Genomic DNA, 144179 nt, shown 5'->3' with positions numbered 1-144179 from the left:
GTTGGCCTCGGTAGGGCGTGAAGGACGGACCGAAACGCCCCCCTTCTCATGAGGTTTTAGTCGCCCCCACAACCCTGGCTCACACCTGCTCTCCACAAGGCACCCATGTGGCCGCCATCTTCTTTCCAGAGAGGAGAGGGCGAATGGGGCAACATCCTTTCCCCTCTGGGCAGACATGATGGCCTGGATTAACGCATAGTTCGTTCACTTTTCTGCTCCAAGCTGCTGGGTTCTGCATTAAGTCCTTGTGCTTCTGGGGCTGTCGCCGTGCTGGAGAGCCGTTCCTGGGGGGCAACTGGTGGCCTCGGTAAGGCATGAAAGATGGACCGGAACGCCCCTCTTCCCATGAGGTTTTAGTCGCCCCCGCACCCCCGGCTCATACCTGTTCTCCACAAGGCTCCCATGCGGCCGCCATCTTTCTTTCCAGAGAAGAGCGGGCGAATGGGGCAACGCCCTTTCCCCTCTGGGCAGACATGATGGCCTGGATTAACGCATAGTCCGTTCACTTTTCTGCTCCAAGCTGCTGGGTTCTGCTTTAAGTCCTTGTGTTTCTGGGGCTGTGGCTGTGCTCCAAACTTAACTCTGGTTTTCAGGGAGAAACGTTGGGTGATTTACTTGCCATTGATCACTTTGTATATACAGAGATGTCGTGCGGCCGTATAAGTGGCCGTGCGGTTTGGAGGAAAAGTCCTAGTTCCCGCATACTTGAGCTATGCTTGTGGAGGCTTCTGGTCACCGGGGTTCCATCTGGGGGAGGCGGGATGCGGCACCTACCCCATCTGGGACTTCCCGGTGATCTCGGCTCTTTTTGGAAGCTGGTGCCTTCTCCGGGAACTGTGGAGCCAGCCCTCCATGTGGCCCTTCTCTGCAGCTGTATGCTGTAAAGATCAGGAAATGCCTAGTTTTAACCAGCAGCAATGGTTTGATTGGGTTTGAAAGCTGTCAAAGTCTGCATGACAGATTTTGTTGTTGTTGCTTTGGGCTTACTCCTGGCCTGCACTCTGGGATCACTCTTGGGAGGCTCAAGGATCCTTATGGGGTTCTGGAGATCGAATCTGGGTCGCTGTGTACAAGGCAAGCTCCCTACCCATTGTACTCTATCTCTGGCCCCAAATTAAGACTGTCCTTACTTTCTTTGCTGGAAGAGGAAGGCCAGTCCCACTGTCCACCCTTGCAGAAAAGAATTTCAGGAGGAGATGAATAGTGAAGTGAAATCATTTTATTTAGAGAATATGAAAGAGAGCAAAAGATAGATACAGGTAGATGCACAGAGTGAGAGATAGTTACAGAGAAATAAAGAAATAGAGAACACACAAGGTTTCTCAAGAGGGGACAGAACCTATACAGAGTTATTTTATAACTATGTTACTCCTTAATCTCAAAATGGAGGTTTTCCCGGCTGGAGCAATTGCACAGCGGGTAGGGCGTTTGCCATGCACTCGGCCGGTCCGGGTTCGAGTCCCAGCGTCCCATATGGTCCCCTGAGCACAGCCAGGGGTAATTCCTGAGCGCAGACCCAGGAGTATCCCCGGTGTATCGCCAGGTGTGACCCAAAAAGAAAAAGGCAAAAAAAAGGTGGTTTTCTATTTAATACCCAATAGTATATATGATACACAAATTAATAAATGTTTCTCTTTCTCTTAATATGTTAATATGCCTTAATCTTTCTGTTAATCTGTCTTTTGCTTCATGGTACCTAGTGGGAAACCTAGAAAAGTAGAAGGAATAGATTTTTTTTTCTTATTTTTCTTATTACTGCTGAGAGTATCCCGCCCACACGGACAGAGCCCAGCAAGCTCCCCGTGGCATATACGATATGCCAAAACCAGTTACTATAAGAGGTCTCATTCCACTGACCTTGAAAAGCCTCCAATAATTGAGAAAGACGAGTAAGGAGAGGCTACAAAAATCTCAGGACTGAGACTAATAGAGACGTTACTGGCTCCCACTAGAGTAAATGGAAGAACAAGGGGATGACAGTGATACAGTGACACAGTGATTTTTCTAATTTATAAATGGCATTTATCATTGCAATTGGATAATGTGCTCAGGGTAAACCTTTTGTATCATTTTCCTTTTCCTTTCTCCTCTTCCTGTTCTAACTTGGAATGTGAAGTATTTTGCTAGGGGAAGTTGACAGCACACCTCTCTGAGGTTGACAGTGCCATAAGAAATTAAAAGCTCATCTGAAAAATAATTAAATAGTGACTATTTTGAGTGGGGATAGAATTTATCTTGTTCTTTCTCAAAAGCCTGAGATAAAGACAGGTTGAACCTACACCCTCAACTACTGTTAGTTGTGCAGATAAAACGGAGAGTGTTTTAGGGAAATAACCCACCAGGGAATGTATTGATTCCCAACAGTCTGCAACCCACTCTCTAAGAGTGCTCCGGTATTCTCTTTCTCTATAAAAGCCTCTTTCTGTGACCATGCAGGGAAGACACTTAGAGAACACGAGTTCGTTACCTTCTAACCTGCCTGCAAGTTTCCTCACCCCAGCACTCTCTGATTAGCCCTTGAGCAACGTGAAACTGGACCTTCACAGTTAAGATGTCACCTTTACTACCTTCACAAATGGAGCAAAAAGGACTGTGTTGCTGTTATAAAGCAGGAAGGGTGGTGGTTTAATGGAACAGCTGCTGCTGACTGCGAGTGGAAAGCCCTGGGAGAGACAAGTGCAGCTGCAAGGGAGCAGCAAGGATATAGGGGACAAACTGGAGCCTGAGCTGAAGTCTGAGCAGCGTCAATGTTGGTTGAGAGCATCTGGGCGCAGCCTCAGTGAATGCCAGAGCTGGGGTGGCTGAGGCTGTGCTGAAGAGCTTCAAATTTTTCCCCTTTCAAGAGAGAGAACAAAAGGGAATGCCCTACCACAGAGGCAGGGTGGGGTGGGGGGATAGGGGGGAGGGGATATTATCCATGATGGTGGAAAATGGGCACTGGTGGAGGGATGGGTATTTGATCATTGTATAACCCAAACCCAAGCACAAAAATTTGTAAATCTACAACTGTACCTCATGGTGTTTCACTAATGAAATTTTTTAAAAAAAGATGCTATAAAACATAAAAATATTTTTTCCCCTTTCTGGATTCACTGAAATTGAAAGTCTTCCAGTTTAGTTTGTCAAGAAGTCTTATTTTTTTATTTTTATTTTTTAATGATAGAGTAACAACAAGTCTCACAATGGAGACTTGTTATGGGCAAGTCGAGCAAATCATTGAACAACAGGAGGACAGTGCTACAGTATAGACAGATTGGCAAATCTGTCACTTCAAAGGTTAAGTTTCATTGCTTTTTGGGTGCCTAATGAGGCCAAATAGTGATGGGTTGAGAAAGAGCTTTATTGCAGGTTGGAAGATGGTGCTTGAGTCCTTTAAGAAACCATCTTGCTTGCATGGTAACAAGAAAGGGTTTTTATACAGAAAGATCAGGGAAAGAAAGGTGAGCTGCAGACCAGAGGACACCAGAATGAACAACTGAAAAACTCTACTGTGTTGTTATCCATCCAGGCACATTCCACATATTTACAAACCAACGAAAGTTGAGGACTTGGCCAATGGCGGATGGAAAACGTGAGAAAGACTATTCTTATCTTTCACCTTCAGTGGAAGAGTGAATTGAAGGCAAAATGTCCTTATCTTTTAAGAAGTGTCATCCTTGTGCCCAGTTCAAAATACACATTCATTTGCATTTTTTTCACTTTTTTTTATTTTGCTGATTTTTTTTAAACTAAATCACAGTGAGGTACACAGCTACAAAGCTGTTTGTGATTGGTTTTCAGTTATTTATCTTCCAATACCTGTCCAATTTACACTTTCTTAAGCACCAAATTTGAGTGACCCAGTTATTTACAATGAATCCAATGTCCTGCTAAAAGTCAGCTTGTAAGAATTTATGCAAAGCTTAAGTTTCCTTCTTGTGGTCCCCATCCCATTTGGCACACTAATCCCAGGTTTGATTCCTCCGCCCCTCTTGGAGAACCCAGCAAGCTACCAAGAGAATCTCACCCGCAAGGCAAAGCCTGGCAAGCTCCCCATGATGTATTCAATATGCCAAACACAGTAACAACAAGTCTCACGATGGAGATGTTACTAGGCCCACTCGAGCAAATCGATGAACAACAGGAGGATAGTGACAGTGACAAATCTCATGACATGGTTCCCCCTTTGCATGATTTCCCCCCCCCCCCCCCCCCCACCATGGCCCCTTGGAATTATCCTGTGGGACACTGGAGGCCATGCGGCACTTGGTCTAGAAATACTGATTCTTTTTTTAATTGAATAACAGTGAGATACACAGTTACAAAGTTGTTCATGATTGGGTTTCAGTCATATAATGTTCCAACACCCGTCCCTTTCTTTCAACACTCAGTTCTTGTCCACAGTTATTAGAAATGCTGATTTATTATACCACTTTATTATGAGTTGTTCTTACAACATATACTTCGTGTGCCATGAAAGTTTTAAGAGAAAAGTACTAATGGGTTAAACTCTATTTTGAGCTACCCAGTTTTAATTTCACAAATTTTTCAATATCTTGGAATGTCATGACAGGCTCCATAAATCTTGAAACCTTGAACCAAAGGCCTCAAAGAATAATGATGTTTTTCATGGGAAGGATGAGGAGATGCTCACACTTTATTCTCTCAGGCAGCGTTTTCTATTCGCCTCCCTTTATCCCCATTTGCTACTCCTAATAACCGTTTCTAAATAACTTTTCTCACTTATGCTCCAAAGACTCAGAGACTATAAAGCCCAGCTCCCGGAAGCGCGCCGCCACGACATCTTATTATGACATCTTATTATCGCATTCCTACTTTGGACAAACTGGCAGGCTACCGAATGTAACCTGCCCACATGGCAGAGTCTGGCAAACTCCCCGTGGCGTACCCAATACGCCAAATACCAGTAACAATGATGGGTCTCATTCTCCTAAAGAGCCTTGAATATAATCTCAGGGCTAGGATGAAGGAGATGTTACTGGGGCCTGCTCGAGATAATCTACGAACAGGAAGGTCGTGATGATGATGCTCCAAAAGCCTTCTGTTGTGCTAGTTCTTCTTTTCATTGTTTTAAATTTTAGTTTGGGTAGCAGGGTTAAAATAGTGTTGAAGTTTCTGGTATTGGTGTACAACATTACTTCCCATGCCTGCCACTATATCTTCATTAACTACCCTCTTCCCATCCTTATATCATTTATCTTTGGTCCTATGTTCCTATACGTGTTGGTTGACAGTTAAGGTTTTATTGCATAGAATTACCTCCCTTTAGCACTTGAGACCCTTTGCTTATGTTTCTGTGTTACTTCCTGGCCACTTAGTTGCTCCTCAAACCCTCACACCCTAAACCTGGGACTCTCGTTTTAGTATCTGAAGTTTATTATTGATTGATATTGTCTATAACCTTTATTTGTTTCTCTATATACCACATATTAGTGAGATGATCATGTTTATTCAGTGCTTATATTTTGATAAGAGTCAAGTCTTCTTGATTCATAGATCCCCTAATAAGTTTGCAATGTCTGTTTCTATCCTTTATTATTTTCCATAGCTTGAATGCTATTTGATCTGATACAAGTATGGCTGTCCCTGTTTTTTTTTGTTTGTTTGTTTAGGCACTAATAGGCTGTATGATTATTTTTTTAAGCTTCCATGCTGTGCCTGTGTTGATTGCGCAAGGTCAAGTGTGTCTCATAAGCAACAGAAGGTTGGGTTTTGTTTACTTATCCATCCATCCACACCATGTCTTCTTACAGGAGGGTTGTGCCTATTGATATTTAGAGAAATTATTGATATGAAGAAATCTGTTGCCATGTATCTATGAGGAATTTTATTCTTCTGCCACTTGATATTTGCTTTTTAAATGTCATTCAGTCTCCCGACTAGATCTGGTTTAGGTTCCACAAATGTCCTTAGTTTCTGTTTATCTGAGTATGTTTTTTATCCCTCCTTCAACTACAAACGATAATCTTGCAGGCTAGAGATTCTTTTCATTCAATACTCCCTATATTATTCCATTTTCTGTTTTGCTTCTAGAGTTTTATTAGAGGGGACTGCTATGAATTATAACTTTTCCCCTTTGTTTATAAGGTTTTGCTTCTCTGACTGCTTTAAGGAGTTTATCTCTACCTTTGGTTCTTGCAGTTTTGATCAAAATTCTGATGTGTTTGGAGATTTTCCTGCATTTGTGTCACCCTTTATTGACATGGTGGAGATCCTTTTTTTTTTGCTATTCTTGATGTTCCATTTTCTGAGGTGTGGCTCAGGGTACTAGCCATTAACTACTTCCACGCTTCTTTCACCAGTGGGTATGTTTTGACTCTCTTCCTCAGGGTTCCTGGTGTGGTTGGAAGTCTTCAGTGTAGGTCAGGGCTCCATGTGCAGCTCTGTAGTGGGGGGTGCGATGGGGAATGGGTTGGGCCTGGGATGCCCAAACTCCAATAATTGGTGTTGGGGTGTTGGGGGTGGTGCTCCATAGTGGGCTTGGGACATGCTGGGTACAGTTCTGGGACAGCTACTGCTTCAGTTCTGGGTGGGAATCTAACATGAGATTCTTTGGAGCAGGGAGTACTTACCACGCTTTAGACAAAGGTCTTTTTCCTACTCAGTTGTTCCTGTGTTCTTTTATTTTATTTTATTTTTGCTTTTTGGGTCACACCCAGGAATGCACAGGAGTTACTCCTGGTTCATGCACTCAGGACTTACCCCTGGCAGTGCTCAGTGAACCATATGGGATGCTGGGAATCGAACCTTGGTCAGCCTTATGCATGGCAAATGCCCTACCTGCTGTGCTATCGCTCCAGCCCCTCCTGTGTTCTTTTAGGCAGCAGGTTAGACCCCAGTACTGCAAAACTAAAATTAAAAAATAAAGTAAACAATTGACATTTCTGACCAAGATTACCAAACAATGACCATTGGGAGATGTTTAATGAACTTGCAAGTTTTGCCAGCACTGAGGTGTGACAGGCCTGTGCTTATTGTCCAGTGTTCCTTCCTGCTTTCCACTCAGGTCCAACACCAACTGCCTGCAGTGACAGCATTCATTAAAGCTCCCTTCACTGACTGTTTCTCTTCTATGCTCACTGACCCCATTTCCCTAGCAGTGATTCCTATAATTACCTCTCAAATAAACTACTTGCCTTTAAAACTTCAGCATAGGGTTTATTTCAGATGACTATTTCTGGACCCATGCTAACACTGACCTGGAGAGGACAATTTACTAAGAAACAGGCTCAAGTGAGTCAACTCTATCTTTTCAATATGTTCATCTCAAAAGTAAGACCAGATCTAATCAATTTAGATCGAAAACTCAGTCACGTAAGTCATGTATACCTTGGACATTCAAATGTATTTTTTAACTGAAGAGGTAGAAATTATGGACCCATCTCAAGTTTTCTCTCTCTCCAGAAAGAAAGTAGAATAAAATTAAAATGAATCTCTCTTAGTTTCAATAACCATACATGTGCATAAACATCTATGTCAAAAATAGCTAACCTGATGAAAGATGTGCTGCTATTTTAAAGATCTGGATTTGCCTCCGGCAGCTTTTAATGACTAGTGTTTTAGGCCTCATTGGTTTTAGGTTAGAAAATTTAAGTCACTGCCTTCTTTGCAAAATTTTGTACAAGAGTTTTCAAGGAGGGAGATAAGTTTGGGGGTGAAAAAGTAAGGAGGCAAGAATAAAGGATATTCTCTAGAAACTGATCCACTGTTCTTTCTTTCTTTCTTTCTTTCTTTCTTTCTTTCTTTCTTTCTTTCTTTCTTTCTTTCTTTCTTTACTTCTTAATAGAATCACTGTGAGATAGACCCTTATAAAGCTGGTCATGATTAGAACAATAATCCATCGCCCATCCCTCCACCATGTACATTTCCCAGCACTAGTGTCCCCAGGTTCCCTTCCATCACCCCTTCCCCCCTTCCCCTACATGCCTCTATGGTAGGTGCTTTTCTTTTCCCTTCCTCTCTTGCCCTTGCTCTCTCTCTCTCTCTCTCTCTCTCTCTCTCTCTCTCTCTCTCTCTTCTCTCTCTCTCTTCTTTACAGCCTTCTAGGCAAATGCATGCTGTGAACTTCACACCAGACATTAGTTACAGTGTGTGTGCATGTATGTGTGTGTGTATGCGTGTATGTGTGTGTGCGTGTGTATTATTGTGTCTTTGAGGAAGAGAAGGGAGCTGTAAGGAGAAATCTATTGGGATTATACTGTGAAGGAAGAAAATGGCTTCATTTAAAAAAAAAAAAAGATGCAAACATGTACTTTGCCCTGCCAGCAACTTCTCCCATGATTTGCAGCATGAAATAGCCATAACACTAAAGCCTCAGTCAGCTGCAAAAACAGTGGGTAATCTGATATTTATTTTTGCTGAAATGGAATTGTAGTCCTGCCATTACAGATTACACAGCTTTGCAAATATCCCAGAGAGCCTCCACTGACCTTGGAGGAGTACAGAAGGCTAATGAAACATCCTCAGTTTTATTTATTTATTTATTTATTTATTTATTTTGCTTTTTGGGTCACACCCGGCGATGCTCAGGGGTTACTCCTGGCTTTGCACTCAGGAATTACTCCTGGCAGTGCTCAGGGGACCATATGGGATGCTAGAAATCGAACCTGGGTCAGCCGTGTAAAAGACAAATGCCCTACCTGCTGTGCTATCACTCCAGCCCCAGAAACATCCTCAGTTTTGAAATTTGATTCTTCTTCAAGAACCCAAGTCAGAGCTAGACAAGTTTCCTGCTAGCTTTTGGAAGAAAAAATTGAAAATGAATTAATGTTGCTTATCAACTTTTCTTTAAAAAAGAAAATATTAGTCTTTTAAAATGATGTAATATCAACCAATATTTGCTTCACTTTCCCGGGAGGAACTGAATTTGAGCTGTGAATCATGCAAGCAATGTTTTATTGTCTTCAACGTTAAATGCAAAAGATTTAAATCTAGACTTTAAAGAAAACTGACATAGAAATTGTATTCAGGTTTAATCTATGAAAACATTACCTAAGCACCGCTCTATTTGATTATACCCACTATTTCTCTCCTTTCTAGAAGCATCACATTTTATAGAAGAAAAATTATTGCTCTCCCAGTTTCCTTAGCTCAAAGATCTATAGTCATGGGATGCTTGAGTGGTGTTATTCCTTCGAAGGGCACTAAAGATTTGACCTCCAATCCAATTTTAGTCCGCTTGGACTGTATCACTGGACACTGCCTAACAATCCTTCCGTACCTTCTGAGAATTTGTGGATTTCTGGGGTTGATGTGGTATTTGGTTTTTCTTTGCTTTTCTTTTTGTCTTTTGTTGATAGTATGCTGTCAGATTCTTCCCTACTTATGTATGCTCCTGGTTCACTTTATGGTCATTCTCCAAGTTTCTTTTTTCCAATCCCCCAGGATTTGTGTTATTTCTCTCAGGAAGTACCCAATCATATATTTCCAACCACTGCCTCCCTGATGGCTGGAAATTCAGCAATCTTGAGCGATGAAGTATACTTGAGGATGGAGTTCTTCAGACAAGGGTGCTAAAGTAAGACATTTGAAGGAACTTAGCTCCTTGTTGCTTTTGTTGGTGCTCTGATGTTCAATATAAAACAACTATTCTTTCTTGCCCTTTGGATAACATTGGTTTGTCCTTTCTGCCTTGCCACAGGGAGCTAAGGTTTACTGGGTTACTCCCATCACAGTGCTCTCATTCCTCTGTATTTATTTGTAATGTCTTTCTTTGTGCTCAGTTGACTTGTAAACATTGTTTTTCTCTTCTCCTTAAGTCTTTGCATAGTTAATTCAGAGCAATATCCTTTTTGTATAGACACCGTAAGATAGTTAATGCTATGCTTTTGTATCTTGGGAGTTAATTGACTCTAGATATTATTACCTCTGGGGCATCTGTTCTCTTGACCTAAGTCTCAGTTGGCCTTATTTCCTAGGACCCTAAAAGCAGAGTCCCAAGGGACTGGATGGACCCAGGGTAAGCAGTGAGCTACCCTGGCATAGAAATGGACCTGACCAAAGTGCCATAATACTTAACTATAAGTTAAGAGCATGGTCATGGACAAATTCTGTCATGATCCAAAAAGTAACAACTAGATGGACCCTGTTTCGGATAGAAATGATTAATCTGCTCTGAGCACTGTAGTCTGAGTCTGTGGTGAGATGTCCCCAGGAGAGCCACCCTACAAGCTCAATGTATCTTACTGTGTCCATATAAAATAACTAATATTAAGAAGTAGAATTAAAATGTTAATTAAGTTATTGGACTAAGGAGAGGAGGAATACCCCTCGGTGGGATTTCCACCCTTGAGCCTGATGGGTGGTCAGGAAAGGCCTTTGATATGTAGATTGTGGCTACCCCCAATGCAGGGAGTTGAGAGAGGCTAGAGAGACCAGGGCAGCAAGATGAATACTAGCAATGGGGACAGAGGGAGAAGAATGTAGGGGAAGAATGCAGGAGTAGGCGAGACGAGAGAGGCGGCTGCAAGAGGGAACATGGAGAGATGAGTGTGAGAGACAGGAGGAGACGGGAATGAGGGGCAGTGTGAGACTGGAATGGGGCACTTAGTGAGACTGAAACAGGTGCGTGGGGAGAATGGAATAAACGGCAACTGATCATCCACCAGCTGACCCTCATTTCCTCCTTCATCCGCCCATGGTATGGGTCACCCTGGGCTGGGGGAAGTGGTCCAAGTCCACTGAACCTGGGCAGTGAGAGGGAGAGCTGCTGGGGCTTCCCTAGCCACCCAGGATATTACATACTTGCCCACTTTCTAATTTTTTCTAATGCTAGTATAAATCCTCTATGTTTCAATCATTGTAATTTTGGTTTTGTGCTATAAACAATAGAATCTAATTTAAATAATAAAAATGGATATGATAATACCCTGCTCATAAAGCCACTTGTAAGGTTTACCTGATATATATGTACATATACATATATATACACATATATATAATGTAAGTTGTTCTAGGCATAATTTATGTGTTCAAAATATTGAAGAGTGTTACTATAAACTCCACAACTGCATTCCCAATTCACAAGGCATCATACCACACAACTTTAGCTGTCTTTGTCTTCCTCATCAACCACTGCTCTCAGTTTACTTATTCTTTGGTTTATGATTTGACTAATCTTGACTCAATACCTTTGAATCTCTTCATTTCATTCTCATATTGAATCAATTGTTAAGTTTATAGATCTAGTCCTTCACTGTTTTTTCCAGTTAATTTCCTTGCCAACTTTCTAGCTGAAACTTTGATTACCTACCCAAATTGCTGTGAATGTTGTTTCCCTTTCTTGTTTATTTTCCTGCTTCTTGTTTTTCTTCCTGAAAGAAACCCTAAAATGAATCCTCCAAAGCATTGCTTTAATCTTGTAACTCCTCTGATAAATGAAAAACAAAGAAAATTTCTTATTTCCCCCGAGTTAGACAACACACTTCTCAGACTGGCTTTTGATACTTAATTCTGTATTCTTTTTGTTTGCTTTTTTTGTTTTGTTTTGTTTTGGGACTATACTGGACAGTGCTCAGGGATTACTCCTGGTATGCTCAGGGGACCATATGGGATGCTGGGGATTGAATCCACATCAGTCTTGTGCAAGACAAGTGCTGCATTATTTCTTGGGTCTCTCAGCCTATAATCTTGTTCTCCTTTCTGACTACTTCAATGCTGACTGTCTTTGTACCCTGCTGGTGGATACCAAGCAGTGGGATTGCTGGATCATATAAAATCTTTATCCTTCGTGTTTTGGAGATCTCCATATTATTTTCCATAGTGACTAAGCCCTATGGAACATAACCACCAGCAGTGTATGAGAGTTTCATTTTCACTACGTTTCTATCAAGACTGGTTGTTTTATTTTTTTTTTGTATTTTTATTTATTTTGTATTATTTATTTATTTTTGATGTATGCCATTCTCCCTTGTGTGAGGTGATAGTTCATTGTCGTCTTAATTTGGATTGCCCTGATAACAAGTGTCAAAGAACATTTCTTTTGATGGCTACTGACCACCTGTCTGTCTTTTTCAGAGAAGCATCTGTTCATTTCTTCTCCCCATTTTATGAGGTTATTAGATTTATTGATTTATGAGTACTTTGCATATCTTAGATATTAACCCTTTATCGGAAGTAAAATATCAGAACTGTGTGCAAATATCTTCTGTCATGCTGTAGAGTGTCTTTTAAGTTTAGCCCCTATTTCTTTTGCCATGAAGAAGCTTTTTAAGTTTACATAGTCCCTTTTGTTTCTTTTTGTTTCTATTGTCTTTGGCAGTTGAACCCTATCATTGAAAATACCTTTGAGGTCTAAATCCTGGAGTGTTATGCCTATATTTTCCTCAGTGGATTTTATGGATCTGGACTAATCTTGAAGTCTTTGATCTACATTGAATTTTGTGTAAGGTGCAAGAAAAGTATCCAGGAGAAGCTATACTTTAATAGCGTACCAATCACACACCAAGAACTGCTTTCCAATCATTTGAATCCCGTTTTCCCTCTGCAGAGTAAACTTCACAAGATCAGACAACACGGTTTATATTAATCCTTATGTTCCTTGAGGTTATCAGTAAATGGTAGAATAAAAATGAACAGAAGAAGAGGTAAGATTTATATTTTCAAAATAGGCAGCTATCCTTTGGAGTTAGGTGCAATGATTGGTTTCCATGAACCAGAAAAAATACACCCAAGTGGTTTTACTGAGGACATAGCCAGATTCTTGCTGGTCTTTGGTTTGTTCTTACTCTGGAAAAGTAAGCTCATAGCATGTGCTTGGAGAAATGGTAGGTATTAAAGCCTATGATATGACATGAATTCAGGGAAAGCAGTAGTTTAAGGGCTCCCCCAGAGGAATAGAATGACAGAAGTTCAACATTTGAGGAATTAATATGAAGGTTGCCATGGTAAGTTAACAACAGATTTCGTATCTATAATTGTACCTGGAGAGAAGTAAGTTGGATTCCCCTCCAAATACTTTCATTCCTTTTTTTGCTTTTAATGCTTCAGAAACAAGTCACTCTGAATTCAAGTTGTGCTATAATTACCCTTATTAGTATTCTCAGAATGTTCTTTAGAACCAATGTGAGTTTTTGGATAGAAAATTAATTGTAGCTTTTCTGGGTTTGGAAATGAGGGCAACTGAGTATTCTAGCAAATTTATATCCTGTTATCCTCCTTTGTGTAGATAACACGTGACTGATAGCCTCTTGGTCCTCTAGTTTTCAATTTGTGTGTGTGTGTGTGTTTGTGTGTATGTGTGTGGGGGGGGTGAGAGCAACTTTTGCATATGAAAGGTGTTTTTGAAATGATGAAGAAACAAAGGACAAATTAGTGAACACACACACACACACGCTAAAACTCAAGTGATTTCTCAAAAACTTTGTTCTAAGTTTTTATTATTTCATGTCACACTTTTTTTTGAAATAAATTCTACAGAAATAATAAAGACTATTTGGAGAGACTGCTACAATAAAGTCAACAATATCAGATATAGGTATTTTTTATTTTAAGCAGTAATTCAATTATACCCAGATGGAACATTAAAAAAAAATCACATATTTGCATCATTATTTTTTAGCAGTGTCACAGATGGTACCTGTTTATCTGCACCATGTGCTAATCTAGTCAGTATCTTCAGTTGTCTGACCCACCTCCACCATGATTCTAAGTTTGCATGTAAGAAGACATGTTGGTTGACTTAACTCAGAGATGCTTTGGAAACTACTCTGCCTGGGGCCCTGACTTGACTATTTTATAATATTTCCTTCTTCAAGAAAGCAGATGAGATTGTCAGACCGTGACTTTCTATCTGCTTTTCTTGAGGAAGGCGCCCCAAGGCTTCCTGCATCTTCCCAGGGTCAGGCAGAGATCCATGCTGACTGCGAAGAAGAGTGCAACATCTGTTAACCTTCTGTTCAAGTTCTTCTTTGTTTAAACATCCCATTTTCTTGTTATTGATGTTTCTAGAAATTAAGACAAGGCTTACCCCTTCTTGTCCCAATAAGGGTAAAAATTAAAAATCAATGTCATCAAGAGTCTACAATTTATTACCTGGGCTGACAAATTAATCTTCAAAACTGGAAAATCCTGAAATACCACTATCACTACCACTGCCATCTCTACCTTGTGATTATTAAATTGATTTTCCTGGGGATAATAACAAAAATTCTGTTTTCTCTCAAGAAATTATTATGGTCCCCTGAGGGCAATGTACCAACTGGGGTGCCCAGGAGGATCCCACTTGGGGAAGACACCAGGTTATTTGGAAATAGGAAGTACTTATAAATTGCAATAGAAAGAAGAAAAAGGGATAATGAAATAATTTATCATTCTATCTTACATTGTCCTGAAATTTCTGGTACATTGTGATAAAGCTAAACTGTCCGGACAGTAGAGAATGTCCTGTTTTTGGTTTCTTGATGGTCATTTTCCTGCCTATTTATTTGCTTGTTGAGTATCTTCCTAATTAGAATAAATTTCCTCTTAGACAAGATTTGAATTTTCTTATTTTCACTGTTGTTTCTAGTAGGCCATCATAGCCTATGCTCTGTTTACACGTGAGGTTAAAACTTGAGGACTCATTAATATGGTATGCATGTAATAGCTAGTTATTTATGTTAATGAGTCTTTTAATGTCACACACATTTATATAGTTTATGTTGAGTACACATATGTGCTGTGTATGTGGATGAGTAGAAAGTACACATATAGAGAGTTTTATTTTAACTTGACAAATAATCTACTCTTCAGCTCTTCAGATTCTTGCATTATATAGACAAATTGCACATCTTTTCTATCAGCAGATATAAATCCACCTCTTCCTTAAGGTTATATACTATTCCTTTGAATGCATATAGTATATTTTATTTAGCTAGACTCAGCTAGCACTCAGATTATTTTTATTTAAATAATGATGAAGCAGAAGTTGAGAGAGGTAAACAGTTTGCATGAGCCCAGTGATAGAGTGACCCTGGATGTGGGCACGGATGGAGACTAATACTTGCCAGATAGGAGTTCAATTTTCTGCTGCTACACTTTGTCCTTTCTGTTGACGATCTTCTCTCTAGTTCATCTGTCTCCGAGCTAGTTGCATGAGATGACATATGTCTGTGATTTTCAAATATTAGTGCCCATAGAAAATCACTCAGATGACTGGGTCCCACTCCAGAAATTCTCATGCAGCAGATTTGGGCTGCAGGCTAAGATTATGCATTTCTAACAATATCTCAGATAATGCTAAGGTTCCCAGTGCATGGAGGAATGTGCAAAGTGTTCTGTAAACTCGAAAGCCCTCCCACACGCAGGAGAATGGGAGTCTTTTAACTTCCTCCTAAATGTGAGCTATGGTGGCAGGCACTGTGGGCAATAGCACAACGTTGGTGGTGTAAGAATATGGTTGGTGAAAATAAAACATGCATCACAAGAATGAGGTAAGTGCTAAAGGAATAGTATTTAATTAGAAACCAGTTCTGGACTTGGAAGGGAACCTGTAGGTAGACCATCAGATTTTTGACATCTACTTGTTGAATATCAATTGGTTGATGCAGAATTAGCATCTTCTAGCATGCATGAGTACTTGGATTGGTTTGGACCTCTGCTTGCTGACCTTTTCTTTACTAAGACCTAATTAAGAGCTAACTCATCTTACATCAGGTCTCTAGATCAAAGTCCAAATAAAGACTCTTAGATGGATGATGTACAGGAAGCACAATCTTGAAAGCCCTATAGACCACTAAATCACAAACTACATTTATGCATGTCTTTTGGCTATGCCAGGGATGGAACCCAGTATCTCAGTTATGCAAGGCAAATGCCCTCCCTCTGAGCTATAGTCTCATGCCCTTAAATGAAGACTCTTGTGATTTTCACTAGAGGGAATGCTCAGGAGGAAACTGGCAGAAACAGGAGTGGGCAGGACAGGAGTAGAACAAAGGTATGCTTTCAATTGTAGTTTTCCTTGACTCCTCATAGAGCCCTGGAGCATGAAGTTCATCCTAAGTGATCGCACCCCCCAAGTCAGAGACTGGCCTTTAGCACCCCAATATGAAGCAGCTATTGACAGTGTGTCATCCGGGCTATGATATCTGCCAAAACCACAGCTTCCTGGTTGAGGCAACTCCCAACAGAACTGGTTCTTTCCTTAGGGTCCTGCGTGTTGAAGAATCCCTCCACTGTGATTCTCTTTTATCTTCTTCAGAGCTTAAATTATACCTAGCAGTGCTCAGGGAATCACATGTGGTGCTGGCAATTCCACCAGGGCTAGCTGCATGCAAAGTAGGTGCCTTAACTCCTGTACTGTCTCTTTGGCCCCCATTGTAATTTTCTGGACTCCCAACTTTCCTCCATTTCCACTACAACTCCCACCATCATCATAAAAACCGACTTTCCTTGTCCTATTTAGCAAGCATACATTGCTTACATAGACTAAGCCTTAGGTATTTGTGAGATCCCTCACAAGACATTTCAGAGAAAATTCATTTATCTGTTTTAAGTCCTTTTGAAGACTAACTGCTATAGCCTCATGCCCTTAAATGAAGACTCTTGTGATAGCACAGGGTGATGAATCTGCCCTGACATAGGGAGAACCCTGACCTCCAACCCCACCTCTAAGGTACCACTCCTATAACTTACCAGCTTACAATCTTTGGGTTTTTTTTTCCTTTTTGGGTCATACCTGGCAATGCACAGGGGTTACTCCCGGCTCTGCACTCAGGAGTTACTCCTGGCAGTGCTCAAGGGACCATATGGGATGCTGGGAATCGAACCAGGGTTGGCCACGTGCAAGGCAAACGCCCTACCCGCTGTGCTACCTCTCCAGCTCCAATTTTGGGATTTTTTTTTTTGGACCATACCCAGCTGTGTTCAGGAATATTCCTGGATCTCCGCTCAGAGATCACTTTTGGCATGATCAGAAGATCTAATGGGGGTGCTGGGGATTGAACCCAGGTTAGGCATGTGCAAAGCTAGTGCCTTACCCATTGTATTATTGCTCTGGCCTCTTAGTTTGCTATTTATTTATTTTGATTTTGGGGACCACACCAAAGAGTGCTCAAGGCTTACTCCTGGCTCTGAACTCAGGGATAACTCCTGGTGTGGTTGGTGGGGACCATATATAGTGCTGGGGCTTGAACACCAGTAGTCCGCATGCAAGGCAAGTGCCCTTGCTGCTGTACTGTCACTCAGGCCCATTAGCTTACAATTTAATAACCCATCTTTAGTCAGCCCACCTCCCACCCTATTTTACTATACTGTAGACTGGGAACCTCCAGGAAAGAAAACTCTGCCTGTTTCACTATCCTATGAAATCTTTTTGGGAGGGTTGGGGTGGGTGGTGATGGTAGAGCATTCAAAGGTTCCTGGTGGCTGCTTCCGGCTCAGCACTCACGTGATGCCAGGAATTAAACCCAGGCCCCTACAGCTTGGAAGTTCTCTTCACACCCCTCCTATAACCTCTTTAAAGGTGTCCTATCACTCTCTTTATGACTCTTTATGCTCTCATTTCTGACCATTTTATATCAAACTCCTCCTTGGGCTTAAGGAATTCTGCCATGTTCTGTCCTATTTCTTCATCTTCAGGTCTCAGGTTATTGTATGCTAAATAATGGTCACACAAAGAAGTTAGCTTCTAGTCCCTAGAAACTCCTATCTTACTTTTCTCTTGTTTTTACTTTGTGGGCCATATGTGGCAGTGCCCAGGGGTTATTCCTGGCTCTGCACTCAGAAACTACTCCTGGCAAGGCTGGAGGGACTCAGACCTCAGCCCAGCAAGTGCCTTAAAGCTGCTGTGCTCCTCACAGTGCCCCTCACTCCAGCCTCTTATCTGACTTGTTAAGGAAAAGGGCCTAGCCATGGTGATTGCTAGGGATCTTGAAGTGGAACAATTATCCAGGGGTTTAAAGGTTAACCCAATATCTTTCTGAGACAAAGGAATAAGTTCATTTGACGCAAAAGAAGAATGAAAATAGATTTTAAAAAATTGTGGTGATTTTTGGCTACTGGCTAATCAACATCAGTAGTCAACTAAAACCCAAAAGGGCAAGAACAGATTCTCCCTTAGAGCCTTTGTAGGGATAATGACAGCCATTTGATTTTAGACTTTTAACCTCCTGCAGGGTAAGAGAACTAAATTCTGTTTTAAGTCACCCTGCTGTGATAATTTGGTAATGCAACAGCCATGGGAAACTAATAGAGTGGTGATATTATGTCTTCCTGGTTTGCCTGCGCTCCTGGTTTTTCCTATAATACTTCATCAGATGGTTCCTCCTGTGTAGCAACCCACATATCACCTTCTTAGGCAGCCTCCTGAATCTTTCCTCCTACCACCCCCGCGTTCACAGTTATATGATTTTTTTTTTTCCAAACTGGGCCATCCTTGGCAGTGCAGGGTGGAACAGGGGGCATGTAATTGCGCTGAGGACTAAACTCAGGACATCAAGTATGCTAGGCATGTGCTGACCATTTGAGTCATATCCCAAGTTCCTCGTCCTTTAACAAATTTATCGATTTTTTTTTGTTTTTTGTTTTTTGTTTTTTGTTTTTTGGTTCACACTGGGCGATGCACAGGGGTTACTCCTGGCTCTGCACTCAGGAATTACTCCTGGTGGTGCTCAGGGGACCATATGGGATGCTGGGAATCGAACCTGGGTTGGCCACGTGCAAGGCAACTGCCCTACCCGCTGTGCTATTGCTCCAGCCCCTTAGCGATTATTTTGATCTTATTTGATTTCTATTGGCCACATGCTGAGGTGCTCAGGGTTTACTCCAGGCTTTAACTAAGGATCACTTTGGCTAGGGCTCTGGGAACCCTATGAAGTACTATATGCTTCATGAGAGTGGAACCAGGATGAACCGTGTGCAGGGCAACTGACTTGCCCCATATACTCTGCCTGGCCTCAGCCCCTCAGTCCAGTCTGAGACCCTTTCTGCCTCTGTAGTTATTTAAGCACTTCTCTACCATTATTATAGTTGCCCATTTTTTGGTATGGTCATTTCCATGTCAGTCTTCCTTTGAAAATTCAACCCCTCCCACCTCTGATCCCAAAGGGTTTTAGTTATCTCTCCCTTCCTTTCTCCATCTCCTTCCCTTTCCTGTTCCCCTTCTCTTGCCCCTTCTCCTTCCCCTGTATTTGCTTACTTTGGGACATTTGTCACCAGTTATAAAGAGAACCATGCTTGGTGGCTGAAAGGGAGACTCGGGAGCCCACCAGCCTCCTATCACTGGCCACAAATCTCTCTACCTGGATGATTGACAGCTCCTCTGTCCAGTCATGTGCAGGCTTTCCCCTCTGAACCTGCGCATCCAGCGCTCCAGCTTCGCCTGCGAAGGGCTAAGCTTCCTGAGACTTCTGCCCTAAGGGGCTTCCTTTGGCTTTGAATCCACTGAGCTGTGTTTATTTTCTCGTTGGATCTTTTTATATCTTTCCCCTGCCTCCCAAACAGCAGTGACTCACAACTTCAAATGCTGCTCCTTTTTTCCCCATTATTTTTAGGAGGCACATGACTTCCCACGGGCTGAAGCAGGAGTTGGCCTGCAGTCTTTTATTTCTCAGGAGCAAGCTGGGAGTGCAAAGCAAGTGACACCTCACTGATCTGGAGGTGGGGGTATGTGTGTGGGGGTCACATTCATGTTTTAGTAATTTTGTTGCTCAGAGGAGGTGGGGGTTAATTATACAATCTGAAAATTAGATTTCAGTCAAAGAGATGATGTAAGTCATTAAGTTCTACAAATTTATTCTGCGATTCAGACTTCCTGGACATCTGCAATCAATTCTAACAGCTCCTCCTAAAGCCTAATAATTTTCTGTTAACGTCCAAGGAAGGAAGTTAATTATTTTGTCTTTTGTCTTTTTTTCATTAAAAAAAAACAAGCAAACGAACACTGGGTAGAAAGAATCCAAGGCAGGGGATGGCGGGGTGTTTTTATTTTTTTCCTTTATGCTGTTTAGAAGACATTATAATTATAAATTATAATTATGGCTCTAGAATTTGGGGGAGGGTTTGATAATTTATTCACATAGTGGTTGAATTAGTTACCTATACTAGCAAAACAAACTATCTTAAAATTTGCAGCTGAAAACTGAAACATCTATTAATTTTACATGTTTCTAAGGATCAGGATACAGAAGCAGCAGTCTATCTGTCATTACGTTGCAGTCAAATTGTTGATTGGGGCAGCTGCAGTCTTCAGCTTACAGGAGGGTTGGAGATTTTGCTTCTGGTAAAGTTCATCTATATGCCTATAGTCTAGAGGCCACAAGCAAAGCTATCTATTCAGTTGTTTGAGTGTCCTAAAAACCTGGCAGAGAGCTTCTCCTAGAGGAAGTGATCCAGAGAAAGAAAGGAAGAGACCAGAAGGCTTTGGATAACCTAGTGTAAAATGTACCCACTTTCACTTCAGTCTGATTCTATATTTTAGAGACAAGTCACAAGGTTCCCTCATAGGGGGAAGAGATTATACTTCACCTTTTAAAGGAAATGTTCAAGAATTGGGCACAAAAATCAGTGCTACCCTATGATTAAAAATATCACCTAGTATTTGAATGTTTTTGGAGAGGTTTTAATGAACATGGAAGTCTTACATCTTGATCATGGGAATAGGGAAAACACAGTAATGGTGAAGAAATAACATATATGAAGATAGGTGACATGCTTTACCACTCTCAAGTATGAATAGGGAGGACTTGGAAAAAGTAGGGGACACCATTGCTTTTAGAATTTTCTATTTAGTGTATACAATATTTTCCCAATTTAAAAAATTTCAATAGCATTTCCCCCCCCCAATTATTATTTTTCACACTTGGGGGTTTATTTCTTCCCATTAAAGTGAAACCATTAAAGTTAAATTAGGAGACTATTAAGAGCTTGGAGAGAAGCCATGGAGTAGCTGAATCTGGTAGACCCTGTCTCTGGGCCCAAATCACCGGAGCTTTCTCAGGATAGGCAGGCTGAGAATCTGCCCTTGGAGGGCCTGCTGCTTCACTGTCACTTAAACAGTCCAGCACCAGGACCCATCTCAGAGAGAAGCCACAGCAGAACTGAACCTGGTAGGATTGAGATACCATGGTGCTGTATTATTCTACTGACAGCTGCTGGAGCATGTAACCTCAGATGTTGCTCAAGTTCCTACAGACAGTCCAGGAACACAGAAAATTAGATGGAAAAGTTGTATAGAAATCCACTAAACTTCATGAGCGGGGTAAAAACACAGCACGGAAGGCTCATCTAGGACCTAACAGCTCAGCAAATCCTCAGGTATTGACTTTAGTCACACAATTATGAGACATATGTTGTAAAAAGTAGTATAAAGGAAATTATTTTGGGACTGCTGATGGGCAACCTGGGTGAGGGATGTGGGTAACATGAAACATTGGTGGAAGGATGGTCACATTGGTGGTAGGATTGGTGTTGGAGTATTAAAAATCTGAAATGACTTTATTATGAATAATTGTAAATCATCATGTTTAAATAAAGTTTCAAATAGGAAAAATAGAAGACTATTAAGAATTAGTCATGTTGTTGACTATTAAGAATAGCCATGTTGTTAACTGGAAAATTTTCTGTAAATTTCTGATCAATGAACAAGCATTAATGTTTACTTCATGCATACATTAACTTCAGTTTTAGAAGCCATTTAAATGGAAAACATTGATTATTTTGTTAGACAAGTATATGTCATACATTTACATGCAATCACACCCTAGAAAAATGATCTAGACAGACAAGGTTCCACAGCAGTTACTGTCACTGTCACTGCCCTCCTGTTGTTCATCATTTGCTCGAGAGGGCCCAGTAACATTGTGAGACTTGTTACAGTGTTTGGCATTTCGAATGCGCCATGGGTAGCTTGCCAGGATTTGTCGTGCAGTCGAGATTCTCTCGGTAGCTGGCTGGACTCTCTGAGAGGGGCTGAGGAATCAAACTTGAACTTGGGTCAATTGCCGTTTGCAAGGCAAATGCCCTACCTGCTGTGCTATCACTTCAGCCCAGCAGTTACTATAAAACAATGAAACAACCTGAACACAACAATTAATTAAAAGCCTCACTATGCTCTGTGATTAATAGTTCAAGAACAAACACCATGATGAATGAGACAAATCCCTGCCTTTAAGATTAGAGACAGAGGAGCAAACATTCTAGATAAGCTGTCCCATATGGCCTGGGTTGTGTCTCTAGGGAGTCCTCTCCATGTAATATAAGCTTCATTTTCTCTTGTCTCTTTGGGACCAAGACCAGAAAGGACATCCAAACTGAGGTAAAATTCAGGAGACTAGAACATGGCATGAGTGAGTCCAGCAGGAACCAACTGAACTACTGCGCTTAAGTCTGCTAAACCTTAAAATACAGTCACATATGAAAATTTACTGTTATACACCACTGGACCCATGAGACTATTTGTTATATAGTAATAGTAATTAATACAAGTTTGCTGTATGATGCAAAAGATATACATAAAAGGCAAGATTTACAAAGCAACATGACATGTGTCAGAGTGGATAGGAGTTCTGAGAAATACTAACCTACCTCCTGGTGTTAGGGAAGTTGAGAACTTCAGTTGATAACCTGAATGAATTCCTAAAGGAGTAACAGTTGTGGAAATATCTTAATTATTGGCAATCGCTGAACCACAATTATAAGTCACAGTTTTCTGTTTCTTTTATCTTAAAGTTAGTCCTTTAAAGTTTGAAGAGGCTCTACATGATCACATTGATGGTTTGATAAGCTCATCTTTGGAGTGGTATAACACCAGATTGGCTCTGGGGTGGTGAGTTTGGAGTTTGTGCTTTTCCAGATATGCCCGTTGGAGGAAAAAGGGGAAGAGGAAAGATGCATTAGGACATAGTGCAGAAAAGTTTTGGAAATTGCTTTGGTGAGGGGGTGGTACCTGGTACTTGCCCTGTTTCTCAAGGCAGAGAAGTTTGGAAGGGATGATGGTAAGCACTTTATTGTACGTTATCTGAGTTCTGTGGGTGACTGTGTGTGAGCTAGTAGTTGTTTAACAGGTTGGTCAAAAAGTGGTTTTGGGGACTGGAGTGATAGCATAGCAGGTAGGGCATTTGTCTTGTAATGCAAACACAGCTGACCTGGGTTCGATTCCCAGCATCCCATGAGCACCACCAGGAGTAATTCCTGAGTGCAGAGCCAGGAGTAACCCCTGTGTATCACCAGGTGTGACCCAAAAAGCAAAAAAAAAAAAAAAGTGGTTTGAGGCTCAGAAGAGAAACCTGAGTTAGTTACCAGCTGGCATCACCCTTCCTTGATAGTTTATCACTCAAGCCAGGGAGTCCTCACCATGTAATACAAGCAATGCTTTTCAGATTTCTTCTTGTTTCTTTGGGTCCCAGAATGGAAAGGACACCCAAGCTTTTCCAGGAAATTTAACCTCTTAGTTTTCCCAATTTTTCCCAACCCTTTATAAATAATAATAATTATTATTATTACTTTTTCTGCATCACTGTCACTGTTCTCCCATTGCTCATCGATTTGCTCGAGCGGGCCCAGTAACGTCTCCATTGTGACAATTGTTACTGTGCTTGGCATATTGAACACATCACGGGTAGCTTGCCAGGCTTTGCCGTGTGGGCGAGATACTCTCGGTAGCTTGCCGGGCTCTCCGAGAGGGGCGGAGGAATCGAACTCGGGTCGGCCATGTTGGCCACTTGCAAGGCAAACACCCTACCCGCTGTGCTATAGCCCCAGCCCACTTTTTCTGCATATCTTTGGAATTCATTGATACAGAAAGGCAGTATAATATAGGGTGGAAGGGACAAAGTTTTGATCATTTTGACATTGTCAGGACAAGTACTGAAAATAACTTCTGTAGATAATTGCAGACTGCCAGGAGGCACCATTCACATTGGGCAAGAATTGTGTGAACTATGACAGTTTCGATTTTCCCCTTAAACTATAAAGTCATGAGATCAGAGAGATAATACAGAGTGTAAGGTGCTGTATCAGTTTGGGTGTCCTTTCCATTCTGAGTCCCAAAGAAGAGAGAAGAAACTGGGAAAGCATAGCTTGTGTTACGTGGCGGCGACTCCCTGGCTTGAACAGTTACCTGTCTATGAAAGAAGGGTAAAGCCAGCTGGTGCCCGATTCAGTTTCCTCTTCTGAGCCCCAAACTACTTTTTTGCCAGGCTGTTAAATAAGGCTTGCCTTGCTCATATCTGACCCAACCCCCAACACCACAGACAATTCCCCAGCACCAGCAGGAGTGATTCCTGAGCACTAAGCTAGGAGGAAGCCCTAAACACAGCTGGGTATCACACACACACACACACACACACACACACACACCTACATATATACATAGATATGTATGTACATATATATGTATGCATATGCAATCACACTGACATGGGGAAGGAAAAGGGTACGGCAAAAGATGTTAGTGGTAGTGGTCAGGTCTTACCTGGCAATACTGTACGCTACTCCTCACTAGGAGTGGAAAGGGTTGGGCAAAAGTTGTCTTTGATATTTTATTTGGGAGGCTTTTGGATCACACATGGTGGCACTCAGAGGCTGTTCACTGCCGGTCCTCAGGAACAATCCTTGTGCTTGGGGAACTGCTTGTAAAGCTGTGCTCCAGCCATTTGAGTTGTATTTTCATTTTTAAAAAGACAAAAGCCGCAGTCTAAAATATGGACACTCATTTTCATTGTTGTGCTAAGTACAGTAGTCAGTATAATGTCCAATGACAAATGAATAAAGGAGTTGTGGTACATATACACAATGGAATAATATGAAGCAGTAGGAGAAAGATGAAATCATACAATTTGCTGCAATTTAGACATACAATGTTCCATTACCAATCCCTCTACCAGTGTCAACTTCCCTCTACTGTGTTCCCATGTTCCCTCTCTTACCCCTGACCTCAATACCAGCCTACCCTTTTGACAAGCATGTTTTAAATTTGGTTATTAAAGTTTGATTCTTGTGATTTTAGTGTCATTGACTCTGTAGTTTGGAAATTTAGCTTTAACATTCCTTAACACCACTGCTGTACCTGAATACCTTTGACTCCTGCCACCATTGATGCTCATCTATCTCTTCTCTCCTCCCTCACTCTCTTTCCTTCTCCTCCTTATGTTGAGTCACTATCTATCCTAACTTCTCATTGCCTAACTTTTAACTTTATGAGTTATATTTATCAAATTTCCAACTTTATAGATATGGAATTAAATGATATTTTATGCATATGTTTGACTATGTTGTTTTTCGTGTTGCTTCAGCATATAGTTGTAAGATTCTTGTGCCATATATGTAAATGACCATAACAGCTTTTTCCCTCCTATTTTGCATTGTCATTTGGATGAGTTCCAGCTTGGGGCTATTATGAAAACATCTGCTACAGATCAAAACCACAATGAGATATCACTTCACACCACAGAGACTGGCCCATATCCACAAGAACAAAAGCAACCGGTGCTGGCGCGGATGTGGTGAGAAAGGGACACTCCTTCACTGTTGGTGGGAATGCCGACTGGTTCAGCCCTTTTGGAAAATAGTATGGATGATTCTCAAAAAATTAGAAATTGAGCTCCCATTTGACCCAGCAATACCACTCCTGGGAATATATCCCAGAGAGGCAAGAAAGTATAGCCGAAGTGACATCTGCAATTGTCTGTTTATTGCAGCACTCTTTACAATAGCCAGAATCTGGAAAAAACCTGAGTGCCCGAGAACAGATGACTGGTTAAAGAAACTTTGGTACATTTACACAATGGAGTACTATGTAGCTGTTAGAAAAGACGAAGTCATGAAATTTACATACAAGTGGTACTACATGGAAAGTATCATGTTAAGCGAAATGAGTCAGAAAGAGAGGGATAGACATAGAAAGATTGCATTCATCGGAGGAACATAAAGTAACAAAATAGGAAACTAACACCCAAGAATGGCCGAGATTAGTACCAGGAATCTTACTCCATGACCTGGAGGCCAACCACACATACTAGAGGAAAAGGGAGCTCAGATAAAGAGGAGAACACCAAATAAAGGTGTTGGGAGGATTCTCCCAGGATGAGAGAAGTATGCTGAAAGTAGACTATAGAACAAGCACAATTGCCACTCAATGTCTCTTTTGCAAACCACAACACCCAAAAGGAGAGAGAGAACAGAGGGGAATGCCCTGCCACAGAGACAGGGTGGGATGGGGGGGATGGAGGGTGGGAGGGATACCGGAATCTGTGATGGTGGGAAATGGGCACTGGTGGAGGGATGGGTATTTGATCATTGTATAATTGAAACCCAAGCACAAAAATGTGTAAGTCTGCAACTGTACCTCATGATGTCTCACTATTAAAAAATTTTTAATAAAAAAATCTGCTACAAACAAAAGTAAAGATTTCTGTTTGACAACTATCTAGAAATAGAATGAATAAATAATAATATATGGACATGTTTAAATTTCATTTGATATAGTTGGTTTTCTTGAGTAGGTGAACAAATTTACAAACCTGCCCCCTGCTGGACATGAGTCCCAGTTGAATCCTTTTGCATGGTGCTAGTTCAGATTTTTGCATGATTTTGCTCTGTGTACTGGAGTATTCTAGAAATATGGGGGAGGAGGGCAGATGAAGGTTGACATTGGTTTATTTGGGGGGTTTTCAATTCAGGATGAAGTGGAAGAAAGTGTAAGTTATTGATACAGAAATGGAGGACCGTGCACCAGAGCTCATGATGGCATTGGGAAGTTGGATTTATTGAGATATAATTTAAGACAAAGAGCTTAGAAGTTTTGGTGAGTTTACAGGGTATTTGCCAAGTTATAACACACTGAGAGAATAAATGAAAGATGCATTTTTCTTTGACACTCAACTTAAGTTCTGTGAACCTTGGAGCAATTTCAGATATGCTGAGACAAGATGAAAACAGATGAAAGTTTCTTTGTGGTATTGAAGCTTATAATCAAGGTCACCTTGATAATGACCATGAGAACAAAAAGGGAGAGGGAAACTATGAAATATAACTGAGGTGATTAAAGGAAGATGAAAGTAAAATATCCTGGAAATAGCAATGGGGAGCTGAGTTTTTAACTATTCCTGCCCCGCCAATCTTTCAGGTACTAATTTTTACAGAAATGTGTCTTTGGAGGTGCGTGGGGAGAATGTGCAATACTGGTTGATATTCAGGTAGGGTGTGTGTGTGTGTGGGCAGAGGGAGGGGCATTAGGGATACTCCCTGAAGTGCTGGGTGTTTGAGCCTAGGTGTTCCCACATAATAGCCAACATTCTGTCTCTTGAGCCCCAGCCCCTAAATCCATAAAAGTTCCTTTTCATAGTTTCTTGTTCTTTTTTTAGTTACTTGTATTGTCTCCCCACACTTTGTTTTGGGGTCACACCCAGCAGTTCTCAATGAATACTGCTGGCTCTTCAGACTTCAACCAGCCCCACTAAATGTTGGGTGGTGTCCATTTGAGCCATGTCTCTAGCTTCTGGCTTGAGACTTTTTATAAGAATGTCTTAACACTGATGTACATAACCTGATTGTGTGAAAGAGTCAGAATTGTATGCGGTGACTACTGGGCTAAAGGAGATGGACAGATGTTTTCCCTTTCTTGATCCATGAAGATGGTTCTAATGCACTTTCATAAGGCTTCTTGCTTCCCCTTGGAAATTAAACATCCAGGAGTCTGGAGCATCGGCTAACTCTGTGATTATTCTATTGGCTCTCCTTCCTTCACCATTCTTTTCTTCCAGACCTCATTTCTGATTACTGGAATTACAATTCCAGATAAATAACTTGGGTTAGGTTTTACTTCTGGAGGAGCCAGAAGTAACAGTCAGACATCTGAGTGATAAGTGGAACGTTTTTAAGCTCTTTGAGAATTTCCACTCTTCTTAAAATTCATTACTCTGGAATAAAATTAAGTTGAGAGAGTTGTTAGGGATACCACAAGCAGTTTGTTTGCCTTGAAGGTACATTCATAAAGCTCAGAATGCAGAAATTCAGATGGACCATTTTCGTGGTCAAATCAGCAGGTGTGAAAAATCAAATGCATTTATGATCGCAAGGCATTAAAAATTGAGCCCCTTGGAGAATATATTTGGCCTACTTTGGATTTTTGCCTTCAATAACAAATGTGAATACAGATTTAGGTCTCTAGGGTTTTCTATATAGCCTTTGAAAACTTAAAAACACACACCATTAGCACTTGCCTCATCTTTCCTAAACTGGCGGTTGTCACAGTCCTTTAAAAGAGTAAGGCAGTGCTTCGGAAGAGAGCAGTCACCTCCCACACCCCCACTCCCCCAGACACCCTGGATATATCTTGTGTATACTTAAGCTGTCTCTGACACACATAATTTCTTTTTCATCCCTGAGTAATCAGTCTTTTTTATCCTCTTAGCAAAGAGAACAGTATATTTTTGTAGAGACAAGATTGGGAGGAAAGGAAAATAAAAGAAAGGCTTATCCCTCCAAATTTCAGGGTATATTACCACTAAATTGCAACAAAATAAAAGGTGGCAGGGAAAAAATGAGAGAACTTTCTAGAAAAGGGCATTTGTCAGGTGCTGGTTGAGGCTCCAATTCTATTTTGATCATCTGAAACTTTCTTTCAAGTTCTGTTATTTGGGGCTTACGGATGGTGCTGAAACACTATTGCTTTGAATATGGGGGATTAGTTTCAGGATTAAGGTCAGTCTTATCCATAGGTTATTGCATCCTCTCAGCAGTACCCAATGCCACAATCATTCTGCTCATCATTCTCAAATCCTCCCTTGGGTTGCCGGGGGCTACAAATTTTTTCTGAGTATATTTGGAGGGAAGGGACATTAGCACAAGCCCACTTTAAGTCATAACCGAAGGTTCGTACTTTGTTTCTCTAAAACTCTAAGGCAGAGGAATGGAGGATTCCAAAGGCCTGTTTGAACTGTGATAGATTGCTTACAGGACAGTCATGTTCTGCACTCCTCTCTGAAAACTACCCTTTGCAAAATGACTTTGAAGATTTTGTAAAGTGTATTTTCTTATCTCTTGAATCTGAACTCAGCTTGTCACTTGTTCTAACCAATGTGGCAGTAGTGATGGACCTGGAGGTTATCTGCGCTTTTCCTGTCTCTCTCTTGGACTTTTTTCTCTGATAACATGAAAGTAAAGAATTGTTTTCCTTGTCTTGGCTGGCTTGCTGGAGAATGAAAGGCCATGAAGAAGAAGTGAAGAATCTTAACCAATGGCAAGCCAATTCTTTCATAGGCTGAGCCGCACAACAGGCCTGCATGGACCAGAACTGTCAGCCTGTAGAAGAGCAAAACTAAAAGAGCTAAATAGATACTAAATGTTCTAAGTTCTTATGCCTGGGGGCACATTTTTACTTTAAATTTTTGTTTTGGGGACACAGCCAGAAGTGCTTAGGGCTTGTTTCTGGCTCTGTGCTCAAGGATCACTCCTGGTGAGACTCAGGAAACCTTATGGGGTCCTGGGGATTGAATGCTGGTCAGACACGTGCAAGGCAAGTGCAGTACTTGCTATCCTATTTCTCTAGCCCTGGCTATGCTCCATGTAGCAATCATGGACAATTATGAAGATTCATAGTCAGCATCACATTCCTGAGATCCTTTGACCATTTTCCTCATTATCATTAATGGTATTGGCAATAGTGATCCTACTAAGTAATGATTAATAGAACTGTAGAGTGTACAACTTATTTGGGTCTCACAGTAGCATCTAGAGAATGACTCTTATTTTGAATACAAACAATAAAAAAAAGCAGTATTAATGCTCTTAAGTTATGGGATCCTTTGGACAAAGGTTAACAGAAGTAGACTAAACTTTAACAGAGGAAAAACTTAGCACATCAACTGCTATAATTAAGAATATATAATTACTTGGATAGTTTGTTGGTACCTTATATAAAGATGTGAAACATCTCTGATGTAATAGTTTACTTACATGTGGGATATGCAGTGAATATATCGTATTTGTACACATGCAATGGGTAAAATATCTTATTGAAAGTGGCATGAGAAATCTCATCAACGGCCAAGATCCAGAGACTATAAAATAAAGCTCCCAGAAGAGAGCAGCGCAAAATCTCCTGACCCTGTGCCAGGCTGTCTATACCAGGGCACCTTGGAGGAGGGCAGGTTGAGTTTTCTTCCCCGCCACAAGCAGAACCTCGGCAGCTGAAAACCTCTAGAACCTAACAACCGCCATGTTCAAGGCCACTCTCCACACACTCAGACAAGCCTCACCCATGGAGGAACGGGGAGAGAAGCCCAGGTATGTGGGACCTGTGGCTGAGATCTCCAAGTCTGCTTGATTCGGGACTGGGCCTCCTTCACCAAGCTCCCAAGTTTTCCAGTAGCTTGGCAGCCACACCCATAAACTGACCCTGCCACCATGTAATCTCATCAACGGCCAAGACCTAAAGACTATAAAATAAAGCTCCTGAAATAAAGCTATGCAGTATTTCCTGGAGTGTGTGGCTGTGTTTGCAACTGCACAACCTCTTATACTCTAGCCCACTGATGTACCTAAAATAGCATACATTGGTTTTAACATACTTGCTTGTATTCTATTATATATGGGCTTGAATGAAATAAAACAACCTTCTCTCTTATTGAGGTGGGAAGATGCTCACTGGTGGGGTGTGTGTTTGAGTATTATCTGTAATAAACTATCGTGAACTACTTTATGAAAATAAAATGTATAAAAATCGCAAATAAATAAATAAATAAATAAATAAAAAGGAAAGTGGCATGAGAGGGCCGTTTCTATCCTCATGTTGTTTATGTTTCTTTTCTCTTTAGTTACTGTCTTGGGGGAAGACAGTATAAGCTTTTCTGGGCATTTCGATAAATATTCTCCCAGTTGGTGTACTCAACTGAATAAAATAGGCAAGACAAACCTTCTGGTATTTATTTTGCTTAGACAAACATAGACTAAAGCTCAGGGAAGACTTAATACTCTTCATTAAGTTTCTTTTCACATTGTCTCCATGTTTCAACTTAGTTTATTGCTTAGTAAAAGACAGTACCTTGTTGTTCGTTATAAACTTTCATTCCTCTAACTCTTTTTCGGGGGAAGGTGTGGTGATGCATGATGGCCAGAAACTGGATTTTACAAATGAAGTATAACGGGGTAAGGCAATTGCTGGTATTGTTTTCGTATTACTCACCATTAGAAATATCAGTATTTAATTGATGGAATAATAAAGGGGAGTGCTATTGAAGAAAGATGAACACAAAAAATGCTAGGAAGATGGTGGAAAGCAACACACTTGTCCATAGCAGTGTTTTGTGGGAGACTATCAGAAGTAGACGTGCATGTCATGAACTGATGTCTTTTTCTTTTTTAGGATTTTTTTTTTTTTTACTGAATCACTATGAGATAGAACCTTATAAAGCTGTTTGTGATTAGGTTTCAGTCATACAGTGTTCCAATACCCATCCCTCTTCCAGTGTATGTTTCCCAGCACCAGTGTCCTCATTTTCGCTCCCTAGCCTGCCTCTATAGTAGGCACTTATCTACTTATCCTCTCTCTCTCTCTCTCTCTCTCTCTCTCCCTCTTTCTCTCTCTCTTTCTTTCTTTCTCCCTCCCCTTTGGGCATTGTGGCTTGCAATGGAGATAATGAAAGTTTATACGGTAAAATAGAGAAAGGACCAGTATGACAATAATAGCTGGAAATGATCTTGATGTTGTCTTAGGGCTTCCCCAGAAGCAGATTCTGAACTAAGGATTGGGGACAAGTGGTTCATTTGCAATTTCAGAAACTACAAGTAATGATGTGAGAAAACAAGTGAGCTATGTGAGAAAATAGCCAACAAAGACAGTGATAATTACCCGGAAAATTAAGTGAGAAACTGGAGACAGCAGAACATGCCCCTCAGAGCTATCCCAACTTGGTTTTATTTTTTTGGGCCACACCTGATGATGTTCAGGAATTACTCCTGGAAGTACTTGGGGGACCATATGGGATGCTGGGGATCAAAGCAGGATTGGCCACGTATAAGGTAAATGCACTATCTGCTGTACTCTCTGTTTCTGAAACTAACCCAACTTAGAATCAAGAAAGTGTAACTGCTTACCCATCCCTATTCATTCATGGCTGAAAAGTGCATTCAGAGACATGAAAACTTCAGGACTTTTGGTGTTTCCAGCACCAAAGTTTTAAAAATTGCTAACAGCCCTTTGATGAAGGAGGTAAGTGTTCAGAAGATGTGGTCAAGATCTCATTATTATGGGTTTATGGGAAGGTTTATGCGTCAAAAATTTTTAAGGCAAATCACCCTGCCTCCAAACTTCTCCCGTCTTCCAGCTAGAGAAAGGCTAGAAAGGCTAAGTGTTTGTAATGGTGGGTTGAGAACCCCAGCAGGTAGAACCCTGCTTGGAACTGGTAATCTAGAAGAGTTAGGTACCTGAGTTGCTTTGGCAACCTTGTTTGGAAATAACTGTGGGTTATTTAAAAAAAAAAATAAGGTTAAAGTATTTAAGTATTTACTTTTATTCTTAGTTTCTTTGTTCCTTAAAGCACCCTAAATTCTAAGACACAGATTTGAGTTTCCAAAATCTACTTGGAGAACTTGATTACTAACATATAACTAACCTGATTGAGGTAAATGAATAAATTGATGATTGTTCAAAGAATATGTTGAGCAAAAATTTATACATCTCGGACCATGAAGCAAACACTTTCTGCTCTTGTAAGAAAAATTGACTTCATTTTCATGCCGTACACACATTTCATCCTCTGATCTTCCCACTTTTCTCTTTGGTGGCAGACTTTTGCAATTTTCTTCTGGACAGTGTGAAGAATACTGAAACCAGTGAGGACTAAGTTGCTAAGGAGATACCCCAGTATTACCAATTGAAAGGTTACCAATTGAAAGTATTACCCCAGTATGTCCCCAGGAAGATACCCCAGTATTACCAATTGAAAGAAGTATTTAATATGTTTATATCATCATTCCTGGTCACTCTGGACCTACTAGTTTTGTTACTCTAAACTACGAAAAATTCTCTGCTTAAACTTCTCTCCATCTCTAAAGTCTGCTGCAATCTCCTTATTTCAAATAATTATCTATTGCCTCCTGGGTTTTTCTTCTTTGTTTCCTTCAGAGCTTTGCATTTTCTTTGACATGATCTGATATATGTTGTATTTTACTTGTTTATCGATCCCCTTGAGTGTGATTTCAGAGAACTCAGGGAATTTTCTGTTCCTCTAATGATTCCATCTGATTCCCAACACTTATCATAGGGCTTGACATAGATGCTGACTAAATAGTCCATGAATGAATGACTAAATAATACACAAAGGGTCAGTTCACCAAAACCTCCTTCTAAAAAGTCCAGCTCATTTGTCTTTGCTGCTCTTTGTCAAACCAAATGTTTCCTGGAATTCTCTGGCTGGCTGATTTGAGAAAGGTAAAGGTTGGGCTTTTATCTTCCAGTCCTCTAGTATATGTACTTGGCTTGAGTCATACTTACATCACTTATTGGCTGGGACCTCTTGTTCAAATAAACTATTAATTTCTTCTTCTGAAAAAAAGGCTGAGACTATAATACTAATTATGCAGAGTTTATTTATGGGATGGGGTGGAGTGGCACATCTAATAATGCTCAGGGCTTATTCCAGTAAAGCCGTTCCTGGCAATGCTCAGGAGACATGTGATGCCAGGGATTGAACCCAGGGCTCCTGCATGCAAAGTCTGCACTCTAGTCTTTGAACTATTTTCCTTGTCTAATTTCTGCAGACTTTTTTTTCAGAGGATTAAATGAATCAATAAAATAAGGCACTAAACATAGCACCTAACATGTGCTAGATCAGTGGTTTTCAATTGCCAGTCCACAGACAAATGCTGTAACACATGTATAAAATTTGAAAACCATGTGCTAGAAATCAAAAAGTAAGATTTTTCTTTCCTGTTTTCTTTCTTCCTTCTGTAGCACTGTTCTCCCATTGTTCATCAATTTGCTTGAGTGGGCACCAATAATGTCTCCATTGTGAGACTTCTTGTTACTGTTTTTGACATATCGAATACATCATGGGTAGCTTGCCAGGCTCTGCCGTGTGGGCAGGATACTCTTGGTAGGTTGCCCGGCTCTCCAAGAAGGATGGAGGAATTGAACCCAGGTTGGCCGTGTGCTTGGCAAACACCCTACCTGCTGTGCTATCGCTCTAGCCCTTCTTCCCTCTACAATTATCAATTTACTGACAGACCAGTGACATAAAGATTGGATAAGTTGTTAAGTATAAAGAGGGCAAATACTTAGGGAGGAAGTGAAAAAAGGATAACCAAAACTGGAGACAGAGAAGAAAACAATAAGAAAGGTCTTTGTTGCTTCGGACCAGCCTATCATTTACCGTTGAGTCTTCTGTTAAAAGGTCATTTTTCTAAGTATAATGGAAGTGGAAGATTTAAACTTTCCATTGTTTTGTCTTGCCTCAATCAATCAATATTTTTCTAATGTATTTCCTAAGCTGGCTCCTTACCCAGACCTGATTCACTCCTGGCTAATATGTCCTCCTTTAGCACAAAGAAACTAAATGCACACAACCTGGAGCTGAACAAACTCAATTACTAAAAGAAATATGCTTCAGAATAAATTATGTGACTGTTTTCAAAGCAAAAATATCTGTATCTTCAACGTTGATGTACACACTCTGTTTATCCATGTTCTCTGTCTTTTAACATTATCTTACACAGCTTAATTTAAAGGAATAAGTATCCTGTAATGGTTCTTCCTAATAATAACTTATTGAGTATATGAATATTCCCAGATTCTTTTCTGAGGCTTGAAAAAAAGCTAGCTAACTTCAAATATTTACTGCAAGAGAGAAATTTTCAGGGTTTTTTTTTTTTACTTGCTCAGTTCTCATACCAACATTTCACAGCCACTGCTAGAATAATTGAGCAGCCAACCAAGTCAACTAAGATAAATTTACCTGCATGGCTATTATGGGATAAGAGAAAAAAATGTCATGTAAGGTGATAGAGGTAGGAGGAGGTGATGGGTGAAGGAGGTGAACATTGTAGCAATGGTAGTTGTGGCAGTGATAGAGGTGATAGTGGCAAATTGAAAGATAGCAGTGATAGTGGTGAAGGTTGTAGAGCTACTAATGAAGATGGTGAATAAGTGGAAGAAGCATGGGAAGGCAAGGGTTGCATTAGTTGAAGCTGTGGTGGTACCAGTGTCATTCGTGACTCGGTGAGTAAAGCTAGTGTGGGTCCTGGTAGATGTACTGGTGATGGCTGGTTTAGTGATAGGCCAGTGACCCTAAAAGTGGTGAGGCTAAGACAATTAAAAATGCATTTCAGGGGCTAGAGCGATAGCACAGCAGGTAGGGTATTTGCCTTGCACACGGCTGACCTGGTTCAATTCCCAGCATCCCATATGGTCCCTCGAACACCATGAGGAGTAATTCCTTAGTGCAGAGCCAGGAATAACCCCTGTGCATTGCCGGGTGTGACCCAAAAAGCAAATAATAATAATAATAATAATAATTAAAAAACATATTTCAGCACAAAAATCAGTATGTGAATGTTCACAATAGCACGATAAAAAAAGAGCGAAGGAATGAAAGAATTCAAATGTTCACCAATAGATGAATGGATAAACAAATTATTCTTTCACATAAGGGATATTATTTGGCCATAAAAAGAACTAGAACTCTGCTACATGATACCCCATGGATGCATCTTGAAAGCATTATGCTAAATAAAATAATTTAGTCACAGGGACCACATATCATATAATTACTTTTATACAAATGTAATGGAATAGGCAGTTTTATAGAGAACATAAATTAGTGGTTGCCTGTAGCAAGGGGACGTGGGATGGGAGAGAATACTAATAGGTATGGGGTTTCTTTTGGGGGATGATTAAACTATTCTAAAATTAGATTGTATAATTAAATATACCAAATGAACATACTAAAATCATCATATTACATCATTGAAGTAGGTAAATTGTATAGTATGTCAATAAGGTGGTTAAAGAGAAGTGGTTGTCCTTACGAAGGGCTCAATTTTGGTAGTGGGATGTCCAGGAGAGGAAGGAAGATAAGAGTTGACTGATATATCAGGAATATGGCTTAGCAGTGCAACACTGCTGTGTAAGCTTAGAGTTCTGGATTCTATCCCTGGCAGTGAAAAAGCTTAAAAATAAAAATCATAGTTGATTGATGACACCCGAGTCTATGACTCTGCACAGGAATCAATTAGAAAACCACAGACATTTTCTCACGAATTTTCTCTTTATCTCCATATAGATTAAGATATTCTTCTCTTCGTCTCTATTTCTGCCCACAATTGACACTGAACCTATAAATGGGTATTTCTGAAACAGATTCTAGAAATCAAGTATCAGCTGCCATTGGATTCCTGCAGTAAGGACACGTTTGCTTTTCCCACACAATACCTTCTGCACACAGAACTGGCTCTCTGAGCAGCAGTGTGAGTGAGTTATCAGGCTTTCTCTTTTCCTCTGAGTTCAAATCCGATAGGTTCCATGAAGAAATAGAAGCAGACACTGGGGGTCTATAATTTTTAATAATTTTAAACTAGCTACAAAAAGTCAATCACTTCACAAACAGACAGAGGAGACAGGAGGAATTTAATATTACATGCTATAATCATTTATCTCACAGTTTATCTATATTTCATTCATTTATATTATTTTTTAAAGGTTTCTGTATCAGCTACTAAACATTTCAGCAATTTGGTGTGCATAGCTCTAGATTAAGCAACAGAGAATTGTACTGGTAACAAACCACAAGGAAAATGGTGATTTATAAGAGTCAGCCTTACAAAATTTACATTTCCACACTTTTTCACAGCAGATAGCTTTCCCCAAAACATAGCCTTCAGAAGCAGCAAACAAACCCTATATTACACATCCATTGACATAGTTTCTGCCAAACATGTATTTTGTTGGAAATGATTAAATGGTGAGTGTGTCAAATTCATCTTTTTTTAAAATTCATTTTTTAAAAAAGGATGATTATGATCGATAAGCCTAAATATTGACAGAAAGAAAGTGACACTACTGCAGTTTTGCTGGTAGAACTTAATCTTGACAGTGTCTCAATACTGAGCATGCTTTGTTGTTATTGTTTCATTGTTATTGTATGTGTATGTATTTTCTCATCAGTATGCTACTGTCATGGAAAGATTTTTGTTTAAGTAGGAATCTAAAAATCTATTTAGTTCTCATGCATAAATGCATAAATCACATCACTTTTAGTGCAATGCCTGTTATGTAATTCCACATTGTCTAATCATGAAATCATAAAGACAGATGATAGCCATGAGGAACGAAAGACAGCAAATTTTGGGTTTCAGAGCTTGACACCAAAGAAAGGACCATGGTAGTAGCTCTGTGGAATGTCACAGTTTTACGAGAACAATACTGTGTATTGAAAGAATCAACAGCACATTGAGCATTCCTAAGTTGTTGTCATTCAGCAAACACCACCAAAGAGAGTAAAGGAAAAATGAAGCCCAAGACATCTTGTGTAGGGAGTTAGAGCCACCAAATGACCACTATATACAACCATTGGGAAAAAGAGACTCAGAAAGAAACAACAGACACATAATATTATTGAGAAGCTAATGAATGACACAAGACAACAGTCACAAAGGGGGAAATTGATGTGTGTGTATGTGCAGACCTACTAGGTAATACCATGAGAAAAGCATGAAGGTGCCATCTTGCCAGACAGCAACTGGAAGAGAATACAAGTGGGCACATTTAACCACTCCCCAGCATCTTTGTTGCACGTTGGTTGGCTTCATCAATTCTGGTTTTGTTGGAATCAGCCTAGAAAAGAGAGTAACAAAAAGGAATAGTTTAAATCCATCATTCATCCATCTGGGTCTATTTCAAATGCTTCTTATTGAAAGCACTTGGAACTTTACCAGTCAGAACTGACTGTCCCTTCATTTGTGTTCTGCCTCTTTCATTTTTTCAGGTGTCGATGTCAGACAGTGTTCAGGGTGGATCTTGTAGATTCACACATGCCAGGCATATACTCTCCCCACTGAGTTTGTTCTTGGGTGCAGGACATGCATTATCATTGATTTCTTTTCTTTCTTTTCTTTTTTTTTAAATGAGCAATACTGTTAGAGGATTCAGGCAAACTGTTTAAAGTCATTGTACTAATACATGCGGGAACTAAAGAAGGCAAACAGTCTGATGTCAAAGTCCCAACTGGTGATCAATGTTAATAATTATATTGCTGCTGTGAGATAAAGTAAGTTTACACACATAATGTGTTCAGAATAATGTACTGCAAAACTTATGTGCTCAAAATTTATTACTTCACAATTAATGTATTTGGGTGAAAAATTGGCTTGCTTTTGGTACATTTAATAATATTAAGCTGCATTTATTATAACTCACTTATGGTTTGTGACTGACTTCTCTTTTCCTGTTTTAAGGCCAAACCCAATGGTGCTCAGAGGCTACTCTCTGTACATTGCTTGTGATTCACTCCTGGCAGTACCAGAGATTGGCCTGATATCTCACATGGAAAGCATGAATACTTCTAACCATATTTTATTTTTTAAATTAAATTTAACATTTTAATAAAATTATTTATGATGCTTTGTTACATTCAACATTTCAACACCAATCCCACCACGTTGCACCTTCCCACCACCATTATTCCCAATTTTCTAAACCACCCCTTAAGCCTGCACTTATAGTAGGTCCTGAATAATATATTTTATATTGCTTGCTATATACAAATAATTTGCTGAAAATAAACAGAAAATATTTCCTTAGAAGAAAGCGTGTGAATATTTTTTTTGTTTGTTTATGTGTGAAGATTTTTGCATCTCACTATGGAGCCCTTAATTAACTGGCTTATTTATTTATTTATTTTTTGCTTTTGAGCTCACACCCAGCAATGCACAGGGGTTACTCCTGGCTCATGCACTCAGGAATTACCCCTGGCAGTGCTCAAGGGACCATACGGGATGCTGGGAATCCAACCTGAGTCAGCTGCATGCAAAGCAAATGCCCTACCTGCTGTGTTATTGCTCCAGCCCCCTTAACTATCTTATTTTAATAGATCACATTTACCATGATTTTATGTCTTAGTTTATCTTTCCATTACTTGTATTACTTATATGTGGCATAAACACAAAGCTACTGTCAGGAAAGATTTTTAATTTCCAGAAAACAGACAATTCTCAGCATCACTGAGAAAGATATGGGTAAGCAAGTAATGGCAAAAGAAAAGACCTTATTCAGATTATCTTTTTGCTTGTTGTGACTGGTAAGGTCTGTCTTTCCAACCAGAGCAGAGGAGGAGGAAGCAGAAGCAGTGTCAGAAAACAGAATTGTTTTTCTATTCATCAGTATTTTTTCAATGGCTACTGGTTTTAACTTACTACTGTGTTTAGCACTTTTTCATCTCAACTGAGTTTGGTCTTCTTTATTCAATGTAGTTGTGAATTCCCAGTACACTGGCGATGTCCATAGTCAAACAGAAATTTTCCAAGTTAAAATGGAAGTGTTGCTAGACTATACTATGCTCTGCATTATCTGGCAATTTTACTACCATCTGTTTGACTAGTCAAAGGTTGATGTTAAAAACAAGTAAGATAAAGCACTAATTTTCCTTGATTGATCACTTTTTTTTAGGTGCAATATTAGGATTGTTTTATGGGGCCAGGATAGGGACTTACTTCTGGCCCGGCACTCAGGGATCCCTCCTGGCGGGCTCAGGGGATCACGTGTGGTGCTGGGGATTGAACCAGGTTAGCAGTGTGCAAGGCAAGTGCTCTACTTGCTGTACCATTGCCTGGGCCCTAGACTCACATTTTTGTCCTTTAGTTCCTAACCTAAAAAAGCATGCAGCTTCTCTGCATTACTTGACTCTTACTCCTTTCTTCTGTTATAAATCTTATAGGAAATAATGACACTTTGATGCAAAGGCAAACTACAAAGTCAGAGCAATATGTAGAGTTCCTGCAGATTGAACTGTGCTAATTAATTTCTATACAGAATTCTGAGAAAAACACAAATGATAAAAATGACCCATTTAAAAATGGATGGCATTTCAACAGGCAAATGTTCTGGGATGCCTTTCACTTAGAGAGCGTTCACCTGCTAGTGCAAGGGAATTTTTTTGAAATAGAACACGAGGTCACTCTCTACATATCCTCAAAGGATCTGAGAGGAGCAGAACTGTAATCAAGGGGTATATGTGATTTTTAGATAACTCTTTTATGAAGCATATTAAAAGTCCAGACCTGACACAAAAGGGTGTCACATCTTTATCACATTATAAATAGGGCCTTTGTTAATTATTGTTTTTTGTTTTGGTGCCACACCTGCAGTGTTTAGGGGCTACTCCAGGCTCACTGTTTTGTTGTTTGCTACTGGTGGTGCTCAAGGGGACCATGAAGTGCAATGGATTGAAACAGGGGCTCCTGCATCCAAGCACACTCACTGAGCCTTCTTGTTGGCTCTGGAAAAACATCTTGAAAGAATTTCTTTGTAAATCTTTTCCTTGCTTTTGGAGCATACTTCAGTCATCATTCTATTTGTGGGCTTTCATACTTTAATTATGGAATATGCCTCATCTTATTTGCATATTTCTATTTGGAAAATGCTTAAATTGTTGACTTAATAAAGATGAAGTATGCTACTATAATTTTTCCTGGAGGGAAAGGCAGGATGACCACTGGAGGGACGGTAAAAGAGGAGAAGGATCTATTAAGTCATCCTTTTGAAAACCAGAAATCTCCTCAACTTCAGAACATGGCTGGTCATATTGGTACCCTCATCACCTACACGGCAGCTCAGTCTTGTCCCAGGTTTGTACTACTCCCTCAGAATCTTTCGCCTAGGAAACAAGGTCTTTAGCTGGTGAATAAAAATAAGCCCTGTAAGAACCCAAGATCTTAGATTTCAAATATTGTGCTTCCTCGCTGACGGGGAAAAATCTGAGAAATTCTGATGTTTCTGCTTCCCTATATTTCAATGTGTGCATGACATCTACCACTGACAATTTCTAAGTGTGGACATCTGTTTCTTACAAAATAGATCAGCTGATACAAGTGTGCCTAATTTTAGCCTTAACCTTAGAATATTATATGTGTTTTTATTGCAATTATAACCATATGGATATATGTATGTGTATAATATATGCATGTCATATATTAAAGCAGAGAGCAAGATTTTTTTCAATGGACACAATAGTTTTTATGAGGAAAATTGCATTGTTTTAGTTTCCCAAACATGATTATTTTCCTCTTATAATTAAAAAGTATATTTACTCTCATAGAGGTAACATACTTTACAAATACAATTTCACACCTTTCAGTTGTATATTACCTGACCACAAATATAATTCTACTACCCAAAGTACCATGATTGTTCCACCACAGTCTGTCAGACCTCTTTCCTTTCAATTCTCTCCTCTTTCTCCCTGAAACTTCACTACTAATTTGAGTAATAAACAGGATTCAATATGCCAGACACAGTAACAACAAAGTCTCCAATGGAGACGTTACTGGGCCCGCTCGAGCAAATCGATGATCAACGGGAGGGCCTTTACTTTACTTTACTTAATAAACAGGATCATAATTGATGGGATTGGTAAGTTTTTTGTTAGGGTTATGAGGCGACAGGTGAAATATCTGAAGATTTTAATTATATCTGCACAGTGTGATTTTAATATAACCTTAGATAGAAGACTTTTAGACACTCCCATGTCCTATGTCCACCTTGTGATTGGTGTGTCTGGGGTTGGGGGGTTGTGGTGCTAGTTATTCAAAAGCAATGATATCCCTTCACTTTTTTTTTTAATTTTTGCATCACACCCAACAGTTCTCAGGGCTTATTTAGAGCTCTGTGTTAAGTGATCACTTCTGACAGAGCTTGGGAGACCATACGGGAGGCAGAAAATCAAACACAGGTCAGCCTCATGCAAGGCAAGACCCTTACCCGCTATACTGTCATTCCAGGAACACCCCCTCCCCACCTTAAAAATAGTTGCTCATTCAAGGAATTATGAAGCCATAGTGACTATTTCCCATTTACTTATATGACTTATTTTGGGGCGTGGAGGAAGACCACACCCAGAAGTTCTCAAAGATTACTCTTGGTTCTTCACTCAGGAATTACTCCTGGTAGTGTATGGGGGACCATATGGGATGCTGGAATTTAACCCGGTTCTGCCGCCTGCATGGCAAACACCCTACCAGCTGTACGCTCTCACTTCAGTCCCTACTTATCCGACTTTTGATGAAATCTTAGCGGCTTAATAAATTTTTCTTTGTAACAAACTGGGTCATATTGAAAGATTTTCCCTAGAAAGAGAACTAGAAATGCTAAGTGGCAGAATTAAGATGTCACTTGACTTTTCAAGAATGCTTTCCTGGCTCAAAGTACACTATTGATAAAGGTTTGACCTCCCTCTGTTAGTAACACTTTCTTCCTGGAAGTCTAATTGGCTTTGATATATTATCCACCTCCATCTGTTAGTGAATGGGGTTCATTGATAGAAAATAGACACTGTTCTTTTTTTCCCTAGATAATTTTCATTATGAAAGGTAGTGTAGCAGTTCTTCTTGTTCATTTTTCAGGGTCATAATGACTTAGGTCAGTTTATGTTGACTGCAGTGTTTTTTGAAACTTTGAATTTTGTTCTAAAATCTATTGATTACCCAGCTTTAAAAGCTTTTTCATATCAAAGTCTTCCTAACAATGATGAGTATGTCATGCCTTGCAGAAGTAACTTATGCACAAGCATTTTGCGAACTAACACTGACATTTATTTAGCTCAGTATTGATCGGGCAAAATATACAGCCAGATATTTTTAATATAGAGAGCACAAGACACAATAGGATAAAGTGTTCCCTTTATATCTTATTTTTTTCAAGTTAGAGGAGGCTACTTGGGTAGTCAAGAAACAATATTTAGCCTTATGATTCAAAATATCTCTAAAGTATCTTTCTATGTGAAAGTGATAGATTATTAAAAATAAATTTATGATTTCTGGTTTAGAATGTCAATATTTCCTGTTGTGCATGGGAAAACTCATACTTGTTAATAATATTTAATGAATCTATAAAGGATGCACTTTTATTAGTAAACCTATTATGTGTCTACTTCTTTTGGCATTTGTACGTATGTCAGAGAGTCTAAGCAATATTTAGGGTTCCTGGTTAGGAAGGAGGTAGAAAACAAGAACAAAGATTTGTACAATGTAGAATATCAGGTTTAGATGCTTGAAGCCTTTTGAAAAAGCTTTCCAATATGTTTTTTTCACTATTTAATCTCAAGTGTCCTCCCCCCTTCTCTTCTGTTCTCAATAGTCTTTCTTATGCCTTATGTTGACACTGGGGGTTCAGTTTTAGAGTCACAGCTGCTGTCCTTGCATGAACTTCATCAGAATATGTACCCTACTTTGAAACATGGACATTAGCGCTGTTGGCCTAGAAATGGAATCTAGGCCTTTTTGAACTGTCATTAAATCTTTGACATTTATAAAATCAAAGCTTGTATTCATCTTCGAGCTAAGCTAAAATAACTATTCTTTCCTCATTTCCTGATTCTATTTTTATATTTCTACTTTTGTCCAAACTTCAAGACCTGATCCAAATTCACTTTTTTTTTCTTTTGAAGATTTTTCCATCCCCAAACCTTAAAATCTTCCTTTGTTTAACTTTACTTAGCATTTTACATATGACTTTTGGGCAACTTATATTTGTGCATTAGTAAATTCATACAAAGGTCCCCAGCCCCAGTTCCTGTGCAACGGAATAGTGTTTTTCCTCATCTTTGTATGTTCTTCAGTGTCTACCATAATGCTTGAAGTAGAGGTAATTTTGCTAGATTCAATTTTGGCCTCTTATTTACTTATTTGTTGCTGAAGGGTTTTGTTTGTTTGTTTGTTGTTGTTGTTGTTTTGCTTTTTGGGTCACACCTGGCAATGCACACGAGTTACTCCTAACTTATGCACTCAGTAATTACACCTGGCGGTGCAAGGGGGAACCATATGGGATGCTGGGAATCGAACCTGGGTTGGCCACGTACAAGGCAAACACCCTACCCACTGTGCTATGGGTCCAGCTCCTGTTGCTGAAGTTTGTCTTGGAAAATCAAGGGAAAATTTCCAACTACCACTGCTTTGCACACACTATGAAAATTTGAAGGTTTTGTTATGCTCTTCGTACTTCTCATTGGCTATTTCATAAGAAGTAATGAGTAATGGAACTTGACTGTTAGCATGCTCACCTTCTCCATGATCCTGTCAATCTGGCGATTCTGTGTATCAATCTCATTGCCCATATCCAGAGCCATATGACGGAGGTTTCCAATGATGCCGCTCACCTGCTCCAGGTTTTCATCCATTTCATTTTCTCGGGCATCATTTGTTACCCTGAGAGCCAAAGAGGAATTTTCAGAAGACAGTGAGAAAAAACTTAGAAGTCAAGGAAACAAAGCTTAGGTGGAAAAAGAAAATCTATAGATCTTTAAGGTATCACTCTTATCCTTCTTTAATCACCATTCATGGTGAGAACATAATTGTTTTTCGCATGTTAGAAAAGAATTGTGCATAATTGTGCCTTACTGAATTACTGAATTTCTATTTTTGTGGAACATATATTAAATGTATTAATATAGCTAACTCTCTTTCTCTTTTTCTTGTTTTGGATCACATGGGGGTGAGCAAAGAGCTTAGTCCTGGTGGTGCTTGGTGGACAGTATCTGGTACTGAGGACTGAACTCAGGTTGCCCCGGGCAAGGAAACTGTCTTATCCGATGTTCTATCTCTCCAATCCCTCTAATGCTCTAATAGGAAGCACTGCCTTTCTTCATATGTTTTTCCTAAATTTCATTTTTAAAAGAAGAATGAAATAATTTTAGTTGTAAGAACTTCAGGTCAGAGAAAGAAGGTGAAACTGTTAGCTGTATTTATCTTCCTGAAACGTTAACCAAAAATTTCAACATTGAAATTAGGAAGAAAAGAAAATGTTTACTGTGCTGAGTCAGAGAATTTCTCTGCATATCTCCTTTCCCAGTTGGGACCCAAGTTCATGAGAAAGTAATAATTATAGTCAGCCCTTCAATTCTGCTTGTTTTCAAGAACTTCTAAGGAGCTACTTGTTCAAGATGATTTTTATTGTTCAGATTTCGATGTTATTTCTTCTAGTGATGCTGTGAACAGGTCATTATAAGTATGGAGAAAATTGATTAAAGATGACTGTTCTAGATTTTCATGCGGGAGGACCTGTTTCTTAAAATGTCTTACTACATGGTCCTTTTTTCTTTTCATAGTCCAACTTGAAAGTTAAAAAGGGCACTTATTATTTTTCTTTCATTTTGTGGTGACATGTAAGGCATGCACCCTACCACTGCACTTCATCCTTTTCCCAAAAGGTACGAATTCTTTACTGTAGTCAGTAGATATTTAATCTGGAATGTTCTGAATAGTAAACATTTTTTTTCCATTTCATACAAAGTAAAGGTTTATTTGTTCTATTTAGCTTGTTACCTTTCTTTGTGTATGTATTATATTATAAGTGAAACAATATTTAATTTTTCAAAGTATGTAGACTTTTTGTTTTTTGATGACTTTTTGTCATTAGAAAAGTGTATTAAGACAAAAGACAATGTTTTATATTTTCTGTTATGCATAAAGAAATAGAGGCACAAAGAAAAAGCTGAGTTGAATAATAAACATGCTACCATTATAGATGGGACAAAAATGTTTGGAGGGGTGAGCATAGTAACTTATAAAGCAGACTATCCCAATAAGGCTTTTAAAATAGAGAAAGGCCGGACAAAGTTAAAACAGAAGCTTCCTAGCTTCCTAATAAAAAGAGGCTAATTAATTGAAATGATCATAAACAGTTAAGGCACACTTCAGTTTCCAAGGTTCTTTGCTCTTATTTCAAATAGAATTATATGAGTTCCTGCTGCTAGGATTTTTTTTCTGTTTTGTGGGGGCAGGGGTAGGTGGGGTGCTTGGGTGGAACTCAGATCTCATTCAAGGAAGGTATGTGCTTAGCCACTAAGTCACATCTCTGACTAACTTTGTAGCAAATGACCTGAGGAACTTTAAAAACCTGAATATTTTAAAATTACCTGAGGAACTTTTAAAAACACAGCTAACTGTATTCTTCTTCTAGAGCATGATCAATTGATGTGTATTAAACCCAGACACTGGTATTTAAAAATAAGTAAATGTGCAGCCTGGATTGCAAATCTCTGTTCTAGTTCCCTCAGGAATAGACAGAAACAAGAATAGAATAGCTATCTGGGAGGCTCTAGGTAGATATCTGGACTTTATATTGATGGGAACTCCTCTCACTGGAGTTTATAGTCTGGCAACATATACCTCAATACAGATACACGAACAGTGACCTCTGTTTCAGTGATCACTAACAGTGATACACAAACACTGAGCCCTCATCACTTACCATGTCAAGAGGCATAGTTTTCCCTCTTTTTGTAATAACAAATTATTATAGTTATTCTGTTTTCTGGTCTCTTGGGTGGTGATTTCCTTCCTTCCTTCCTTCCTTCCTTCCTTCCTTCCTTCCTTCCTTCCTTCCTTCCTCCCTCCCTCCCTCCATTCCTCTTTCCCTCCCTTCCTTCCTCTCTCCTTCCTTTCTTCCCTTTCTCTTACTCCTTTGTTTATTTAGGGCAGCATCTGGTGATCCTCAGGACTTACTCCAAGGTCTGCACTCAGAGATCACCCCTGGTGTTGCTTGGTAGACCATATGGGGTGTTGGGATTGAACCTGGATCGGCGAAGTACAAGGCAAGTGTTGCACACAGTAGACTAACTCTCCATTCCCTGGCGTGCCGATTTCTGAATTCACACATCTATGTAACTGACTTGTTTTGTTTTTGATCCACATCCAGTGATGCTCAGGGGTTATTCCCGGCTCTGTGCTCAGGAATTACTCAGGGAACTATCAAAGGTGCCGGCGATCAAACTCAAGCCAGCTGTGTGCAAAGCAAATGCCTTACTGCACTATATCTCACCCTGGTAACTGACATTTTTAAATAGATATATGAGGGTTTTTTTTTTGCCTCCAAATGTCTAGGACATGATTACTAAGAAGCCAGAGATGACAGGGTACTCTTATATGTTCCATCACAGCCATTCTCTGACCTTCCTTTTCTCTGTCCTGAGAGACTAAGCTCTCTTCCTCAATGGCTTACAGAAGGCTTTGGCCATTGACCAATGCGAGATTGGAAGGAGGGGAGTGAGAAGCTGGAATATTTACTTCTATTTTTATTTCCTGGCAGTGAATATTAAATTAAATTAATTTCTCTACCTATAGCCTTACCACATGTATAATTATCGTCAGATTTTAGTAATTGATTTTGTTTTAATAGCCCTTTAGGATCCTTCTGGTAGATTACTAGTCCTTATGCACTTCGGCATTTCTTGTTATTAACTTGCCAACATCTCCACAAACATCACTAAACTTCTAGAAGGAAATGTCCTGGACTGCCAAACTGATACTGAATGTTACCATGTGAACTGCTTAATCTAGTGAAATTTGAGTAAACAAGGCAAAATCAAAAGCTGGCTAAGTGCATGAACATGGGTGCCTGCCCCTTGGGATGCTGCCACCATCATGAAAGAAGTCTGGGCTATGTTGCTGGAGAGCTACATGGAGGAGATCCGATGTGCCTTGCTGATGGCCCCATCATTCTCTTGACAGGTGAGTGATGCCATCTTGAATCATCCTGTACCCAGTTGCATGTGATGAGTGAGCCAGGACAGGCTCTCAGAAGAACTGCTCAGACAACAATACAGATTCATAAAGAATAAGATGATGGTTATTTTGAGAAGCATTTCATTTGGGAGGTTTGTTATTCAAAAGTTGTCGCTATTGTTTTATGTGTAGGAAGCTCACCTGCGGATGAAGCCACCACTGATGGCCATCTGCTCCCGTTCATCCACAACACGAGCAGGCTGGCTGGCCACAACTCCATCCTGATTATTGCCCCAGGCTTTTTTGTAAGCATCACTTGACTTAAGCCTATGTAAAAAAGAGGGTGAGTGCCCAAGCAAGAGGGTGGGTCATCAGGCTCATAACAATGGTTACCTCTTCAAGCGAAGAACTGAACCAAGCGAATGAGTTTTAATTTGAGGCATTAGAGAATACCGATATATCATAATCTGGACCCCAACAGTTGGCCACCACCGTGTCTCAGCTACTCAGTATTTAATTTCCAATAAAGTCAATTGCAATTGTCAGGAATGCAACCTTTGCCCACAGGCTGTCCTTGTTTTGGTTTGTTTTTGTGGTTTAGTTGGATTGAAGACATAAATTAAAGTAGCTGGAGGACATTCAGTTCTATTTCAGTGACATGGGTATATTTTGAGACACAAAACACACAGAAAAACATACTGGCAGACATACACAAAACAAGACTGCCAAGTAGAGTGTGTACATCACACCACAGCAACACAGTTACCAAGAAAACATACTCGACCAAGATTTTACACACCATCATGCAAAGATTCCTTTGTAAAAATTTCCCCCCAACGCATGTGTGGAACTAACCATTCCAACTCTGCATGAAGGACATAAAGGATTGGTGGTTGGCCAAGGGTGATGGTCTTTGAGTTGCCTCGAGAGTGATTTGAATTAGATAATATATCGGTACTTCCAAACAGTCACCATACATCCAGAGTTGATGTACAAACCTTTGTCCACAGAGACAAAAAGTAAAAGAGGCGTAGTGAAATGAATGCAGGAAAATAGAAGAGAGAACAAGCCATCTAGCATCAAAAGGGAAATTCCTCTATGTCTTCTTCATGCACCAGCTACAGGCATGAGTAGAAAGTGAAGCATTCTCATTTAAGCCAAACTACTCCAGAAGTTAACCATTCTCAGAAAAGGCACTAGCAGGACAGTAATAGCCTTCATGAGGATTTGAAACGCAGGTTCAATAGCTTCTTTGCCGGACTGAGGGGCAGGATGGGAGTGATGACACATTCCTACTTTGAACTGTCTGGGGATGTGGAGGGAGAATGTGATCTGGAACTGGTGTGGTCTCCATGGGCCATATTTCACTGAGCTGCCTTGGAGAGAGACTTAAAATCCAGGCATACCTGTTTTGCCCAATAGAAAATGTGCAGCATATTTTTGTGGGTGTTTTATAATTGAAGGCAATCAAAGATGTTTTTAGGTTCTTTGCATAGTAGAAACCACACATCTTTTAGTCCAAGAAAAAAGAACTTCATCTGGTACCATTTTTACATTTTAAAAAAAGAATTTCAGAATTTAACTCCCTTTCCATTTTCTTTTAAGAGAAGAACAGTCATTTATTAAGACTGGCTTTGACATTGATATTTGCAGACTGGGTACCCAGTTACACTGGAGACAAATCAGGAAATGTACAATGCGATTTCAGTAACTCCCACAGTCTAGTGTGTAAATGCACAGCCCTTAGAATTTACTGTGCTAAAGATCCATGCGCCCCCTCAGTGGGACAAACTCAAAAACCAATTAAGTACAACTTACAGTCTGGCATCCCCCACTCCACCCCATAACACTCTCCTCTCCTATCCTTTCCCTCCTAGTAAATCAAGTTATATGGACCTTGTGATGTTTTCTGCTATGTCAAGTGTCTAGTAGACCATCTTTGGCAAAGTCAAGAGGGTGATAGAGTTTGCGTTTCTGAAAGAAGGCGAATCACTGCACCCACAATGCTGCACATAGACTCACAGAACTGCCGTACAGCTATCAAAGTCCTCCGAAACATGCCGAGACCGGGCGAAGCCCTCAGAAAGTCCAGGGCACCACCAGCCACTGCGTTGTGACACATGGTTTTTAAAGCATTATTTACACACAATAGGGAACACTTCAGTCAAGCTTTGAAGCTCAGTTAGGGTCTCTTGTGCAATTAAGAATTTGTGCCAACCACAATGTTGTATTCGTGGGGGCCATCACTTCACACCATTAGAATCTGTCTGGGAGCAAGTGGGTTGCCTCCACCCTTCCTCCACATACAAGTTGATGGAAGGAAAAAATGTAAATCTTGGATTTCTTCAGACAGTTGGTGGCAGGTTCACTTGAGGGGCAGCATGCCACTGAAAAAGATAGGCAGTTAAGTCTTGACTAACTGGAATGCTTGGCAGTGAGTCATTTTGGTGGATTACATGGATTTCTTAATGAAAAATGTGATTATTGAGTATCTGTAAGACTCTTGAGGCACTTAGTTTTGCCTTAGAGTCTTTGGATAGTGAACAAAATTGTATCTTTCCTTAGTTTGGTTTCTGTTAACGCTGATGATCTATTCTCTGAATATCAACTTTTACTGTTTGGTCTCGTAGATAAGGAAGTTACTGGAAGGAGACTGAGTGTGAAAAGGCAAAGAACCTAAATTGTCTTCCAAGAAAAACTACTTTAAATGATTAATGTGATTTTCACCCCTTTGTTCACTGATCTCTTTTTTTATTGTTTTCTGAAAGTGGAAGGGAATAAAAGTAGGAATGTTGTTAAGGGTTCCAGTAGATTCCAGTTAGTCAGGCTTTACTATTATTGATGATTCTTTATTAGAAAATTAAAAAGTTTAAAATTTGTGAATTGAGCCCCTCCCCCTCCAAAACAGGAAGTGGGATATTTTATTTCAGCCTCAAAGTTTAAAGGATGTGAGTGGTCTCCTAATATGCTAAAAGGACACCAATTTCTATTAAAAAAAAAAAACTAGGATCAGGAGAGCTTTTAGAAAAAAAAAGGCTTCTATTCAAAGGAAAGTAGGGGAGGGTTAGGGAGATTGGGTAACAGGTTTAATTTTCCAAATGCATGTCAGACAATCTGATCATGCATTTTTTTGTTGTTTTGTTTTTCACTGCTAGTCAAATGAGACTATCTTCCAAAACCCTCATTTTTTTTTTCAGATTCCTTCTGTTGCAAACTTTTATAACCACATGTCACATTTCTGCTACATTCCAAAAAAGCATTGCAGAACCTTTAGAACAGTTGAATGTTTTGTGATGTTGTGCATGCAAAATCTACACATTTCAACATTTCCAACAGTGTACTGATAGATCTTCCAAGAGGAAGAATTTAGGAAAGGTGAGTCCAATTTGGGTAAGGCTTGAGGCCTTTCTTGCCAAAGGACTCAGCATCTCTGCATTTGGAACAGCTGTGGATAACCAGATTGGCAACTGCGGGGCTGCTGACAGGGAAAACGTCGGTCTTATCCTCTAGCGTCAGGAATGCTTGCTCGGGCCAAATTGCCTGTCTCTTTTGTTTCTGAAAAATCAAACCTAAAATATACACGTCACCTTTCAGTCTTACCCCCCAGATCTTTTCTAAGTCTTCAAATTTGGTTTTTGAGTTTGGGAGAAGAGACAATTCCCTGGGGGTGGGAGGCGGCAGGGGAGGGGCTCTTTCTCAAGGTTGTCTTAGTCTTGAGGTACACTTTATGAAAAATGTTGAAACGTTCATCAATAAAAGTTGCTGACAGTGAAACTTTCACTGTAGTATGCCTGATTTTTAATGCATCAACAGTAACTCCTACTAATATCATCTATGCTATGAGATGAATGCATTGGAGACGGTATTGATCTGTTCTGCATGCCACATGCTCATCCTGCCTCTGTGCCTGGGAGGAATGAGCTTGTCAAGGCTTGGAGATGGGCCTTGGGAAACCAAAGCTTCAGGCAGGCAGGCAGCACCTACTTGTTACAGGGACACACACAAAGCCCGCAGAATTTTCCTAGGTCCGTCAAATTCTTTTCTGCTTCTTTCATGTCCTTATTGATTTGGTCCATCCCTTCCTCAATGCGTTCCAGTTGTTCTGATTAAACACAAGTATTTTATCCCCACAGAATGAAGCAGATGGAAAAGGACAAAGAAAAAAAAGACAAAACTTCAGACATTCACTTTGACATTAAAAAAATAAAAATAAAGAAAGAAAGAAGGAAAACTGGACGCCACAGATTAGAGCTGGTACCCAGTACCTACTTGTTACAAGGACATATGAAAAGGCCACAGCATTTCCCTAAATCTTTTAAATTTTTCTCGGCCTCCTTCATGTCTTGGTTGATATGGTTCATGCCTTCTTCGACACGATCGAGTTGTTCTGGTTAGGACAAAGGGATGACAGTGTGGAATGAATTTTTTTGGGGTTTCCAACAGAATATGAGAAATGACTTTGTGAAACGGAATTTGAAAGAGAAAGAGCGATTACAATGCATTGTCCAAGAGGATGCATTGCTGTAGCCTGCTGCTGGCGTCCTACACAGACATAGGTGGAAGGAAATGAACAAAGATGATGCTCAAATAGTTTTTAATTCAAATGTGATGAGATGGGATAGGTAGGCCTATTTGATTATTCTGAGCGTCCAGGAAAACAGCAAAGCATAATCACTTACTTAGACTCAGTGAAACCCAATAAAAAGGAAAACAGGTATTAGTTTAAGTTTTCAGCATTCATATGTAATGTTACTACAGATAGTATCTGCTTCAACTTTAGAACATCTTTATCTTTTGATTTTTATGCATCTTCAAGCTGGTAAGGATAGAAAATAAAATCCATCTTCTTCCCTGGGAAAAACAGCAAAAGCTACAGTGATAGTTAGTAATAGATACTAGAACTCTTTTCTCCTAGCAGTGCTGTCCAGTCAAAGGGAGACCATACAAAGTTTTTGGTGTTGAGTATTTAAAATTTAAAATCAGTAACAAAAGAAAACAGGAACAAACAACATTCAATACAGCAACATTACCAGTGCTGGAATATTTTGACTCTTTTTTTCATCCTATGACTTAATTTCTGTGAAAGCTTTGAAATCATTTACCTCCTCTGCCCCTAATTTCTCATTCTTTGTGATGGGGGGGGGGGCATGCCATAAAGCAATCCCAAGTAGGAAAAGTAAATGCATGGATTTCCAGAGGAGTAGAGGTTATGGATTTGAACACAGAATAGTCCTGACTTCTTACAGCAGCAAAACTAATGTTAGTGTATTGGGGTACAAATCAATAACAATAAAAAAGTATTCTAGGTTTCCAAGGTTATATACACTAATTTGACCAATTTTTCCAAAAGCGTGTCATCAAATGAGTATACCTTTAAGTATAATGAAAGGGTTTCTAAAATAACTTTAAGAATCATTAAAGGAAAGGAGCCATGGAATGTCTTGGATGTCTAAATATAAAACCTAATTACATTTTCATTCCTATTTTTATCTATATTTTCCTGCATGCATGCCTATGCCTCTGGGAATAAAGAAAGGATTAGAGCAAAAATTATATACATATATATATATATATTTCCAGATTAAGGGCATACAAAATCACTAAGAAACAATTTCACATTAATTCATACTGAGAAAATAACCAACCTAAAAATAATATAATAGTTCCACTTAAGACACAAACTAAGAAGATTGTAAATTTGGAAAAGAAGTACATACTATGTTCCCTTTTGTGTCACGGAAGAAGGAAAATAGTCTGAGTTATCTCTGCTATGGTTTTCAAATGAACACAAATTTTAGTATTTATCTAGCATAAGACAGTTGGGAGAAATAACAATGTAATGCTGGTGATATGTTTTTCAAATAGATACCTATATAATAATGCCTTTAAGAAAACCCCTAGGGGCAAGAGAGATAGCTCAAAAGGCTGAGTGCTTGCTTTGTCTGAAAAAAAAAAACCCTTGTATTAAATTTGTGGACCCCTGAAGAATGTTGGGAGTATCCCTCAAGCACAAGAACTACATTAATAGTTAATACGTTAATACAAAAAGAACTAGGAATACCAAATTCTAATCAAATAATTGCTAATGATTGCAGTTTCCAACTGAAGATGTTCAGAAGGAAAGCATGCTGGACTCAACTAATGATAACTGAAATATCCACAGATTAGAGTATTGGGATACATAATCCAGATATTTGCTTTTCCTAAGGAGTTTCTCCTCAGTTACTATTTTTTAACCAAATGCTAACTGTTGTTTCAGAAGCTACATTGAATGATAACTGCTGCACCAACTATTGGATGCTTAAAATTAGGAAATTTAAAGTAATATATAAATAATTCTAAATCCATATTACTACCATCTTGGGTTCTACCAACTTTTTTAGCAAAGGACATAGCTAAGGGAGAGGGAATATGAAGCTCTTTAGAAAATTATTTTATAGATACCATTCTTGGTTGTCAGTGGTTTTTCTATACAATTATAAATCAAACACGTAATTTAAAATATATTATGGAACCACTTTTTCCACAGAAAATCTAAAAAAAGTATTATTTTTCAGAGTGAACTGAGTTAAGATCATATACAGGGATTTTGCATTACTTCAGTGATTTCTGGGAAGACATTTCTCAGGACATGCCTGAAAGTAAACCAAGTCATCATTCCATTCTAAGACAAAATCTAAGGCTGATACAATGGGCTATCCAGAGTTGACTGCTCTCAAGTCCCTAAACTTGTACTTTGGCTGTTTTCTTTTTATTTGGAAAACTTGGAATGAAAACCCCTTTTGGGTTGGGCAAGATATCCTAATAGATAATGCACTAAATGTTGCAGCAAGAATTTTGCCCTGTCTGCACAGCTGTCTGGTTGTTCTAGAACTATTCCTAAGTTAGGTAACTTGAAGCCCATGGAACCAGTATCCAGGTAAAAATAAATAGAACGGATAGATACCAATGTTATAGAACTAGTGAATAAGCCTTTATGAGTATATTCCATTATAAGACATTGCCTAAATTATTTTATCTTCCTTAGTTCTAATGAACATATGGAAACAAATTTACAGTCACATGGGGCTAGTGCATCAAAAAGTACAAAGTTGGTCATTCATAAAAGATAAAGGAATATGGGCATTAGAGATGTTCAGCTAATGCTACCTTTTAGTGCCATGAAAGTCAGCAAGTTATCTAGATGAGCCTTTACTCTGTCTTTACTCTGCCAGACAAGGGATGACAGATTTCACTGTTTAGTTTGAAGTTGACCCCAAGGGGATTTTCAAGAGCAGCATGCATCTTCAGCATTGAAACGTATAGACCCCCAAAGACCAGAAAAAGAAATAAGAAATACAAAAGTGAAAGGTTAAATCATCCTGCATTGTGCTAAAGTTGTTTCTTGGAAACTTGTCTTGCTCTCCTTGGTGTCTCCTGAAGCCTAGTTATTAGAAAAGAATCCCACAAGGCATTTCTGAGTATAACCATTTAGCTGGATAACAGGATTGAACTCTTTGGATGGATGATTGTTTCTTTAGATTCCTGTGCATCTGCAGGGTAGAAGCCAACAGTTTTGAAAATCTAGTAGCATGTAACTGAAGAGAAATTTTAAATCGATTTTAAATTTTAAAATCTTAAATCCAGATAATTAAATATGGAATATTCAGAATCAAAATGCAGTTACAATGGCAGTAAAGAAAATTGTTGATTTATGCTCAAATTGTTGATTTATGCTCATTTGTCACTTTACAAGACTTTACTATCCTATGATAATGTAAGTGGAATAGGAACCAATTAAGACCTGGCAGAAATCACACACTTTGGGAGGTTTCTAAGAATGTGTTTTAATACCAGGTTACTCACAATGGCAACCCTAGGAATTAAGTTAAACCAAGGAACTGAGATGTAGTATGTCTATAACTAAAGCATCTTAGTTGAGAATATTAATAATCTATTATTCTTTTTGCTTCTTAAGGTACAGTATCATACATAGGCCTTTTAGGGAATCTGTAGCACTGCCCTCCCGTTGTTACTGTGTTTGGCACATCGAATACATCACAGGTAGCTTTCCAGGCTTTGCTGAGAGGGTGAGATAGTCTCTGTAGCTTGCTGGGCTCTCCAAGAGGGGTGGAGGAATAGAACTCGGGTTAGCCAAGTTGACCGTATGCAAGGCAAACACCCTACCCACTGTGCTATCGCTCCAGCCCAAATCAGGGAATCATTTATTTTTTATTTATTTTTTATTTTTTTTATTATTTTGCTTTTTGAGTCACACCCCGTAATGGACAGGGTTACTCCTGGCTCTGCACTCAGGAACTATTCCTGGCAGTGCTCAGGGGATCATATGGATGCTGGGAATCGATTTGGGGTTGGCAGTGTGCAAGACAAACACCCTACTCATTGTGCTATCGCTCCAGCCCCCAAATAATTTATTCTTAAGTATAATATATTTTTGTGTTTGGTAGGATATTTAGGTAAAACTTCTCTCTTGCTTTTCTTCATCAAAATACAATAAAATTTCCTACTCAAGGAAGCATGTTACTTAATTTCTCTCTCTTTGACTCAACATTGGTACAACATATTTTCCACGTTTTCATATCAATGCTTTATTGTTAACTCTTCGTAAAGCCTTCTTCTGACTAAAATATTTTTTTTCTAGCTTCCTCACAAGTAAAATTTCAACTGAAAGAGTTAATGTGATATGCAAATTACTAGCTGAAAGTGTTAGTAAATTGGAACTGCTGATTATTTTAGTGCACAGTTATGAATATAATTCTGAAAATGAGGTAGCATTTCTGTATGGGAATCTGCTGTTCAATTTTTGAAAAAACAATGCTTTACTGCATTCTGAGTTTTGAAATATGGAACATTGTTATGCAGTTCAAGCCAGAAAATTTTCTAATTATAGAAAATTCATCTGGGGAAGTTTTGAAGACTGCCACTGTTACTGTAATTTCTTCAAAATGTAACTCCACCAGACTTCATTATTTGCGTGCAAATTTTGACAAGATTTATTTTTAAAATTTGACGGATTAAAGCATTGGTGTTTATTATTTTGCATTTCTGGGGGCTGAACCCAGGATTTCACATATGCAAGGCAAGCGTTCTGCTGCCCAGCTACCAAAGATCAATTCTTTAAAAAAAAAAAGTTCTCTTGCTTTTTTGGATTGACTGGTTTGCATCTATTTATAAAGTTTAATAAAAACAAAAATGAAGCCATAAGGTGAGCCCCTCTGGTCTCTCTCCTGCTGAGAGTATAATTAGCCAAGTCTCCAGTTGCTATGCATATGGAATCCTCCACAACATTGGCATGGAGATCATGCTCTCCCTGGATGCTTCTGGCCAATGACTGAATAAGGAGGGTACTAGAACCGAGATGTTCCTAACCAACCTGAAGTTGCTCTTTGAACAGTCTTTGTTCTTTGTTCCCCATCAGTCAGGCTCTTCTGTAGAAGCAGGCCCTAACCAGTACTCCTTTCCTCCCTATCTTTTCTTGTGTCAAAGAAGCATCACTGGAACAAGGCTCTTTCTGCTTAGTTTTGCCTTCTTATTCTTTGATCTGACATGGACATTTTCCTAATATCATATGCAACTAAAAGATTCTTAGAATTTACACCCTGTTGGACCCCAACATACTTTCACTCCAATATAATCTAATATAGTTTCTTCAAGTACTTCCCCACCCTAACTCTAACACATTAGAAGTTAATAAAGATTCCTATCATCATTTCTGTGGTTAAAGAATGCTTCTTTTTTGCCCATTCCATAATTCATTTAGCTGTCCTCACCATAGAATATTTAGGTTATTTCATGTTTTATCTGTATATATAGAGTTTTATTTAATTTTAATATATATTATTACATATACATAAATGTACATATTTTTTCATTTAGTTATAAATGTACACCTGCAATATAAAATTTTAGAAGTGCAATTCTAGGAACCAAAGATGGGGACATGTCAAAAATTGAAGAATATTCAAATTTGTTTTTTAAATATTTATCAGTCTACAGTACCATCTGTAAAATGAGAGACTGTTTTCCCAACATAGTCAGAGCATTGGTAAATATGAAATACTTTTATGCCAATCTGTTAAAAAATGGTATCTCATTATTGATATTAGTTAAGATATACTTTTTAAAATATTTATTTATTGAGTCACTGTGGGAAAAGTTACAAAGCTTTCAGGTTTAGGTCTCGGTCATGCAATGATCAAACACCTTTCCCTTCACCCATACTTATTTTTCACCACCAAGAACCCCAATAAAAACATACTTTTTAACTCTGTGTCTATTTGTAAGCAGATTTTTACAAATGATTTTTATCTCACATTCAGTTTTCTCGGGATATTGCTATTATTTATGAAGATATGGCAGTACTCTGTATTTTAGGAAAAAGCCTTATGTATGTTACATGGAAAATCCCCCTATTGTCAGGTTTATGCCTAGGGTTTCCTTAAAGTGTTCCATATAGTAAACAATGTTACATTTTTTCTTTGCCACTAAAAACATCTTATAATTTCTAATAATTTTAATGCTTTAATACTGTAGCTAATCTTCTCTGTATTGTTCCAATTTTAGTATATGTGCTGCCGAAGCGAGCACAGGCTGGAGTGATAGCACAGTGGTAGGGCATTTGCCTTGCACACAGCCTACTTGGCTGACCCGAGTTTGATTCCTCCGCCCCTTTCAGAGAGCCCGGCAAGCTACTGAGAGTATCTCACTCACATGGCAAAGCCTGGCAAGCTAGCTGTGAACTATTCGATATGCCAAACACAGTAACAACAAGTCTCTGAACGAAGATGTTACTGGGCCCGCTCAAGCAGATCAATGAACAACAGGAGGACAGTACTTAGTCCAATACTGTAGCACTGTCCTCCCATTGTGCATCGATTTGCTCAAGCGGGCACCAGTAACATCTCCACTGTGAGATTTGCTGTTACTGTTTTGGCATATCGAATAGTCACAGGTAGCTTGCCAGGCTTTGACATGCAGGTGGAATACTCTTGGTAGCTTGCCAGTCTCTCTGAGAGGGGCAGAGGAATCGAACCTGGGTCGGCTGCGTGCAAGGCAAATGCCCTACCTGCTAAGCTATTGCTCCGACCCATGCTTTAATACAATATAAATTAACTCAAAATAATTTTTAAAAACAGGTCGTATATCTCAACTGGTTTAATTTTGTTTGTTTTGTTTTTGGAGTGCCCAGGGCTTACTCTTGGCTCTGTGCTCAGGCATCACTCCTAGTGAATTAGGGGAATCATATGGGATACTGGGGATAGAAACTGAGGTGACCATGGCAAGACAAGTGTCCTGCCCGCTATACTATCACTCCACCTCCTAATGTTTTATTTTCTAATAATTTCCTTCTGCTTATATCCTGTTTGAAGATTATCCATAATGACTAGAAAATCAAATCTCCCAGGTTCTAATGTAGGACTGTCAAAAGAAATGGATAGCACACAAGGGACTATTCCTTTGCTCTTTATAGAAATTATTAGAACACCAAATTTATCAGAAAGATTGGGGAAAAGGAGACAAAAGTATTTTCACACACTATAAAATACTATCATTTAAAAAATTCAAACACAGGACCATTGCCTTCAAACTTTACTTATCGCAATGGGGAGAATAATATTCAGTGAAGGAGTTCTCAATATTTACAAACATTTGTTAATCTTTTCAACAGAGAAAGGAACAGAAAATCATGATGATGAAATTTCTATAATCCTCATACTCACATATAGATGTAGAATATTAAAATGGCCACCTATGCACATACAAGTAATAAAGAAATGCACTTTATTCAGATGTGGAATTGTTCTTACTGAAGAAGTATCAACTTACCTCCTTGTTCATCCAACATAACCAAAGTCCTGATACCAGCATCTTTACTCTATATTCCAATAATGGTAGCAAAGTTGAAAAAAGAGTTAGAGAGAAAAGAGAGAAAGAAAAATCAGTAAGGGAACAATTAGCCCTAGAAGTAGAAAATGAAGAAAGATCAAAGGAAAGAAGAGGGAGAAAATATGGTGAAGGTATTAAGGGGTCTCAGAGGGTCTTTGGGTCACACCCAGCTGATGCTCAGGGGTTACTCCTGGCTCTGCACTCAGGAATCACTCCAAGAGGTGCTTGGGGGACCATACGGGAAGCTGGGAATCGAACCTGGGTTGGCCGCATGCAAGGCAAACACCCTACCTGCTGTTCTATTGCTCCAGTCCCTGCCTATGTATTTTCAATTGCCCCCTTCATTGAAGAGGTAAGTGTAGCCCTGTCTCCATGAAGTTGGCTAAAGATGGGACTTGCAGCAGCAATGGAATATACGTACTTAATATTAAACTGTGATTCTATATCTGGAAAATAAAAATGTCTACAGTTTTTATAAGACCAATCACAGAAAAGAAAACCTGTCAAAGTATTCTTGATAATATATTCTCTGACATGACATACCTATCAATAAACTTGGAGAGGATTTCCACTGTAAAGATATGGAGGAATCTTAGGTGGCAAGATTTTTCATTTTATCAAAAGAAATGCTTGTTTCGCAAAAGTGAAGAAAAACAGCTCAAAAGGCAATGCAGTCTCCTGTTTTTTTCAATAAAGAGAAGTTCTGAAAGATTTAAAAAACTGATTTACAGATGAGAGAAGTTGGGATTCTTTAATCTGAAAGCTAAAGGTTTGCACAATAATTCAGCATAAGAAAAATACTTCATCCACAAGGTTTACTACAGTTCCTTTATGCAGGAGAATTCTTTAAAAGGCAGTTCTTATTTGACTCCTTATTATCAAAATAAACCAAATGCCAACTGAACTACTGAGGGGAGGGGAATGGGAACTGGGGGGCATAAAAGGAATAGTCTAGATAGCCCCATGACTCCTACTTATGAAGCATCATTTTTAGGAAAGCGAACTAATTAAGAAAAGACCTTTAATTTTATAGGGAAATTGTTAAGTATAAAATAGCATTCCTTATAGTGTTAAGAGGAATTGAATTTTCAAGGAAACCTCAAAGTAACCCCCAAGTACACATCTCTCATTGCCTTCTTTATTTTCTACAAACTTCTATTGAACTGAAAAAGAAAAAAATATTAGTGGAGGTCAACAAAGGCTTGTTTTCTTATTATTAAAAAACAGTATTTTAAGAAATCAATTGAAACAGTTTTTTTTTTTTAAATACTGAATATGATTTCTGTAAGCTTTTTTAGACTCACCATCTCACAGAAAGTGTACTGGTCTCTTTCACAGACATGCTTTGGGAGATATTTTTTTCTAGACTTTCTTTAATTTCAAAATCAGAACATGGTGTGGACTGTGATGGCTTGGGATGACTTCAGGAGTCATCCATGGAACAGATTTGGAAGGCTGATACTAGAACCACGGTAATTTTATTTCCTAGTTACAGGACCTCAGGCAAATGTCTTAATTGCTCTATATCTCACATAGCAATAATAATAGCTTATGCCTCATTGAGTTATGCAAATTAAATGAGTTAATATACAGTGCATGCTGGCAGAGTGCCCAGTCTATACTTAGCATCATCTAAGTATTTATAAAATTGATACCTTCAGAAAATGCTTCTATAGCAGACTATCAAGGCAAACTAAAAATATCATTCCCAACTACTGTAAAAATTTTCTAAACTACTTCTCAAGCTTTCTTGCACATGTGGATTCCATACACAGAAAACATCCTATCAAAATTGCAGATCATGATTCAGGAGACCAGGGTAGAGGTTGAGATTCTGTGTGGAGGGCAGTTTTTCCCAAGCAACACTACGAGGGCCAGGAGTCACTCCTAGTTACACTTGGTTAATGTGGTTGGATGGTTCAATGGGAGGATCTGAGAATGGGGTTCAGTCGAATACTAGGGATACCCTTGCAGAGCTCAGGGACCATGTTTTTTGTGTTTTGCAGAAACTCTTTGATGTTGCTGGGCTGAGATACCTTCAGAGCAGCAAGATTCTAAACCACAGAAGACACCTTTTCTTTTCTTTCTTTTCTTTTTTTTCTTTTCTTTTTCCTTTTGAACCATATTCAGCAATGCTCAGGTGATTCTCCTGCATCTGCACTCAGGAATCACTCTTGACTGTGCTCAGAGGACATTATGGGATGCCAGCGATAAAACCCAGAGCAGCTGCATGCAAGACAAGTGTCTTATCCATTGCACTATCTCTCCAGCCCAATATACTTTCTTTTAAATATGTTTCATTGAAGTAATGTTGGTTTATAATATCATAGAGAGTTCAGATGCAAGATTATAAATTAACATTGATAGAGACATTTTGTTTTCCATCAAAGGTCTAGTTCTTCTCAAAAGACTACTATATAGACAACACATAGGGAAGCTGAATTGATTTGGGATGGGTTACTATGTTTATCTATTTTTGTTTTAGACATCTTTGTTCTTTGTACTATCTTCAAATTCAAAAATATTGTAGGAGTCACTGATGAAAGTGATTTTTAAGTGTTTGGCATAGGAGTTTGCATTCTGAACTTAGAGGAGCAGGATTTAATGTCCTCTGCCATTTGTAGAGGTGTGCTCCAAGAAATTAGTTAATCATGGTATGCTTCAAACACCTCCTTGAGAAAACTCAAAGGGAAAGATGGGTACAAAGATTAAATGAGATGATACATGCTTGATGATGATAACTGTACACAAGTTGAGAATAAATTCTCAATGAAGGTTAAAACTTATATTCGGCTGTACTGTTCTGATGACATGTTTTATTCAAATAAATTTTAATAAAATTTATTTCTTTTATTCAGGTTCTTTCAGGTAACTGAAAGTGCAAGGGTGAGGGGAAGGAATACACATATTATCCGGAAAGGCAGGATGTTAATTTTCTTATTTCTCAAAGAATACTATTTCTGGGCCAGAGAATAGCTCAATGGGTTGAGTCCTGCTTTGAATGCAGGAGATCCAGGACTATCCTAAGTCCCTGAGCGCCCCCAGGAGTAAGTCCCAGCACACGGAGCCTGAGAATAGGCCCTGAAGCAGGCTCTTTCCCCAAAAGATTATGTTTTAATAGTTAGGCATAAGGAAGTTTTAAGGGTTCTGGAGGGGGTCCACACCCAGTGGTACTCAGGGATCACTCCTATGCTCTATGACTCTATGCTCAGGGATCACTCCTAGAAGGGTGTGGGGGACCATAAGGGTATTAGGGATCGAACTCAGATAAGTCAAAAGCAGGACAAGTACCCTACCCACTGTTTTATCATTTCAGCCCTGGTAATTCTGTTTTTTTCCCCCCTAACTGAATTTGTGGTTTCTATTTGAGATTGTTGGGAAAACTGTCTCCAAACAGGACAGCTGGAGACAGGAGTGATTTTTTAAAGAATTTCTTTTTCACTTATTTTCTTTCTGCAATAAATTTTTTTTTTCTTGATGATGAACTAAGGACTGGTTTATGGAATATTTAAAGTATTTCTCTTTGCCCTTCTGAAGTGCTCTATCCAAATCCAATATATCTGAACTAAAATGAGGAAACTTGGGCACTCTCTTAATTCTAGAATACCACAAGCCCCAAGTCTGCTTATCTGAAAACAACTGCTCAGCCTGAATTTTCCATTTGTAGAACATTTGCTGTAACACACACACACACACACACACACACACACACACACACACACACACCCTTTGACATCCTTATTCTCTTCTCTTGCCAAAGTGGCTCAAACATAAATTGGAATAGAAAAAAAAAGGTGCTAGATAATCCACTAAATATTTGGGAGCCCTCAGTCATCACTCCATGAGAGCTCAGTCTAGTACTTTTGAATTGGCCTGCCTGAAGCTGTTGGCTTTTCCTGGGCATAGTGATCACAGCCTAGGGCATTCTTGTGTAGACCTCATTTCCTGTTGCTAGTATTAGCAGAGTTGACCTTTTTGGGGAGTGGAGGTTTAAACTCAAAATTTCCTCCTAGGATACATTTCATGACTCAATTACCAGAATTAATTCTTCCTTCTTTTCTATTCCAAAGGTGGGTGTGACTTGACAGGAAAGTGATTTTTCTATGTGTTTTCCTGCATCATGTCGATATCTATTTTCCCTCCCACCTCTGAATTTGGACTTTCCAGAAACATTTGTCAAAATGAATCCACCAAAATGTCTGTGGACCCGGGATGTGACTCAAGAGGCAGAGCACATGTATTACACATGTGAAGTTCTGAGTTTGAGCATCTCCATTTATGCTCCCCACAACAGTTCCCCTAAAAAAAGGAAAAAGAAAAAGTTCCCAACTCCAGAGAACCACAACAAAACCATTTCTAACCTTTTTCACCTATGTGTGGTCTTGAACTTTTCTGAACTTTCCTCCACTTGCCTCTGGGTAACTTTACACTTTACTTGTAACATTGGTGTTGGTTTTATTTAAAAAAAAAAGAAAGAAAGAAAAACCTCTAACACCCAAGGACAGTAGAGACAAAGGCCAGGAAGAATGTGCCAAAGTTGGAATCCTGCCTCATGAACTGGGATACAGAAGGGACCACTAAATCAATGATGATTAAAGGAATCACTCAGGATGGGAGATATGTGTTGAAAGTAGACCAAGGACCAAACACGATGGCCTCTCTGAGTCTTTTTGCAAACCATAATGCCCACAAGTAGAGAGAAAGAAGGAAATTATCTGTCACAGAGGCAGGGAATGGGGTTGGGTGGGGGTGGCGGGAGGGATACTAGAGACTTTGGTGATGGAAAATATGCACTTGTGGAGGGATGGGTGTTCAATCATTGTCCTGTCCACTGTCCTCCCATTGTTCATCGATTTGCTCGAGTGGGCCCAGTAACATCTCCGTTTTGAGACTCATTGTTACTGTGTTTGGAATATCGAATATGTCACGGGCAGCTTGCCAGGCTTTGCTGTATGGGCAAGATACTCTTGGTAGCTTGCCGGGCTCTCCGAGATAAGCGGAGGAATCGAACCCGGCTCGGCCAGGCTGGCTGCGCATAAGGCAAACGCCCTATAGCTGTGCTATCGCTCCAGTGCCATGACTGAAAATCATGAAAGGTTTGTAAATATCTCACGGTGATTCGATAAATAAATTAATAAATAACCCTGTAAGTCTCTTTGCCTGTCACTCTGTTATATTCTACTCTTTGGAGATGGCTTGGAGCTGGGTATCCTACATAAAGTGGGAATTTTTTGCTTGAGGGAAACTATAAGTTTAGTAACCTTTTCTGACTTTGAGACTCAATTTCAATAATAATTCACATTTAATTCAAATTATATACCTCTGATGCACTTGGGATCACGGGCAGGATCCTGATATTTCAGTGCTCAGATTTTCCAAATGATTTCTGACTTTGATGAATATGTAATGCTGATTCTCTTGAAAGACAATTTCCTTTTTGATTGAAAAACAGAGTATAATCTGAATAGTCAATGTTCTAGACATAGGGGATGTTCAACCATAAATATAAAATAGCCCAGGAGGAAATAAAAGCCAATCAATCTATTCTAATAATGCATTACTCATAATTTCCTAAGGATGAAAGTTTAATAGCTCCTCTCATTTATATGAGGTAGGAGATAGCTTTCATTTCATTTTTCGTTCTAAGAAGCAACTTTATGCTTGACAGAGAAGCACTTAAGGATAAACAAAAATGTAAAGTGCAGAAATCCTATCTCAATCAGTGAAGATTATTTTTCTACCTTTAGAAAATATAAGATCAGTCTCCTTTCTCAAGACTAGCTGGCATTGCCTGAAACTTGAAAAGCCTGAAAATAGAGGTGTAAAAGACCAAAATATTTGGTGGGCAAGGGGCCAGTTCAAAGTAACTTGTTTTAAAGCAATTGATCCACCACTTTTCCCAGACCAGGAAATATTTCAACATTGAAGAGGTGAGCAAATTGGTGAGAATTTGGCAATTTTAGGAATTTAGTTTACGTGTCTATCCTTCTTAACAAAAAATGAAAAAAAAAATGACATTGGAGGATCTGATGGTAGGTCATAAAGACACATCAAGGTATCTTTGTTGACTGACTTCTCAGTTCCCTTAAGGGCTGAGAAGTCAGAGCTCACACTGAAATTCCTAAAGCTTGTTTCTTTGATTGTTCTCAAGATAGGCTGAGGGACACCAGGTTCACTGAAAGCTTTGCCAGTACTATTAGATTTAGAATATCTGCTTCCTTTTTGGTACTCAGATCTTTCTGCAGAAGCCGTTTTCCCAGATGAGAGCCAGGAAAACATTTATCTTCATTTCTAACACTACTTTCCTGGGATAGTGTGGGGCCCCTTGCTGGCCTGCCTTTCTTGGGGGCCAATTTGTGCTCCATTACAGGTTCAAATTGTCGTTTTTCATGATCGCAGATTTTGTTAAGAGCTCTGCCCTCTTTTTCCCAGCTTCCTGGGGAGCTGAGGTTTGCCATCTCTCTCACTCCCCCTGTGGCAATTCACATTTAACCATATTTCATTCCTAGGTGAGAAGCTAAAGCAGCAGAAATAAGGGAAGATGTCAGCTCCTGCAGTGTGGGAAGTAGCCCTCTTTCCTTTTAGCCTTGTCTAATCTACCTTCTCCCCACCCCCTTTTCATGTCATGCATAATCAACTTACACTTGCATTAGGCAAGAGGGCTCATTTAATCATCCTCGAGAATGCCCACGCTCACTACAAATGTTAACCACACATGCATTTATACATTGGTAAGTAGTTTCAAGGCATGGCTAAAACATCATCTCACTGAATAAAAACTATTAGGCTTGTCTTATTCTGTTAAGATAGATATAAGCCATTCGATTCTTTTTCTACTTCATCTTTCCCAACGGACAAGTTCAATTAATCCATTTATTCCTCCTGGTTGACTGCTGCTCTTCCAAATTAGAGCGAGTTGGGTTTACTGCAAATGCTCTTTTCATTCCATTATTGCTATATGCCCTATTTTATCCATTTAGAAGTAGTTTGGGATTCATTAACCATGTCTTATAAATGAATGTTCTGTCCTGTAAGAAATATAAAAGAGCTGATATTGGATTTTATATTTCCCTTTATTAAGAAATTTTCTTAATACCCCATGGATTGTAGTACTTGTCTATAATTATATACAATTTTGAAATATCTATGTGGACATATATTTTAAGGGTCATATATGTGGTTAATGTCAGAAAAAATATCAATTAAATGTGACTTTGAGGCATCAAAGTCATTGCAAAGGAATATGCAGATAAATCCTTTGTATATTAAAGCTTGCTCTAACTAGCCTGAAGTGATTCAATCTCTTGTGAGATTGCAGTGTGGCAGGGTTTGCTCGGAAATGCTCTCCTTCTCTGTATTTCAGACTATAAAGGGAGTCTGAACTGAAAGAAAAAGTGAAAACTTTGATGACTGTGTGGCAACTTAAATACAGTATCCCCTTTGCTATATGACTTTCTCGTGGCCACATTCTCACAGAAATCAATGGAATCTTGGTATAAGGAAAAGCAGTCCTTAGCCCTAGTGTCCAAGGAAGGAACATTTCAGAAAAAAGGGATGTGTGTACCTTAATATAGGGTCACTTCTTACCTCTTCCACCAGTTGCAGCATGCGACGGGTGCTTTCCAGCGACTAAGAGAAAAAAAAACATAAATATTATAAGTACAGCATAAGAGATTTTGGAAAATCAGAAATACATTCTTCATTTGGGAAACACAAAAGGTTACCATAACATACTGTTTTAAGTGAAACACAAAAGGCTTTCCCATTTTCATCCTTCTTCTTATCGAACTCTCTACTTAATAAGATTCCCTAAAGCAATTACATTAAAGGTAATCTTCATAAAATCAAAAGCATATGAAGCTGATCTTGATATTAAAGACAAAGTTATCTGGAAAAGATAATTTTTCACGTGCATGATGCATGAAAAATTATCTCAAATACTCAGAGGACTAATTTGGCTTCCCTGGACCAGGAATATTGAATTTTAAACACAAACATTGTTCTCATGAATTGAGATGAATCTAACATCAAATTTCTAATAAAACTCTTAGAAATACAATTGGAAGTTCTTATCAATACAAATTAAGCTGTCGCCTAAGGGTGAAAGAAATAAAGCATATTTGAAAGAACTAGCTGATAGGAGACAGCTATAACAATTATCTTCATCCTTAGATAAGAAAAAAATGAGATGGAAAGTCTGAATCCCTCAGGCACAGCATTGTCACTTATTTTTTCCTCAGATCCTTTGAAATTATGAGAAACCACCAAATAGACTCATCTCTCAATATTGCATTTAAATTTTTTAAAATTGATAAAATTATTATAGTTTATGTAACATGATCTAGCACTGTAGCACTGTTCTCCTGTTGTTCATTGATTTGTTCGAGCAGGCCCAGTTATGTCTCCATCGTGAGACTTTTGTTACTGTGTTTGGCATATCGAATACGTCACGGGTAGCTTGCCAGTCTTTTCCGTGTGGGTGAGATACTCTTGGTAGCTTGCTGGGCTCTCTGAGAGGGGCGGAGGAATCGAACTCAGGTCGGCAGTGTGGGCCGCATGCAAGGCAAACGCCCTACCGGCTGTGCTATCACTCCAGCCCATATATATGAGATAATATATATATGATATATATATATTATCTTTCTGTCAGTGAATGGCGTGGGACTGACCTTCATTTCTTCTAAGGAAGGGGATATATATAAGGGAATATACATATATATATATATAACAATTTATTTTGGATAAGATTCTGCAGGAATATGAAGAATCCCAACTCCTTGAGGAGATGTCAATAGGCTGCTTTTTGAAATAGAATGTGTATATGCAGTGGTATGAGAATAAATGCTTAACAAATAACTCTCCAGAAAAGAACATATGAACACAGAGAGAGGGAGAGACGCATGCGCGCGCGCACACACACACACACACACACACACACAAATATGTACATTACTTCATTGATATCAAAGAAGAAAGGCACATTTATAAAAGTAAGATACACAATACTCCTTATCATAAATTCTATATAAACCATTTTATAAATCTCACAGAAAGCTTTTATTCATGTCTGCCCTGCTCTTGTATTAGCTAAGCATGCATGGAACAAGTGCAGCTTTGGTATAAATGTTCATTGATATTTCAATTTACATAATGAGTAAAAGGAAAGTAAATCAATGAAGACATACATTGAATTTGTCAAACAATGCAAAGAACTTTGCTGGAGAGAAATCCCATTTTCTTTTTTCACTTTTTTCTTTCTTTCTTTTTTTTTTAATAATGTAGGAGTACTGCTGTTTATTCAGCCATTGATTAAGCTGATTGAACTGAATCCCATTTTCAAAACCGTAAGACTTCCTCAGATTTTTTGGCATGTAAGTAATCTGCAATGCCTGTAGACACGTGTGCTTTTTAGTTTAACCTGCATTAATAATTTCTTCTTTTAAGTCTAGACAATCAGCAGAACAGTAAGTCAAGCCTTACTTTGTAGAGTTTGGCACAAATACTCTTATCCTGATTTATAACTCTTTCATGATGTCACTGAACATGCAGTTGGGGAAATCTGCAGAAACATGCCATAATATAATATCCTTCACATGTCAAGAAATTTGAGAACAGAAATAGTAGAATATAGTTAAATGGCAGGGATACATTCAGATTTAAATACCTGTACCTCTGAATTTTATATCATTGGCAATTACAGCAATTACCAGTTTTAATTTGTTACTTTACATAATTCAAGTTTAATACCAGTCTGGAGTGTCTGAAGAATATAACAAATTATATCTTAGAATTAAGCTAACTCTATCAACTATGAACTATAAGAAATCCAATGTCTTTGTTTTTTTTAAAGTGGATCTTGATTCACTAGATTTTAGTAAAAGGTAAAGGTAAAGGCCCTCCCATAGATCGTCGATTTGCTCGAGCAGGCCCAGTAACGTCTCCATTGGAGACTTTGTTGTTACTGTGTCTGGCATATCGAATACTCTCGGTAGCTTGCCGGGCTCTCCGAGAGGGGCAGAGGAATCAAACTTGGGTCGGCCATGTTGGCCGCTTGTAAGGCGAACACCCTACCACTGTGCTATCGCTCCAGCCCTAGAAAAAGATATACACATATATATACACATTTATATTAGTAACGTACTATATACTGTAAAACATATATAGGTATGTATATGTGTGTATATATACATATATATGCATAGTCAGCCCCTTCCTGTCTGTAGAAACAAAGAAAATCATTCTTAGCACATTTTCTGGAAACATTTTAAGACCTTTTTAATAGGAATCTGAATAAGACAAACCACAAAGCTCTCCATGTTTCTCTTTACTCAGGTTTTCATTCCTTACCTCATCGGCCAACTGGTCAGCCCTTCGCTGCATCTCCTCCAGCTCATTGCGCATGTCCGCGTCTTCAGCCATGGTAGTGTTGGGGGGTGGTTGGTTGCTTGAACTGGGGTGTCAGTGATGGTGTGCCCACAGAACCTGGGAAGAAGATATGAACATATGAGGGCTTATATGTATGTGTGTAGAAGAGCACAACCAGGGAATCTAAATGGCCCACAGTCATCATTATGACTCTCAGTTAGAGACTAGACTCAGTTCAAAAAAATCCTGCTGTTTCATCCCCCACATTATACCTTATCATGTAACTGGATACCACTGTATCCATACATCAATAAATTAGGCACATACACATTGAAAGAGAAGAGAATAGAAAGTCTCAGAGGCAGAGATAAGGGTGAAGGGTTTCATTTCCATGCTCTTTGTCTCCCAAATCACCGTTATACTAATCTCTCAACAGCTATAAATAAATTCCTCTGGTATTTTAACATAGTACATATTATTAGAATCTTTCACAATTATCATTCTTGTGAAGTAACTCAGGCTATTCAGGGTAACGTAGGTAGGAGGAATTGTAAAGTGATACTTCTTCGGAGATAAGAAATTTCACAGTAATTTCCTACCTAGTGATTGTGGGGCAAGACATCAAACATAAGATAAGTGAAAAGGAAGAAATAAATGCTCCAAAGTTGCATTTTATTAATGGGATTTAAGGAAAGTGATGGAGGGTCATGGGCACATTGGTGATGGGGACATCTGGTAACATGCTACATGAACAACAATGAGGGAACAATATGGTAACCATATTACCTAAAATAAAGTAAGACTTTTAAAAGTCGTAAGCATATATTATGCTAATTTACTGCCAGTATCTTAAAATAGGAATTCATACTGTTTCCTGTTTGATAAATTTTGAATATTTTTAATATTCTGCTCACCAGATTTTGTACTTACAATGTTGGAGGTTTTAATACTCTACGTTTTACTTAAATAAAGCTTCCATTTTAGGAATTAGGCATCTATGAAACAAAAACTCAAAGCATCTATCAAACCATTCCTGAGCTTGATGTGACCAGAAACAAAATCCCAATGCTCCAGTGTTAGACTGAAAGCAGTGGCCCAATGGAATCACAGAGAAGGTTGTGGGTCCTCCCTTTGTGGAGTGGCTAAGGACTTGGTTGTCAGAGGACAGAGATGGGACTCAGTGACTGGGACAGGTGATCTCTGTCTCTAAAGCCTGTTTTCCCAACAGTGCAGCTAACAATCTCATGGCCTTGCAGCAGGGAGAGATAATGTAGAATATGCTGTCCAGCCTGGTGAGGTTATAGGGGCTTTATATTGAAAACACCTTTTTCATTTGGAGTATGTATCTTAGCCTGTATCTTTTAGCCTGTATCTTCTGCTAAGAGCGGAGAAAGTCCAATATTTGTTAATTAGCCTTGCCTGATTACTGGCTGGTCAGGTGACTTGTTGCTGAGCACCCATGGAAGCCTGAAGCCAGGGAAACCAGGTGAGTTCCCAAGCTGGGACTCCCACAGGGTTACCACCTAGAGACAAACACGAGCACCTTCTTGTCCTGTTCTCCATCTTCCTATGTTGCTGCTCGGTTCCTTGGGGCGTAGCATCTTCCTTTAGTCTAAGTAAGGGACTGTCCCTCCCTTTTAATAGGCCAGCATTTTAGAATATAGGAGACCTGCAGAGTTGTTACTTCCCTCTTACAGGATTCTCTCCCTCTCTCTCTCTCTCTCTCTCTCTCTCTCTTTGTGGGTGTGTGTGTCTCTCTCTCTTTCATCCCATCTCTCTCTACGCCTCCCTTCTTTCCTATCATGTATATCCTTGGCATGTCAGTTGCTATTCTCAGCAGTGAGCTGTAGAAAACTCTTTGATTTCAAGCAGAGAATCTGGCACAGTGGTACAGAAGCCATGTGGCAGTGCCGTTGTTTGCCTTACTTTGAAAGCCCCCCAGGAGCTCCCAAGGTTTGTCCTGCTCTAAAAAGTTTGGCAAATCTGATTTGGGAGGAAGACAGATGACTCTTTGAGAATTCATGGATACAGTATTAAAAAAAATAGAACTGAAGAAGGAGCTCCAGGGGCCTGAAGTGATAGCACAGCGGGTAGGGTGTTTGCCTTGCACACGGCTGACCCAGGTTCGATTCCCAGCATCCCATATGGTCCCAGGAGTAATTCCTGAGTGCAGAGCCAGAAGTAACCCCTGTGCATCGCCAGTTGTGACCCAAAAAGCAAAAAAAAAAAAAAAAAAAAAAGGAGCTCCATGCTTTTAATAAGGATGGGGAGAGTAGACTGGAGGTTATCTTAGATCCTCTGTGCCTCTGTGTAGTGATATGTTGTTACTTAAGAAATTATCTCCACAAACGCTACACCCAAGTATATTAGCAGTCTGAGAGCACTTGAGGAGGTATAACGATGTTAAGAGTCATTTCAGTAATAACTCAGAGGTTGTTAATAATGAATTGTCATTTATTATCTAGGTGGAATATGACACTTCACTCATCTTCACACATTGAACTTCTATCTGTTACTCAAGCTGGAGCATGTAAGGTCTGCTTAGCAATATGAAATTAGTAGCAGAATTTCAAAAGCAGAACTCAAAAACTCAAGACTCAAAAACATTCTCTGAGATGGATGTAAATAATAACCCAGTTCATTGAGGGCCCAATAGAATCCTATTAATTATCTGAAATTACCGATTTTTTAAAATTTATTGTTTAGAGGTCTCGCCCAGCTGTGTTCAGAGATCACTCCTGGCAAGACTCACAGGACAAAGTGAACTGCTGGGGATTGAACCCGGATCAGCACATGCAAGGCAACTCCCCTGCCGAGTGAGCCTTAGACGCTGTTCATGTAATGCTAATAGACTTGTTGACTGAAACAACATCTCCAGGTGCTCCTAAGTCAGCAGTTTTCCAGGTGTGGTCTGAGGCAGTGCTTTTTTTTTTTTTAATAATTTATTTCTTTATTGAATCACTGTGGGAAAAGTTACAGAGCTTTCGGGTTTAGGTCTCAGTCATGTAAATATCAAACACATTTCCCTATTTCCCTTTACCAATACTTATTTTTAACCGCGAACCCCAATAGAACCCCACCTCCCACCCCTCCCAATTCCTGTGAGGCAAATGAGTTCTAGTTAATACTCTATCTACTTTGACTAGATACATTGTTTAGATAGAAGATGCACCATTATTGTTTAGAGTTTACGACTCCCCCCCCCCCGCCCCCTCCCCCCCGCAATCAGACAGAGGCAGTGCTTTTTTAAACCTCAAAGACACTAGAATCAGTTGTTATCTTATAAAAACAGACTGTTCAGCCCACTCAGAAATTCTGATTCTGTTGATCTAGGATAGTGTCCCAGACTCGTCTTTCTAACAGGCCTCCAAGCAATGCTGATGGTCTACCGCAGCAGCTCTGTTCTATAGACATGCACTCCTAGGACATTCTAAGTATCACTGGGGGAGGGGGGTTGGGGGGCAGGATAGTGGTAGGATTCTTCAGATACATAGAGAAAACAGGAGGCTCTGTGGTTAAATTGAGTTCATAAACAGTTTTTAAAGGATCGTTGCTAAATCCTCAATGAGACAGAGTTCAACATAAATCCATAAAGTGTTCTTCATTTGCTTTTTATATCCACTGAGCTGGGTCCTTTAGGGTGGGGAGGGGTCTCACTGGCCCCACTCCAAGGGACCCAGCCCCGGCAGTCAATCTCCACTGCCCAATCACCGCCACACTCCAGGCTGCTTTCCAAACCAGCCACGCGACACATTGTAGGACACTTCCTTCCCATTTTCCATGGTTGCTACGCCATATCTGGTGGGGTTCAGGCAGTAGGCAGCAAATCGTGGAGACAAATATATAAATATATGCTTCTCAGAGAGCCAGGCAAGCAACCCAAAGTACCCCGCCCGCACAGGTAGTAGAGCCTGGCAAGCTCCCCGCGGCGTATTAGATATGCCAAATACAGTAATGACAATAGGTCTCATTCCTCTGACCCTGAAAGAGCCTCCAATTGTTGGGAAAAGATGAGTAAGAAGAGGCTGCTAAAATCTCAGGACTAGGAGGAATAGAGATGTTACTGGAGCCCACTCGAGTAAATCGACGATCAATGGGATGACAGTGATACAGTGATCCACTGAGCACTGTATATTTTCTCTAAATAAATATAATGGGGAGAGTTATTTTTTTTGTCTCCATACTCATCTAGAGATTTCCCATTTCACTGAGCTTCCCATGATGGGGTTTTGTGTTTCCTGAACCATGTGTTTTCAAAAAGAAATGAGGTATGGAGTAAAATGCAAAATACTAAAAAATATTTTTAATTTGACCGTTTCCATAGGACTTTAGAATTGAAGATTAAATTGAGTTCATATGACTATTTGTGAAGTCTTCAAAGCTTGTACAGTGCTCAGAGATTTCTCATTTCTGTTCTCAGCTCCATACTAAGGATTCTGATCCCAGAAGTAGCACAGGGTCACATTTTTCTAGAGACAGAAATCTTGGAGATTTTATGTGTGCACATATGTGGAAAAAACAGACTCCAGCTATTCCTTGATGTCAAGTTTAATTTGTGAAGCTCTTCATTCTATAACGCTTGCACTTGGGCCTACTTAAGACCTATGTTAGATGTGGCCAATGGACTGTAGAGACCAGCTTCATTTCTTTCAGGATGTGGGTTACTTATTTGCATTAGGCTCTTTCTGGATAAAGGGTTCGGATTCAAAGATGAGGTGGAGACCCAGTAAAAAGTGCAAAGTATCAATACAAGAGGGAGGGGTGTAGTTTGAAATGCAAGGTTGGCAGAAGCATGGATGGCTATTATGTTAGAGACGTCAGACATTGGTCCAAGAGTGAAAGGGCAGGAATGTCTGGGGGAGGCGTAAGAGAGTGTGTCCTATGCTAGCATCCATTTCTCTCCATGATTTTCTTTTTAAATAATAAAACAACCAAGTAATTCAACAAGCACATCCAGTAGTTGAATTACCACAGAAAGCTGAAGTTCACACCTTGATGTCTCCCAATGCTGCTAATCATTTAAGCAAGTTTCTGCAGGGGAAGCCTTTCTCCTCTTACAGACTCTGATGCTTTCTGGTGGAAAAAGACTTGAAAATTCCACTGAAGTTTATTAAAGACTCACTATATTGGACAATAAGCAATGTAAGGGCTTTATAAAACATGTGAAATAACTCTCCTTATTAATACAAATCAAACTAATACTTACTGAGGACATTTTTATTACTGAGCATTACTTTAAATATTTCTCCTATAATTGCTTTTATAAACCTTCAATGACATGAGGTATGTATACTATTACTATTCCCACTTTATAGACTAGAAAACATTCTTAGTGGTAGCTGAATATACAGATAAATTTCATATCAGGTCATTTTTGTGGGTGAAAAACACATTTTTAAAGCATATTTATTTTTCAAGATGCAAAGATATATTGTTGTTTAGTTATAAAGTGGAAACTATGGTTAATTTCATTTACATACTGAAAAATGATGTAAAGTGGTATGGCAAATCCCATAAGGATGATGTCATCCTTACTTATGTCTTTAATATTCAGCTCATTTTCACTCCCTACTGTTTTATCGTTTCTTCCTAAGATGTGACATTGTGCCTTTGTTTTCATATCTCCTTGAACTGACAAAAGGTGCATTTATCCAGGGTTTTCTGATTTTTAGCACAGCATATTATAGCTATAAATTACCCTGACTGTGTTACTGAGTCTAATCCTACAGGTTTGGACACAGAGTACAGCCATTGTTATTATTTATTTGTGAAGCTTTTTTAATTTTAACTTTCCCTGTGACTCAAAACATTTTGCATGATTAAAAAATGAATTATAAAAGATTTGAGTGTTTACTTCTAACTTAATTTTATTCTGGTCAGTGAAAGTAGCTGATTTTCGCTTTTTGATAGTAGGCAAGAATTCCTTTCTGCAAAACACTGTCACTTTCTGATAGCTGAATTTATGTTTGAAAACAATGATTCTATTTTTGACTCTAGCTAACTAGCTATATCAAATCAAGTTGAAAGCAAATTTTATTATTCAAATTCCTGAAATTTTTATAATTTGATTCAATAATTGCTATATATCAAGGCTTCCACAGTAATTTTAGCTTTGGTCAACTTATCTTTTAGGCAATTTTTGCTTTCTATTTCATTTTGCAGCCACACTGTCATATACATGGATCTGTGATGGTTACCTGGTGAAGGTAGTTCCTATCATCAATATTAAGATTTATTATTGCATAATATACCCCATATCGCTATGGTACTTACAATACACAGCATTGGTCTAACTCAGCAGTACAGATCACACATCCTAACACTATCACTTTCATCTTTATAAAGCAAAGCAGAATAGCAATAAAGCAATAGTAAGTTATCAAAGTGGTCGAAGGTCTCATTTGACTTCTGACCCAGAATCTAACTAAGGAGCTCTCCTTTTTTTGCTTTGGGGTTTCATCTCGATTCTCTAGAAGGAATCAATATTTCAATCTGTTTGAATATTTGGTGTTGAGAACTAATGATCTCTTCTTCCAATTATAATGGCATGAGAATGTGCTCAAGGATGGACCCAGTGCTTTACTTCCACTGCTTGAATATGTCTCTAAGGTTAATGCTACTGTAAGATCCAAAGAGCCCATTCTAACAGAACTGAACACAGTGACTGCTGCTGATAGATTCTCTGCTTTGAGATTCCCCAAGTGCAATGAGAGCATTATTTATTCTAATGATCAGAAGTTGCCCTCAGTGTGAAGCAACCATTCTTGAGAAGACTCAATTGGGTTTGGAGTAATAGCACAGAAGGTATGGCATTTGCTTTGCATGCAGCTGGTCGAGATTTAATCCCTGGTACTATCTATGGTTCCCTGAGAATCGTGAGGGTAATCTCTGAGCCAAGAGGCAGGAAAAAGTCATGAGCACTGTGTTGGGTGTGGCCCCTAAACCAAAAAACAAAATAATAATAACAACAAAAACAACAAAAAAAGTTGAGTTGAATTACTTCTATTTAGACATTCAAATTATCTTTTTTTTTTCCTTTTTGGGTCACAACCAGTGATGCACAGGGGTTACTCCTGGCTCATACACTCAGGAATTATTCCTGGTGGTGCTCAGGGGACCATATGGGATGCTGGGAATCGAACCCAGGTTAGCCGCATGCAAGGCAAACACCCTACCCACTGTGCTATCACTCCAGCCCCTCAAATGATCTTGTTGTCAAATATTATGAATATTAATGGTCATTTATTGAGAATTTGCTATGTGAGAGAACCAAGAACTGTGTGTGAAACTAGGGGGGCAGGGGGTATACAGGACCCTTTGCTACCTTTGTTATTACAAATGATGTCTTTAGACTAATATCAGCTTCACTGTTTAGATTTCTGATTTAAAAAATTATGTTTTAGGTTTGCTCGTCAAGCTCATGTTCTCCCTTAAAGATGTATCTCACTTGTCTCTCTGTTTCTTTGCTTGCCTAAAGAAGTCTGCACACTCTCTTGAACACCTATTTCCCCTTTTTCTCTCCTCTCGCATCTTTCAAAGCAAGGTTTGTTTAATTAAAAAAAAACTCATTAAAACAAGCCTGACACATGAAGGAACTGGCAGAGGAACCCAGGTGTGCGGGACCCTGGGTTGAGATCTTCAAGTCTGCTCTGTTCGAAGTTGGGCCTCCTTCACCCAGATCCCCCATCTTCCAGTAGCTAGACAGTTACACCCACCAACTGCCCTGTAAGCCTATCAACTGCCAAGATCCAGAGACTATAAAACCAAGCTCCCAGAAGCTTATTATTATCTAGTTCTCACTCTCAGAGAACCCGGCAGGCTACCAAGAGTATCTTGCCCGCATTTATTACTGACTGGGAACGCCTGTAAAAGTGATTAGAGGCTGCCCCAAAAGCCTCCATCCCTCTCGGAGAGCCGAGCAAGCTACTGAGAGTATCCCACCCGCTTGGCAGAGCCTGGGAAGCTACCCACGGCGTATTCAATATGCCAAAAAAAGTAACAATGATGGTCCTCATTCCCCTGACCCTGAAAGAGCCCCCAATATGCCATCGGGCTACACTAGCACGTGACAGGGACGAATGGAGATGTAAACAACGGGGTGATAGTAATCTTGCTTCATCAAAAAATTATTTTTTACAATAACAATAAAGTCTTTTACTCTACCCTAGACTTGCTGAATATCATTGAACTGAACAAGATCATCAGAAGTCTGAGAAGTGTTGCCCCCAAACCACATTATATTCATATTCAGCATAAAACAAAAAAAAAGTGAATTACAAGTTATTGCACAAGTCAAACAACATCACAAAGCTGGTAAGTGGGAGAGGATGAGTGTCCCGCCTACAAGTCCCTCGTGTACTGCACAGCCCCTATTTCACTCTCCCACTCTACATTTCTGCAGCCTTCAGCTTCCCAAACAATCTGAATGCCCCGGGTTCCAAACATCTCCCACGAATGTCACGAGCTCAGAGGCCAGATACACTGATTGTTTTCCACGAGTTAAAGTCTTTTATTCAGAAAACAAAGGGAAACACCTCACAGAAAATTCTGGAAACCTATTTTCCCCAAGTAACAGAGTATATGAAGGCTAAAATGTGCTTTAGATTAAAGCGTATAAGGGGGGCTGGAGCTATAGTACAGTGGGTGGGGTGCTTGCCTTGTATGTGGCTGACTTGGGTTTGATCCCGCATCTCATCGCATATGGTCCCCTTGGCACTGCCAGAAGCAATTCCTGAACACAGGGTCAGGAGCAATCACTGAGCATTACCAGGTGTGGACAAGATACAAACAAAAAAAATTAAAGCTCAAAAGGGGAAAAATCTGAAGATTTTAAACATCGGAGTCTCAATGGATGTATCTGATATATGTATGATGTATGTATGATATGGTCAGACTTCTTCATCAAGACCCTGAACGATCAATTTGAGGCTCTTTGCAGTCCTCACCATTGGACTACATTAGCACGCGACAGGGATGAATGGAGACATTACTGGCACCCGCTTGAGCGAATTGATGAATAACGGGATGTCAAGTGATCAAGTGAGCAAGTATGTATGATGGATATATCTCTATGGATGTATCTTCTTCCCTTAAACATGAAAATCAAAGGGCATGTCCTAATCATAATCTATAGTCTAGAGCAAAGAATCATTTTAATAGACAGCAAGGTTAGATTTATACTTCTATCATTTAGAAAAACTATTTCTTTATATGGCTATGTTAATGGTTCTGTAAATTCTTTAAGCTCCACGTTATATTTGGAACATTCTCTTTTTCTCGGTGGGGGACACACATCCAGCATGCTTGGAGGCCACTCTGAGTTCAGGTGCCTTTCCTGGCAATGCTTCATATGTGGTTCTGGCAATCAAATCATTTTGTCCTGGATGTAGCTGCATGCCTTGATCTCTTTACTATCTTTCTCGCCCTACTTGGGATACTTTTATGCATAAAATACTCTTTTCAGAGTAGGCACTGATGTTTCCTTTTTGTCTTCTTTTTTAGAACTTTACTTAGTGAATCACAGATTCACTAAGTAAAAGTTAATCTGTGATTCTAGTTTTAAATATAATGAACAAACAGTATACACATGAACTGATTTACCATCTTGTGTCATTTCATGCTCATTTTCTGGCTTACATATGTTACAAGTGCCCACAATGGGCACTTGAAATGTCTGTGATTGCCTTACATCAAAATCTTTTATTACTTGTTAAAAGGCAGATCTCCAATCAGACCACCTATGGGAAAGATCCATGAAGGTGGACTGGAATCTTCATGTTCAACAAAGAAAATTAGACCTTCTTATGCCTACAGATGGGAGGATTTGCCTGTAGCATTGCAAAAGTACAAGGGCTTTGCAGTTAACCATGGAAAATTCTGGTAGCTATTTGATAAAAATCATCTAGAAATACAAGTATATGATATCTCAGCATTTAGGTCATCTTGATCTGAGGGGCCAGCTTCCTTCCTCAGCCCTCTGACCCCCTACACCCATCACGGTCTTCTTTAATAGTGTAGTAAGGACTACAACTGCATTAGTATGCATTCATGCATTCTTCATAAAAGAACTTGGCTTAAGAACATCTCAAGAAACAGAAATTTTAACCAGTTCATAGAAGTATTTTTTCTCCTGTGCATCTGATGGGAAGCACTGTCCTCCATCCAAACCCATTTACTTTTCACTTTGGCATATTTATATTTTCAAGCATTCCACCATATTCCTAAATGGGATTCTATACATTTGAATGGATAAACATAGTTCTGACTTGATTTCTTTTGAAAAGGAAAACATGACTTTCTTGGTGGAAGTAGCATCCTTGGTCTGTATTCTAGGATTAATGATGGCATCGCTCATAGACCATATTGGTTTTCTTAAAAAAATCTTTTTACTTTTATTTTTATTAATTTATTTATTTGGGAGCCACAAACGGCATTGCTCAGGGCTTACTACTGACTCTGAGCTCAAGGATTACTCCTGATGGTGCACAGGGGACCATATGGAGTGTCAGGGATTGAACCAGAGTCAGCCACAGGCAAAGCAAGTGTTCTGCTTGCAGTACTATCTCTCTGGCCTTGCTTTTTAGGGTGCTAGTCTGGGGTAGCTTAGTATTTCATCTCTTAATTGTAACAGGGCAGTCAGCCACAACCAACACTGATTATGCCTAAATCTCCCCTTTTCAAAAATGCCAATGTTCCCTTTGTTTGTTTTGCAAATACGGCCAAATGGGCATTTAGCACTGAGGTTTGTATTATGCAACAGTTTCTGATTGTTTACTTGGGAGCCAATGCACAGAGGATTCACTGACCAGGAGAGAGGGAGGGCAAAACCAAACCCCATCTCATTTACCCTAATGATAGTCAGTGCAAACCACAGTAATTGGTTCATCCACTTAACAGCCACATCCCGCCTGCAGCTGGAAAGCAATGGCTGCCTCCAAGGGATGGATCTAGAATGTGTAGCAAGAAGCCTTTTGCTTTCAGGTCACTTCACTTCCTCTTGTCGAGCAGGGAATAGATGAAAAGGTTTTAATTCCAAAGTATCCACTTGATCCCTGGTAGAAGAGCAAATCTGTTCAGAGGAACACTTGACCACATGAAAACTCTTTGTTATGCCCTAAATAAGATGATTCCATTCAGGTGTGAATGAACAGAATCCAAGACTGAGCAGAAAGATGCTCAATTTCATCAAAACAAACTCTTTCAGTGCCCACATGATTGATTCAAGTTAGAAAGAGGCTGTGTTGTATGCCAGCTCTATCAAAAGTCTTGTCTTCTGTAACAATGCAAAAAGATGTTGCTGGTATTTCTCTCAGCCCCTTGGAGTGTCTCTCTCATTGGTTCTGTGTGGTCATGCCCAGTTTGTATATATTCCTCACACATATCTGTAATCCTTTTTGTAAACTCAATCTAGACTGCTTAAGATATTTGTGGAGGAAAGTGGGCACTCTGTAAGTAGTGTGATGTTATAATGCATGAAATTATCATTTACAGTATTGTAAATAAAAGTACTTCAGCAAGACTGAGGAAACATTTTAATACAGGTCAGAAAGATAGCACAAGAGATGAGCTCTTGCTTTGCAAGCAATTGACCACAGTTGGATTTCCACCACATATATGTTCCCCTAAACAGCACCAGGAGTCACTCATGAGTGCAAAGCCTAGTCCCTGAGCACCGCTGAGTGTGCCTCTTCCCAACAAAAAAACCCCACATTTTAGCAGGGGTGTGTCATATATATATTACTGACACTGTCACTGCCCTCCCATTGTTCATCGATTTGCTTGAGCGGGCCCAGTAATGTCTCCATTGTGACAACTGTTACTGTGTTTGGCATATCGAATTTCAAATATGTCACAGGTAGCTTGCCAGACTTTGCCACGCGGGTGAGATACTCTTGGTAGCTTGCTGGGCTCTCCGAGAGGGGTGGAGGAATCGAACCCGGGTCGGCCATGTTGGCCACTTGCAAGGAAAATGCCCTACCCACTCCACTGTGCTATCGCTCCAGCATATATATATATGTATATATATACATATATACATATACATATATACATATATACATATACATATATATGTATATATATATATATGAAAAGAACCACACAAATTTTGTTTTTATGTTAAAAAGGTGTTAAAAGGCTAATCTGGAAACGTTGAGTTCATTGAAATCAATTAATTTAGTAATCTGGCCAGCATTTACACTTAAATTGTGAAAAGGATGCACAGGAATTCTGGGTTTTTAGAGAAACTTCACCAAGATAGTAGACCCAGGTTATGGGAGGCCTGGCCTTGGGTAGCTTCACCAGGAATGCTTTTCCTGGGAAAACAGAGTATGGCAATCACTCAGCAAGTGAAGATCCAAGTCAGAAGAAAAGTTTCAAGATTTAGGTTGTTGATGTTCATGTAACCTCTAGCCAATCTCCACATCACTAATCTCCACATCACTAAGCTTCCCTTCCTCCTGTGAGAAGGATGTCTGTTACTCTCAAGTAACAGCCTCTCTGTGATATAATATTGTGTGTGGAAAGATTTCAGTCTAAGGCCAACCAGAACTTACCACACTCCTTGGTATATTGGTAATACAGGAAATTGTTCTCCCCAACCCCTTTCCTGATGCAATGGTTTGTGAATTATTTCAGAGCTTTATTATATGTAGGCTTTCTACATTTGATATACTACGGCTTATAGGGCAGTGGAGGATGTCTTAGGCTGGGTTCCAGAGAAGAACAAGGATATATGTACAAATGACTTATCAAGGAATTGCTTCCAGGGAAAAACAGAAAAGAAGTGAAAAGAGGCTTCACAGGGAAGTGTTTGTTAATGAGATCCCAGCCGTGACAAGATCCCAGTAGAATCTTCAGAGTTTGCACTAGAGTATATCTCATCTCAAGGCCAAAAGCTAGGTTTCTGTATTCCTGTCAGTGGGTCAGTCATAGGTGAGCTCTACAGGAATCTAAACTCCCAAGCCCTTGCAGCTCTCAGTGGATTGGAGAAGCAGCCTAGATTGAGTTTACAAAATGGGTTACAGATAGGAGTCAGGAATATGCACAAACTGGGCATGACCACACAGAACCAATAAGAGAGAGACTCCAGGGGGCTGAGAGAAATACCAGCAACATTTTTTGCACTGGTAGAGGAGACTTTTCTCATTGATGGTCACTCCTAGAACCCCCAGTTAAACTATCATCTTCTAAGCTCATTTGGAAAGTCACTGTGTGTGTTGTGTTATATGTGAGAATTCACTGCTTAGATATGTACAGTAGGCTTGTTGGCCATATTCTTGTCTAAATTTCCTCGTGTCCGATCCACAAACAGAGAACGCATACAGAAAAAGTCAGATCTAAATGGATTCTGAGAAAAATAATGGTGTAGTTCCCTGGATATAGGAGAACGTCTGGTATGTGTGTATACATGTTTGTGTTTAGTTGTTAACTTGAAAATAGTTAACCTGAACAGGCTAGTCAAGGGCTTTAAGATCACATTATAGCTAGGATGATGGAAGGTAGGAAGGTATTTAGCTGGAAGAAATAAAGGCAGAGCAAAATTCAATAGCTACCACAAGGAAAATGCATTAGACTTGCTCTATGTGAACACTTTAATTAATTGTGATGTAACTTAAAATTATTTGGAATGTATTTATGTTCACTGTAATATATACAGGTAGAAATTATTTGTGCAGGAACACACACACACACGCACATTTGTATGGTGAGTCTGGAGCTATACTACTGGCCTAAGGCTAATTCTGGTCCTTTATTCCATTATGGCTATAGTTTTCTTTTCCATCTGTTATTGCCTGAAAAGTCTAAATTTTTTTCTATAGCTTTTGCATGGAGGAAAGAATTCATTTTGAGTTTGGTTTCCCTGATACCGTGTTTCAAAGTCATGGGAGAAGACACCTATAAATCTCAACTACTTTGACTCCTAGAAGCTGCACTTATCACTGAGAAATACTAAATTGGACTGGGTAATTGGTAACAGACTCCCAGAGAAAAATAATCAGCACTAAGAGGAAGTTAAAGGGAAATGAAATTAGTCTCAGTAAAGAAACTTGAAAGAGAAATTTTAAAAATCTGGGATGGAAGCTTTGATAAAACAAGTTCCTCTCCTTGGCACTATTTGAAGGAAAGCACAATGTGGTTCACAATGGATGAGATTCTGTTCAGGGATAGAAACACAGGATCAGATACTGTGTAGATTCCTTTCCTAACTTGAAGATTTTAGTTCTATGAAGAAAATCCAGGTATAGAATGGAGGCCCTAAGGTCCAGACCCCCTCCAAGAGTAGATTCTTTGTAGCTATGGTAACTGGGATTGCTGGCAAATCCTTTAATGTGATTCCTCAGTATTCATGCCTTCAATAAACAGTCAGACATGTGAACATCGAAGGATGTAATTTATCCTCACCTCTCCCGAAAATTTGCCCAGCTGAGCTCAAGACTGTTGCTTCTCAGTGTTAGATACCCACTGGGGCTGGGAACAAGGAACAGTTTCCTAAGTCGACAGGCTCCCAGAAGGAATTGATTCAACTGGAAAATCTTCTTCAAGAAGACAAACGCATCAAAAAACGACAGCTTAATGGTTGTTACTCAGGTCATTCTCACAGATATTTCATATAAAATACCATAGGCATTTGTTTAGGAATTTGCACAGTTATTGGCACTAATTATTATTATTACTATATGCCTTACTTTTGCTCTTTCTCTCCTTAAAGCAACTAGGAACTCAAAACAAATCCTGTACCAAAGAAATCAAAATCATATCAACCTACTAAGCAGTTAAACTAAGAGACTCTCTGGAAAATATATACTTTAGAAATGAATGCACTGCAGTGCATTTCTTCAGAGCGCAAAGCTTCCAACTTACATTTGAGCATTTTGAAGATCATTAAGTACTTGACAGAATGGGAACAGAAGAATGAAAAAGTCTGGTCACTGTCAGGAGCCTCAGCTGATGGCAGGAGGACCACAAATGATGATAAAGTGTCTCTGAAGTGATTGTGTAAGGGAACAGAGACTGATTTGTAAAATTGAATTTGCCCAAACATTCTCCTGCTGAAATTAAGTAGGCAGTGGCAGTTGCTCTTCCAAATGCATAAATTTGTCTTCTTCACTTTACTCAATTTGGCTTTCACTCTTATTATTATGGAGTGACTTAAAAGCATCTTGAACCTTGTAGGCAGAGGTCTTGGGCAGACTTCACCCCCCGCAGAATGCAGGTGAACACCAGAGGGTTCAAGTTTTCTGGTACAGAAATAGTTGTTCATGCAGGATAACTCTATACTGAATGGGAGTTTCATCTAGTCACTTCTTATGTTGAATCTACAATTGAAGATGAATTATTTCAGAGTACAATTTCAGAATATTAAAAACATGATACTATTAAAATGTACTATTAAAATGTAGGTCAAATATTCATTTTGTTTTTGTTTTTGGACTACAGTTGGCAGTGCTCAGCAGTCATCCTGGTTGATTGCTAAGGGGGTGCTTGCTCCCTGCAGCGCTGTGTGACCCTCTGTCACCCAGGGGTTCTGGAGGGAAGTCTGCCCTGGCCCTCAGGCCTCCCAAATACCAAGCATGGACTCCAGCCCTCTGCACTATGCCATTGCTCGTAAAACATTTATTTAATTTATGGATGAAGAACCAATGATGGCAATGTTGGTTCAAAGATAATTAGTAGTGAAATGAAATCACTAAATTAGATATAAAACTGGTAAATGTCTCCCAGGGCAAGAAAACTAACTTTTTATAGTTATTCTTGTTACTAGACTAGAAATAACTTAAATTTTGAGCATATTTCAGGAAGATTTAGAAATTCATTTTTAAGTCTTTTTTATTCATTTATTTTTCTTAATATATTTATATTTTTAGCCCCCTCCCAATATTTTTATTCTTTAATTTTTTTTCAGTTTTTCCTTTTTTGAATATTTTCCTTTAGTATTTTGGTGGTCACTTCATTTATTTATTTATTTATTTTTGGGTCACACCCAGCAATGTACAGGGGTTACTCCTGGCTCATGCACTCAGGAATTACTCCTGGTGGTGCATGGGGACCATATGGAACGCTAGGAATCGAACCCGGGTTGGCCTCATGCAAGGCAAACACCCTACCCACTGTGCTATCACCCCAGCCACATTGGTGTTCATTTTAAATTTAGCTTTTTAAAATCTAGCTAAAATTTATTCTAGTGTATATAGTTAGTGGAGTTAAACTTGCATCAGATGATTTCCCAAAATGCTCTTGACCCTATATCACTTGTAAAGCAATTAATTCTTTCTCTGTTATTTTATGATTTGAAGAGGTGAAAATAAAATGTATATTAGTTAAATCTACTTTGTAATAGTAGACAGACTTGCGATAGGTGAAAAATAACTTTGAGTATATGACTGTCCCAATTTTAACCCTATGTCTTAGAGATATCTAGTTCTGGTTTAAACATTCACATAGGCAGCCATTACATGCTAAGAAATAACTCAAAGCTCATCCTCTCTAAGAAAGCTCTAATCAGCCTGCAAGCAGCTTGTAGCTTTGCCAATAACAGGCCTGCCTAAATCCATCTGTGCTACTTTAAATATTCTTCCTCTGTTATATCAGTTATACTTTTGTATTATCTATAAAGAAAGCATTTTCTACATAATATCCCAGGTTGACTTATTACCAAATCAATTTAGTGAATTTAGTGGACTTCACTTATACCTAGTTTTGCTCGTATATTTGTCTTAGCATTATTTCTACAATTATTACAGTTTTTTTTGTCCTGGCCTAAACAACTCTGCAAATATTCATTAAGTGGGGCCAAGGATGTGACTGAATGGTAAAGGTTGTGCCTTGCATGCAAGAAACCTGGGTCCACTCTCTAGTGCACCAAAAAAAAATTATTTTTAATAAGCCTGAAGTTATCAAAGGCACATAATAAAAGGAGGTCAAGACACATTTTAATTATGCTCAAGACACATTTTCAAAAAATACAGGACACAAATCCCCCTTCTATGCCACAAGTTGCCTCTATTAAATCACAGGGGAGGTAGGCTTACCTATAAAGCTTTGAGTGTTGCTGTTTTATTTGGGGGCCATACCCTGTGGTGCTCAGGGGATCATGATTTTCCAGGGATTTAACCTAAGGTGCTGTGGAATAAATGTGGATCGCTTGTACGTAAATTATGTGTTCCAACCCTTTATACCATTTCCTGGCTCCTCACTCATAAAGTTTTTTTTTTAATGAGTCGTACTTCATTAGCATTATTACTCTTAGTTGCTTTGTAGAATATAAGAAAGATTTATTAGTTATCTCCTGCTACAAAACATTATCCTTACCACTAGTGATTGTGAATTACAGAGAAGCAGTTGACTTCAGAGTATTTCCATAGCCTGAGAAAATAGATGTGGGGTATGGTGTGTGTGTGTGTGTGTGTGTGTGTGTGTGTGTGTGTGTGTGTGTGTGTTTTGCTTTATTATTCAAGAAAAATTGGATCCTCTTCCATCCAGCCTCTGTCTTGATCAGAAATTATTTGCTCATTTGAAGGATACTTGCAAGATGATGGACAAGAATTCAGAGTTTAGTCTATACTCAAGGGAACAGACATTGCCTAATGGTCCTTTAAGTAATCAAACACTGACTTCCTTTCCAGCACCAGAGTCCATATGAAACTACTCCAACTTTAAAAAAATGGCAGGTAGATAACCATGGTCATTATTTCCATCTAAGGACCTGCTGGACTTTGGGAACTGACAAACTTTCAGGTCTTGTTCTCAATGAGGACCAGACATAATATCTTTCAACATACAAATCCATCAATGTTATTTCAAGTACCCTTATCTAGAACATGATTAAACTGAGTTCTGTCATGTCTAACAATCTTTTCTTTTTAAATGTTTAATAGCACAACGGTAGGGCTTTTGCCTTGCGCACAGCCAGCCCGGCAGAGCTGATTCCCTCTCGGAGAGCCCGGCAAGCTACTGAGAGTATCTCGCCCGCACGGCAAAGCCTGGCAAGCTACCCATGACGTATTCAATATGCCAAACACAGTAACAATAAGTCTCGAGATGGAGTGTTACTGGGCCCACTCCAGCAAATTGATGAACAATGGGAGGACAGTGACAGTGACTTCAAACAAAGGACCAGTAGCCTCAGTCCAAAGAATGGCTGAGCTCAAGGAGGCAGTTGTGGAAATTTCCCTGAGGTTAAAGAGGTGCAAGGCAGGTGGTCTGTTTTGTGAGAAGATTCTGAGTTTTAGGAGCTGCTTAGTATGTGGGGAAAAAGTTTCTAGATTTAAGACAGGCCTGACTAGACGATACAACCCAAAGCTTACTTGATCTTCTCTTCACCTCCCAGGATGGGGTGAATAGCTCAAAGAAAGCCCAGATAATGTAGGACCTTTCGGGTAGAACCCTCTTCCATGGGAGTTCTACAAGTTCTCAGCACAAGGACACTTCTCTATTGGAGCTGATAATGAAGGGGAAAAGAGAAGAATAAGGACCCAACCCTGCACCATGAACTTGTGCATAAGTAATTAATTTGGGGGAGCACTCCCAAGGGATATCAGAGAAAGGGAAGAAGTTGAGTCAAAGGAGTAAGGCATCCCAGCTCCAGCTTCACTCTTCAGGGAAGGCTGCAGTGTTAAAAGTGACTTACAGAGTATGGTCCACCTCAAGGTCAGGAGTTGGGTTTCTCTCCACCTCCCACCCCCCGCTTTATTTAAACACCATGGTTTACAAAGTTGTTCATGATGGTTTGTTACAGGGATTCAATATTCCAACCCCAATCCCACCACCAGAGTCAACTTCTCTCCACCATTATCTCCATTTTCTGAACCACCACTCAAGCCTGCCCTTGTATCAGGCCCAAAATAATTTATATTGCTTGTTACTACTAAATAGCTAATAGGATGATCAAAAAATACTTTCATTGAAGAAAATTTGTCAAAATTGTTATATCTCACCATGGGGTCATTTAGTACTTGTCTGAGGATTTACTAAGCTATTGCTGCAAGTTAAACCTTCTGCGTTAAGGATTTTGTTAGCTGAGATTGGTTGGCTTCTACGTTACATCCCATCCAATCAGGTGTGCTACACTGGGATGCCCAACACTGGGATGTCAGTGTTGCAGAGTTTGGAGATGTTGCTCCAGAAAATCCAGAATACTTACCTGGGCAGTCCAGCCAGAGGCTTGGTGGTAGCACTGGGGTGTGGGAGTGGCTGCTGGGACTTTGCAAGGGCAGGAGCTGGCTTGTTCCCCTCAGAGACTGCCCCAGAGGTCTCAGGAGCTTGTGTTTAGGACACATACAAAAAACTGCCCCAGACATTTCTGGAAGTCTTTAAGGATGAGGCACATCTTCTATGGAGTTACACAGGGCAACAATTTGGGGAGAGTCATAGGAAGTATAAATTTTATTAACAGCAAAACATGAAGAAGGTACGCAATGGGCTGATAAAAGGAATCTAAAGGTATCTATCTCCTAGGCTGGCAAGAATGCTTGCTGTAGAAACCTCTGGGGTCAATCTTATAGCTCTCCCTAAGTCTGACCCGAGAACTAAAGAGGTTCCACCTTGCCAGAAGCAGATTGTGTACCATCTGTAGGCTCTGTGGGCATATGAGGGCACATCCTGCTTAGGGAAACCTGCCAGTCAGCAGGTTGAAAGGCCTAGCCAGCTCACCCTGAAAAACCTGCCTGGCAGCACCTTTGTGGATGTCAATATCCTTTTCTCCACTTTCAGGTTGTGTGTGACATAGAGATCACAGGTTTTTGTCACTCAACTGTGCATGGAGCTGTCAGACCACTGGTATTAGTACCCCAAATTTCTGAAATTTTGGTGACACCCCAAAGGGGAATTTTCCTGCATATGAAAATTACACTTTCAACTCACTGTTCTTTTATTTGTCTATAAGTCACTATGATTTACAAAGTTGTTCAAAAGTTTAAGAATACAAGATTCTATATCAATCCTGTTATCAGTGTCCCTCCACCAACGTCCCCAAGTTCCCTTCCATACCCCAACCTGACTCTTTTACAGAAATAGTTTTAAGTTTGGTTGTAATTTGGGCCTCATGCTTTCAATGTCGGTTCTGTGGTTAGATATATACATTTATACCACCAATGTACACCAGATCACTGACCCCTGACCCATTACCTCCTGTCAGCATCTTCTTACTCCTGTCATGTATTCCTACCTACCCTGTTATTCTCATTTCTGTAATCTAGGTATTACCGCTTTGATAACTTGAATTCCCTTGTCCTATTTTTCTGTATGCCACAGATAAGTGAGATTAGTCTGTGTTTGTCCTTCTAACTTATTTCACTTAACGTATCTTACAGTTCCAGCCAAATTGTGATGATTTCATGACATGATTTCATCATTTTTTGCAGTTGCATATCATCTGCCACTGGACACCTGACAAAATTCATCATTTTGAGAAGTCAATAATACTTCTTAGGGGCTGGAGAGATAGCACAGCGGGTAGGGTGTTTGCCTTGCATGCGACCGACCCAGGTTCAATTCCCAGCATCCCATATGGTCCCCTGAGCACTGCCAGGAGTAACTGCTGAGTGCAGAGCCAGGAGTAATCCCTGTGCATCGCCAGTTGTGACCAAAAAGCAATAATAATAATAATAATAATAATAATAATAATACTTCTTAGTCTTGCTACCTCGCTGGTGGTCTAGCTACTAGTTACAATTTCAAAGGCTTTAATAAATAATGCAGAACAAGAACTTGGTATCTGTTATGCTTATATCCTTGTATATATAATAACTAAATATAATATTCCTAACAACTCTGTGAGGTGGTGCCTTTATTATCTCTGCCTCACATAGAGGTGTAGAAGAGTAAATGAATGGTCTAGGATTTCACAGTTTCTAAGTGGAAAGATTGGGATTTAAACCCTGAGAACTGTAATCCAATATTTTTATCACCAACCGCTGATTTTGGTAGGCACTCAACCTTATGAGCTTGTAGTACAGGATGTAACAAAATCATAATTCCATCAGAAGTCAGTTGAAGGTTTGATCAGCAACTTTTACTTTAAAAGTTTGATCTCCTGTAAGACCTGATCCATTTTTCTCAGAGTTTATAAGAAGGAGCGATAAGATAATGAGAAGTAACTTAATAAAAATCACACAGTTCTTAAGATCCTTAGAGTCTCATTCTAAATTTATGGATTTCAACACAATATTGTCTTTTTTATCTTTTCAGCTATCTCCTTCCTTAGAAAAGATATTTTAGAAGAGTTAACACTTACTATATCCTTAATAGAATTAGAATTGTACCAGATGTTGTGCTAAGAACTCCACATGCATTACTGATTTTATATTCCCAACTGAGTCTTTTCTTAGTTTACTTTCCCTCACTCATCTTTTTTCTGGGTTTCTCAAGTGGTACTTAGGAGGCTTGAGGGCCACTCTCTGTGATAAGCAACCAACATGGATGTACCTCAATTCTGGAACCCCAGGATGGAGTGCAACTTGCACCATATGGTGACAGGGACAGCTAGAGTCACTCTCGGCAATGTTTCTTTATTAATATTAATTTTTAAATTTTTATTGAGTCACCACAAGATACACAGTTACAAAGCTGTTCATGATTGGATTTCAGTCATACAGTGTTCCAACACCCATCCCTCCACTTGTGTCCATTTCCCACCACCAATGACCACAATTTCCCTCCCTCTACCCTCCTTCCCCAGCCTATCTCTCTGGCAGGCACTTTCCTCCTCTCCGTCTCTCTCTATCTGTTTGTCTCCTCTCTCTCTCTCTCTCTCCCCCCCTCCTTTTGGGCAATACAGTTTGCCACACAGTTACCGAGAGATTATCTTGTTTGTTCCTTTACCTACTTTCAGCATGTAGTTCTTATCCAGAGTTATCATTTCCAACTATCTTTGTTATAGTGGTCCCTTCTCTAACCCAACTGCTTTTCCCCCCAAGCACTTGAATCAATTGTGGACCAATCCTCCTGGCCCCCTATTACTACTGTCCTTTTATTAGTCTCATATTATGTTTATTTACATCCCACCAATGAGTCCAGCAGTGTTTCTAACGTTGTACCTGGTGGTTCTTAGAAGGTCATGTGATCCTGGGGGCCAAATTCATGTTGCCATATTCCTAGCATGCTAAGCATGTACCCTAACCACTGTACTATGTTCCTTGTCTCTCTCTCTCACAAGCTTTATTGAAGATTATTTCAAATACAATAAATAAACATAAACAATCTAGTGCGGTCTTTCATGTGTATATCACCATAAAATTATATCTGCGATCAAGATAATAAGCATGTCTACACCACCCCCGATTTTTTTTATCATTTCCTTTCAATTAGTTGCTATCTTACAGATTCAGTTTTATTAGATGTCTCAAGATTAGATGCTATTTTCTACAAATTTGAACAGTGAATTTTGTCCAGTAGAAATGCAAATGATTTTTCTTTGGTATAAAAGACAGCACTAAGGATCATAGCAGTCTTGCCTTATAGAACAATTAGTTTTGTACATAACAAATTAATTTTAACATTTATCTTTTTATATCCAACTATTTTATTTTTTAAATTTTTATTTTACTTTAGACACCATAGTTTACAGTACAGTTAATAGCAGAGTTTCAAGCATAAACCATTCTGGCACCATATCCTTCTCAGAGTTTTTGTTTCATTCCACCACTGTTCTAGAGTCTTCTCCCTTTGGGGGGCCAAAGTGACAGTACTGAGGGTAGGACACTTGCTTTGTATTGTGACCTAGCCAGGTTTGATTCCTCAGCTTGCCTGAAATGATTCCTGATCAATTCTGCCCTCAAACCAAAAGCAACTGACCAACCAAACAAAACCCCTCCCCCTGAAACTCCCTCCCTCCACACACACACACACACACACACACACACACACACACACACTGGATTACCTTCCTACAGAAGAGCACTTCACAGTTTCTATTGCCTTTGGGCATTTGTTATTCCTCCACCATGTTTCCTTTTACTTCACATATGACACCATTCATTCAGTGTTTATTCCTCTCCTTCTGACTGACTTCCCTACGCATTTCACTTTCTACATCCATTCATGTAGGAGAAAATTGCATAATTTCCGGAAGGGTTTCAGTCAGACAAAGTTCACACTAAATTCATAAACTTTCTTGAGGAAAACATAGGTAGAACTTTTCATAGTATTGAATCTAGAATTATTTTCGATGATTCAATGCTGTTGGTTAAGCCAATGGCAGCAAGGTAAATAAGTGAGAATACAGCAAATTAAAAAGCTTCTGCACTGCAAAAGAGGTGATGATCAGAATAAAAAGACACCCTACAGATTGGGATTTAATACTTGCTCACCTCTCATCTGATAAGGGATCAACACCAAGACTTACAAAGCAAGGTAGAACTTAAAAGAAAAAAACAACCAACCTGATTTTAAAAAATGGGGTGGATGAGATAAAAAAAAAAAACTTTCTCAAAGAATACACACAGATGGCCTAAAGGTATATGAAAAATGCTTTGTATCACTTATCATCAGGGAAGTACAAATAAAAAAAATGAGATAGCATCTTACACTAGTGTGATTGGCACAGATCACCTAAAAGAGAAACAATCAGTGTTGGCATGGATGTGGGGAAATAAGGAACCATAATTCACTGCTGGTGGAAACGTTGGCTGCTCTAGATTTTTTGGAAAACAATATGAACACCTCAAAAAACTAGAAATTAAGTTTCCAAATGACCCAGCAATTCCATTTTTTGGCATCTACACCAATGGCCCAAAATCTACTCATGAAAGACATTTGTTCTCTATTATTCATTATGCACTATTCAGAATAAACAAAATTTGGGGAAAAATCTGATTGCCCAAGAATGTATGACTGGATAAAGAAATCCTGGTACATACGCATAATGGAATACTACTTGACTATAAGATGAAATCATGCAATATTTTAACATTTCTTTCCTGTGTAAATCTTTGTCCCTCAAAGGCTTTGCAAATAAGCTTTATAATCTTATTAATTATCTTACTAATGGAGCAAATTAATCTTTGATTAATACTCACTCTTCGTTAGTATGAGTCAGTTATGCTTTAGCTTTGTAGAAATTATACTTTGTCATTTAAAAATTTTGTGCATTTCAAAATGTGTATCTCCGTGTCCCTAAGCCCTTCCAGAAAACATCTCATGACATACTGTCTTATCCATCCAAGAATAAAGAACTATTATAGATAATTCTAGAAGGTCATGTCAGTGACATAAAACAAACAAACAAACAAGTGTGTGACTCTCACTTCTTCTTTGTATGTTCTGGTCAAATGACCTGAAAAACAAAAGTGTACCAACAATTTACCCCTCGAGTCTTTCTTGGTTTTTATTCATTCTATTCATCCACATTTGAGATTTTCTTTTCATTAGTAGCATAAATAGAAAAAAATTTTCAGTCAATTCAGTAGGTAGGGTAACATATCATAAGTAAATAGTTTTTTCTGGGCCTGAAGTTCACTTAGCTAGAACTTCTCGAGGATATGATGATAATGAAAGATTTCATGAATAACAAAGTAGAAAGACAAAGCCACCCAGTAAAGGTTAGCTTGCTTTAATCACAAGTGCAAACACGGCTTCCTTCAAATAGATTTATGTGTTCCTTTATGTAGGGAGCTCTGGGTTTAACATTTTCCATGGAACCACATCTCATGTCATCTCATGTCATTGCTCCGTTGGGAGCAAGCTTGATGAAAATGCACATCTACCAACTTTTGCCATAATCCTCCAAATTCCTGTTATTTCATTTGCCAGAATATCAATCCTTACCCCTGTTCTGCTTTCCTCATATAGCAACTTCCCATCAGTTTTCAAATTTTAGCACAAATGGACCCTGGAGGAGGCAAGTGGTCCAGACCAAAGCCACACTGAGTCCTAGAAGCTCTCAGACATCCTGTCCTAGTATTTATTACTCACCTATGCTGACTTTATTATCTATGTTTCTGTTCCCCAGAGACAGGTCTTCAAAGGCACCCTTAACTCTTACAATCTGTATGCAGAAAATACTGAACAAATATTTTTGAGGACGTGGATCACACCTCTTAACATTTTTCCTTTACATGAGGTTAAAATTTATCAAATTTGAGTCTTTTTTACATGTTTCTTAATGCTTCTATACTTTTTGCCCTCAATCTTGATTTGTGGAACACTTGAGGCAATGTCTCCTCAATTACTTTGAATATGTTAATATTTATTAGAGCATCTAATAAGAAATTTAAGTGATCACATGTGTGTTTCCAAACATATATCAACATCATGAAAGGTAAAGTTTTTTCCTTTTACAGGATGAGATGAGTTGTGTATAGTTTGGACCACACTCAGTCATGCTCGGGGACTCCTCCTGGTGTTACTTGGGAGACCACATATAGCAACAGAGATCAAAGTAGGACTGGTTATGTACAAAGCAAGCTCTTAACCCCTGTACTATCTTTCCAGCCCCAACAAAAGGACTTAAGGATAGAGGCACATAAGGAAGAAATCCATCAAGATTTCCTTTCCAAAGGAAAGCTTGGGGACCCCACATGGACACTTGGATATGGGGTCTGACTAATGCACACCCAATATATAGTTTCACACTTTGTTAAACACCAGGGATCTCTGGTTCTAAGCAAAGGGATGGTGACTAAAGTCTCTGAAACATGAAATTGTCAAGCTACACTTTACTTCCACTTATCTAATTTAACCAGCTCTTTTGAAATGTTATGGCACTAGTATCTGATTTTTTTCAAACCGTTTTGTGAGCCTTGGAATGTTTTAATAGTAGTTATTTTATAAGCAAATTAGCTGTCTAAGAAAATATGTATGGAGTGGGAGGGAAAGTGGGGATATCGATAGTGGCTAGTGGGCACTGGTGAAGGGATTGACAATGGAACAATATACGCCTGAAACTCAGTCATCAATATTTTTGTGACTTTGTAATTCACAGTGATTCAATAAAAAGTAACTGTATATTAAGATATTTGCAAAATTGAAGTTTATTTATTTAAGAAAGACATTGGTTCAAGGACTTTTGGTAGGAGTTTGGTCTAGGATTGGCTGTATTAATATTACCAGAGGACTTATTAAAAATACAAGTTAATGGGCCACACCCAAGACCTGCTGAATTGGAGTCTCTTGGTGGTACTTATGGCCCAGGAATTTGTTTTAACTAACTCTACATCTGATCACTAGCTTGAGATGTGCAGACTCAAAATTTCCCGAGGGCTAGTTAGTGTTCTCGGAAAGCAAAATAATCATTCCAGGAAGTTCTCTGCTGTCAAAGACTTTAGCTGCATAAAATCACTAAGAAAGCATGTTAAAGAAAAGATTCCTAGACTCTCACACTTGAGATTTTAGTTTAGTAGGTTTGGTGAATGACATGGAAATTTGCATTTCTATCAAGTTGCAAAGTGAATCTGTTAGTCTTGGATCATACTTGAATGAATTATCAAGAGGATATCCAGAAAACTATGTGCTTATCTTACTTGGTTATAAAGATACATTTCCTCTTGCTAGAACATCATAAAGGCTTGGCAAACATAGAAATGTACATTTTACCTTGTAAGAAAACCAGTGAAATATTACTAACTTCTTACATTCTAAAAACAGCATAGAGGAGTTTGAGGAAAATAAATTTTCAAAGGCACCTCTGCACTTTTCTATTTGTATATTTAAAAAATGAGGGGCTGGAGTGATAGCACAGTGGGTAGGTCATTTGCCTTTCACGCAGCTGACCCGGGTTCGATTCCCAGCATCCCACATGGTTCCCTGAGCACCACCAGGAGTAATTCTTGAGTGCATGAGCCAGGAGCAACCCCTGTGCACCGCCGGGTGTGACACAAAAAGAAAACGAACACCCCCCCCCCCCCAAAAAAAAACCAAAAAATGAGGATTGCTATTTAAGTAAATACTAGTTTGTTCAGTATTTATTTGCTACTAGTATAAACTAGTATTTATAGTATCCTCCCGGGGCTACCAGAGGATAGTGCTAATAGCACTGCCCAGCTACAGGCTCTCTCTAAGGAAATAAATGAGTAAAGAATGAATGACTACAATCCCTTTACCTCACAACAATGCTTAGCTATCAGAGAAGTTGTAGTAGGTTCTAAACTGTTTCCTTTAACTCCAGGAGAAAAGCATGGGCTAAAAAATGAAGCAAAAATTTTCTGTGATTATTGTTTTCTATGAGTATAAGCTGAAAAGGGATTTAATACACAGCTGACCTGCTGCGTGGCTCTGGCCTATTTACTGGTGCTCTCTGAATAGCTACTCTTTTATCTCTGAAGCGAACCTAATAGTATAGACTCAAATGCTACTCTGTAGAGTTGTTGAGACCGGGAGCATCAGCATTGCCTGGAAAGCTGTTAGAAATGCTGGCTGGAAGCTTGCCAGAAGTGGTGGTGTGGAGGGGAGGGCAGTTAGGACAGAGAAGGGACCACTATAACAATGATAGCTGAAAATGATCACTCTGGGCAAAAACAGTGATGAAAGGAGGTAAAGGGATGAACTTTCAGCACCTGTACCTCAAACCACAATGCTCAAAAGGTAAGACAGAGTGAGAGAGAGGGAAAGAGATATAGAGAGAGAAAGAGAGAAAGACAGAGAGAGAGGGGTAAGAGAGAGAGGGGAGAGGGAAAGAGAGATAGAGGGGTGCCTTCTATAGAGGCAACTGGGGACATTGGTGGTGGGAAATGTACATGGTGAAGGGACAGGTGTTGGAACATTGTATGACTGAAACCTAATCATGAACAACTTTGTAACTGTGTGTAACTGTGATCTCACAGTGATTTAATAGAAAAAATTAAATTACATTAAATTAAGAAAAAGAAATGCCAGTTCTTAGAAAGTTCTTATAATTCATTACAGACCAAATGAATTATAATATTTAGAAGTGTGTTCAACAGTCTGTGTTTTAATAATCTCTCAGGGAAGTTGTGCATACTAATGTTCAAGGAACCCTGGGTATCAGGATCAACAGCACATCCCAATATTCAAGAACCATTTAGGGTATGAGATCGCATAACTTCAAATGTTGGCTCCACAACTTACTTGCTGTATAATCTCAAGCAAGGTGTGCAGCTTCTCCTCATTTTAGAAATGATTCTTTTATTGTAAGTATTGCATGAGTTAATACATGTAAAGTAGCTTACCTAAGCTTAACTCAGAGGCCACAAGTGATATTATTGGTTATTTAAAGATAAACAGAAACAAGACTAAAGTTATACTATGTAAACATGGTGGTATTATATAAAATATATACTGAAATAATAATCATTTACAATGATTGCCTCTGGCCCATTAGATGATTTTTAATGTTTTTCTTTATTCAATTTTTTGCAATGAACATTATTTGTCTTTAGAACCAGAAAAAAGTGTAAAAGTAAAGTAAAGGCCCTCCCGTTGATCATCGATTTGCTCGAGTGGGCCCAGTAACGTCTCCATTGGAGACTTTGTTGTTACTGTGTTTGGCATATCGAATACGTCACAGGGAGCTTGCCAGGCTCTGCCGTGCGGGCGAGATACTCTCGGTAGCTTGCCGGGCTCTCCGAGAGGGGCGGAGGAATCGAACTCGGGTCGGCCATGTTGGCTGCGTGCAAGGCAAACGCCCTACTGCTCTAAAATTATCTGGGCTATATAAGGAAAATGCTAATAACTGAGTCAGATGAAGTGCTAGGATTGTCTGTTGAGTACCATAGGGTGATCACAGATCTACCAGTCTCCTGGGCCATGCCCTTATGCTAAGATCCTTGATACGTTTTCATTGAATTGTAAACAAGTATCTGTGAGTCTTCTCATTCCTATGATCAATAAGTAGGACATTTTACGTCTCATTATCTATAGACTGAGGTGGCATTTTATATTTCACTTTGGTTAACTTAGGTGAATAAACTGAGGTTCGCTTCTAGAGTACATGGGACACAGATAAGTCATCTTAGTCAAGTTAACCCTAGACTAACTAGCTCCTATTTGACCCAGCAACTGTACCCAGATTGAGCCCAACAAAATCTGAAAAACAACCCAGCTAAATGCACCCCAAATTACTGACTCCTAGAGTAATTCATTAAAAATGAGTGTTGTGTGCAGCTACTGTATATGGTGAGTTATTTGTTACTCGGCATAAGCTAACTTATGTATAACTGATATACAGAATATACCTTAGGACTTCGTTATAATGCTATCATGCTGTTCTGACCTCAATGCCTAACAGTCAAATTTCATTTCATTCTTTTCTGTTAACACTTTTGCAGATTGTTGGACTATCAGGATGAGTAATCAGCAAGCAGCAAGTAGAGCATAAACAACGCATGCTTGGAAGGCACAGCAAGAATGGAAAGTGCTGTTTCCACATCCTTTCATAAAAGAAAGTAGGCCAAGAGGAAAAAGCAAATCCTGATTTAATATAAAATTTTCATATGGCATCTCAGGAACAACCAGTATTTCTATTCTTAGCCATCTCCTCTATTGAAGTAGGAATTTATTTCTAGTTTAATGCTGATCTTGGTTTTAAAGGGAATATTGAAATTGTAGGTTGGAACAGGAAGAAGGTTGTTAGCAAAACAAACTGCTGTCATCTCATTTCATATTGGGGACCTGGGGGAAAATCTGTACAGAGCTGGATCCAAATATTACATCTAATTTATCTAACTAATTATTGTCAGTAATGAGAGATCAAGTGAAGTATTCTGGGAAGAACTAGGATGTTCTCTGCAGTTTCGACCATCCTTCGCAGAATAAGAAATAGCCTTGCCTTTGGTATTGAAAAACAGTCTATTCTTTTCTAATTTGGGGAGACAAACAAGTTTTTGTTGTTGTTGTTGTTGTTGCTGTTTGGCCATACTTGGCTCAGTACATGGCGGTTACTACTGGCTTGGTACTCAGGAGTTACTCTTGGTGGTTCTTGATGAACTGTGAGGAAAGACAGGACTCCTGAGTGCAAAACATGCTCTCCAGCCTCCTAAGCTATCTCCCTGATGAATGAGATGAACTAGACGATTTTACGTGCTCAGAAGACCAGAGTTGACTCATTGCATAATGTTAATACTCAGACTAACTTTACTAGGACTTCCCATTTTAGTGGAAACTGCGGAATGAAAAGCTTGAATAAACTTTCCCTTGGGTCTGAGGTCAGAACATCTACCATTAACCTTACACTGGATTGCAACCAAATGCCAGCACAGAGCCTGGGACACAGTGGATATTCAATAAACATGAAGTCCTAGCCAAATGAGTCCTACCAAGGATGATGCCCTTCCAGGCTGGTAACATCTGGGGAATGATGGACATGGATTTCTTCTTCCCTTCTCTCCCTATCTTTCCACTTCAATGGCTACTCTTAGTAAATTTATTCTTTCTGGATTTCAAGGGGAGGGTGAAATTCTTTATGGCTTACTAGATGGCAATAAGGTAAGAAGCTTTGAAGCCTTGTCTGGAAAATGAGTTTCTCAGCAAACATTCAGATTCACTCTGTGTGTGTGTGTGTGTGTGTGTGTGTGTGTGTGTGTGTGTGTGTCTGTTTGCTATGGATGAGGGCTAGGGCATTGATGAAGATTTGAAGATTGCTGGCATATTGAATATCAAAAACAATGTCCACTCCTACCTGCTGCTTCCATCATTGTTGCCTCTTTTCTTTCTTTTCAACAAAACATTTTAGTCATCTAAAATTATGTTCTGGATTCAACTGATCATTCTGTTTTCATTGACAAGGAGAATCATGCAAGATCCATTTGCTCTCCCTCTCAAAGCCCCCCTAAATAGTTAAAGCCCCAAACCTTTCATTTTTTCCTTCTTTTTCCCAGATCCCAAAATGCATATAGATGTGCAAAAACACATACCAATCATTCTTTTTTCTCTAAACTAGGAGAGTTTAGTATGAGGCTTGCTTTTGAATCATAATGGCTTAAAATCAGTACAAAATCGATATATCCCCAGCGAAACCACTGGAATTCTGAATTTTCTCAGCAGGCTTCAGGCTGAAGTGAAGTAACATATTCAAGCATAAAATGAATTTCAATGAGCACCACTAAATAATGCCAGCACTCAGGGACACTCATTCCCTGGGCAGAAGGGCATGCAGCTTTTAAGTCTGAGAAGTCAGTAAAGGTATATTTAAAATTTCAATCATGATGTAAATTAACATACTTCTGTTCCCTGCCAATTTGGCAAGTAGAAAGATGATTTTAATGGGGACAAGGTGGGAGAAAAGAAAGGACATGGCTATCATTTACATGTGCTCTTGAGGCTTATGGACATAGTGGCAAATAAGCCAGTGGTGACACCTAATTATGAATCTATTAAATAATAAATATATTTATAATATGTTTGAATACATAGTGTGTGATAATTCACATCAAGAATTTTATAGCTGAGTGGCTGGAGCGATAGCACAGCGGGTAGGGCGTTTGCCTTGCATATGGCCAACCCAGGTTTGAATCCAGCATCCCATATGGTTCCCTGAGCACCGCCAGGAGTAATTCCTGAGTGCAGAGCCAGGAGTAACCCCTGTAGCACAGCGGGTAGGGCGTCTGCCTTGCACGCAGCCAACATGGACGACCCAAAAAGCAAAAAAGCAAAAAAAATTAAAAAAAAAATTTTATAGTTGAGTTCAGGTGTCAGAATATGGACTGTAAGACATACACAGTGTGAGGACCTGAAACCATACTAAATCCATACTGTCTGGTAAACGGACTTCTCTTAGCCTCCAGGATTCTAGTGACATTCATTCTTCCAAAACCTAAATTGATAACTAATCTAACCTTTCACAATCATAATTTCCCTTGGCATTACCAAACATTTGACATAAACATTAAGAGAGGGCAGATTGATTTCCTTTAGTTTGGAAGGTAAAATCTGGAGTTGTTTTCAGAATATTCCAGACTTTTTTTTATGCCAGCATTAGTTCCAGCTATTAACAGAGGTATTCTCCCCAAAATCAAACATCTGCTGGATTTTTCCAAGGACACACACAAGAATGGAGAAAGTCAACAGAGAGAGACTTCCTATAAAAAGAATACTTAGTTTCAAGGGACTTTGGAGAGGAAACAGGATCCAAACCTCTCCAAGCATTTCTAAGGTATGTGCTTACCTAAGATGTTATTTTCCTTGACTGGATTCAGCGCCCCTTCCCCCACTTAAATACCCTCAGAACACTCTATACTTTTCGTACCATTGACAGAAGATAATGGTTATATGGACTTGGAAGTTAAACTGCTGTAGTTCATGTCCTAACTTTTCCACTCACTGGCTGTATGTCTTTGGATAAGTTGTTTAACTTTCTGGTTTCTCAGTTTCCTTATCAGTAAAATGGGAATAGCAATGGCTCTTAATTCTTAGTCTTTTTTATGAATTAGTATTTATGAAAATGATTATAAAGTGCCCAGCATATAGTAAGCACTAGGTAAGAGTTCAATAAATAAGCTCTGTAGAATGACTTAATAAATCCCACTCAAATATAAGGTCCAATTTATTGTTTTATGTAATTGAGATATATTATTGGGGCACTAGATAGCTGATTCACAATTCAGGAGTCAGGAAGGTTTCACTGCTGCCATTCTTGATATTTAGCCTTTACTAAATGTTTGCTCTGAAGTCATTACAGTAATATAAATCTCATAGGATTTATACAATTTAGTCTTTTTAGTAACTCTTGGAAAAGGAAACCATTTCTCAAATGAGGAAACAGATCTAGAAGGGAAAAAATCATCTGCCAGTGTACCATTACCTGTGTGATTTGAGGAGAATGCTAAATCCTGGAATACCTGGAATATTTGAGAAAGTTTGCTTAATGGTCGTTGGAAGGTAGGGCTGAGATGACAATATGGTAGCCATGAAACATGCCTTTCAAATTTATGACTGTAGGTGTATTGGATTACTAACTCACCACACACACACACACACACACACACACACACACACACACACACACACCCTTGCCAGTCAGTTACACTCAGTGACAGATTTTTTAAAAAAAAATAGCATAGAAAAGGGAAATCAGAATCTTGCAATGGAGAGACATCGCAATGCAACATTTTGGGTGCGTAACAGTGGACACATTCAGATCGGGGGACCTTATACAGAGTCATTGGACAGTGCACCTCAAGACTATGGAGAAACCATCACACACCTATGGAGACTGAGGAGACAAGGAAAAAAAAGGTGTTCCTGCCCATAGGTGCTGAAACCCGGACTCTGGCTGACAGAAGCCATTTCCCTGATTTTTGAGAAGCCTTGGAGTGGACACACACTCTCTTGGACCCTGGTAGGCTGGATGATAACTGATTGGTCCACTGTTGCCCAAGAATCTTTCTCTTCACTCCAAGGAAGCACCAACTCTGATACAACTCAGCTCAAACTAAAACTCATCTCCAGTGGTGTCCACCTCCTTTCTGGACTCCCTTTTCTTCCCGATTCTGCTTTCCTCATGTCATTCTAGGGTGCAGTGGTGACTCCTCCCTCACCAATCACCTGCATGCATCACAGCAATCAGGGAATCAAACTTATATTCCCATCCACCTGCACCAAAGGAGAAGACAGGTGAAAAGCTTTTGTTCTGAGCCCACCTGAGACTGTTAATGGGCTGGACACCACTCATAAAGTTACATCTCCTATCTGGCTTTAAACCTCTTAATCTCTATACTACAGAGTTGTGGTTTCCTTGTAGGTTCCTATATTAAACTTTTGCTCCACATGGGGTACATGGGCCACTTTTTGGGGGGTGGGGTGGCACAGTTGGCCATGGTCACTGCTTATCCCTGGCTCTATACTCAGTCATCACTCCTGGAAGGCTCTGGGGAACATATACAGAATGCCCGGGGTCAAACCCAGCTCAGTCACATGCAAGGCAATCACCCCGGATACTATTTCTTCAGCCCCGGAAAAGATTCATCAGGGCTGGGGAGATCGCTCAATGGTCAGGGTCACATGCTTTGCTTGTGCAGAAACTGGAATTCACACCTTATGGGAACTCCTGCTCTGTTCCTGTTGCCTTGGTGGCTCCGGAAGTTCCCAGCACCACTGAGCTGGAACAGCACCTCACTGCTGGAACCTGGCCTGGAAACATCTGGCCTGGCTCTCTACGTATTGCCAGGAGTAGTTCTTAGGTCCTCTGAGCACTGTTTGGAGGTGCAAAATAGAGAAGGGCGGGGGGCAATGAACAGACCGATCACCCGAATCCTCTTCAAACGCTGCTCCCCAAACTTTCAAACTCAGTGCTCTCAAATCAAAAGCAGAGCACACTCCAGGTCCTGGCTGATCTGCCTCATCAAATTGCACCACTTCCCAATTCCCTTTCTCTCACTCGATGTCCAGGACAGCGCTGACCTGCTGTGCTTCAGAAACCACCGCCTTGCCTTTGACTGAATTTTGCAACAAAGTATGAAATCCTGTCCCCATCACATCCCTACTGCTTCCTCCTTCTCATGGACGTTTGACTGTTATCTTCTTACAACACCCTTTTCTCATCTCCAAGTCTTCACTTTCACTTGTTTCCAAAGAGCCTCCCAAACAATACTCAGGAATTTCTGGGGCACCAACTGTGATTTCCAACCACATAGGCAAGAGCTTCTGTGTTAGAGCCTGAGACTGCTATACTGGTCGGGTCCTAAATGTAGGGAATGAAAGGGGTCACCCTCGTGATACTGGTAGTCATGCACTGCATTTCAGGCGCTGCTTGAGAGAACATATGTGGTGCTGGAAATTGAACCTGGTCTTAGCATAAGCCCAGCTGCCTTCCTATCTCACAGCCCGTTTACTTTCACTTAAAAACAATTATAGTTCAGATAAAACAGTTGCAACACTGTTAAAGCTTATGGTTCAGATGCATGTTGGTAACACATCTCAACTTAGGGACCAAAGTGCCCAAGCCTCTTACCATGTCTAGTCTGTCTCTACCTCCATTTCCCTTCCTCCACTATTTGGTAAACTGAAATTTGTAATCCAAGTCAAAGGGGGTTGTCCCCCTTTGATACTGCCCATTCCCTTGTCTATATTCTACAGATGAGTAGAATAGTCTGATATTTGTCTGTGTCTCTCTGACTAGTTTCACTTAATGCAACACCTTCCAATTCCATCCATGCTGTAGTGAACTACATGGTCTCATCTTTTTTTATATTCCATAGTATTCCATAGTATACGTATGTCACAATTTCTTTATCCATTCATCTGTTGTTGACCATTTGGATTATTTCCATATCCTGACTATTGTAATGATCCTTGCAATGAAAACAGATGTGCATATAACTTTGTAAATTAATGTTTTTGAATTCTGGGGGTAGATGCATACCTCCATTTCCTATTTTCTAATCTTATTTTAATATCCTTCATTCCCATCTCCCATCAACTCTGTTCTGGTCTATTTGATCACTGTTTGGCTCTTCCCATGAAAATGCTCTTTGTAGGCTAGTGAGGTGGCTCAAAGGGCTGGAGCACATACTTTCCATACTGGAACCCATTAAGCACTGCTCGGAAGAGCACCCCAGGTATCCCCTCACCAAGTCAGCATAAGTCCCTGAGTACTACTGGGTATGATCCCAAGACCAAAAAATACATACGTAAAAATGCAATGAAATGCTTTTCACCACCAAAGTAGACCTGACCTGATGTGTCTGACCCTCTTTTTCTAGTACCTAAAGCAGCACTTAGCACAGGATCACTGTCACCGTTCCTCCCGTTTTTCATCGATTTGCTCGAGCGGGCCCAGTAACGTCTCCATTGTGACACTTGTTCCTGTGTTTGGCATATCGAATACATCACGGGTAGCTTGCCAGACTTTGCCATGCGGGTGAAATACTCTTGGTAGCTTGCCAGGCTCTCTGAGAGGGTCAGAGGAATCTAACTCGGGCCAGCCATGTTGGCAGCGTGCAAGGCAAATGCCCTGCCCGCTGTGCTATCATTCCAGTCCAGCACTGGATAGTCACAGTAAAATAGAAAGAAAGGAAGAAAGAAAGAAAGAAAGAAAGAAAGAAAGAAGGAAGGAAGGAAGGAAGGAAGGAAGGAAGGAGAAAGGAAGGAAGGAAAGAAAGGAAGGAAGGAAGGAAAGAAAGAAAGAAAGAAAGAAAGAAAGAAAGAAAGAAAGAAAGAAAGAAAGAAAGAAGGAAGTGTTGAATAACAGAGGGAAGAGAGAAAACTGCTGGGTGTGTGGGGGTGAGAGAGGGATCCTCAAACCTGTATGATGAATATTCACAGTGCACCGCCCACCCCATTCCTTCTGAGACCATAGAGGCATTGGCCAGAGTCTTACAAATCACTGAAGGGGATCAATTCCCTCCCCATCACCTGCCCTGGGTTCTACATCTTCTATCAGTCTGTACTTCAGGTTTGATCCAACCCTGTCTTTCTGGCCAAGGCTTCTGGAGCTCATTAGAGCTGAAAGCTCTGGCAGGGCTTACTCTGCTGAAAGCCATCTCCTTTGGCCTCCCTGGAGTGGGGAGGTAGCCCAGGCCTTCAAGACTCTGGGACATTCCCAACTGCCCATATCTGAAGCTCATGTCCGGGCCCCCCCAAGCGTAGTGAGTTCTGGCTACATGAGGCGATGGAAGCTGCTCTCCTCACATCCCATATCACAAACGGCAAACACTGGAAGGCAAGTGCTCTTTCTCGAGCCCCCTGCCTGCTCCTCCAGGCCTCTACCTCCTCCGGATGGTGATTGCAGATGGAGGCAATCACCGTCAGGAAAATGCACAAGGGCTTGAAGCTCTGGCTGGCAGGCAGGTCTGCAAACATCAAAATTACTCAGTTCCAAGGAGGCCTGGATGCTGAGAGATGGTCATTTACAAGGCTTCTGGCTGTGTTATGTGGGTCCAGGAACTCAAGGGAAGGAGCAGGTGATGGCTGAAGGCAGCACAATTGGGTTTCTCCTGGGGAAGAGACAAAGTTTGAATGTGGCTCTTGAGATTCCCACCCCTTGGCACATAAACTTTGTAAGTAATCTCTTCCCCTCCCCTTTTTGTTTGCTTTGGGGCCGCACTTGGTGGTGCACAGGGCTTACTCCTGGCTTTGTGTTCAGGGATCACTCCTGGTAGTGCTCAGGGGATCATCGGAGAGGCAGGAAATTGAAGCCAGGTCAGCCATGGGCAATATAATCTCTTCCCTTTGAGCTCAGGTGGTATTACTCAGTGATTAGGTTTTGTTATATGAAAAAGGGGAAAGGATTTGGTGTTGCAATTAAGGTCCTCAATCAAAAGAAAATCAAAAGGGAAATGATCTGAAGAGGAGGCCTGACCTAATCAGATGGCAGTCGTTTAAAGAGGGACCTTTTCTTTCTTTCTTTTCTTTTCTTTTCTTTCTTTTTTTAATTGTTTTTTAGTTTTTTGGCCACACCCAGCAATACCCAGGGGTCACTCCTGGCTCTGTGCTCAGGAATCACTCCTGGCGCTGCCCGGGGGACCCTATGGGATGCTGGGGATTGAACCCAGGTCAGCTGCATACAAGACAAAAAGCCCTTCTTGCTGTGTTATCTCTCCTGCCCGCAGGACCTGGCCTTTGATGAAAAAAAAAAAATAGTCTCCTGCTGATGTTGAAGACATGAGCTATAATGTTGTCAGAAGACCCCTGAGTGGCTGCGTGGGCAGTAACTGAGAGAGGGTCTCGCCTCTCAGAGTCAGCTTGGGTCTCTTTAAGGCAAGAAACTGAATTCCAGTAACCTGAGAGAGAGAGCCAAGGAGCAGGTCTCAGGCTCTTGAGGGAAAACACAGGCCCCAAATGCTCCCAGGGAAGGCAGCAGGGGCGCTGACTGTACCCAGACTGACTTCCGGAGACACAGAGTTAATGATAGTGTGTTGCCATAAACCACTGGGTTCGCAGGAATCTCATTACACAGGGAATACACATGAGTCCCAGGAAGGTCATGAGCATTCCTGGTGCTACCTCCCCCACATCAAAGGCAGAATCCTATCTTGTCCCACTTGGCTCCTCTTCTGAGTGACGGTTTGTGAGTTCTGGATGGTATGAGGGACCCTTGGTTCAAGGTCATGTAGGTCTCCTCAATGCCGACCCCACTGACTGGCAGTGTCACACTCAGCATAGGCTTTCTGAACTCTTAGGAATGCATGTAAATGGAACTATTCTGCCAACTCACTCCATCCATTTGGCCAAGGTGAGTTGTAAATGGTTCAGACACGTGGGACCCTCAGAGTAGTGTCTGATCACATAAGAAATCAGTAAGGGGACCAGAAGGATTGCTCAATGGTTGGAGCATATCCTTTATAGAAGATCCTGATTTAATCTGTGGCATTGCATGGTCCCCTGAGCACTGGCAGGAGTGACCTCAGAGCACTGTTTTGGGAGTAAACCAGGAATATTTCTGAGTAAGTTGTCCCTCAAAAAATTTTTGTGTCGACTTATTCAAATGATTCTCCATTGCTTGTTCCACTGACTGAGACACCAAATTAATTCTAATGTGCACTTAAGAGAGTCCCTCCATCCTTCTCTCTCTTTACCTCCTACTTTCTTTTTATTCAGAGCACTAAATTTTTGTGAATTTTATGTACCTTTATCTAAAATCCAGCTGTCTTTTAAAACCACAAGGAGAGGCCAAGAAAGCAAGAAGGGGAGAGAGAAGTGAAGAGGCAAATTTTTCTTCTGCTGGGGCATTCCAATTACATGACCTTTATTCAGCCTCCGCCTGGTAGACAGAGTTCTCATCTCTGCAAGGTAGCTGAACAGGCACATAGCATCTGTCCATTCCAAGTTTTTACAAGGAATTCTGCTAAAATGTCCAGATTAAATGTGAATCTTTAACCACAGTACCATTTTCTGGTTTGCACTTTTTAAAAAGCAAACCGTTTTTTGTTTGCTTGTTTGTTTTGTTTCTTTTTATTGTTTGTTTGCTTGCTTTCTGGGTCAAACCTGGTGATGTTCAGAGAGCATCAGGGCTACTTCTGGTTTGGTACTTGGGGATCACTCCCAGTGATCTGTGCTTAGAGCACCATGGGGTGCCAGGGATTGAATTGGTGTCACCATATGCCAGGTAAGGGCCTTAGTCTCTCTTCTATTTATCTAGCCCTTCAAAGGCAGCTTTGAATCAAAACATCCAAAACAAGTATCTCAAAAATTCTTTTCAATTGAAAGCTTAGATGGTACTTGAACTTTGGAGTAACTTCTTGGAGTCGTTGTTGTCTACTGGCATAGCTCTCTGAAATGATACCGCCTAGACTCTAAGAGAACTTGCTCTGGTCTCCAATGCAAAAGTGTACAGAGAAGAGTGCTAATTCATCACTCTCCATGCAGCCTGTTAATGCAGAATTTTCTGCAACCTTGTTCTGTCCAGTTCAGCAGTCACGATACATGTAGTCACTGAAAGGTGACTTGTGTGACCAAAGAGATGATTGAAAAATACGTATTTTCTTAATTAAATTTAAACTGCATGTGTAGCTTTGATATTGGAGAATGAAGCTTTATTATTTCTCTTATCAGGTTTTTCCTTTCTTCTCCCATACCACTGCTGGGAATATTTCTATTTATTTTTTCTTATACTAAAATAAAACTTCACTAAAGTCAGGATTTCTATTTTGTTCTCACTCTGTCTCCAGCCAGAGCACAGCACCTGGCACTTAGCTGGCAATTATTCAGTGCTTGCTGCCGGAGCTTAAGATCAGCCAAACCAGCAGGAAAATGAGCAGAATAACTAGAAGCTGGCCATTCTACGAGAACCTGAAGAAGAAAATCCGAGGAAATAACTTGAGACCTGAGCTCTAATCTGATTTTGGCAAAAAAAAAAATTCCCTTGGCAACTTTTTACAGTGTGGAGCTTTGGTATCTGTCAAGAGTTTTCTGTGCTAAAACACTTCCTGCCTCAGCATCCATTACGGATAGCCAAGCCCTGCACCAGTGTCAGAACTGACATGAGTCCCCTTTGTAAGTGCTTATCCTGGATCCCAGTTCAGAGTCCTGGGCAAATATGAGCTCCTGATAGAACTTTCCAAGCAGCCTTGGTCCTTCCTGTCACCCAGGACCCTCCCGAATGTGTCCCTGGAATAGGGACCCTACGTAACTTGCCCAAACCCTGCTGTGTATAAATTATCTAACTTGGACTCAGTTTGGGATCCCCAAAGCACTCAATCCTAAAGAAGACATGTATATGAGATCACACCACCTGCTCTGCTAATACCGTGCCTTCACCACCCATGTGAACCCTTTATATATTCTTGGTTAGGGGCCCCCACTTTCTTAAGGTAGAACACCCCAATTTCATATGATTTGTAGGTTATTTTGTATTCCTGGTAATCCTCAAAATAGTTTTCCTTATAAATAAATATTACTCCCAAAATTAACTTCCTAAGCATTCAAACAGTAATGTCCTACTTTCAGATAGCAGTGGAAACCTGTCATTTCAGGCTCAATTCCCTTGTGATATTTCCTTCAGCTTCAGCTCAAACCCAGCCTCTATCTGACAAACCCACAATAGTGTCCTTACTTAAGAGTGAGCTTGTTGAGTAGAGGACCTCCCAACGTTCTTCTAGCTCAATATTTCATGATTCTTTAATGTAACTGCACACACAGTAGGTCTACAATGCAACCTCACATTCTGTCTCACATACAGAGACAGAATGGCAGGCTGAGGGGCTAGAGCAATAGCACAGTGGGTAGGGCATTTGCCTTGCATGCAGCCAACTCGGGTTTAATTCCCAGCATCCCATATGGTCTCCTGAGCACCGCCAGGGGTAATTCATGAGTGCAAAGCCAGGAGGATACTGTGTGCATCTCCGGGTGTGATCCAAAAAAAGAATGGCAGGTTGAGTGGTTCTAAAGAACCTGAAAAAGGGAAATGAGGTGGAGTTACAATGAGGTCTGAAAGACCAAAAGTCTCTGAGGTTTCGTTTTCCATGAAAACACTTCGGATTTTGTCATTGACATGACCTTTTTACACCCATGGCAAAATTTACACTCATGCATCCTTATAAGGCCATTTTTCCATCAAAGACCTCTGTTATTTTCTTTCAGGTCTTCCAATTCCAACTTCATTATCTGTTTTTATTCTGTGAAGGATAGAAGAAATCAGCAGCTCCCTGCTATCAACTTTAAAGCACCAGAGGCAAAGTAGACATTGGTGCTTTATTGGTACTGTTTTCCAAAATGTTAGCATGAGTCCCAAGAAAAAAAATTTTTATATCTATATATTCTCTGAAAGGGTGCCATGCTCCCTCACTTTGCACCCCCGTCGCTTGCCAATGTATTTTTGCCACCTGGAAGCTGAGGTTCTGTTTACTGCTGTGGGATTCTCTCTGAAACTGTGAGTGCTGCCGCCTCCCTCCCACTCCCCTGCTGGCAGGCTGGAATTAATTATTCCTGCTCTTGGTCCTCACCCCATGCCATTTTATTTTTAAAATATTAACAACAGCAAATTGGGACTTACATTTGAGTCTGATGCTTAAAAAATAAACCAGTTGGCGCTGTTTGCTGGGGGTATGGGAGGGCATGGGTGAATCAGCCCTCGAGTCACAAGATGCTGCAAAGATGTGGTTCTCTGATTCCCTCAGTTAGAACCAGAAGCAGCAGAACCTGCCAAGGTGCCTGACAGATGCTCGTTAAGAGGCACAGACCATGGGTAGGCGTGAGTTGGAGGGTGTTTAAGGATCAGAAATTTAAAAATGTAGTGAGATGGGAGAAAGTGGTCATGGAGCCCAGGGTAAGAAGACCTGGAGGATGTGCGAGGCATCCTATGACCCTAAAGAAAGGTTTATAAGTCCAAAGGGACAGGACTTAATTTCTGGGTACCAACTTGAGAACAAGAGATAATGGAATAGGAGCAATAAATAAAGGAGAGGAAGATTCTGGAGAAATGATGGCATAAGGGCTGGACAGAGTTGAATCTTCTCTCAAACAGCAGGAGGAAAGACTCCTACAAGAAGTAGGGGTGGGTGGGTGGAGCGATAATACAGCAGGTAGAGCATTTGCCTTGCATGCAGCTGATGCAGTTTCAATCCCTGGCATCTCACATGTTCCCCCAAGCACTTCCGGGAGTAATTTCTAAGTGCAGAGCCAGGAGTAACTCCTCAGCATCACAGGTGTGACCCCAAAAGCAAGCAAGCAAGCAAGAAGGAAGGAAGGAAAGGAAGGAAGGAAGGAAGGAAGGAAGGAAGAAAGAAAGAAAGAAAGAAAGAAAGAAAGAAAGAAAGAAAGAAAGAAAGAAAGAAAGAAAGAAAGAAAGAGTAGACATAACAATGGTGGAATGTTTGGCTTGGAGGTAAACTTGGGTGCAAATCTCAGATCTGAGTGACTTTGTGTGCTTTATTTAGCCCTATTAAGCTCAGCATTCTGAGAAATAAAATGAAAAATACTTTGCAAGTTTTCATGAGAATCAAATGATCAAGTGAATTGATACATGAAACAGTTCAGCATATTCTTTGTATGCAGGCATGGAATAAATGGTACTCAATAGGAACAGAAAAAAATGTGTTGGATTAATAATATATTGGTATGCCAAAGCTGGAGATGGCTATGAGATACTTGCTGGGTCTGTGCAAGATGGTAGCTGCCATTTTTGATGCCCTATCTTTATCTCCTTGGCAGTCACCTTTCTATATATTACAAGGGTCTCTGACAAGTGCCAAGAATTCACTGCATTAGGGATTTCTCTTGCTTTGGAGTAAAAGTGACATCTCACAAGGCTGGCTAGAGATTAGTAACCCAGTAGCCAAATTCACTGCCCTTCAATTGGGTAGGGCAATTCAAACCTGTTTCATGCCCTCTTTGAGCTGGCCCCAGCAGGACTGAGCCCCTGCTCATGTATGGTCATCTGCTTCCTCAGGCCCCTCTTCTGAGTTTCTTCTTCATTATTTCATTTCTTTGATTCTCACTTCTCATTGCTTTGTAGGATGTTTCTGACCAAACAAAACTGTTGGCACTCACATCCTTCTCTCAGAGTCAGCATCCACAGGGTCCAGAAACCTAAGCACTTTAAAGATTTAGAAGTTCTGGGACTGGAGCGATAGCACAGCGGGTAGAGCATTTGCCTTGCATGCGGCCGACCTGGGTTCAATTCCCAGCATCCCATATGGTCCCCTGAGCACCACCAGGAGTAATTCCTGAGTGCAGAGCCAGGAGTAACCCCTGTGGATCTTCAGGTGTGACCCCCAAAACAAACAAAAAAAAATTTAGATGTTCTAACTTCCCCCCACCTCGCCACTCTCTCTCTCTCTCTCTCTCTCTCTCAGACACACACACACACATGCACACACACACTTTATTTTGCTTTTGAGGCTTACTGGTGCAGGATCTGAAAGCCTGGACAATTCTTTAGCCCAGGCTTGATCTTCAGAAGTCTGCCATCTGATCTCTAGACTGAGTTGAGAAAATGTGCCTAAGGGACTCAGAATGCTCTTTGCAAAGTGTCTTCCTAGACCGCCAGATGAGTCAGACATCCCTGCTAATCTATGGAATAACTGAGACCGAGGCTGTGCCGAGGCCTGCTGTGAGGCCTGGTGCAGGTGCCTGGCTGGTTTTCCATGACGCAGCAGCACAGTAGAGAAAAGCCTTCAGGGTTTTTTCCACTGCCGCCTCCCTCGGGTTCCCATCTCCAAAGTGCTTATTGGACACAGGCTGCCTAAGAACCGCTTCTGCCAATATAGGAGCGCTAGCAATTAGAGAAGAAAGCAGGACTGATAAGATTAAAAAAGTAAATCCAAACAACAACAACAACAACAAAAAAACTCCCTCAAATACAGTTGCTTTCACCCGAACAATTCCAGTATAATTTCAGATAAAGAATCATAAGAAAACTGTAAGATGCTCTGTGTGTGTGTGTGTGTGTGTATGTGTGTGTGTCTGTGCCCCTCTACACCCCTCCCCCCTCGAGTTTGAATCCAGAGTAGCTTATTTACCTTCAGTGTTCAAAGGAGAAAATTTTCTTTTGAATTGCCCCCTGAATTTATGAGACATCTGCGTCTGTGATTGCCGAGTTACAGCAAGATGTTCCAAGTACCCTCTTGACCCAGAGATGCACAAATCTGAAACACGAAGCCTCCAAACTTGGCTGGGGAAGGAAGTAGGAGGCTGACGGTGTGGCAAGGCTAGAATACATTTTTCTTAAGTTCCCTGACTTCAGAAGTCACACAGCCCAGCATGAATAAGCCAAATGTCATGCCCTGCCTGTGCTGTTCTGTCAGACTCAGCTCCTGAGATTGGTGAAGGCTACGGTGGCTCCTCCCACAGTCACTCTCAGCTTGGCTACGTAACTTACTTTGGCCAATCAACTGATATGCAAATATGATTTAAATAGATGTGAAAATAATGCTTACATATAAGAGCTGCTTCTTTTTTATTTTTTATTGAATCACCTTGAGATACAGTTACAAAGCTTTCATGTTTGAGTTTCAGTCATACAATGATCAAACACCCATCCCTCCACCAGTGCACATTTTCCACCACCAATGTCCCCACTATCTCCACCCCTAACTCTCCCCCTGCCTCGATGGCAGACAATTTCCTCCATACTCTCTCTCTACTTTTGGGCATTATGGTTCTCAATATAGATACCGAGAGCCATCATGTTTGGAACTTTATCTACTTTCAGCACACATCTCCGATCCCAAACGACTCCTCCAACCATCACTGACTTAGTGATCCCTTCTCTATCCCAGCTGTCTTCTTCCTCGAGGCAGTTTTCCAACTATGTAGCAATATTCCTGGTCCTTGTGTCTACAGTCCTTGGGTAAGACTTGCTTCTTCCTGCTGTTTTTGGATGATGCAGCATGGTCTAATAATAGTGTCATCCCACCTAAAAAAGCATCAACTCCCTTTCGTATAAATGAGGACTCTGTAGATAAACAAGACTTCAGTCAATCTACCACGGACTGAAGAACCTCAACCCATAGGCTTACTAGGGATAAGAAATGGCTCTGATCTTAAGTTACTAAGGTTAGGACAATTTTGTTAGTTTGTTTTGGGGCCATGCCCTGCAATGCTCATCGGTTACATCTGGCTCTGCACTCAGGGATCACTCAGAAAATAAATCAGTGAAAGCCAATTTGTGATTGCCATGTGATTTTTATCTACGTAAATAAGAAAATAAAAATCATTTTATAAAATATAATAAAATTGCCGGGCTGGAGTGATAGCACAGTGGGTAGGGCATTTGCCTTGCACGCAGCCAATATGGTTGACCGGAGTTTCATTCCTCCGCCCCTCTTGGAGAGCCCGGCAAGCTACTGAGAGTATCTTATCCACACGGCAAAGTCTGGCAAGCTCCCCATGACGTATTCGATATGCCAAACAGTAACAATTGTCACAATGAAGATGTTACTGGACCCACTCGAGCAAATCGATGAACAACGGGAGAACCGTGACCGTGACCATGAATAAAATGGCTATTCTCATTTACATATATGTTTTCAACTCTGGAATTTAAAGTATATTACATTAAATCATATTTTATAATTGGATCTCATTATAGTAATAATTATGTCACACCTGACATTTATAAAAATTTTAAAGCAATTCGGTGTTAATATATTGTGGAGCTTACATGAAATAGGGAAGGCCAGCATACATAAATTTCCCCTCTACACTTTCTATAAACACTATGGTTTACAAAGTTGTTCATGATGATTTGTTTTAGGCATTCAATATTGAAACACCAATTTCACCGCCACTGCACCTTCCCGCCACTATTGTCTCCAATTTTCCCAACCACCCCTTAAGTCTTTTCTCATTGCAGGCCCTCAATAATTTATTTTATATTGTTTATTATTAATAATTTGCTAAGGGAATTATTAAAAATGTTTTCTCAGAAGAAAATTAGTGTAAATTGTACCTCACCATGGAGTTATTAAGTCCTTGTATGACAGATTACTAAGGTGTTGTTACAGGTCAAACCTTATGTTTATGCTTTTTAAATTGAGATTGGTTGCCTTCTACATTATATAACATCCAATCTGGTATGCTACTACTGGTTTATCAGTGTTGTAGAGTTTGATATGTCGTATGGCTACAAAGAAGACTGCGCTCCAGGAAGTCCAGAATTTTTAACTGGGTGGGTGGCACACCTAGAGTTAAATTTTTAACTGGGCAGTGGCCTTGTGGTGTGGGCATGATTGCTGGACTTTTAGAAGTACAGGAAGGTGGGGGTGGGGGAGGAAGCCTATCCCAACTCTGAGAAAGTCTGGAGATTTCAGTCACAGAGATCTTCGATTTTCAGCAGGTGAGGTCATGCATTAAAAAATATTACCTAAATGGAAAAATGATAACTAATTCTGTTCAGATCTCAAAAGAAAGAAACTTTGTTTGATCTATTCAGGACAATTTACTTGAGCCAGATGACATGAGCCAGAAAGATAGTATAGGAATTAAGGTCTTGCCTTAATTAAGGTGCTTGCAAACCAGTTAGCTCTGGTTTGAACCCTGGCAGTTCATATGATCCCATGAGCTCCGTTAGGTATGATCCCTGAGCACACAATAAACCTGTTAGGAGTAAATCCTGAATACCATCATATGTGACACAAATACTCCTTTCTTATGCAAGATATACTGACAAAAGTTTTAAAGACATTTTCTGAAAACATTGTGGCAAAATAACATAGGGGATTTGTAGTTATACCTGATTCTGGTGAACACAGAATCACAATATAAATTAACTCAGATTTCTTGAAAGATAATAAAAATTTATACGTGAGATAAGATATTTAAAATATGTCATGTTAGATTCTCAGCAAATTGGAGAGGAAATGCCCTACCAAAGCATTCAGATTTAACATATATGCAAATAATGCCATTGGTCAAATAAAATAATTTTTTTTTTGCTTTTTGGGTCACATATGGCAATGCACAGGGGTTCCTCCTGGCTCATGCACTCAGGATTCACTCCTGGCGGTGCTCAGGGGACCTTATGGGATGATGGGAATCGAACCCAGGTCGGCTGCGTGCAAGGTAAACGCCCTACCTGCTGTGCTATTGCTCCAGCCCCAAATAAAATAAATTTTTGTATAATACTAAATCTAGAAACCATTCTTTTCATATACATGAATTGGGAATAGGACTTAACTTCTGGTTGAACCTCATACTTGAGTTAAGGATCTGCCATCAGCTAAGAAGGTATGTTTTTCCCAAACAAATTTCTTATGCCTCTGTTTTCATACCTCAAAAATGGTTATTTTTAAAAATCATATTCCTTTTAAGAGCTACCATAAAGTTTAAAATTATATCATAATGGAGATAACAAATTGTAAAAAAAGAAACGTGTTACTAAACTGATGCAGAGTAAATTAATATAATTATCTGCTAAAGTCAATAATATAATTTACCACAAGAGAGACACCTTAGGGGCTACAATGATAGTACAGCAAGTAAGGCACTTGCCTGGTGTGCACTTGACCCAGGTTAAATCCCTGGCATCCCACCTGATCTTCTAAGCCTTCCAGGAGTGATCCTTAGGTGGAAGAGGCAGGAGTAAGCCCTGAGAACCACCAGGTGTAGTCCCAAACTGATAAGATATACATATATATATATATATCTCACAAATGACTGAGGATTCTTTCTTGCTTCACTAAAGGACAAACTCTGATCCCTTTGATCAGAAGTAGAGTCGGAAGAGAGAAACAATTAGAGGTACCACCCACGTGAATCTAAAGGCTTAGTATGGAAGATTAATTTCTAATTTAATAATAGAGGAAGGTTTCATTCAGAGTCAAATCTGAAAATAATCCCAAGAAAGTAAAACAAACAAAAGAATGGAAAAAAGATATGTGAATGTAAAAGCAAGAGTCAAGAGCAAGTGAAAGAAGAAAATAATTCTGAACCGAATTTGCTGGCCTAGAAGAAAAGTTCTTATAGACTAACTGCATTTGGGGGTTCATGTCTTCTTCTAACGTCTGTGTACTTTCCTGAAAGCTATTATTTCATTTGATATCAACTCTTTACATTCACTTTCTTATTGGAGCAGAGCTAAACTGGCCTTACACTGAATATTTTTGGTGACTAGAGGAAAAACAGGTGCTAGTAAATGCACGAGATGCGGGAGATTTGCCTTAGTCTCTCCATATTTTTCTCCCCACATTTTATTCAAGGAAATTTGTGTCATTTTTTTAATATCAGCCTTAGGGCTCATATTCCCAAGCCACATATGTCCTTATGAAACACACAGGGGACAAAGCCAAAATAGGTATATATAAAGAAAACTAGAAATATGGATCATGATCTCTAAGGGAAATTTGCCTCTTACCTAATTATCCTGTGCCATGATTCTTGGTTTGGTTCTGATCCTTGAATTCAAGTCTAGAGAGGACAAAAATGCCCCCACTAATCAAGTTCTCCATGCACATAATAAAGTCATGATGAGTGAAGCAAAATGAATTAGAGGAGGAAAGACTGGACCAAAGTTTTAGTGTTATCCCTTGTTTCTGCCAGTATTGGCTATTTGGATTTTATGAAGTCATTTTCTCTTAGAGTACCCTGAAGCCAGCAATCCTTGATTTTGAAATCTGGGGAATGAATGAGCAGAAATTGGGAAAGCATGTTTATTCAAACCAAGAGCCACTTCTTTTTTATTGCTGGCAAATGAAGGAAGCAAGTGTGGGGTTCTGAGAAAGCTGCAGAGTTTGTTGGAAATAAAAACCATTGAACCTTCAGATAATTTGGTCTCTGCTGAAATGCCATACCCAAAGAGGACTGCTTTCATGATACTTTATAAATCAGCATTCTGACATCCTTTATATCATCACCATCTCCATTTCATAATAGTTTATTCAGAGTATTACCTGTCATTTTCCACTATGTCGCAGACTCTATGAGAGAAGGAACTTTATCTGCTTTGTCTAACTCTGTTAACTCCTGTTTCTTAGAACAGTCCCAAGTATGTAGCAGGGGAAATAAATATTTGACGAATGAATATTTGGATGGATTATGATGAAGAGAGAAAATCTTGGAGTATCAGGAAAGTCTAAGCCCATAAATATGTAAAAGCCCATATTTCTTCACTTTTTAAAAAAGTTTCTGTATGTTCTTCAGGGAAAACTGCTTTAACATTTACACAATGGGTGCATATTCCTCTTTGGTATCCTCCAGAGACTGTAGGCTGAGACTGAAAAAAGAAGGAAGGAGCTGTCCTGTCCTTCAGTAAGATTTTAAGTCTTGCTAAGTTTTGGGGGGTTATGATTCTAGTAACTCAAGATTAAATCATGGGGTGGAAGGGAGCACAATAAAGAAGCTTTTTGTCCTCCAGCCTTCACTCTCACCCACATTCCTTGGACACTCACCTTTCTCATCCTTCAACTCATTCTGATAAATAACAGCATTTTTTTTCTTTTTTTTGGGGGGGGTCACACCCAGCGATGCATAGGAGTTACTCTTAACTCTGCACTCAGGAATTACTCCTGGCAGTGGCCGGGGACCATATGGGATGCTGGGAATCAAACCCGGGTTGCATGCAAGGCAAACGCCCTACTTGCTGTGCTATCGCTTCAGTCCCAATAACAGCATTTTTAAGGTAGAACAGTGATTAGAAACGTATCTAATAACCCAGGTTATAATTATAACTATGATTAATACAAGTATAATAACTAGCACATCGAGTATGCTTAAAAGATGATGTGGATTTCAAAACCATTTCCCCAGAATATTCTTTTATCCTGTAGCCCTGGATTTGCAGGAATTATCTCCAAAATAGAATTTAAGGTCATTGCTGCAGGGTTGATTTTGAAGTTTTTTCCAACTTTGTTGAAAATTCGTTGTGTGAATGTGGTTCAGAAGCATACATTTACTTTTAATGTAACTTGCCTAGGTGGGCTTTATAGCCATTAGTTGATGAATAAAGTGAAAGTTTTTACAATAAGATAATGCACTTAAGAACCTTGTACTCAAGGATAGCTGCAGGAGCGTTTGTGTTTGCACTTCTCTATCTGCATATTCTGTGCACACAGAAAAACACATGCACACATTCAATATAAATAAGGCACCCCATCCTTCACAACAACAAGAAAAAATCCTTAACACAAAACTGAATACAAAATGAAGTCAACAGATGCAGCCTGGTTTGCTAAATAGCTTTCAGCAGGTTTCTTTTTCTTAAGCTAAAGAATCGCAGGAAAAAATAAAGGGCAATTTGCATTTCATTTCTTTTTCACTCCAAAAAGGGCTTAAAACCCAAGCATTAAGTAAGGCGCCGCCAGTGCTTAGTTAAACCATAAAGCTCATCATTCTCATAAAGTATTATTCTGAGAATCATGAGGCCATCTCCAAAGCAGAGATCTAATATTCAAAGACATATTGAGATCCTCCCCAAAATAGAAAAAAAAGATGGCTGACATATATTCCAATTTTATAATTCATACCGCTCAAACTGAAAAATAACATACCAAAACCTGTTATTACTTTAAGCAAGTTTGACATAATAAAGAAGAAACAAAGTCTCTGTCCTTCGCATACCCTGCAGTCAAGAACCATGAAAATCTCAGCTACCAAATGGCAGACTACAGATTGCCACAATTCCTGCCTCTCTGCCATGTTGTAAAAATATTTTATTAGAAGCTATCAATACATTGTATGCAAATTACAGGAAAAATTATAGGGTGGTGGTGAAGAACATAGACTTTGCAATCAGATAAAAATTCAAAACTTTTAAGGTTGCCATGAAAGTTAAATGAGATAATATGTGCCCAGAATCTAGTTTGGCATACCAGAGGCATTCACTAAGCTATTTTTATTTTTTCTTGCAATCACCAACTAGTATCTCCACTCTCAGCTGGAAAAAGTAAGATTCAGGTGAACTGACCTTGGTTTTAGACTTGTTTCATGAAATTCATTAAGAGAAAAAAAAACTGCCAAATTCAATGCTTAATTAGTGACTTTTTTTTCTTAAAGAACAAGGGGACTGATTTAGCACATCATCTGGAGGCTTAGTTTTCTTTTCTAAGCAAGATAACACTGAATAAGAGAAAAGAAATGTTAGAGAGCTGTATGTTTGGAAGACATCAATCTATCTCTTTAGTGACAATATGCCTAAAAATATATTTTGCAATGGATATGTGAACAGTGGTACTGGAAGTATTTTATCTTAGTGAAAACTCAAGAATTTTAACTGTATCTTTTATAAATGTAAAATTTATAGTTAGACAGCTTGACTTTATATGTGAAATTTATTTAAATTACTGGTAAAAATAGACTTATTTCTGAATATAAATAAACTTTCTTATTCTTAAGATAATTTTGCTTCTTTATTATCATTTTCATCACTAACTCACAGGTGATAAATCAACAGGTCAGAAAATTAATTATTTGCTGAGGTTTGACAATTAGTTAAGGGGAATCAAAGTGATTCTCTGAGACATATTATTCCAATATTCACATGAATCTACATTCTTGAGTTCTCCTGATCAAAAAATTTGACCAATAAAAGGAAGAATTACTTACAGTGATAGAATCTTTTCTCTGCAAACAGGGAACTGGTTTCTCCTTTTACCATTCAATATACCTGTTATGTGGGACAGGTTCAGTTGTAGGTACTAAGAATTCTAAGATGGTTAAGACATTGCCCTCATTGAAAGATTTTTCACAGTCAATTAATGAAGAGAAATAATCACAAAGCAATGTGATATTTTTATAAGGTATATAAAAGTGTTGTTCACTGACAAGAAGAGATAAATATCTGAAAGTATTTGTTAGAGGAATAATATGTACTTTCACTTGATCCTGAATGGTTTAACTTAGTTTAATAGCTTAGTTTTTGTTTTTTGGGGTTTTTTTTTTGTTTTTAAATTTTATTAGTGAAACACTATGAGGTACAGTTGTAGACTTACAAATTTTTGTGCTTGGGTTTCAGTTATACAATGATTAGTATCCATCCCTCCACCAGCGCCCATCCTCCACCTCCAATGCTCCCAGCATCCCTCCCACCCCCACCCCATCCCACTCCATCCCTGTGGCAGGGCATTCCCTTTTGCTCTCTCTCTCCTTTTCAGTGCTATGGTTTGCAAAAGAGGCACTGAGTGGCAATCATGTTCGGTCTATAGCATGCATCTCTCATGCATCTCTCATCCTGGGAGGATCCTCCCAACACCCATTACTTGGTGCTTCCCTTTCTATCTGAGCTGCCTTCTCCCTAGCATGTGGGGCTGGACATGCATTCAAAAACAATAGCTTAATTTTTGAAGAAAGAAAGCACATTATCTTAAAAGTACATTGTCATTCATAATGTCCTTTTTGTCCCTTGGTTATTCTATTTATTGCATTGTTCTATGAATTCTAGGGTTAGGACCATGGTTTCTGATTTACGGTACTGTTTTTCTCAAGTTTGACTTATTCTCCCCATGAGGGTGACAAAGGTTTATATGGGGAGAGACTTCCATTGACTGAGATGTTAGAATATGGGTGTGAAGTTAAGTTACATCTTATCCTAGTTGATCATCGTGTAAAAGTGAAAATTTGTATAAAAGAGCATCTTAGAAACTTATACTAAGTTTCTTTAAAGTTAAAGCTGGTTGGTAATTTAACATGTATTTACTTTGGAAAGCAAGCTAACTATTTTGGATAAAGAAGCCAAGATCGTTGAAAAGATGGGTTAATGCTTTATATTTTTTTAAGGGATCTTATATGAAATAGATCTTCTCAAGTAACAATCCCTTAAGATGAGATGCCCAAAATGAGGGCATAAACATGCTCATGTTACTTACAAATATATTTTTAGTAACCCAAATATGCTTGCCTAGTACATGTCAGATGTTCAATAAATATCTGTTGAATAAATTAACTAAAAAAGAAGTATATTATAATAGCTGGTTTATGTTTGAGCACTATAGGGAGAGTCATCTTGGAACTGAAAAAAAATGGGTACATTAAGCAATTCAAGAATACTATCTTGGAGGCTGAAGCAATAGCACAGTGGGTAGGGAGTTTCCTTTGCAAGCGGCCGATCTGGGTTCAGTTCCCAGCATCCCAGATAGGATGCACCCCGAGCACTGCCAGGAGTAATTTCTGAGTGCATAAGCCAGAAGTAACCCCCGAGCATCGCCGGGTGTGACTCCCCCCCCCAAAAAAAACACTATCTTGATTTCTCATGCTATAGAAAAGTTGTTTTAATGGACTGTCCCATTAAAACTTTAAAAAATCACTAAAAGGGCCACTGTTTATTAAACCCAATTACCAGCTTGCTGGCATTTATTTCCCTCTACTTTCTGTTTACAGGGGCAACTCACAGCATGAATTGCCTGTTGCTAGCTGTCAGATACACCCCAGATTAACGGCAGTGGAATAAAAGAAATACTGCTTTACAAGTTGTTAGAAATATTATTAAAAACTATGCAAAATGACTATGAGTCAAAGAGATGAACAATTTGGTTTTAAATTTTTTTATGAAAAAGAATTTCTATTTAATTTACAGAACTCTTAGAACTCAACTGAGATTTCTCCTTTCTGGGAATGAGACAGAAATACAGGGTGATTCTGTCCCTAGGGGGTTACCTAAGAGGTTCTCATTTTCACTTTCTGTAATGAGCCAAGGCCAGAAATCATGAATTCAAACCTGCATGCATAAAAAAGAATTCATCTCTCAAGTTAAAAATATGTGACTAACATCACTGGGTATAAGAAGTGAAGGGAAAGCTGCAACCAGATGGTCATTTTGTAAAACCTACCATTTCAGCAGGAAAATAGCCTAATTCCTCAAGTTTAAAATAGACCACAGTAGAAAATAAGATAAGTTGAGTCAGCATAAGGTGTAAATAGTCTCAATTTAAGGAATAAGAACTAGTCACTTTGGGTAGTAACAACCAATCAGATCAACAATAACACAAAAAAGCCAAAAGCAGGAAAAAAGTAAGTGAGTTGTTTTAATTTTCCCTTCAATGCATCAGAATATGGTTTCCTTTACTAGCCAAGAAGTATAAATTTTTCTCAACCCAAGGAAAGCAATCCATAACCTTTTGCAGCTGTCATCCAGTATCAATCTTTTTTTGGATGCTGTAATTCACTGAGCTTCTCTAGAATGGTTGTCAAACATTTAAATGAAAACATTAATCTTTACACAGGACCCCTGCTCTCCCCAATATTTTTTTGGGGGGGAGAATACAGATTTGTTGCTACCGATTAATAATGAGAAAGACTAACTTCCCTTAATCAGCACTAAGAAAATCAGTTAGGATCTCCTTTTGTACTATCAGATTTTACCTTTTTTGGAGAACTCAGAAATCTGCAGTGGGGATGGCTTGTGATAACAAGAAAAACACAGCTTTTCTAAAACATGTAAATTTAGTTAACAAGTGTGTGATTTTAATTGATAAATATTGTATTTCCAACCACTGACCTCTGAACTTTATATCTTACAGATTTTAAAGTTTCCTGCTTCAGCTAGAGGCAGGTACAGGGGTTAAGGCATTTGCCATACAGGTAGATGGTCCATTTCCATCTCTGGCATCACATGGTCCCTGAGCACCATTTGGAGAAACCCTCAAACACAGAGTGGGACCTCCAAGTTCCTCCTAAGCTCCCCTCAAAAGTTTCATCCTCTTTTTGTCTTTTGACCTTAAAGATTTCTTAATTTTTAAAAATTGGGGGGAAGTGGAGAGGGGCTCAGTGACACACCCAGCAATGCTCAGGACTTACTCCTAATTCTGTGCTCAGGGGTTACTCCTGCTGTTATTCAGGGGTGCCTCTGTGGTGCGAGGGATCAAACCAAGGTCAACCATGTGCCAGGGATGTGCCTTAATCCCTGCACTCTCTGACCCAAAGCTGTTTTTAAAGGTTTTTTTTCTGCAGATCCTTCAGATTTGGTTAGTTTTGAGCTGTTTACTGATAGGCAACTCAAGCTGAGTGGAAATTTCACTTTAAATATTTCAGAGCTCAGATTACATAAAAGCTTCTATTTTTTTTCTTACGGGGGGGGGGGACAAAGCACAGGAGAAGAAATGACAGCTTATTTCATCTTAAATCAGATATAGACAATCCAAAAGTATGGGTCAAGAATGGAATTTTTAAAAGCCAGTGAGGGTGTTAAAAAAACTATAAAACTGTAGCTCAGATTACATAAAGGCTTCTGTTTTTTTCTTAAGGGAAAGAAAAACAAAGCACAAGAGAGGAAATGACAGCTAATTTCACCTTAAGTCAGATATAGACAGTCCAAAAGTATGAGCCGAGAATGGAATTTTTAAAAACCAGTAAGGGTGTTAAGAGAATTATAAAAATGTTTAGATACAGGTTTTAAGACACAGTCGGTGCTGTTTAGCAATAAACCCAAATATAAGAAGGATGGGAGATCCCAAAGTAATTACCAGTCAGAACAGATCTTCGATGGAAAAGCAAGGATTTCTTAAACCTTACTAGCAAAACTGATGTTCAAACAATCATTAAGGGGAAAAAATGATTGTTGTGGATGTAATAAACCTTGTGATGCGTAAAGGAAGGCAGGTCAATTGCAGACGCAGCATTAAGACCATGTATGCTGAGACCATCAGGTCACTGGGCACAGAACCATTACCAGAAGCTTTTGGCACTAACTTCGTTGACTTCTGAATGGTGGAGCTATTGGAAAGTTGTGTTGCAGATTTATCAATTTGCATATCTACATGAATTCGTATGGCTATTAAAATTTAGAATTAATGAGTCACTTTTTTTTTAACTCTCAAGCCTGATTTTACTTTGGAAATCATTGTTTTGGGTATCAATCCTTCTGTCACCACTGGTTTACAGCATCCTAAGTGTTATGTAATGTAGATGAACTGATATAAAATCAGATTCATTTATAAGTCAAAAACTGCTTGAACTTTTAAATTAGATAAAGTGTTTGAGATCTTTGTCCACAAAGTTACATAGAAACACATAGCTATTTAATGTAAAAACAAGGTCTTAAAGTTTATCTTGTCTCAGTCCTCTTGTAAGAGTAATTAAAAATTATTTCTCTACTCAGCATGTCTTATTTCTTCAATGTTCTAACACATCTCTTCCCTCCTTTTGATATTTGAAAGACTCTGCACAGTTTAATAATGACCAGTCTGACCTCCTCCTAATGCATCATATGTCACTACCACCAAATTTCCCCAGGGGAGTCAGCTTGGAAATCAACACGTCATCCTAAGGATGCCTTTCCTGCCAGCATTTTAGTGAAGAACAGATGAGGAGAGTCCCTTGACACTTTAGAATGGAATTGAAATAGCAACAAGAACTACGTCTGTGACTGCCATTTATTCCACATAAAGCCATTGACTATTTCAGTTCAGCAGTTCTGTCAGTATTTTGAATTTTAAAACTCAGATAGAAGAATAGTAAACATGGGATTAGAAAGAAAATGGGTATGATTCAGACTTTAAGCTTTCTCTGAATTGGGGGGTAAATTAGCAAAACTCAGAGGGAAGAAATAAGATATAATGGCCTCCCTATCTCAGCTTTTCAAAATTTTACCATAATATACTTTTCTCTTTCAGTTTGAGCCAGTTTGGACTAGGTATATTTGTCAAGTTGAAACAGGTACAACATACACACACACACACACACACACACAGGCGCGCGCGCGCGCATGCACGTGAGCGCGCACACACACCCCTTTGGCATCATTTTCTAACCATCTAGTTGTTGTGTATGTTTATTATTCAAATATACCTCCTGTACCACCCATAACCAATTTCTTACCTGTTTTCAATCTCTCTGATGGTATCTGCTAACTTGAATATTTTTAATTTGTCAATAATGGAAAATTGAAACCTATAGCTAATTGGACAGGGATCAAAGAACCTGTGCATATCCTGATAAGTAAGTTTAAGAGATTCCTGAGGACTGATTCCCTATCCCAATTAAAAAACTATCCTTTTTGATACCAACTTGTTCACCTCAGTTTCTGGAAGGAAGCAAATTGAACCCACTCTTGTCAACAGCAATTTCCAAATATTAACAAAGCCTGATTACTTTGTTATTCCAACTTCTGCCCATAAATTATTTTTTAGAGGGTAAAGTACCAAAGAAACCTTTATCTCAGTATTCAAAGCTTTCCGCAGAACTCTTCAACTCACTGTTCCAGACTATTCCCTGACACACTTCCCATTGCACCCAAGTGAATGGGTATTTTTAAAGTTTGCTGATCATAACTTAACAGTGTTCTGCTGATCTGCTGTAATCTGCTATGTAAATGTACATAGCAGACCTCTCTTATTTCTCTTCAACCTCCAAAGCCAGCTCAAGTTTTGTCTCCTTTCTCAGATACCTTTACCCAACTGCTTATTTGTCCTTAGAACTTGCATTTCTTATATTTACACATATCTCACATACATATGTATACATATCTGCTGCAAAGTAATTATGTATTACAACATGAATTTTCTTCTACTCTCTTATTACATTTTCATTTTTGCACTATTTACTAATTTTTTTTCTTATTGTTTTAATAAATATTACTATATATTAATAATATTTACCATGTAAACTTAAAAGCCCTGTAATCAGACTTTTTGTCCTTTATGGGGTTCATTTATATATATCATTTATATATCTGCTCATATATATCATTTATATACCTGCTCACTGATCATTATCTTCTTATCAGACTGGTCTCTGCTGATAAAGAATGACATTGCAGAAACATACCTAGCACTGAATCTAAGAACACCAATCCTTATGTTACAGAATTGTAAGGAAATTCCATTATGTAAAAATCATTTATTTATATTTAATTATATAAACCAGATTTATCTATTTTTATTCTTCATATCTCCTCGATCTTGTTCTTAAATTCTTACTCATTTCTACTAATTTTCAAAACATACATGTTTTTATGAAGACTGGTTTCTAAAGGAAAAGCTGGCACTAGAAATATCTACCGTCTGGTTGATAACCATCACTCTGGGGTAAACAAGTTTAGAAAATTTTTTAGACAAACTAATTAAGGGGCAGTTTGTGTCTGTATAGTTCTGCATGTGCAGTTCTGCGTGTTTAACAAAATTATGAATCCTGGGAATATTTTACCATGGAGAAGTTAAGAAGATTATAGATTGTTTTGTATTTGGAATGCCGACATGATCATGCAAAAATGCCAGTGAACAAACAAGCAGGTACATCAGAAGGTCTACGTGAATATTGATTGGCGCATCCTTATGTCCATCTGCTCTTTCCTTTTCATTCTGTGTTACCCTGAATTTTTTAATTTCTCTTAAAGAGGGAAAAAAAGAGATTTAAATAAGAAATCTCCTTATTTTTTTCCTTTAAGTTTATCAATTATGTATGCTTCAATTATGTTTTTAATTTCTTAGTAGGCTTTTCTAGTATTAGCTTATACTTGGACACATCCATCACCATTTCCTCCCTGATCTGTGCCCTTCGCCGGCTTTACTGCAGTCCTTTACCACTGATCCCCAACACCCTCACCCTCACCAGTCTACCACTAGCAAACAAACCCAGCAATAATTACTAATGCCCAAGTGCGTAATTCTGGCAGCTTTTAGGCTTTTCTTTTGACGCAACTACAACTACGCAGAGAGCTGTCTGGACATGCAGCATGAAGTCAAAGCATAGCTGAGACTCTTACCCATCTTTTCTCCCCTTCTTTCATCATTAAGACACGCTTGTTTATTTCATCTGCAGTTACAGTATTTTCTGTGCAGTTATTTACTCTTGAATATATTTCTACTCCAATCATTTTACATCCAGAAACAATAACAAATTAATAGATACTCATATGGAAATGCATAGTCATCCATAAGAATGAAAAACGTATGGAAATAAATAGTTGGGAATAAAAGTACCTTATCTATGTCAACAGGGAATTTTTACAGAAATGCTTGGAGTTATGATGAACTGAATACAATTCAAGATCTTATTTTGAGGTTTTCCTGGGGAATCATGCTAGCATTTCTTTATTGCGTTGTGTATATTCTTACATATGACGCTGTTACTTTTATTTAAGCACATGGAACCACTCAATTTTGCTCCTGGGTATTTTATACCAACTTAATATGGATTTAAAAAGCTTGAAATGCATTTCTGTGATAATTTTTGTTCACTCAGGGGCTCTCAGCTCAGAGTAGAAAATGGTTAAAGTACTTATCACTGCCTCGGCAAAATCCCGCAGTGCCGTAATAGAAATTGCAGTAGATCTCTAAGTCAGAGTTCAGTTTCAGTCTAATATCAGTCGTTTCATCTGCATTACCCTGAAGGACACAGTTGGATGCTCCTGAGGAAAAACTAGTCTTAATGTTGTCAAAATCAGAGATGATCAGTCGTAGATAAACAATGTCCATAGGAGATACTTCCACTCACTCTGAAACCATGGTTGAAAAGGTTAAATCTATACACTTGAGGACCTGTCATATTTTGGGGATGTATTTTGATGGTCCTATGCCTGTGTTCACATCTAAATTACAAAAGTGGGGAGAAGGAAAAATCAGAGGGATTCATTCTTAAAGTTCATTCTGCTCACTTTATCTACCTCCTCCCCCAATTGTAATCAAATAGAATTATATTTGTGGAGCTGTATACCTCCTAAGACAGATCATTTTGGTTCGCGTTTTCATGTATAAATCATTTATTCTTACTCAAGATCTGTAGATAGAATTAACCAGAGTTGAAAAACAAAATAAAGCCCTTGATATCCAAATAGAGGGCATATGTACTGTGTGTGTGTGTGTGTGTTCCCTACCTAAAACAGAGAAAGAACAGAACCTAAATTAGGGAGAGAACAATTTTTTGCAAGTAGACTTTTTTTGTGCGTGTGAGCTCTGCAGTAGGTGAGATGGAGGCAGGTACATGCCTGCCTGCAAAGGAGTCTCTCTAGGCAGGATCGTTTATTTATTTTATTTATTTATTTTAGCCTGCTCCGTGAACTCTATTGGGGAGGGAGTTGTGTCCGTGAGACCTGGCTCTAAGAGAGACAATCTGGTCTCCAGCCCTGAAACATGAAGCCATCTCTGCCGCGGGGAGCTGCGGCTCGAGGTCGGAGCGCTGTCCGCGGTGCTGAAAGGTCGCGGGCTCCCGGCGCCGCACCTCAGTTTGCTGTCCAGGGTGCTGAGCGCGGACTCCGCAGTCCCGGAGGCGAGCCCACCCCCGCCAGCTCCCCGCAGAGCTTTCCCACCCAGCACGACCCGCCCGCCTCCTGCCAACCTGCAGTTGACGTGGAGCAGGCGGCATAAATCAAGTCCATGGGGGTATGGAGGCTGTTTTCACTGCAGCCCAGCTTGCCCGAGGTGGGAAGTACCCTCTCCTCTCGCCTTGCTGGCGCCCACACACTGCCTTTCCCCTTAATACTTCTCTGGTTCACAGCGCCCTGACAACAGCAGCCAGCATTAATAGGGCGAGCAACACAGGGCTGGTCTACAAACAGAAACAAACAAATAAACAAACAAAACACCAGTAGCCCAGACGTCGCTGGAAACTGCATGACAAAATGGAAGAGTCCCACGACTGTTTCAGAAGAGTAAGTTATTATTCGGTTCCTCTCTTCCCCCGTGTCTCACTCTCGCCCCATCTGCAGTGGCCCCATTCCTCCTCTCCCCCAAAGAGCTCGCCTCTAAATTACTTTCTCAAGCCCCCGGCGCGGGGGGTGGGGGGAGAGTCGAAGCAGACGCACGCACACACGGATTACCGCACCCTGCATGCACAAATACTTGCATTTGCCCAGGCTCACTGAGTCTGCCCCCCAACTGTGGTCCCCTGCGGCTTGGCAGCCTTGCAGAGGCTGAGCCAACTACCTGAGGAGGGGGGCTCCTTACCTTGACTTCAGCCAGAGGGTGTCGTCTGCCCAGCCCCTGCAGGTTGCAAGTGGGGAGCCGCCGCCGCCGCCGCCGCCGCCGAGCCGGGAGAGCAGGAGAGACAGCGCCTGACCTCCCCGCGGTTTCGTCTTCAATGCAACGTGAGCTCTGCCCTCATCAAAGATGGCCGTGCCTTTGACGTCAGCAGCTTTTAATAGCCTCGGCCTGGAGGGGCGGAGGAAGTGCGTTGGGGGGAGGGCGGGGGGCGGAGGGCGGGCGGAGGCCCCGGGGCGGCTGGGGAGGAGCCGCGAGGTGCGGCGCGCTCGGCTCTGCTCCCCGCCCGCTTTAATACTGCAAACCTTTGTATTTCCGTCTTTTTTGCAACCCCCCCCACCACCACCACCACCCCACCGTGTCCGTTTGCACAGCCGATCTGGGGCACACTCAGGGATCAGGGACCTGGGCCTTGACATGCACGTGTCGTGGGTGTCTGCCTGTGCCCCTCCGTGGAGAAGGGGGGTGTCTGGGGGGCCGCTGGGAGTGCATCCCTGCGTCTGCGTGTGTGTAATTTTCCCTTCTGACTTGGCCCTGGGATTGAGTCATGGGCACCAGGCAGAGGAGGAGGAGGAGGAGGAGGAGGAGAAGGCGCGCGGGGGGGGGGTGGGGGGAGGGTCGATTTCAGCTGTAATTTTTCAGTCTTCCTCCAACCAGGGTCCGAGGGGGGCATTCCAGTCCACCCTCCCCGGCTCCCTATATAGACAGGCGACGTGGGTTGTTATTTTTGATGAGTGATTTCCTTTTGCTCGGAGCCGCTCGGAGTGCGCTCCAATGTGGTCAGTTGGTGACTGAGCCTCGCCGACGTTATTGGAAAGTACGTCAGAGCAATTATCGCCGAGGGCTAGAGGAAAAAGGGCCGGGGAAGGGAGGACGGCGAGGGCAGTTAGCCCCGCGGGCGTGGGTTGGCCTTGAAGCTGCACTTCCCGGCTCTGAAGCGCACTGTCCTTTGCAAACGTTGATGACGCTGTGGGCCGCTGCGTTTGCGAGCAGCCCCCGAGGGCTGAGGCTGGTTTCTTAGGAGTCGTCCTCAGAGACTCCTGCAGGCCTTTTAGAACCCTCCAGACTTCCTGGGAGGGGGAGGACAGGCCTGGGGGCGTTCGGGGAATCTCGGGGACCTGGGAAGCCGCCAAATTCTGAGGGTTCTTTGCGTGCGCAAACACTGGGGGCTTAAACTCAGGCTAGCTGAGTGGGAGCCGCTGATGCTGAAAAAGAAAAAAGTGGACTTGTAGTGAGAAATTAAAAATAATCCGAAGAAATCAATAGTCTTAACTGTCCTTTGTTGTGTGCATTGGGCGTCGGGAAGGGGGAAGGGGTGGGGGTGGGGTTGCGTTTGTGCAAAGGGAACGGCGGTGGCAGCCTCGGGGATGATTCACAGGTGTTGGGGAGGCTGTCTCGGGGCTCCCCGCGGGGAGGGCGGGCTGGGGAGCGCGTGGGAGGTGGGGGACCTCGCTGAGGAACTGTTTGTACTTTTCCGGGAAGGATGCGATTAGACGTCGTGCCTCTCATGTTAAAACTTGATGGCCTCTTTTGGGTGATGGAAAATCCTTTAGAAGAAACCGTTTAGAGATGGACCTGTAAAACACAACAACAACAACAAAAACAAACAAAAAACGTACTAACTTCCCCAAACTCCCTCCAACCCCAGGACCTCGCTGTCTTTCGGCCACCCCTCCCTTCTTTTCCCCAGTCCTTACCACTCCCCGCTTCTTTCCATTATCTCTCTTCCTCCCGCCCGCCCTCCGTCTCCGTCCCTCCCTCCCTTCCTCTCCTTTCACTTTTTCTCTGGTTTTCCTCATTCTCCCTCTTCCATTCCCTCTCCTCCTCCTCCTCCTCCTCCTCCTCCTCCTCCTCCTCCTCCTCCTCCTCCTCCTCCTCCTCCTCCTCCTCCTCCTCCTCCTCCTCCTCCTCCTCCTTTTTTTCCCTTTCCCCTCGGTCTCCTATTAATTGTAGTTATTGGACAGTGGAAGGGAGGAGAAAGGGGAGGTGGAGAGAGAGAGAGAGAGAGAGAGAGAGAGAGAGAGAGAGAGAGAGAGAGAGAAGAAAAGCAACAAAGAGGTCTAAAGGGATATATAATAGCTAACAGAATGGGATACAGGTTGCCTTTAACTAAAAAAAAAGTTGAAGTCAATGTTTCTTAAAACTCCCTAAACTGTTTTAAAATATCAGTGGTTTCAATAATAATAAATAGTATTTAGATTTGTTTTAAATTAAGACTGGATCCTTAAAACAAGGCGCCTTGTTAAAATTGTTTGCTTATTCATTTAACATTTAAGATTCTGCTACATTAAAGAAAATGAAAATCTACATGGTCCTAGCGTTAATTGTCAGTAAAACTACTGATTGTGGTGTTTACTTTCTATATAAAGCAAGCTGAAATACAAAATTATTTGTAATCAACCCCTCTCCCCCCCCCCCCCCCCCACCATTCCACCACCACCACAGCACACATGCACCACCACCACCCAAGGAAGCAATGTGTTTTTAGCTAGTGGGAATTGGGAGGGGATGTAGAAGTGGGGAGAAAAATCTGTATGGTCTTCAGACTGAGAATCATTCAGACAGAAAGTTGTGTGAAGACGTGGAGGAGGTGGGGGATTTTCCAGATTTGAAAAAAAAATCATGATAGTTTAAAAAAAGCCAAAGAAGCAGTAAGTGATGCTAGCTTATTCTCAGGGGAAAAAGCTGAGTGACAGTCACAGAGTAGGGCTGGCGTGATATTTTGAATTCCTACTGCTGATGCACCACCCTGACATCTTTTAAAAATACACTAAGGGGAGAGAGACTACTTTGAAGCATCACAGAAAAATAGTACAAATCCTGCAAAATTATCTCTTGGTGGCAATATTTTCCATTCTCCTATATTTCTGTTGAAATGATGCTGTTTTAGTGGCTCTTTATCTTGCTCTATGGAAGGTATAAGAACCTAAGTAAAGAAACACATTGACTCTATATGTCTAATATGGGTAACCAGGCAGATTTGCCAAATATATTTTTAATATGATAATAAAATTAGCTGCAGGTGATTTTTCTTAGTGTTCACTGGGAAAAAAATCCATTGTCATCTTTATCAGTAGGGAACCAGATTTTTGTTGGGGTGGGAGCAGAGTGTTGCTTCTACTGACCTAAAGGACAGAGAAGGAAAATGATGGAAATTTTGCTCTGAAATGATTCAGCTGCCTCTTAGTAATTTCTACAAAGAACGAACATGTAGAGTAACTAATGCTTAGGAATTCATTTGATGAGTAATGACAAAATTACCTGCTCTGCTGGATGGATATTTACACTATGCTAATTCAGTCTCTGAAAGCTTTTTCTGGTACACCATGCCCCAAAGTGTTCTGGTTTGCAATAGCATCAGATCTGGGGCATTTGTTTCGCTTGTATTTCTGAGTTAAGGCACAAGATTTATGATTTATGATTTACTTAGTAATCAGTTTCTTAAAGAAATACATTTTTATAAAACTTATGATTTCCTAAAATCAATTTCACGAGTTTAAAACCAGCCATGCTCAGAACTTTCATCTCCAGCCTCCTCCTATGAGATGTCCTTAGATCCTTATGACAATACTTCAGAGCACTAGCATGGTACAAGAGCATACAATTCAACAAATCATTTATTTTAATTACTTGGTTTCCATTCCATATGACTGTCTTGCCACTTTCTCTCTGCATGGTCTTTCAGCCTTTACACCAGCTCCAACCCCATTTACAAATAGTGAGTTAAAATAACTTTTCAAAAGCTGAAATGCTCTAGTTATACACTTCCTAGGTGGTCTTGCTTCCCCAAAGCCTCTGAAGTAGGGACATAACTGGTAAGAAGAAAAAAAGAGATCTAGAAATACTGGTTTCTATTTCTGGCTTGTCATGTTAAGAAAAAAGAAGAATCTGCACCCATGATTTTAAATAACACTTTTTCTTTATTAATAATAGCTTTATAGGGTTGAAGGAAAAGAGAGCTGACAGAGGCTAGGTGCTCTCCGTTCCAGTTCCATAATGCATCAAAATTATAGACTTTATTTTTATACATGAATGCATTTTAAGATTTTTCTTATCACTGAGACATGTCTGTGGTCAAAGAAAGAGGAAAAACCCAGATAATCAGGAGCAGAAGAAAGGAGAAAATAGTAGTAGAAATTAGTAAGCTTTAAAAGGTTATCCGAAATAGACTTTTCCTTCAATACTTTAAGAATCTTGTAAGTTCTGTTACTTTTCTATGCCTCAATTATTTCATAGGTGAAACGATGATAAGTATATCCAACTCATATGGAAGTTATAAAACACTTAGAATTATATCCAACTCTGTGAAGTACCTATTAAATGAAATAAATCTATATCAATTTAAGTAATAGCACACTATAATTTAAATACATATTCATTCATTTACTCAGCATCTGATACCTGACATATGTTTGGCACTGAAGTATTTTGAGATTTAGCTAAAACAGAGAATGGAATTTGAGTATTTAGAAAGTTAAATATGGGTCAGAGCAATGTTATAGTGGGTAGAGTGCTTGCGTCGCATGCAGCAGACCAGGGTTCGATTCCAGGCACCACATAAGATCCCCCTGAGCACTGCAGGGCGTTCCAAAAAAAAAAAACTAATTAGATGAAGGGCACAACTTGTAAGTGGTACTGTTTGAATTGAACCCAGGGTTTATGCCCAAACTCACTCTAATCGCTCTTCAACACATTGGATTTACCCTCTCCGTATTAGTCAGCGTTTTACAGAAAAACAAAATCAGTAAAATGTGTGTATATTTAGTAGATATACACAAGTACTATAAAGAATGGCTCATATGTTTATGAAGGCTGACAATTCCCAAGTCCCAAGATCTGCAGGGTGGGTTAGCAAGTTAGAGACCAAGAGGGCCAATGATGCAGTTCCAGTAAATATCAGCAGACTGGCAAACCAGGAAGAACTGTTGTTTCAGTCTGAGTCAGAAAGTGGGTAAATCTCAATATTCTAGTGTAAAAGGTAGTCAGGAAAGAGGAATTTTTGAAATCCAAAAGCAAAAGGATAGGAGGAATCAGGTTATTGATTTTTGGGTGTGTTTTTTTTCCCTTATATAGGTCTTTTGCTGATTAAATGATGCCTATTAATTTGAAAGAACTTTGTCTACTGATTTAAATGTTAGATTCATCCAGGGATACCCTCACTAAAACACCCAAAACAACATTTGACCAAATATCTGGGAACCCCATAGTCCAGTTGACATATAAATTTAACCATCATACCTTTTCTTCCCCATAGTTTGCTTCTCTACCTCAACATTTTGGTGGTTGGTGTGTGGCTTTTCATTGGCACCTTCAAGTTTCTAATTATCAGTAGATTGAGTCTACAGATCACTAATCACACGGTTTTGTTTGGGGTAATTCAAAAAGGATCTAAGTGGGCAAGATAATTGCCTTCAGTAAACAGAAGTCACACATTCAAAGGAAAAGAGTGCCGTGTACAATCATGGAGGGAGGGCAGAGATTAATACTGAACAAGGAACATAAATTAGAACTGGGTCAGATATGCACTCAAAAAATACTTGAGCATTAACCAGAGGGCACAACAGAATAGCAGTGTTAAACACTGGTTTTCAAGGGATAATATGATATCTTAAATAAGAATTTCAAGGGTCAGGAGCTCTGCAATAAGAACCAGCTTCAGATGGGTGCAGGTGAAAAACTAAGGATAGAGCTAGGGATGGAACAAGGATATCTGGAACAACACTACCAGGGTTGGTTGTGAAAGGCAAAGCAATTTTGCCAGCTAATTAACATCAGGCTGCACAACACATAAACTATAGCTCAGTAGATTGCATGAATGAACCTCTGGTCAGATATGATGGTTGCTTATTTTTCTTCTGACAGCCCCTTATCTTCACCTAATAGTCTGTACTACTCATTTATTTTCTTAAAATACTCATTCAAGATCCATCACCTCTGCTTCCTTCCCTTTTTTGTTCAATTCTTTTTTTTCCATCACAGATGGATTGAGGAGGAAAAGTTGTGGTGCACAGCAGGTTAAACTGGACATTTCCCTGAATACCACATGAGCCCTCTGGGAGCTCCATATGTGCATGGAAAATGTCCTGACTCTCCACTATGGGAACTTCTATATTCTAATCTGGAAAAGAAATAGAATAAATCATTTATATACTCCTATATAAATTGTAAAGCAACATCAAACATGTTGTCATTTTATACTAATAATTATACAAGGTAAATATAAAAGTAGTTATTATTTAAATTCCCAATTAATTCAGAATTCTTACTGATTTGTCATACTTATGTACTGACCACATGAAGTGGTCATGAAGTACATGAAGATAGCCAATGTCTTGTTCCTTCCTTCATATGTTGTCTTTAAAAGTTATGATCCATGTCCTTTATTTTAACCATCATCTTATGGTTCTTGTTTTGCATAACTGTCTATTCTCCTTGGAAAAGATTTTAAGAGCATCTATATGGAAGATAAAAATGATTGCTTACAAAGAAATTGTATCACATCAACATGAGATGTCTTATTAGTAAATATACATGGTAGGAGTCAATAAAACATGTTTTCAAAAGTTGAAAAAAAAGGTAAATTTTTCACCTCGTCTACACCAATCCAAAACATTTATAAAGAATAAAGGGGTTTGGAGAGATAGTACAGTGGGTAGGGCATTTGTCTTGCACGCAGGTGACCCAAGTTGAGTGCCCAGAATCCCAGATGGTAACCTGAGGAATAATTCCTGAGTGTAAAGCCAGGAGTGACCCTTAAGCTAAGCATCTATAGGTGTGGTCCTCCAAAAATAAATAAAAATTTAAAAACAAGTCTTTTAAAAAATAATAAAGAGGAAAAGAGGTCAAGTAAATAAATGTCTAAGCATAGACTTGGGAGTTTATTTCTTTTATTTATTTATTTATTTATTATTGAATCACTGTGGGAAAGGTTACAAAGCTTTCAGGTTTAGGTCTCAGTCATGCAAATATCAAACACATTTCCCTTTACCAATACTTATTTTTTACCATGAAGAACCCCAATAAAACCCCACCCCCCACCCCTCCCAGTCCCTGTGAGGCAGATGAATTCTAGTTAACACTCTATCTGCTTTGATTAGATTCATTGTTTCAATAAAAGATTCACCACTATTCTTTAGAGTTCCCCCCCCCCCCAAAATCAGACATGCTGAAAAAGCATTGTGAAGTGATTTGCTTTCTACAGCTGGGTTCAAGAATTAAATGTTGGTTTTGGATTTCTGCTATTTTACTTATTGACCCTGGAAGTATTTCTACTGAAAGTCAGATAGTTAAGAAATTGGTTTCTGTGCTCTGGAGTTGTGGCTGTGCTGGAGAGCTGCTCGCGGGGGCAACTGGTGACCTCGGTAGGGCGTGAAGGACGGACCGAAACGCCCCCCTTCCCATGAGGTTTTAGTCGCCCCCACACCCCCGGCTCATACCTGCTGTCCACAAGGCTGCCATGCGGCCGCCATCTTTCTTTCCAGAGAAGAGCTGGCGAATGGGGCAACGCCCTTTCCCCTCTGGCAGACTTGATGGCCTGGATTAACGCATAGTCCTTTCACTTTTCTGCTCCAAGCTGCTGGGTTCTGCATTAAGTCCTTGTGCTTCTGGGGCTGTGGCCGTGCTGGAGAGCTGCTCGTGGGGGCAACTGGTGACCTCGGTAGGGCATGAAGGACGGACCAAAACATCCCCCTTCCCATGAGGTTTTAGTTGCCCCCACACCCCCGGCTCATACCTGCTGTCCACAAGGCTCCCATGCGGCCGCCATCGTTAAGCAGTTCGATCAGGAACCAGAGAGGCCATGCCTCCAATTATATAGTTGATGTGGGTGTGTCTCCCACATACCTAACTTTTGGCCATTTACTTTCTTGGTAAACTTTGCCCCAAGTTTTTGGGGTCTGGCCAGAGGCGCAGCAGCAATTTTGGGGTATCTGGAAATCTATAGGCGCCATAAGGCTGCTGTTGCACTCGCCTCACAGGTATAGATTGACCTGCTGGCAGCACCATACCCCCCATAGTTGAGTTTTATACATACGATGTTCCAGCACTGATCCTACCACCAGTGTCAGCTTCCCTTCACCAGTGTTCCCAAGTTCCCTCCGATCCCCAGTCTGATTCTTTAGCAGGCACACTTCTAAGTTTGAATCTCATGTTTCCAGTGTTGTTTGCTTTCTGATTTGGGTATCTAGCTTTACCACTTCTCGACATCACTGTTGTTCCCAAGGCACTTAGCCTCTGACCCGATTACTTCCTGTTCTCCTTTTCTTTATTCCTTGATTTCATTTTTTTGTTTGTTTAAGTTTTAAAGAAACACTCCTAGGTTTGATATCTGCCCTGTTATATCTGTAATATCTATCTCAAAATGCTGGATAATTCTATAAACTTGCTGTTCAAGCTATCAAATAGCATCACTTAGTAAGGGAAATGAAAAATATTCCTGAAAATATATTTTGAGCTCAAGTATTTCTAAAGAGAGTCTGGATCAAAAGTGGATTGTGAGATAGACATGAGATCTAACATCTAAGTAGTAGACCTACTATGCCAACATTTAAAAATACAGAATTATGATTATTTTGGAAAGCTAAATAAGGTTGTCCCTCATTATCACCTTCATAAAAAAATGAGAACACTAGTAAAATCATTGAAGTCAGTATTTTTGAGACTCTGTATATCAACCAAGGATTTGAAAAATGGTCAAATCTGTGTAAAAATATCAAATTTAGTGACATTTAACTGACCCTGTTCCCATCTCTTTTCCCTATTTCACTGCCATGAAAGTCAACAACCTAAAGATCACGATCACGACCATCCTGTTGTTCATTGATTGTCTCGAGCAGGACCCAGTAACGTCTCCTTCATCCTAGCCCTGAGATTTTTTAAAAAGTGCCATATTCAAGGCTCTTTCAGAGTTAAGAGAATGAGACCCATCATTGTTACTGGTATTTAGCATATTGGGTACGCCACGGGGAGTTTGCCAGACTCTGCTGTGTGAGCAGGTTGCATTCAGTAGCCTGCCAGTTTGTCCAAAGTAGGAATGAGATAATAAGATGTCGCTTCCAGGAGCTGGGTTTTATAGTCTCTGGGTCTTGACCGTTGATGGGATTACATGGCGCCAGGGGGCCAGTTGGTGGGTGTGACCCCTGCCTACTGAAATTTGGAGGATCTGGGTGAATCCTCCACCCCGATCTGAGCAGGCTTGGAGATCTCAGCCCCAGGACCCGCATGCCTTTGTTCCTCTGCCGGTACCTTTATGCGTGTGGAGAGTGGTCTAAGCATGGTGGTGGCTGGTTCTGGAGATCTTCGGCTGCAGGACCCCTGGTTGGGGAGGGGAGGGAAACTCAACCCGCTCCCCTCTAAGGGGCCCCGGTGAGGACAGCCAGCCGCGGGGGCAGGAGACTGTGCGCTGTTTTCTTCCTTGAGCTGGGTTTTATAGTCTCTGAGTCTTGAAGATGAGAGGGGAATAATTGGCTCAGAACTTTCCAAAAGACCATCTTGAGTTAATTTTCACTACTTGATCTGTCTGAAAGTTCCCTGAAAACTACCAATCTCAGATTTGTCTTTAATGACATAATTCAGAGCTTAAAGCCTTTGAACAATAATTTCCCCTGCTTGTTTGTCAAAGACAATCATCAGTGAATGTTTTAACAGCAGATGCCTGAGCCCCTGGTAACAGGACCAACAAGAAGTTGAGTAAAAAGTAAGCAATTACTGGGGCTGGAGCAATAGCACAGCTGGTAGGGCATTTGCCTTGCACGCAGCCAACCTAGGTTCGATTCCCAGTATTCCATATGGTCCCCCGAGCACCACCAAGAGTAATTCCTGAGTGCGTGAACCAGGTGTAACTCCTGTGCATCGCCAGGTGTGACCCAAAAAGAAAAGAAAAAAAAGTAAGCAATTACTGAAAAAATAAGATGTATATAGGAACTTTGAAAAACACTAACATATTCTTGACAGTCTAGAAGACCATGTATATGCATAGAACTCTGTACATCCCAAGATTTGAGAAGACCCTTTTCTTTCATTTCTGTATGTGCTAAGACTCTGCACAAGCAAATGCTCTGGCAGAATTATAAACAGCCTGCTGCAGTGTTGAAAACCACACACATACACACACACACACACACACAAACACAAGCACACACAAACACATACACAGAGCTTCTTTGCAAAGACTGAAACTGGTGCAAGGCACTTAAGGAAATAAGTCCATTCATGAACTGATCACTAAATTAGCTAAGCAGAGACTTTAGACTGCACACAACAAAGAATACAGACTTTATGCAAAGAGTTTAAGATAGCCACTAAACAAACAGGATCAGCAGAATTCAATTTCCAGAGTTGGAATTTTATTTAAAATATTTGATTCAATTATTTAATTTAGATATTTAAATATTGAAACATACAAAGGAGCATGGCCCATAAGCAGGAGGTGGGGAGGAGGGTAGGGCATCAGTACTATTTGCCTGTGTGGATGCTTAGATATCACACTTAATGAACAAGAATTTAAAATCAGCTATTATAAATCTGCACAAGAACTGAACAGCAACAAAAAACACCTCGTGTCTAAAGAACTAAAGGAATATATTATAAAGAGGTCTCACCAAAAGAGAGAATATCAATTAGTTTTCAAAAGTGACCCTAGAAGGAAGCAAACACCTGGTAGACGGTGTGATACTGGAATCGTTTATGTAAGAAATCTGGCAAATAACAGTTTATAAATGGTGATGCCCTCATATAAAAAATTAATTTAAAAGTCATACAGTATAGGCAGAGCAGAACAGAAATGAGGAGCTGCAGCAAGTAGAACTAAGATGGTATAAAGGAAAAGAAGGTAGTGCTTGACATGTGCACTCTGAAGCATGACTGCTTGGTCCTGGCACGTAATACTAGATATTCTTGAACAGGACATTTAACTCCTTGATAGTTCATTTCTGTTCAGTGGACATTATTATAACAGAATAAACTCCACAAGTATAGAATGTTAACTATAAAGAGTTGAGAACTATGCCAGTGGCATATAAGACTTTGTATACAATAATTCTCACTTACTCTCATCGATTGATTCTTGGAAATTGCAACTTCAAGTGAAAGTTCACAAATATGTCTATTGAAGTGAAAAAGACTAGTCAGCGAAGTACCAGCTGAAGTTGAATATCATGACACACAAAGGTCCGATGAACTTTCTGACAAAGGAAATCTTTTTTTTTTGTTTTCTTCCTCATACCTTTTCCATTAATCTGTATGCAGATAGTCTTTTTGAATCAGGATCCCTGACTCAAAATAAGAGCATTTCATAAAGTTCAGACTGGAATAAACCCTTAAATAAATTATCTAGGTGAATCAAATCTCTGATTTGTTCGTTTCATAGGTAAGAAAACTAATGCAGAGGAAGAATTATAGGATCAGTTCATGACAGTACCTTATTTTCCACTCCAGGATAAACTGATTAGAGTAATAATCTACAACTTATTTCCAGGAACTACTTGGAGATTCCTTAAGATAAAAATTCTGGTATGACAAGTTCTGCTTTAGATGGAGAGAAACATTCTGCATATGTTTTAGAAAATAGAAAAGTTTATTAGAAAAATAGAAGGAAAAGGAAAGAAACCCCTCAATTGTGAAGCAGCTTAATATAAGGCTAAGGTCAACATTCTGTATCTGAAAGCACCAAGATTCTACACAAAGCCCAGCATTTAGGGCCCATATTACACTTAGGAAGAGTTACATCTCCCTCCATCTCTACAGGCACACCCAGTATTACATTTTCATCCCATCAGGCAAGTGTATATGGCAGCAAAAACATTTATAAAGATTTTGGAAATTGAAAACTGACCATGTCATCAGTGCTGGGGAAATAAAAGAGATACTAGCCTTAATGTCAAGAACTTTTGTGGGGCCAGCATCCAGTAAATTGGCACAGTTTTGAAAAACACTGCTGTTTTGTTTGCAAATTATAGAAATCTACTTCTTAATAACTTAGACAAAAAAGGGAAGAGATGTTATCTCACATAATCACTGTTATGGGGTTAAGTCTGACTTTAACCAAAGCTATATTCTAGTGCTCAAACAATATTACCTAAAATTTATTTCCTGGCCATCTGCGTGTTAACTTCATTTCCAGACTTTTTCAGCTGTGGTTAATTGCAGAAAAACACATGTTGCTTTCTGAACAAATCCGGTAAAATCCCTGACCGTTCTTTTCATTGGCTTGCACGATGAGTTATGTGCACCTCCTATAACCCATCACAGTGGCTGGAAGAGCCTCATTGCTCTACTTGGCTAGACCGGGACACATTTTCTTTTTTCTTATTTTTTTTTAAACAAGCAATCAATTTATAAAGATGTAACTTGCTCATTCCAAATTACTTTATTTTATTTTATTTGCTTTTTGGGTCATACCCGGTGATACACAGGGGTTACTCCTTGCTCTACACTCAGGAATTACTCCTGGCCATGCTCGGGGGACCATTTGGGATGCTGGGATCGAACCCAGATCAGGCAGCGTGCAAGGCAAATGCCCTACCCACTGTGCTATCGCTCCAGCCCCTCCAAATTATTTTATTTTATTTTATTCACTTTTATAATTTTATTTATTGAATCACTGTGAGAGCAGTTACAAAGCTTTTGGGTTTAAGTCTCGGTCATACAATGAAACACCCATACCTTCACCAGTGCCCATTCTCCACCACCAAAAACCCCAGTATACCCCCATCCCACACCCTTCCCCTACCGATAGGGCAGATGATTTTCACATTACCCTCTCTATACTTTGATTACATTCAATATTTTGACACCAGACCCACCATTATTATCTGGGACCTTACCTCCACACTCAGATCTGCTGAAAAGGCAACAGTAGACAATTTGTTTTCTATTGCTGGTTATGAATAACATATGATGTCGCATGGCTGCAGCAGTGGCCATGCGATTTTGAAATTCCAAAATTTTAACACTTAAATCTAAAGGGATTTCAGTCAAAACCTGCTGGGTTCCAAGATTTGTTCCTGAGTCTCTGGGATCATGATTGTAGTCCTTCTGCACACATGTCCATTTTCAGAACCATTGCCAGTCTCACTCAAAATTCTGTGGGCAGGCACCAGGCAGGAAAGTTGTCCCAAAGGAGAATCAGAATGAAGAACACAGAATTAAGAGAGGAGGGTGTGTGCTTAGTGAAGCAGTAGAACAGGTAGTTATTTAAGAGAGCAGGACCACTTGAGTTTCTAGAGATATTAAGAGTTTGAGTGGAAGGTTAGAGACTTAGCAAGGTACTAGGTTTATTGCTAAAACAGGCCCCACTATAGATGCTATCCAATAGTCTTATTTCCCTGTAATTTTTTTGCTATAGCTGTTCTCAGATTTTGAATCAGAACATTTAAAGTGGATTCCAAAGTCTTTCTCTCTCTCTCTCTTAATTGAACCACAGTGAGATAAACAGTTACAAAGTTGTCTATAATTGAGTTTCAATTATGTAATGTTTCAACACCTGTCCTTTCACCAGTGTATATTTCCCACTATCAATGTGCCCAGTTTCCCTTCCACCTATCCCCTGCCTGCCTCTTTGGCACACACTTCTCTCCTTCCTTCCCTCCCTCCCTCCCTCCCTCCCTCCCTCCCTCCCTCCCTCCCTCCCTCCCCCCAACTCTCTTTTATTTCTTTTTGGGCATTATGGTTTGCAATACAGATTTGAAAAGGTTATCATGTATA

The 144179-nt window shown here is 39.8% G+C and overlaps 1 protein-coding gene and 1 pseudogene across 2 annotated transcripts; both read right to left on the bottom strand.

The window, feature by feature from the left end:
• Positions 1-36455: 36455 nt before the first annotated feature.
• SNAP25 (synaptosome associated protein 25) lies at positions 36456-130614 on the bottom strand. Of its 2 annotated transcripts, none has more exons than XM_056122129.1 (8): positions 130446-130614; positions 69856-69990; positions 67096-67137; positions 59449-59497; positions 51892-52009; positions 47824-47949; positions 44181-44325; positions 36456-37744 (listed from the first exon to the last, which is right to left on the bottom strand). In XM_056122129.1, the coding sequence occupies exons 2-8, from the start codon at positions 69925-69927 to the stop codon at positions 37676-37678; spliced, it is 621 nt and encodes a 206-aa protein (XP_055978104.1). In that variant the 5' UTR covers positions 69928-69990; positions 130446-130614; the 3' UTR covers positions 36456-37675. The 2 variants fall into 2 exon arrangements, with proteins under 2 accessions (XP_055978104.1, XP_055978103.1); XM_056122128.1 differs by lacking the exon at positions 51892-52009 and adding an exon at positions 51607-51724.
• LOC130030842 (uncharacterized) lies at positions 58109-58209 on the bottom strand (annotated as a pseudogene).
• Positions 130615-144179: the final 13565 nt, after the last annotated feature.

The sequence above is a fragment of the Sorex fumeus genome, unplaced genomic scaffold, assembly GCF_029834395.1.
Source record: "Sorex fumeus unplaced genomic scaffold, SorFum_2.1 ptg000044l, whole genome shotgun sequence".
NCBI classification, from domain to species: Eukaryota; Metazoa; Chordata; class Mammalia; order Eulipotyphla; family Soricidae; genus Sorex; species Sorex fumeus.
The sequence above is the reverse complement of the archived record's forward strand: the minus strand, read 5'-3'. Positions and strand labels throughout refer to the sequence as shown.

What these genes read in the sequence shown, in the direction of transcription:
- SNAP25 (XM_056122129.1), bottom strand. Translation starts at nt 69,927, where the DNA reads ATGGCTGAAGACGCGGACATGCGCAATGAGCTGGAGGAGATGCAGCGA. An exon ending in CTGACCAGTTGGCCGATGAG is followed by an intron (nt 67,138 to 69,855) that starts GTAAGGAATGAA and finishes TTTTTCTCTTAG; the next exon opens with TCGCTGGAAAGCACCCGTCG. An exon ending in AGTGGTGGCTTCATCCGCAG is followed by an intron (nt 44,326 to 47,823) that starts GTGAGCTTCCTA and finishes TTTGGCTCTCAG; the next exon opens with GGTAACAAATGATGCCCGAG.